Source organism: Diceros bicornis, chromosome 34, assembly GCF_020826845.1.
Source record: "Diceros bicornis minor isolate mBicDic1 chromosome 34, mDicBic1.mat.cur, whole genome shotgun sequence".
Taxonomy (NCBI): Eukaryota; Metazoa; Chordata; class Mammalia; order Perissodactyla; family Rhinocerotidae; genus Diceros; species Diceros bicornis.
In genome coordinates, this window is record NC_080773.1 from 9020601 (window position 1) to 9132609 (window position 112009).

Sequence of the window (112009 nt, forward strand, 5' to 3'; positions counted from 1 at the left end):
GATTCTTTCGGATTTTCTATATATAGAATCATGTCATCTATAAACAGTGAGAGTTTTACTTCTTCCTTTCCAATTTGGATACCTTTTATTTCTTTTTTTTTTTGTGAGGAAGATTAGCCTTGAGCTAACATTTGTGCGCATCATCCTCTATTTTATATGTGGGAGGCCTGCCACAGCCTGGCTTGATGAGCAGTGCATAGGTCCGTGCCTGGGATCCGAACCTTCAAACCCCAGGCCACCAAAGCAGAGCATGAGAACTTATTCACTACACCACTGGGCCTAATGTTTATTTTTCTTGCCTAATTACTCTGGCCAAAACCTCCAGTACTATGTTGACTAGGAGTGGTGTGAGTGAGCACCGTTAAAGACACAACTGTAGTTAAGAACAGTCAAGGACCTAGAAGCAGCAACAAGAACAGCAGCAACACACACAATCCAGAAGTCAGGAAATTCTTCACAGAATGTGTTGGGAAAAGCAGTCTCATGCACGCAATCTTTCAACCTCTGTTTGCCACATAAGAATGGGTCTTGGGCCTGGAACACTTCCTTACCAAGAGATAAAGAGCTCACACACCCTGTGCCAGGCTTATACCTTGTGTGGGAATATGTTTCCCTGTTTCAGACTCAATGTGTGTTTGTTTGTTCTTCTTAAGCTTGTGTGGCAATAGGTCTCAGGCATACCCCCAGCTTTTAATATTTCAGGCTCCAGGAGGAAGTGACCAGGGTCTTTCTGCCGTGGCACAAGAGGAATGCGTGTAGGCCAATTGCACCCACCCATGGGGGACAGACGCCCACTATTGGAGCTGATCTTGCTGTCTCTTCTCTATGTGAGTAAAAGTGTTGTTCCATCCAGTGCTTGACTGTGTTCTGTTTTCCTTGGTGACTCCTATGCCAAGACACAGTGAGCGGACATGTTTGGACTTCTATTCCTGGTGGTTGGCATTGTGATGATCTTTCTATCCTCCATGTAGCTGGAGTCCTCTCCTGGCGTTGGTAACCAGTGCATGGTGTTCTGCTCGACAGAATGAATTGGCTCAGGACATTTCAAGGGCAAAGTGGATATTCCAGAGCAAAAAGTATGAGGCTAGGGGGGATAGAACTCAAGGTTGGGTGGGATGAAGAATGCAGATTGGTTTCTGGCAGGTCATTTGGATGGTGGGAGCCTTGGATAGAGGGGGATCCTCTTGGCTAGTGAGTCTCTTGTCTGAGGTGGCTTTGGGATGGTAACTTGTCTGGGCTCTGTGTCCCTGGGCTCATGTATCCCTTGTGAGATGAATCCTTTGACTGGAATGACCCTTAGTTTGTGTGTCCATTGGCTGGAGGGCCGCCTAACCAACAAGAGACTGAATGTTGTACATTTATGTGCAGTATAATGGGAGGCAAACTCAGGAAAAGTATTTGACATGGATATTTCCTTGCTGTGTGACAGTTTGCTTCCCAGTTGGCTTTCTTGATCTATGGGGGGTGGGGGGTGGTGGTGGAAGGAATGTGTGGTTTTATAGAATGAATTGAGGGAATTATTCAGGATCTACAGGAAGGTGACAGAGCCAGAATATCTTTCACCTCCAGTGTCAGTTCTGGGCAGAAGTAGATGCAGGAGTGGGGAAGGGGTTGTATACACTGGAGGTTAGGTCCTGGGCAGTGAAGACAGTGCCCGATCTTCGGAGTATAGACAGCAGCTTCCCTAAGGGGAAGGTTATGATGACTAAAGACAGTGGACGAATTTGATGACTACTTCCTCTCTACTGTGTATCTCTTGCTTCTTGTTCTTTTTCTTCTTTCGCTGTCTCTCTTACTTTTTTTTTTTTTGGTGAGGAAGATTAGTCCTGAGCTAACATCCGTTGCCAATCCTCCTCTTTTTGCTGAGGAAGATTGGCCCTGGGCTAACATCCGTGCCCATCTTTCTCTATTTTATATGTGGGATGCTGCCACAGCATGGCTTGGTGAACAGTGTGTAGGTCCGTGCCTGGGATTTGAACCCATGAACCCCGGGCTGCTGAAGCGGAGTGCGCGAACTTAACCACTATGCCACCAGGCCAGCCCCTCTCTTTTACTTTTTTTTTGTCCTTCTTTCACTGCATAGTAGCTTTCTTGGCTTGGGCAGTTGGGTTTCAATTTCCAGAAAGTAGAGGATTTGGCCAGAGTGCTTAGATAGGAAGGGACAAGGCTACCTCCTCCTGACTCCTAGTCAGCTGCAAGTCTGAATCATCCCGTGATTGAGATAGTCAAGCCCTGGCCCTGTCTCTACTTTCAACTCCTGACGGGCTCACCAAACAGACAGGCTGACCGCTCACCTCATATGCCTACAGGGCCTGCCTCCTGATTGGCTTTGACTTCAGGGGCAAATCTGGAAAGATGTTGGTCCCCAGGAAGCTTCCTCCAGCACCCTTTGTGCCAGCTTCCCAGAGTGCCCCATGGCTCTGAGGAGTGGAAGAGGAAGGAAGATACCCGGGCCAGAGTTGGGAAAGAGCCACGAAAGGTCCAGAAAAGAGGGTATGGACAAGAGTATCAAGATCTGAAATGTGTCCTCTGGATTTAAGAACAGGGAGATGCTAACACCTTTAGGGAGATGCTAACACCTTTGGGGAGGGCAATTTCAGAGGACCAGTGGGGGCAGGTGCCATACTGCAGGGACTCAGGTGGTTTGCAAGAAGAGGGAGTGTAGACAGAATGTAGACATCACTTTCCAGAACTTTAGAGGTGAAGGAGAAAGGCGAGGCAGTGCAACCACTGGGAAGTATATGGGTTCCAGTTTCTGAGGCAATGTAGGGCCAGTGCCTGATTTCAGAGATCCAGGGATTGAGTGTGAAGTGAGGAAGTGGAAATGATACAGACACTCACTTCAAGAAGTTTGTCTATGAAGGGTCAGGAGAGGCAGGACTGGGGTAGGAACAGGAGTGAGAGTGATTTTTTTTTTTAAGATGGGAGCGACTTGAGCATATTCAATTAGAATGGGGTTTCTGGAAAGATGGTAGCATGATCCCATGTTCTGGCTCTCCTTTTGTCTCTGAGACTAAAAATGAATAAATAAACCAACCCAGATTCATAATTTGAGGGGTCAAGACGAGTGGGGGTTTTTGTTTTTGTTTTTGGTGGGAAAGATGAGGTACACAATGTGACAATGAGAGAGAAAGGATGGAGATACAGGAGAGGTGGTGTCATGGGGTAAGGACAGTGGTTTGCACTCCCTGTAGCCCTGACATGTAGGACAGGACCTGACACACAGTATGTGCCCAATAAATGCTGACTGAATCAGCACACCGGGACCTTGGAACCAGACTACCTAGGTTTGAATCCTTGCCATGCCACTAACCAGCAGTGTCACCTTGTGAAAATCACTTAATCTCTCTGTGCATCTGTTTTCTCACCTTTAAAATAGGAATAATAATGGTTTCTTCCTCATTTTCCTGTGAGGATTAAGTAAATTAATATATGTAAAATGCTTAGAACTGTGCCTGGCACGTAGTGAATACTATATAAGATGATGATGCTGATGATGATGAAGAATGAGTGGGATCCAGAGCATGTGGGAACTGCTCCCCTCACCCTCTCCATGTTGGAAAGGAGGGGTGGAATGTTCATGAGTGTAGGTAAGATATTTATGGACCCTAAGCCAAGGTTAGCAGCTGCCTTAATCAAAGATGGTTTCATTGCAAGGTAAAGATACCCCCAAAACTAGCTTAAGAAGAGAAACTTCTTGAAAGGCTGAGCCCTCTCAGTGGCACCTAAGGAGAGTATATTCAGTATAGCAAGTGTATCAATCAGAGTTCAGTCAGGAAAAGAGACACCACAGTTATTTCCAAGGGGAGGGGTTTTGAAACAGGGACTTGACTACACAGGTGTTGGAATCCTGAAAGAGCAAAATGGAGAGGTTGAAGCAACTCAGATTAACACGTGCAGGAAGGAGCTACCACTTTTAGAGCTGGGAGGACACAAGGGAAGAGGTGGTGTTGCCAGGACCTAGAGAAGAGGGAGCTGCATGGCTGGTGCCCAGACCCCTGAAGATAAGGTACATCCTAATAAACTGATTTTAGGACCACAAGCAGGAGATGCCATGCAGTTCCGCAGATGTCCAGTGAGCCAGGTGGGCGTGCAGGGCTCGGCTGGTACTACGACTGATGATAACTCTGAAACATCAGTTCTCACATTTTTTGGTTTTAGGACCTCTTTACACTCTTAAAACTTTTTGAGGACCCCCAAAAGCTTTTGCTTATGTGAGTTGTATCTACTGACATTTTCTATATTGAGATTAAGGCTGAAAATAATTAAATATTTGTTAATTTAACAAATATTTACAAATTTTTACAAATTTTACAAAATTTACAAATTTAAATTAACAAATTAAATATTTGTTAATAAAAAACCATTAGGTGCTAATACAAATGACATTGTTTTTATGAAAAATAACTATATATTCCAAAACATTTGTGAGCAGAATGGCATTGTTTTACATTTTTGCAAATCTCTTTAATGACTGGCTGGAGAGAAGAGAGCTGGATTCTCATGTCTGCTTCTGCCTTCAGTCTGTTGCTATATAGCACACATACTGTAGCCTTTGTGAAACTCCTCTGTGCAATCAGAAAATGAGAGCGAGAAAACAAATTAACATGTGTGTAAGGAAAAACCCAGTACTTCCTCCTATGTATCTCCTTTACTACCCACACGGAACACTTCACTTCTGACACTTCTGGTCACCAGATGTGTAGGGGTTTTTCCTACACCAAGCAATTCTGTGACACCAGCTGGGTGTCCTACAATTTAACTCAATTCTGACACTATCCACCTGGAGACAGCGTGAGATCCCACAGGTCTCATCAGTCTCATGAGACTGCCCCCCCCCAACTTCAGATGCCAATTACAGGTAGTAGGTCCTCAGGTTACCCACAACTTCTGTCCAATTTGGCTACAAAGCAGAGGTTCCCATCACCTCCTCCCCCTTGGATTCAATTATTTGCTAGAGTGGCTCACAGAACTCATGGAAACACTTATATTTAGCAGTTTATTAAAGGGTATGATGAAGGATACAGATGAACAGCCAGATGAAGAGGTACATGGAGGGGTCTGGGAGGGTCCCAAGCCCGGGAGCTTCTGTCCCCGTGGAGTTGGGGTGCATCACCTTCCCAATACATGGATGTGTTCACCCACCTGGAAGCTCCCCAAACTCTGTACTTTTGGAATTTTTATGGAGGCTTCCTCACATAGGCATGATCAACCATTAACTCGATTTCTAGCCCCTCTCCCCTCTCTAGAGAATGGGGGGTGGGGCTGAAAATTCCAAGCTTCTAATCATGCCTTGGTATTTCTGGTGGCCAGCCCCCATCCAGGAGTCATCCAGGAGCCCAACTTGGCCCAGGTATTAACCCTATCTGCTATCATCCGTGGTCTAGGTAGGGCTGGGTCATCTGGTGTCACCTGTAGACTGACTCTCTAGCCAGTGGGCAGGCACAGTGCCACACCCAGGCAATCATGACAGTTCAAAAGTGCAAGTGGGATGGGCCGTACGGGGCTACATGTTTATTGGCATTGTCTCAGGAATGAGGGTGAGGGGAGAAAGGCAAGGGATATGGACAGAGCCCCTGGGCTTATGGAGATGCAGCTCAGGAAGACTTGGGCGGGCAGGGTGATGGGGTCAATTGGTCAGTGCATGACTAGGCCACAAAATTTGGCAGGATGGTGATAATGCCTTTGGCAAAGATAAATGATCAGATAGAGGATGATTCCAGGAAATATCCTAACTATTTTCCTCCCCTTTGTCCCTTTTACTTCGTATTTCTTGTCCTATTTTGTTGTAGGGACTCTTGCAGGGCCCGTTCTATAGGTGCAGTAATAGAAAGCTGCAGTCACAAAGCCACTTGTGTGAAGTAAGAATGCAGCAGAGCCAGGATGTGAGTCTAGGTCTGGATGGCTCCAGATTCTGGGTAGGCCCATTTCTGGTACATCTTCCAGACTCAGGGATGGTCTGTCACTTCTATCTCCCCACCCTAGGCCAATCTTGGAAAGGTGACACATTGTCTTCAATTTAAGATCCCGCAGCAGGCAAGGGTGACACAAAGGACTCAACCTGTCAGGCCCCTAGAGCCTGGATTATAACCCCAAAAAGGATCAGACTGGAACTGGAGCACGTAATTCTTGGGAGGGGGCAGATGCTCCTTGGTGGGATCCACTCTCCATGCTCTCCCTCTGAGGGGGTGCAGATCTGACCAGGTGGTGGAAGGGGCTCCCAGTTGAGAGAAGGTGCAAGCAAGGGCATCTTATAAGCAGCACATGCAAACATCCCAGAGAGGGTAAAGTGTGTCCTGGGGAGGGGACCGTCATCATTGGAGTCTATGCCAGAGTGGGGGAGAGCAGACACCATGTCATTGTCACAGTAGTCACCCCAGGCTTGGCATGTCCTTAAACACCTTCCATGTATCACCATCAGCACCTAGAGAGTGGTTGTGAGCACTAAGGTGAGTGGAATGTGCTTAAAATGTGCCTGCACCAAGTGAATGGCACGTCAATGTTTGCTATCATTGTAAGAATCGTCACTTTATGTCCTTGCCTTAACTTGTGACATGAGGACTGCAGTTGGCTCTGCTTCACGGAGGAGGAAGATGATTCTCAGCAACAATATTAATAGCAGGTTGAACCGTGTGAAATTGTCCATATTCCACCACTTTTGAGCTATGAAAATGACACATTCATATGGCTTCAGTGGTGTGCTTGTAATGTCTAACTGCTCGTTCCCTGGAGAAGAAAAGCCTGATTGGTGGCCTGTGCCAATTTCTGTGGTGCAAATACTGCCAAAAATTTAAAGTGTAAAATTGGATAAGTATTCATATATGTATACATGGTGAAACCATCACCACAATTAAGGTAATGAGTATATTCATCACTCCCAAAAGTTTTCTCACGCCCCTTTCTAATCTCTTCTTGCCACTACTTACCTTCTGATCCCACCATCCCCATTGGCAACCATTGTCAGGCTTTCTGTAACTATAGATTAGTTTGCATTTTCTAGAATTTTACATAAATGAAATCATACAGTATGTGCTCTTTTGTCTGGTTTCTTTCACTCAGCATAATTATTTAGTCATCCATGTCCTTGTGTGTATCAAGAGTTTATTCACTTTTGTTGTTGAGTATATCCATTATATGGATATACACAATTTGTTTATCCATTCACAAATTGATGGACATTTGGGTTATTTACAGTTTTTGCCAATTATAAATAAAGCTACTATGAACATTTGTGTACAGGTATTTATTTGGGCATATGCTTTCATTTCTCTTGGGTAAATATCTAGGAGTAAAAACGTTGGGTCATATGGTAGGTACACGGTTAACTTTTTAAGAAATTGCCAAGCTGTATTGCAAAGTGGTGGTCCATTTTATAAGTTCCACTAGCAATGTATGAGAGTTCCAGTTGCTTCACATTTTTCCTGGGATTTGGTATGGTTAGTCTTTAGATTTAGCCATGGAGCCATGTATTGAAGTAGTACCTCTTTGTGGTTTAAACTTATATTTCCCTAATGATTAACAATGTTGAGTACTTTTTCCTTTGCTTATTTGTTATCCATATTTTTTTTGGTGATATTTCTGTTAAAATCTTTGCTCATTTTAAAAATCGGGTTGTTTTGTTATGATTAATAATGAGTTTTGAGTGTTCTTTTTATAATCTGGACAAAAGTCCTTTATCAGATATGTGATTTGAAAATATTCTTTTCCAGTCTGTGGCTTGTCTTTTATTCTCTTAACAATAGCCTTCAAAAAGCAGAGGTTTTTAATTTTCAGGAAGCCTAAATTATCACTTTTTTCTTTTATGGACTATGCTTTTGTTATTTTATCTAAGAAATATTTGCCTAACCCAAGGTCAGAAGGATTTTCTTCTTTGTTTTTTTCTAGAAGTTTTAGGTTTTACATTTTTTTAGATCTATGATGCATTTTGAATTAATTTTATATCTAGTAAAAGCTGTGAATTGTTCATTTTTTGCATATAGATATCGAATTATTACAGCACCATTTATTGTAAAGTCCATTTTTTCTTCAGTGAATTGTCTTTGAACACTTGTCAAAAATCCTAAGGAGATCTATTTCTGGACTCCCTTCTGTTCCATTGATCTTTTTGTCTTTCTTGAAACCCACATTACACTGTCTTTATATCTGTAGTTTTAACAATAAGTCTTGAAATCGTGTATTGTTAGACCTTCAACTTTGTTCTTTTTCGTAGTTGTTTTGGCCATTCTAGGTCCTTTGCATCTCCATAAGAATTTTAGAATCAACTAGTCAATTGCTACCAAAAAGCCTGTTGGGATTTTGATTGGAATTGCAATGAATCTAGATCAATCTGAGAATCAATGACATCTCAGAAATATTGAGTTTTCAAACTTAGGAACAGGATTCCTCCATTTATATAGTAATTTTTAATCTCTCTCAGCAAAATTTTGTGATTTTTGGTATATAGGTTTTGTATATCTTTTGTCAGGTTTATCCCTATGTATTTCATATTTTGATGCTATATAAATAATATTCTTAAACTTTCAGTGTCTGTTCTTTGCTAGTATTTAGAAATACAGTTGATTTTTGTGTATTGATCTTATATCCTGTAACTGTGCTAAACTCAATCTAGTAGTTTTTTGTAGATTTCTTTGGATTTTCTACAGAGACAATCATATTGTCTGTAAATAGACTGTTTTAATTCTTTTCCCATCTGGATGCCCTTTATCTCCTGTTGCCTTATGGCACTGGCTAGAGCATCTAGTGTGATGTTAAATAGAAGTACTGAGAGTGGGAATCATTGTCTTGTCCTTGATCTTCAGAGGAAAGCGTTCAGTCTTTCACCATTAAATGTGTTAGCTGCGGGTTTTTTTTTTTTTTTTTTTTTGTAGATTCCCCTTATCAGGGTGAGAAAGTTTGCTACTATTTTCAGTTTGCTGAGTTTGTATTAGGAATATATAAGATCTTATATTCTTTTTCTGTATCTATTGAGATAACCATATGGTTTTTGGTTTTTTAGTGTATTAATATGGTGAATTACACTGATTGATTTTCAAATAAACCAATCTTGCATTCCTGGGATAAACCCTACCTATACATATGTATTACTCTTTTTATATATTGTTGGATTCAATTTACTAAAATTTTATTTAGAATTTTTGCCTCAATGTTCCTGAGGATTATTTGTCCATGGGTTGCTTTTCTTGTAATATATTTATTTGGTTTTATTATAGGTATAATGCTGACCTCCCACTCTGCAGACTTGAACATCAGGAGGTGGTAATCATTCTCCAGCTGCTTTTAAGATTTTCTCCTTTTCCCTGGCTTTGAGTAATTTTATTATGATATGCTGTCATGAGGTTTGCTTCACATTTCTTGTGCTAAGTGTTCATTGAGTTTCTTGGATCTATAAGGTTGTGATTTTCATGATTTTTTGAAAAACTTTGGCCATTATTTATTCAAACATTCTTTTGCTTTTCCTTTATTTCAGGGTCTCCAAATATGCATATATTGGGCCACTCGAATTTGTCTTATAGCTCACTGATGCTCTGTTTATTTTAAAATAATTATTTTTTCTCCCTGTTTTCTATTTTGGATAGTTTCTATTGCTATGTCTTCAAATTCACTTATCTTTTTCTTCTGCAATATCTAATCTGCTATTAATTCTCTCTAGTTTATTGGTTCATCTCAGATATTGAAGTTTCATCTCTAGAAGTGAAATTTGGTTATTTTTAAAATATATTTTCATGTCTCTACTTAAGTTTTGAACATATTGACAGTTATAATTATATTAATGTCTTTTTCTGTTGATTCTGTGGAAATAAATTCAGACAAAACAAATGAGAAAAGCAAAGGCCGTTTATTCTTTATTTGCTCTATCAAGGGAGTCAGCTACCATCACATATGTTTTCGCAGAGACTCAAAGGCAGGCAGAGGAGTGGGAAAGCTTTACAGTGGGAAAAAGGGAAGGTTTCAGGTGTGCCCTGACTGGGGGCTCTTGGCCTGGGGGAGCTGCAGGCAGGCTAACTAGAAGCGGGGCATCCTGGGTGATTGGTTGGGGGGTCATGTTTGGCTTTCTCTGGTTGGCCCTAAGTTGGAAATGGGGACAAAAGTTAGGGAAGCTGACGGTTATTAATCAAGCCTTGGTTATTTTGGCTATGTGTTACAGAAGTAATTGTTTAGCTTCCTGGATTGCCACTAGAGATAGCAATCTGGCTTCCTGCAAGTCTGACTTATAACAGGCTGGCTTCCTAGGTTGCTTATTGTAGATAATGGGGTTGGTTTCCTGGGCGGGTTGCTGCAGGCTGTGGGTCGGAGTTCTGTTTTTATATATGGCCTGGTCATTGTCGATTTGTATATTCAGTCTCTCAATTCTAATGTCTCTGTCAGTTCTGGAGTCGTTTCAATTGACCAGTTTTTCTCCTCATGATGTGCTGTCTCTTCCTTATTTTTTTTTTATTAGATGACAAACATGGTGAATTTTACTTTGTTAGCTGATGGGTTTTTTATTTCTATAAATATTGCTAAGTGGTAAGATGAGAATGGTCTAGGGATAATTATTCACCACTACTGAGCCAAGACTCTTCCGATTATCTACCCAATGTCCCATGAGTTATGATGTTTCCCAATCTGGCTGGTGGGAACAGGCATTGTGCCTGGTTTTGGTGATTGGCAGCTCCTATTTCATCTAATTCTTTCGGGCAGCTTTTTCTCCAGTCTTGAGTAGTTTCCTTGCATGCATGCATTCATCAGTACTCTGTCAAATACTCATAGGGGACCCTCAGATCTCTGGAGTTCTGTCTCTGTGAAATTCTCTCCTCTCTGGCATCTGTCCTGCAAATTCTACCCACGTTCGTTCCCCACCCACTGCCCCCGGACTGTCACTCTTGTCTCCTCAACTCAAGGAATATGCCTGGCTCCATCTTGGTTCTCCCTCCCTGCACTGCAGCCTGGAAACTCTCAAAACAATAAGTTGGGGCAACAGGAGGGCTCACCTAGTTTGCTTCTTGGCTTCACAGTGTCTTAAAAGTTATTGTTTCATATATTTTGTCCATGTTTTTGGTTGTTTCAGGTAGGAGAGTATATCCAATCTCTGTTAATCCCCAATACACTTGGGGCCAGAAGCGTTTTATAATTTAGATTTTTATTTGTATTTTAGAAAGCTAAGATGATGCATACGCCACTTGTTATGTATATAATTCCTCTGGCAGCACTCAATAATTAAACTCATTAATACCTCTTCGGCAAAATGAGTGGACAATCACACTAAGTACATAAACAAAAACAAACATTATAAACAGCCTCACATAAATTCAGGTCAGGTTTTGCCACCAAATGAGTTATCAAAGGGAAAAAATGTGTTTTCAGGTCTTGGGGACTTTGGAATTGTGGAAAAGGACTCATCGACTTGTTAATAATGGCTAATCCTTGCAGCAAGCAGACCCTCGGCCAGGCACTATTCTCAGGGTTTATGTAGATGATAATGACTTAATGCCACACACAACTCTATGACACAGGTGCTCTTCTTATCTCTATTTTGCATATGAGGAAACTGTTGCATAGTGTTTTTCATTAATAATAATAATAACAACAATAATATAGCTAACACTGGTAGAGTCCACCATGTGCCACGCACTGTTGTAAGTGTGCTGCATTTCTTGACCTCATTTACCCCTGACACCAATCCCATAAGGTAGATTCAGTTGTTATCCCTGTTTTACAGCTGAAGAAACTGAGACACAAAGAGGTTTAGTAAATTGCCCAAGGTACTCTCCTCCTTACGCTCAGTCCGTCCCCATCCCCTCTACCTCAGACCGGTAGTGGCATGTGACCCAGGCTTGTAATCAGAGCATTCCATTCCCCAGGCTCATGGTGGGTGCAGGAATGGGCACGTGACCCAAGCTGGTCAAATGAGAGCTAGTCTTCGGATTTTGTTGAAACTATTGGGGTAACAGGTTTGCTTGGAACTGCTGGTGGCCACTTTGCTATTATACACAGACAGCCATCTGGAGAGTGAAGTCATGAAGAGAAATTAATACAAATGCCTGACAGGTTTTGAGTCCTTAGATTCAGCCGCACCTAAATGCCAGCATGATTCTGTTACCTTTGTGATATTCAGTCACATGAATCAATAAATCCCCTTGTGGGAGTAAGCCAGTTTCAGCTGATCTCTGACTCTTGTAGCTGAAATGATACTTCAAATAATGGGGATGGAATATTGGCCAAGAGGGTAAGAGGTTTTGAGTGGGGGGCAGAGGGAGGGGCCTAACCTCCAGGGACCTGGAGTTAGAAGCCCAAGAAAAGAACAACCTGGATCAGCATGGAGAGTGGACCAATCAGACAGAGTCTCTGGAGCAGCCCGGGTGGTGGTAGGTGAGTTCCTCAACCCAGGAGATGAAGGGAACTGGGGGAGTAGAAACTCAGACCTGAGGAAATGACCCAAGAGGGCAATAAGACTGTGCGTAAACCATTTATGACCTCTGTAAACCATTCCTGTCCCCCAAGTCCCTCCCTGTTCCCAGTGTCTCCATTATCTGTTGCTGCATAACAAATTGTCCCAAACTTAGTATTTTTAAACTTGTCATGATTCTGTGGGTTGGCTGGGCAGTTCTGCTGGTCTCAACTGGGCTCACTTGGGCAGCTGCATTTGGCTTGAAGGTCACCTAGGCTGGGAGGTCCAAGATGGCCTCACTCGCATGTCTGGCAATTGGTGCTGGCGTTGGCCTCCCTCCGTTGTCTTCCAGGTGCTGCTCATCTTCCAATAGGCTGGTCTAAAGTGGTTCACAGCACGATTTCTTGAGGTTCCAAGTGGGTAAAGGCCGAAGCTGCATAGCCTCTTTCCATATGAGGAACCTAGTCCACAGAGTTTTCCATTAACAGCAACAACAACAGCTAACGTTTATAGAGCCTATCAGGTGCCAGGCACTGTTGTAAGTACCTCGCATGACCACATGATGTCATTGTCACCACATTTTCTTGGTCAAACAAGTCATGAGGCTAACCCAGATTCAAAGGGATGGAGAAATGGAGTCCATATCTTTATAGAAGGAGCAGTGATGTCATATTACAAAGGGGCACAGACCGAGGGAGGTGCGATTTATTGGAGGCCATTATTAGAAGGATCAACCACAGCACTGAACTCTTTTACTGAACTCCTATCCTCCATAACCCTTGCCTGTCATACGTAAACTCCTCGTTGTCCCTCTGAAAACCCTGCCAGATCCTTATAATTCCCTCAGTGTCTCCCCATAACTTTTCTCTGTCCCCATAAACACCTTCCTGTACTCTGATAATCCCCTCCGTGTCCTGCTTCTTCCCTGGGTACACCTTCCTTGTTGGAGAGTGAGGTCAGCAAAATGGCAGACCAGGAAGCTCTAAGCTTTCATTCCCCAGAAGAAACATTGGAAAAACAAGCAGAAGCTGTTTGAACCAACTTTGTAGGAGCTCTGTAAAACAGTCAAAGGTTTACAACAACCAAGCAAATGCCCAATCAAGAAAAAGCCAGATTCTAAATGCTAGGAAAATTTTGTGGCATTTTTATTTGCCTTTGCCACCTCCCCTCCCTGGGGCAACTGTCTTGGTCTTGAATTGGCAGCAACCTGCTTCCTGTCTCCCTCATCCCCCACCTCTCAAGGCAGAGGGAGCAGAGCAAACCTTACTTTGAAATTATTGTGTATGTCTGTTCTAAATGTCTGTTCTAACCTGTCTAAGAGAATATCTGAAGGACTTACGCAAGATGTTCATCTCTGTTTCACATAACTTGGATTGCAGGCAGGAAAGGTGGTGAGCATTCTTATAAAAGCTACAAGGCACCTACAAACCCACAGATGCCTGGGTTGAGAGATTGTGAGTGGAGACATAAAACAGACTGTCTCAGGCCTAGAGAAGAAGCTGGAGTGAGACTCTTTGAGAAATTAGGATATTCAAAAGCAGCCCAATATACAGGGGAATTTAAAAAGCCACATGCACGCCTAGGTGAGATGCATGCTTACTAAAGTCCTGACAAGACCTTAAGCCTTCACCTTGGGCTGACCCCTGGGCTCAGAGCAAGCCTGTGTAAGTATTGAAGGAGTGCCCCAGCACAGGCCCAACCTACAAAGACTGGGAGAGGCAGCTGTGCTCTCTTTTTTGGGTGTTTTGTCTATTTATTTCAGCTCCTGGCATTTAAGGAAGTCTCTATTGAAGCTGAACATGAGCTAAAGGAACAGAGATTTCAGTGATCACACACAGGAATAGTCTTTGCAAAAATAGTTTGGAAAAGTCTCAAAGCAACAGACTACCACAGCGTTTAACAATAAAAAACAAACAAACAAACCAGTGAACCCTGAGGAGAGAGGATAATCTGATTTCCAAATAGTCAAACGTCCAATTTTCGGGCCGGCCCTGTGGTCTGGTGGTTGGGTTTGGCGTGCTCTGCTTTGGTGGCCTGGGTTGGGTTCCCAGGCGTGGACCTACACCACTTGTCAGTGGCCATGCTGTGGCAGTGACCCACGTACAAAATAGAGGAAGATTGGCACAGATGTTAGCTCAGGGTGAATCTTCCTTAGGGGGGGGTAAAAAAAGTCCAATTTTCAACAACAAGAGAAACACACGACATACAAAGAAACAGGAAGTGCCCCTCCCTGTGCACTATAACCTTCTCTATCTCCCCTAGAAACTCCGCTCTGTCTCCCATAACCTACTTCCTTTCCCTTGTAAACCCCTGTCACTCATAACCCCCTCCCTGTCCTCTCTAATACCAACCTTGACTGTATGGCCACTTCTCTGAATTCCATAATATCCTCCCTGTCCTATAACTCTCGTCCTGTCTCATAATAATCTCCTCCATACCTGGCATAATCTCTTCCTTATCTTCCATAAGCCCCTGTCACATAAATCTTTCACTGTAACCCCATACCCTATACTCTTTTCTACATAAACTCTCTACACCCCACAAAATTTCTCCACTTCCCATAACCCCTCCCTATCCCCAAATCTACTCACTATACCATAACCCCTCTTTCCCCCATAGCACTCTCCATGACCCATAATCTCTTCTCCTGTCCTTGATCTCTGTTATTCTTCACTTTAACCATTTTTATCCTTACCCCTTCTGTTTTAGACTCTAGTCACACTATTAGCAAACTTGAAATCAAAGGGACTGTACTAAATATAATGCTGAGTATCTACAAAAATTTTAAAAAAGTGATACTTAATGTTTAAATGTTAAGAACTTTCCATCTGTGATCAGGAATGAGACAAAGATGTCCTTATCACTTCTAGTCAGCATTGTACTGGAGATCTTTTCCAGTGCAATAAGGCAAGAAAAAGAAAGAAAATTTATAAGGATTGGAGAAGAAGAAATAAAACTATCATTATTTGTACATAAAAAATTATGTATGTAGAAAATCTAAAATATCATAGAAAAACTAGTAGAACTAATAAGTGAATTCAGCAAGGTCATAGGCACAAAGTCAATGTATTTCTATATACATGTCATAAAAAATTAGAAAACGAGGATTGTGACATCAGCATCATGGCAGAGTGAGCGTTCCTCCTTAGACTCTTGCCCCCTACGATACAACAAAAAGGACATTCAAATACCAACAGAGGACATTCACGCAACACAAAAGATGTCTGAGAGACCCATGTAGCCTTACATCTGAAGCTGGAGGTGCTGGTACCCCTAGAGGAAGTGGAAGGAGGTAAGGAGAACTCCTTTCCTTCCCCAATGACAGTGACCCTGGGACAAGGACCGAGTGGCTCTCTGAGAGAGAGAAGGGAGGGATGGTCCTCATGAGAAAACCATTGCTTTCCAAGTTCTCTCACAGCCTGTGGGGAAGTCCCATACGGAGGGGACTGAACTATTGTGGGGTTGTCTTCATCAAGCTAGCACCCCAGGAGAGCAGATATTGAGGGAAGAATGAGACACCTCTGGGATTGGGCAGGTGAAAGAAAGAGACACCTCTGGGATTGGGCAGGTGAAAGAAAGACCCCTCGCCTCCAGAACCAGGCAGCTCTCAGAGAGAGAAGGGGGAGGGGCAGCCCTCCGCAGGAAAACTATTGCTCTCCAAGTTTTCCCACAGCTTGTGGGAAATTCCCAAACAGAGGAGACTGAACTGTTGTGGGGGTGCCTTCATCAAGCTAGCACCTGAGGAGATCAGATAGTGAGGGAAGGACAAGAAGCCCCCAGGATCGGGTTAGCGAAAGAAAGACCCCTCCCCCAACCTGGAGCACCAGCTCAGCCAGTTAGCCAGAGCACCTGTGGATCATGGTGGGCTCAGAGTACACAGCTCTTGACCCCCACCCAGTGGTGGCAGGTGGAAGCTGCAACCAGATATCTTTAAAATGAGGAAAAATGAGCCCACACCCTCAAGCACTACACAAAAATATATTAAATCTCCAGACCATAAGGAAAATGACAAGCACCCAGAAATCAATCCTGAAGGCACAGAAATTTATAACCTAAATGACAGAGAATTCAAAATAGCTATCATAAAAAAGCTCAATGAACTACAAGAAAACACAGACAAGTCAATGAAATCAGGAACTTTTTCACAAAAGAGATTGAAACTATAAAGAAAAACCAATCAGAAATGTTGAAGATGAAAAACACAATGGAGGAGATAAAGAAAAATCTGGAATATTTAAAGAACAGAGCTGACAATATGGAGGAAAGGATGAACAATATTAAGGATAGGAATGCAGAAATGCTTCAGATGGAGGAGGAGAGAGAACTAAGACTAAAAATAAATGAAGAAATTCTCCAAGAAATATTTGACTCAATTAGGAAATGCAACATAAGGATTATAGGTATCCCAGAGGGAGAAGAGAGGGAAAAAGGAGCAAAGAGTTTGTTCAAAGAAATAATAGCTGAGAACTTCCCAAACCTGGGGAAGGAGCTGGAAATACAAGTGAATGAAATCAATAGATCTCCTAAATATATCAACATGAAAAGACTCTCTCCAAGGCATACAGTAGTAAAGCTGGCAAAAGTCAATGATAAAGAAAAAATATTAAGGGCAGCAAGACAATAATAATAATAATAATAATAATAATAATAATAATAATAACGTGCAAAGGAATTCCTATCAGGGTCTCAGCCAATTTCTCAGCAGAAACTTTACAGGCTAGGAGAGAGTGGAATGATATATTCAAAATTCTGAAAGACAAGAACTTTCAGCCAAGAATACTCTATCCAGTGAAAATATCCTTCAGATATGATGGAGAAATAATAACTATCCCAGGTAAACAAAAGGTAAGGGAGTTCATTGCCACAAGACCCCCACTACAAGAAATGCTCAAGAAGGCCCTCATGCCTAAAAAAAAAAAAAAAAAAAAAAAAGAGAAAGGAGATACAAAGCTTTGAGCAAGGAGAAAAATAGGTAGAAAAAATCAGAAAAATTGCAGCTATCAGAATAGGTTAGCAAATGCTTAATTATAACACCAAAGATTAAAGGAAGGAAAACACCAAAAATAAATATAACCTCATCACTTTAAACACAAACTCACAACACAAGATGGAATAAGTTGTGACAATAATAACTTAGAAGGGGAAGAGGAAAGGGATGGAATCGACTTAGTCTGAGGAAATAAGAGACCATCAGAAAATGGACTATCTCAACTATGAGATTTTTTTATACAAACCTCATGGTAACCACTAAACAAATAATCAGGACAGAGACACATACAATAAATAAAATGGGGCCGCCCCAGTGGCATAGCAATTAAGTTCACACACTGCGGTGGCCCAAGGTTCGTGGGTTCAGATCCTGGGCATGGAATGATGCACTGCTTGTCAAGCCATGCTGTGGTGGCATCCCATATAAAGTAGAGGAAGATGGGCATGCATGTTAGCCCAGGGCCAATCTTCTTCAGCAGAAAAAGAGGAGGATTGGCAACAGATGTTAGCTCAGAGCTAATCTTCCTCACACACACACAAAAATAAGTAAAGAGAAAACTGAGAAAACCATCATACAGAACTACCAAACTGAACTGGTAGTCCAAAACACATGGGACTAGAAACAAAAGAAATGCAAAAGAACCAGAAAATCAGTGATAAAATAGCAACATTAAGCCCTCATATATCAATAATCACTCTAAATGTAAATGAATTGAATTCTACAATCAAAAGATGCAGAGTGGCGGGATGGATCAGAAAACAAGATCCAACAATATGCTGCCTCCAGGAAACACATCTCAGCTCTAAAGACAAACACAGGCTCAGAGTGAAAGGATGGAAGACAATACTCCAAGCTAATGGCAAACAAAAGAAAGCAGGTGTTGCCATACTTACATCAGACAAAGTAGACTTCAAGATAAAAAAGGTAATGAGAGACAAAGAGGAGCAAGGTATAATGATAAAAGGGACACTCCACCAAGAAGACATATCACTTAAAAATATATATGCACCCAACACAGGAGCACCAAAGTACATAAAGCAACTATTAGCAAACCTAAAAGGACATATTAACAACAACACAATAATAGTAGGGGATCTTAACACCCCACTTACATCAATGGATAGATCATCCAGACAGAAGGTCAATGAGGAAATAGTGGACTTAAATGATAAACTAGATGAGATGGACTTAATAGATATATAGAGAGCACTCTACCCAAACACAGCAGATTACACATTCTTCTCAAGCGCGCATGGAACATGCTCAAGGATAGACCATATGTTGGGAAACAAGGCAAGCCTCTATAAATTTAAGAAGATTGAAATCATAACAAGCATTTTCTCTGACCATAATGCTATGAAACTAGAAATCAACTACAAGAAAAAAAAATGGGAAAGTGACAAAGATGTGGAGACTAAACAACATGCTACTGAACAACCATTAGATCATTGAAGAAATTAAAGGAGAAATCAAAAAATATCTGGAGACAAATGAAAATGAAAATGCACCATACCAACTCATATGGGATGCAGCAAAAGCGGTCCTGAGAGGGAAACTTATAGCAATACAGGTCCACCTTAACAAACAAGAAAAATCCCAAATAAGCAACCTTAAACTACACCTAACAGAATTAGAAAAAGAAGAACAAACAAAGCCCAAAGTCAGGAGAAGGAGGGAAATAATAAAAATTAGAGCATAAATAAATAAATGGAAACCAAAAAAACAGTAGAAAGGATCAATGAAACAAAGAGATGGTTCTTTGAGAAGATAAACAAAATTGACAAATCCTTAGTCAGACTTACTAAGAAAACAAGTAAATAAAATTAGAAATGAAAGAGGACAAATTACAACAGATACCACAGAAATACAAAGGATTATAAGAAAATACTATGAAACCTATATGCCAACAAATTGGACAATCTAGAAGAAATGGATAAATTCTTAGACTCATACAACCTCCCAAAACTGAATCAAGAAGAAATAGAGAATCTGAATAGATGAATCACAAGTAAAGAGATTGAAACGGTAATCAAAAACCTCCCAAAAAATAAAAGTCAAGAACCAGATGGCTTCTCTGGAGAATTTTACCAAACATTCAAAGAAGATTTAATAACTATCCTTCTCAAACTATTCCAAAAAACAGAGGAAGATGGAACACTTCCTAACACATTCTATGAGGCCAACATCACCCTGATACCAAAGCCAGACAAAGACAATACAAAGAAGGAAAATTACAGGTCAATATTGCTGATGAACGTAGATGCAAAAATCCTCAACAAAATATTGGTAAACCGAATACAGCAATACATAAAAAAGATCATACACCATGATGAAGTGGGATTCATACCAGGGTCACAGGGATGGTTCAACATCTGCGAATCAATCAATGTGATACACCACATTAACAGAACGAGGAATAAAAACCACATAATCATCTCAATAGATGCAGAGAAAACATTCGACAAGATTCAACATCCATTTATGATAAAAACTCTCAACAGAATGGGTGTAGAATGAAAGTACCTCAACATAATAAAGGCCATATATGACAAACCCACAGCCAACATCATACTCAACTGGGAAAAACTGAAAGCCATTCCTCTGAGAAGAGGAACAAGACAAGGGTGCCCACTCTTGCCACTCTTATTCAACATAGTACTGGAGGTTTTGACCAGAGCAATTAGGCAAGAAAAAGGAATAAAAGGAATCCAAATAGGCAATGAAGAAGTGAAACTCTTGCTGTTTGCAGATGACATGATTTTATATATAGAAAACCCTAAAGAATCCATCAGAAAACTATTAGATATGATCAACAACTACAGCAAAGTTGCATGGTACAAAATCAACTTACAAAAATCAGCTGCATTTCTATATTCTAATAATAAACTAACAGAAAGAGAACTCAAGAAGACAATCCCATTTACAATTGCAACAAAAAGAATAAAATTTCTAGGAAAAAATTTAACCAAGGAGGTGAAAGACCTGTGCAATGAAAACTATAAGACGTTATTGAAAGAAATCAATGATGACATAAAGAAATGGAAAGATATCCCATGCACATGGATTGGAAGAATAAACATAGTTAAAATGTCCATACAACCTAAAGCAATCTACAGATTCAATGCAATCCCAATCAGAATCCCAATCACATTCTTCATGGAAATAGAACAAAGAATGCTAAAATTCATATGGGGCAACAAAAGACCCCGAACAGCCAAAGCAATCCTGAGAAAAAATAACAAAGCTGGAGGCATCACAATCTCTGACTTCAAAAGCTATAATAATTAAAACAGCATGGTACTGGTACAAAAACAGACATACAGATCAATGGAACAGGATTGAAAGCCCAGAAATAAAACCACACATCTGTGGACAGCTAATCTTCAACAAAGGAGCTAAGAACATACAATGGAGAAAGGAAAGCCTTTTCAATAAATGGTGTTGGGAAAAGTGGACAGCCACATGCAAAAGAATGAATGTAGACCATTTTCTTTCACCATACACAAAAATTAACTCAAAATGGATCAAAGGCTTGAAGGTAAGACCTGAAACTATAAAACTCCTGGAAGAAAACATAGGCAGTACACTCTTTGACATTGGTCTTAGAAGGATCTTTTCAAATACCATGTCTACTCAGACAAGGGAAACAAAAGAAGAAAGAAACAAGCGGGACTTCATCAGACTAAAGAGCTTCTGCAAGGCAAATGAAACCAGGATCAAAATGAAAAGACAACCCACCAGCTGGGAGAAGATATTTGCAAATCATGTATCTGACAAGGGGTTAATCTCCGTAATATATAAAGAACTCACACAATTGAACAACAAATAAAAACAACCCAATCAAAAAATGGGCAGAGGATATGAACAGACATTTTTCCAAAGAAGGTATACAGATGGCCAATAGGCACATGAAAAGATATTCAATATCACTAATCATCAGGGAAAGAAAGTCAAAACTACACTAAGGTATCACCTTACACCTGTTAGAATGGCTATAATCACCAAGACAAAAAATAACAAATGTTGGAGAGGTTGTGGAGAAATGGGAACCCTAATTCACTGCTGTTGGGAATGCAAACTGGCGCAGCCTCTATGGAAAACAGTATGGAGATTTCTCAAAAAATTAAAAATAGAAATACCTTATGACCCAGATATCCCACTATTGGGTATTTATGCAAAGATCCTGAACTCAACAATCCAAAGAGGTTTATGCACCCCTATGTTCATTGCAGCATTATTCACTATAGGCAAGAAGTGGAAGCAACCCAAGTGTCCCTCAACTGATGATTAGATAAAGAAGATGTGGTATGTATATATACAATGGAATACTACTCAGCAATAAAAAGACAAAATCGTCCCATTTGCAACAACATGGATGGACCTGGAGGGTATTATGTTAAGTGAAATAAGCCAGACAGAGAAAGACAAACACTGTATGACATCTCTCATATGTGGAATATAAACTAACACACTGACAGAGAGAACAGTTTGGTGGTTACCAGGGGGAACGGTTGGGGGGTGGGCACAAGGGGTGAAGGGACACATTTGTATGGTGACTGACAAAGAATAATGTACAACTAAAATTTCACAATGTTATAAACTATTGTGATATCAATACAAAAAATTAGAAAATGAAATTTACAAAACAGTACCACTTACAATGATGTCAAAATAGAAGCAAATACCTAGGAATAAATCTAATTAACAGTATGAAGACCTTTACACATAAAACTATAAAACATTAGTGAAATATATTAAAGAAGACCTAAATACAAGGAAGGATTATACCATGTTTGTGAATTGGAGATAATATTGTAAAGATGTCAACTCTCTCCCAATTGATCTAATAGAACCATTTTTTTGGTGGAAATTGTTAAGCTAATTCTAAAATGTATATGGAAATTCAAAGGTCTAATCTGGAGGAAAAAACAAAAAAACAAAGTTGGAAGACTTACAGTAACAAATGGCAAGACTTACTAGAATTCTATAGTAATTAAGACACTGCAGTATTGATATAAGGATAGACATGTTGGTTAATGGAACAGAGTCTAGAAATAGATCCATATATATATGGTCATTTAATTTATGGCAACGGTGACACTGCAGTTTAGTAGGTAAAGGATGTTATTTTCAATAAACGGCACAGGGTAAATTGCATATCCATATGGTAATAATTTAATTTGGACCCAACTTCACACCATATACAGAAATAAATTCCAGAAGGATGACAGATCAAAATGTGAAATGTAAAACAGTTGACCTTCCAGAATATAACATAGAAGACAATTTTCATGGTTTTAAACAAAGCAAAGATTTCCTAAATAGGACACAAAACTAACCATAAGGAAAAGATTGATAAATTGGACTACATTAAAATTAGTAACTTCTGTTCTTCTCAAATTGCTATTAAGAGAGTAAAAAAGGAAAGTCACAGCATAGGAAAGTATGTATATAAATATAAAATATATATAAAAATGACAAATGACCTATCTAGAAAATATGTAGAATTCCTATACCCTAAAAACAAAAAGATACTCAACAATAAGACAAATAACCCAATTTTTGAAATGAGCAAAGGACTTCAATAGACACATCTCCAAAGAAGATATAAAAATGGCCAATAAGTACATGAAAAGATGTTCAACATCATTAGTCATTGAGGAAATGCAAATCAGAACCACAATGAGATATCACTTCACACCCACTAGGATGACTATAATGATAATTTTTAAAAAAGGAAAATAGCAAGTGTTGGTGAGGATGTGGAGAGATTAGAACTCATATACATTGCTGGTGGGAATGTAAAATGGTGCAGATGCTTGTTTTTTTTTTTTTTCCAAGAACTATATAATTTATTTCTCGTTTATGCTCCCCTCTAACCAAGGCCCAGTGAAACACAGGCACATCACTACAGTTCAGCTGTGGTCCCAAACTTGCATTCTCCATTCAACAAATATGACTCCTGCAGTTATTCAGCACTATTTCTTTTAGAAGACAATTTAGTAACCATTTCTTGCTACTAAAACATTGTAATTTATGTCGCTTGAGGGACCTGCCTCTTACCACAGGTGATTGTTTTAACAAGTGCAATATTCAGCTGGTACATGTCACTCTAGCCAAACTCCTTGTTTATCATCAGTGTCCATTGTGATTCCTCTATGCCCACTTCTGATTGGTTGATGTTCTGGAGATATGTTGTTAAATATTTTGATTATGGTTTCTTTATCGTAGTATTCCTTCAAAACACACACAGATCCTGGGGCAATATCTTCTACAGTTTGTTCCATCTTATCATATCTCTACTGATGTTTCAGAGGCCTTGCTAGATTGGCACCCTGGACCACTTCTCATTTGGTCTTTCTCTTCACCCAGGCTGGTAGTGTTTGATCTCTTCTCTAAGTAGAGCATGCCAGGGCTCTTTCAATTAATGGCTTAAAAGTAAGGACTGGCTATACTGGTTCAGGATATTTTCTTGAATGTAGACCTAGAGTTAATTTCTAGCAGTGGTATTCCTTGGGGATTCTGAAACCAACACCATGACAGACAAGAGAAGACAGTCTAGAGACAGGTTTCTATGTCCAAGTGGAACAAGATAAAAATGAATGAATAAAAATAAGTACACAAAGCTAGTGCATGGGAAAGTGTGATGCAGAAGGATGGAAGGAGTAATCCCCGTCCTGAGAGCCAAGCAGCTGCAACTTACAAGTATCTGGCTCCTGTGGCATTCCTTGAAGTTTAAAATTAGTTGTGGTTGATGGCAAATAAATGCTTGGCAGGTGGTAAGAACTTAAAAAGTCTCTGTCTTCTTAAGTAGATATGGGACGAACTAGGAGTGTGTATATTCTACTTTATCTCTTTGATCTCAAGGAATAAATTCTGATAGGATATTGTAATTATTTAGCTTATATTTATTTTCTATTCTTCTTAACAGCCCTGTGAAGCAGGCTCTGTGGCTGGTGTTATCCATCCTTGCACAGATGAAGAGACAATTGTTTAGAGATAGAAAGTACTTTACTCAAGATCACCAGGCTAACTCAGTGGTGGAGGAAGGTTCCTGGCTTTGAGCCCAGGGTTCCTTTTACACCCTATGGCCCAAGTCTGGCTTCTTGTAATTAATCTGCTTTCAGATTTATTTTTTATATCTTCACTCCTCTATCTGCCGACCTAGAATGAAAATCCACTGCATTCTACTTCTGGGATGCTTTACCTTTGAAGGTCTTCCAGTTGGCTCCATAAGAAGCATACACGTCATTGTTGTGGCCAGGCTGCTGCTACTGCTCTGTAAAATGTTGCACGCAGGGTTCTGGGTTCTAAATAACTGAAACCAACTCTAATGTAAGTGGAAGAAGAAGGTATTGGAGGGATACGAAGAGTTGGGAAGGATAAAGAACTAGACTCAGGAAACAGCCAGGAAACGCTGAAGTCCACCATGTCAAGATCCAAACCAAAGTCATGTGCCAGGCACTGTGTGGTTAGGATACTCTGCTGACAGCACCTCCATGGAAACTTTCCTGCCTCTGCCAGTGTTCTCTATTCTCCATCATTAGCACCATGAATAATCTCCAAGGCCCTCTAAATTCTTGCAGCTCTTCTTCAAGGTTCTAGGTCCCAGGTGGAAGGAACCCTTTGTCTGATTCTAAGGCATGTATTCTTTCTCTACAGATGCTTGTTTTTAAATGTAGGTTTCACTGTTACTCAGGTATGGTGAGACCAACAGATCAGGAGATGACTGCCATTGAAAAGATGGTCACTCACAGTCCCCAAGAGGAGGGAGCACACCACCTCATGCAGGGCCCGACAGGGAAGCACCAGGGTCAGCCAGGAGACAGGGGGAGTGAGGGGAAAACAGGGAAAAGGGCCTTTATTGTGGTTTTGGCAGGAAAGGAAGGCAAGGCCAGGAAAGCAGGCTTAAGATTGACTAGTTTGAATAATGTCAGTGGGCTCTGGGGTAGAGGGACAGTCTCTCGTCTGGTGCCTGGCCCTGGGGTGACTAGGGTGGGGGTAGTGGCCTGAGTGTGAGAGCCCTGTGAGAGCCTGATGAAGGAGGTGGTTTGCAGTGGGCTCTGGATTGGTTGGTTTGCATGTGAAAGGTGAGCCCGAAGGGGAGTTGTTTGCTCTCTCTAGGAATTAGCCAGCTCGGGGAGAGGCAGTCTCTCCTGGGTCAGCAAGGCCCCGAGATGTCAAAGCATCAAAATAAAAAGACATGCTTAAGACACTGCTGTGGAGAACAGTTTGGCAGGTCCTTAAAAAGTTAAATATAGAGTCACTATACGAACCAGCAGTTCCAGTCCTAGGTATATACCAAGGAGAAATGAAAACAAAGGTTCATAACAGTATTATTCGTGATAGCCAAAAAGTGAAAACAACCCAAATGTCTATGAACAGATGAATGGATAAACAAAATGTGGTATTATCCATACAATGGAATATTATTCAGCCATAAAAAGGAATGAAATCCTGCTACATGCTATAATATGAATGAACCTTTAAAAATATTATCTAAATGAAAAGAGCCAGACACAAAAGGCTACTTATCGCATGATTCCATTTATATGAAATGTCCAGAAAAGGCAAATCCATGGAGACAGAAAGTAGACTAGTGGTTGCGAGGGGTTGAGGGGAGGGGCTATGGGGAGTGACTACTAATGGATATGGTTTTTTTGGGGGGTATGATGAAAGTGTTCTGGAATTAGAGAGTGGTGATGGTTGCACAACCTTGTGAATATATTAGAAACCACTGAATTGTTCACTTTAAAATGGTAAATTTTATGGCTTATTAATTATATCTCAAAATGAACAAATAAATAACCCAAAAAGATAGATAACATAATTACAAAATGGGCAAAAGACTCCAACAGCCAATATACCAAAGAGAATATAGAAACTTCTGGTTGCGCTAAGATGGAGAAGCCCCATTCTTCCCAGATCCTCCCTGTTACGACTAAACATCTCTGGACATAACACCACAAATAAGGATAGGGAGACTGTGGAAGGTGTGACCAAGGAGGAGCACAGCGTAGGCGCCTCAGACAGGGTGGAGTCTCCGGTCTACTTCTCCCCACATATCTTGCCCAGGGTCCCTCCAACCCAGAACTGCCAACAGGCACAGACAGTAAAAGCTCCAAAGAAAAGCTGCTGCCTTGGTGACAGGACCAAGAAAGGGCAGCCTAGCACCAGAACGTCTTTTTGGCACTACCCCCTCCTCTAGACAAACACCAAAAGAAGGGTCACACAGCCACCCCCACCCCACTCCTCCATGGCTTCACTGGGACTGAGCGGGGAGCTCATCTTCCATGTCACCTGGCAGGAGCAGAAGACAGCACTCTGATTCCCAGCAGGGGCAGCATAAGGGGGACTGAGTGGGGAGATGCTGTTACTTCCCCCACCAGCAGAACTAGGCAATGCCCTGATTCTCCTACCAGGGCAGTGTCGGCAGGGCTGAGCGGGGAGCTGATCCTCCATCCCTGCCCAGTGGAAGCAAGAGGTGCTGCAACCAGAATAGTGTCCAGAGGTCCAGCAGCATGTGGTGCCACCGCCTCCAGCCACAACAATGAAGCTTGATGAGGCAATGAGGGCTGGGCCAGCACCACGAGGCTTCACACGCCTCCTCCCTCCTCTGTCAGCAGATCCAGTGAGGAGGCGAGCCTTCAAAGGTACAGACTTCTGGTTATAAGGTGAATAAGTTCTGGGGCTCTAATGTACAGCCACCATGCTGTACATTATATATTATATTTATATTATGTTATATATTATAATCTACTGTACATATCTATTATATACTTGAAAATTGCTAAAAGAGTAGATCTTAATGTTCTCAAAAAAGAAATAGTAATTATGTGATGCGATGGAGGTGTTAGCTAATGCTATGGTGGTAATCATTTTGCAATATATGTGTATCAAATCAACACGTTGTACACCTTGGACTTACATAATGTTATATGTCAATTAAATCTCAATAAAGCTAGGGAAAAATGGGCAAAAATCTTGGACAGACACTGCACCAAAGAGGCTATAAGGAAGGCAAATGAACACATGAAACAATATTCAACATCATTTGCTATTAGGGAAATGCAAATTAAAACCACTATGAGGTACCACACACTTACTTTAGTAAGTGTGGCTAAATAAAATGGCTAAAATAAAAAAGCACTGACAATCTCAAGTGTTAGTTGGGATGCAGAGTAACTGCAACTCTCACACATTGCTGGATGGAATGCAAAATGGTACAGCCACTCTGGAAAAGTTTGACCATTTATGAAGTTAAATATACATTTACCATATGACCCACCAGTCCCACTCCTGGGTACTTACCCTAGAGAAATGAAAACTTAAGTTCACACAAAAACCTGTACATGAATATTTATGGCAGTTCTATACAGTGACTGGATAAACAAACTCGTACGTTCATACAGTGAAATACTACCTAGTAATGAAAAGGAACAAGCTCTTCATATATACATCAACATGGATGAATCTCAAAGGCATTCTGCCAAGTGAAAAAAGCCAGTCTCAAAAGGTCACATACTGTATGATTCCATTGATACGGCAGTCTCAAAAAGACAAAACTATAGTGACAGATCAGTGTTGGCCAGGGGGTGGGGGTGGGGAGTATGACTATAAAGGGATAGCACAGGGGAGATATTTTGGGGTGATGAAACTGTTCTGTATCCTGATTATGACGGTGGTTACGCAAATCTATCTACACATGCATAAAAATCATTGAACTGTACACTAATAAAAGTCCATTTTCCTGCATGTTAATTTTGAAATGCAATAGAAAACCACAATGTCATTACACGCTCACTAGAATGGCTAAAATTAAAAAGACTGACAAAGTCAAGTTTTGGCTATGATGTGGAGCAACTCTAAATATCATCAGTGCTGGCGAAAGTGTAAATTGGAATAATTACTTTGCAAAATAGAAAGTGTCTATTAATGTTGAACATATGTATACCACATGATTCAGTAATTCCCTTGTTACATTACCAAATAGCAATGCTTATTATGAAGCTACAGCAGCAAGACAGTGTTGCACTGGTGTGTGGCTAGAGAAGTTGACCAACGGAACAGAATAGAGTCCAGTAACTAACATACACATACATGTATGTATGTAATAGAATGTATGTATAGGTGCAGCAAAACCCATGTACGAGAAGGTTCATAACAGAATCCTCCATAGTAGTTCCAAGTGGAAACAACACAAATATCCATCAAGACTGTAAAGAATAAATAGATTGGGATATAGTTATATAAGGGAATACTACACAGCAAGGAGGAGGAACAAGCTTTAAATTCCTTTTATAAGAATTCTGAAAGAAAGAGCCAAATCGAGCCTATGGTGATATAAATGCAAGTATCTTTGGGGAGATAGTGATTGGATGAGAGCAGGACTTCTAAGATGCTGGAAATTTCTATTTCTGTGAGTGGTGGTTTCAAGAGTGCATTACTAGTGAAAAGTCCTGATAACAGCATACTTAGGATTTGTGCACTATTACGTATGTAGGTTATACTTCAACACAGTGTACCTAGAAACCAAAAATTGTGGATGGAGCTAAAGCCGTGCTTGGAGTTATGTATATAGCTGTAAATTCACATATTAGAAAAGAAGAAAGGCTGAAAATCAAAAAGTGGTTCTTGAAAGATTCAAGAAGTTAAAAAAAATAATCCAGCTAATTAATCCGAAGAGTGGTAGAGAGGAAAAATTGAAGGTAAAGGTTGAAAGAAATGAAGTAGAAAATACATTTGCAATAGAGAGATTTAAGAAAGCCAACAGTTGCTTCTTTGAAATAATTAACAGAATTGATAAGACTTTGGCAAGACTGATTTTAAAAATGGGAGGAAGTGCAAAAACCAATATCAGAAGTAAAAAAGAGAATATCACTAGAGATCCTTACAAACCTTAAAATGATAATAATCACTTAATATTTAACATTATTAACAATGTTATGCCAATAAGTATAAAAATTTAGATAAAAGTGACCACCAATTCCTAGAAACTCACAATTTACCAAACAACAAAAAAATCAGAGTAGTCATACCTTTTAAAGAAATTTATTCCCTAGTTAAAAACCTTCCCACACCCCCAGAGTTTAGCTCGTTGTTTCTAAACAGCCCCCTACTCTTCAACAAAAGGAACCAGCGGTCCTTGGAGGAATGGCTAATTCTAGAGTTGGGTCGGGGAAAGTACAAGAAGAGCCTAGAGTATCTTGTAGTGCCAGAAAGTAAGGAAGTGCTTAAAAAACAAAAGGATGGGGGCTTTTTAGAAGGACACAAAGCCAGCCTGGAAGAGTTCCCAAGGGCCAAAGCTGGGTCCATTTGAACAACAAAATAAATAATGTAGTATTGGATTACAACCCAAAGTATATAATAAATATCCATGAGTCCATATTTATATAAATATATGATTGAGTAAATAAATAAATGTCGGAGATGAGACAAATCTTCCTTATAGACGAATTCCAAATAATTTATGCGACTACTCCCCTCCAGGAGGCGGAGCTTAATATCTCCCTGCCCCACTTGCGTGTAGGCTGCATATAGTGATTTGCTTCCAAAGAACTGAATACGGAGACGGAGAAATGTGCAGTAACTTTACAGTGGCAAACGCTACCTTGGCCAGGTGATAAGGTTACCGTTGTCAGTGACCAGTCATGGAGATATCGTGTGCTCCCTGACAAGAGGTGATGGAAAGAGCGCTTCACCTCCGGGTGTTCTTCTCCAAACCCGTAACCTCAGTCTGAGCAGGAGAAAAACGTTAGACAAACCCAAATCGCAGGACGTTATCCAAATACCTGACGTAACGCTGAGGTCATTAAAAACAAGGAAAGGCTGAGAAACTCGCACAGACTGGAGGAGGCTGAGAAAACATGACAATGAAGTGCGGAGGACGGTATGCTAATGGAGCAAGTATGGCAGATGGATACGAGAGTGTACAAATCATAATCTCCCAGAAACGTGGTTCTGCTACTTTTGTATCTTGCTTAGCTCATACTCTTAATATGCAAAAAAAAAGCTGCTTCAGTGAATTTAAATATGTAACTTTTTTTTTAGAATTGTACAAAAGGATATATTCTTATGTCAAGTCTAAAAACTATATTAAAAACGAATATGGATGCCCACTGAACATCAAGATCAAATGAAACAAGGCACTTTGTGCAAAAATTAAAGGCATTTATTAAATGTTAAAAGATATAAGATCAAATGAAAAAATACACTATGCTGAAATCAAAAGCATCTTGGTGCAAGTAAATGACAAACATTTACGCTATTTATCTGAGTGGGACAATTTTTTGAGCAAGTGGAAAAAGGTAATAAAGCTCAATAATTTATTTCGCCTTTTTTTTTTTTATGAGGAAGATCAGCCCTGAGCTAACATCCGATGCCAATCCTCCTCTTTTTGCTGAGGAAGACTGGCCCTGAGCTAACATCCGTGCCCATCTTCCTCTACTCTATATGGGATGCGGCCTCAGCATGGTTTAACAAGCGGTGCGTGGGTGCGAGCCCGGGATCCGAGCCCGGGATCCGAACCCGGGCCGCCACAGCAGAGCGCATGCACTTAAGTACTATGCCATGGGGCCGGCCCCTAAAGTTCTATAATTTAAAAACCTGTCTATACGTAAAGCTGTACACTTAGTAGAAGGTCTATTCCTTTGCTTGCAATAAATGAAAGTACTTTGGAAGTACGTTAGATGAACAGCAAGAGATATGAACATGTCTCAAATTTGAAAATAAACGAAAAGGTAAAGAAATTGGAAGTGTACTAATCACCAGATGAGAGTATCAATATTTACAGGAAAGGTGCTAGGCACTGTTTAAATTTTTTTAATAGTATATATTTTTTTTATTGATGTTTTAATGGTTTCTAACATTGTCAAATTTTGGGTTGTACATTTTCGTTTGTCCATCACCATATATATGACTCCCTTCACCCCTTGTGCCCACCCCCCACCCCTACTGCCCCTGGTAACCACATTCCAGTTTTCTCTGTCCATGTGTTGGTTTATATTCCACATATGAGTGAGATCATACAGTGTTTGTCTTTCTCTTTCTGGCTTATTTCACTTAACATAATACACTCCAGGCCCATCCATGTTGTTGCAAATGGGACAATTTTGTCTTTTTTTATGGCTGAGTAGTATTCCATTGTATATATATACCACATTTTCTTAATCCAATCGTCAGTCGAGGGACACTTAGGTTGCTTCCACTTCTTGGCTATGGTGAATAATGCTGCAATGAACATAGGGGTGCATAAGCCACTTTGGATTGTTGATTTCAGGTTCGTTGGATAGATTCCCAGTAGTGGGATGGCTGGATCATAGGGCATCTCTATTTTTAATTCTTTGAGGAATCTCCATACCGTTTTCCATAGAGACTGCACCAATTTGCATTCCCACCAGCTGTGTATGAGGGTTCCTGTTTCTCCACATCCTCTCCAACATTTGTTGTTTTTTGTCTTGGTGATTATAGCCATTCTAATGGGCGTGAGGTGGTATCTTAGTGTGTTTTGATTTGCATTTCCCTGATGATTAGTGATGTTGAGCATCTTTTCATTTGCCTATTGGCCATCTGTATATCTTCCTTGGAGAAGTGTCTCTTCATTTCCTCTGCCCATTTTTTGATCGGGTTGTTTGTTTTTTTGTTGTTCAGTTGTGTGAGTTCTTTATATATTATGGAGATCAACCCCTTGTCAGATGTATGTTTTGCAAATATTCTCTCCTAACTGGTTGGTTGTCTGTTCATCTTGATTCTGGTTTCATTTGTCTTATAAAAGCTCTTTAATCTGATAAAGTCCCACTTGTTTATTTTTTCTTTAGTTTCCCTAGTCTGGGTAGGCATGTCATCCGAAAAGATTCCTTTAAAACCAATGTCAAATAGTGTGTTGCCTATATTTTCTTCTAGAGTTTTATAGTTTCAGGTCTCACCTTCAGGTCTTTGATCCATTTTGAGTTAATTTTTGTGAATGGCGATAGCACATGGTCCGCTTTCATTCTTTTGCATGGGGCTGTCCAGTTTTCCCAACACCATTTATTGAAGAGACTTTCCTTTCTCCATTGCATGTTCTTAGCACCTTTGTCGAAAATTAGCTGTCCGTATATGTGTGGTTTTATTTCTGGGCTTTCAATGCTAAGCACTTTTATAATATAATTATATAATATAATAAATCACTTAATATAGATTAAGGAGATTAGATATCTTAATTTTACATTGAAATGGAGATATGAAAAATTAAACAAAATGTCTTAAGATTTAAAATTTTCTAACCATGGAAAAGTTAATCTGATTTACAAAGGCAGCCACTGAGTTGGATCTTAAACATTCTGATGCTTCAGTACTGTGGAAATTTACTCTCAAATAGTTTTAAGCATATGCCATATCAATAACTTGTATTGTCAGTGTCAGGTTTGAATCTTCTAAACCTGATTCACAAATTTTGCTTAGTACAATCTTATCCAAATTTGAAAGTGGAATTGAGAATCTGCTTTAACAATACTGTGGGGCTGGCCCCGTGGCTTAGCGGTTAAGTGCGCGCGCTCCACTACTGACAGCCCGGGTTCGACCCCGGGGCGTGCACCGATGCACCGCTTGTCTGGCCATGCTGAGGCAGCGTGCCACATACAGCAACTAGAAGGATGTGCAACTATGGCATACAACTATCTACTGGGGCTTTGGGGAAAAAAAGGAGAAGGATTGGCAATAGATGTTAGCTCAGAGCCAGTCTTCCTCAGCAAAAAGAGGAGGATTAGCATGGATGTTAGCTCAAGGCTGATCTTCCTCACAAAACAAAAACAACAACAACGAAAAACAATACTGTGATGTGCTGTAAAAGAAGTTTCAATAAGATGAAGTTAATTAAAGATTATTTAAGTTCATTGTTTATTCAAGAGAAATTGTCAAATTTAGCAGTTCTCTCAATTGAAAGTTAGACAAGCCAAGAAATAGATTTTGAAAATATTATTGATGAATTTGCTTTCATTAAAGCTAGGAAAGTAAAATTATAATAAATTCTGTTATGAGTCTAAATAAGATATTTAAACTTAAAAATAATGTTATGAGTTTTAATACATCTACTTTTCTATTTTTTTCAATATTTTTAATTACTTTAATATTCTGAAAAAATTAACCATTAAAAATATGTATATGAGGGTGCACATTTGCCCTTTTGCCTTTAGCTCCCATGGCTAGGCAAGGTACCGCTTCTGGGGGTTGGAGTCTGGGGTCAAGTGAGGCAGAGGAGAGAGGGTGGAGCTGAGGTTTGTGAGGTCTGCAGGAGCCTGGTGATGTAGGGTCTTGTGGGGCAGGAGTGCATCCTGGTGACTCCAAGACCCCAGGACAAGAGTTGAGAGGACCTTGCTTTTCCTGGGGAGGACACTGGATCTACAGCAGAGTTGGCTGGGCAGGGGCAGGAGAGGGCCCCAGCAGAGCCCTGACACAGCCAGAAAGTGGGCAGACCGTAGCGAGTCCTGCCTTCTCTCAGAGAACGCTCCTGTAAAGGTTGGAAGTGGGGGCACCTCCCTGATACCTGCCCCGCTCACCCTGGGGCCACCTTCTGCTTTATGAGGGTTTGATGTTCCTGACAAATCAAGAACCCGCTGCCTCCCACTCTCCATTCTGCTCAGGGCAGCCAGAGCTTCTCCACAATGTAGATCACATCACATCTCTCCCAGATTTACATCCTCCAATATGTTCCCATGACTCAGCATCAAATCCCAATCCCTCTCTCAGATGTCCAAGCTCTGCCTGGTCTGCTTCTGCCCTTCTCACACCCTCCCCTCTTGCCTTCCTGACTCCAGCCACACTGCTCTTGTTTCTGCTCCTGTAACACACAAACCTCCCTCCGACCTCAGGACCTTTGCACTTGCTGTTCCTCTGCCTGGAACTCTCATTTCCCTCAGATCCTCTCATGGCTTGCTCATCCTGCAAATCTCAGCTTGAATGGGGCTGGCACACAGTAGGGTCCTAATTCGAATAAGTTGAATGAATTAATAAATCCTTCCCTCCGAATGCCTAGAACCATCAGACGTTCAATCAGAAATCTACCTGCCGGTGACTGAGACCCACGTGTTCTATAGGTTGAACCAATCAGGAGTTCAAACTGGGGAATAAATGCAAATAACTGAAACTCTACCCAATGCATTCAGAAGAAGAGATTTTCCTACACCCATATTCCTTGACCAAAGCAGAAATCCGAACTAAACGTTTGGGACTCTGCCCTTCATATTCAAACAGCCAATCACACTGAGGAAATAAAGGGCGAAGGCATTCTGGGTGAATAGAGAGGCCACGCCCCGATGACGTCACTCCATGGCAACCTCGGGGCTGAAGAATTGGAGGCGTGGCCTCGGGTTGTTAATGAGCCAAGTGGAGCGCGACTGGGAAAGAGTGGGGTAAGATGTGGGATCGCGGTAGGGTCAAGTGTGGACAGAGAGGGGGTTGGGAGGAAAGAGAGATGGCTAGGGGATGAAGGCAGAGGATTGGTAAGGGACAAGGGTCAAGTTAAGGGAGGACGGGGAGGGGGTTAATGGGGAAAGGGAGAGGGTTGCCGGAGGACTGGGAGAGTTTATAGGGGAACAGGTTGCAGGTTAAATGGGGAGGTTATATAGCGGGATGGAGAGAGAGTAGTGGGGGATGGGGTGCAACAAGGAGACAAGGTGTCCTTATAGTGGCGAAAGGAGAGGTTGTAAGGGGACAAGAAAAAATTATGAGAGGACAGAGAGGGTTTAAAGGAGGACAGAAAGTTCATTAGGGGGCAGAAACGGTGTTAGGGAGGACAGGGAGAGGGTCATTGGGTGTCAGGGAGGGTTGTGGGGGACAGGAAGGGTAAATCAAGAAGGGAGAGACACCAGGCAAATCTAATTGTGTTATAGAAGACAGTGAGGAGACATATTGGGAGGGTGGGGTGTTGTGGGGGCCAGGCTGCCCCACTGTGGGGTGATGCCACTTTCAGAGCGCCTCTGACCCACAGCCTTGGTTCAGCCCGGTCCCCATTCGTTGATGTCTCTGCTGTCCATTCTTCTGGCCCCTGTGCTGAGATCCTTAACCTGCCCGTCGTCGTCCTCAGTCTGCTGCCCTCAGGGCCCTGTAGGTGACGAGATGTCCCTGGACCCCCACTTTGAGGATTACCCAGTTCTGTCATTGTTTCCCTCTTCTGCTGCCTGGGCTTTGGGATTCCAGCCATCATTTTCACCTGCAAAATGGGTGTTGTCCCAACCCTCCCACCCGCTTTGTGTCTCCCCCGCTTCTCAATGGAGATTAACGCCCTGCTTACTTCCCGTCTCTCCTACGGGGAGCCTTGAACTCTCCTTTCTCTCCCCCGTGGGACTTTACCCTACTCCATCCAACTTCTTTCCACTTCCTCCCTTTCCCAGAGGAGCCCTACCCTGCCCCTCTCCAGCTCCCTTCCTTCTGTTCTCTTTAGAGGAGGCCCATTTCCATCTCCACCTTGCCCCCTGGATCTGTCCCCTTGCTTCACCCCAGGGACCCTGCCCTGCACTGGTTTCCCCTTCTCCCCACCTTTACGCTGATTCCTGAGGGCACCCCCAACCTGCCTTCTCCTCCATAGACCGAGAAAGCCAGTAGCCATGGAGAGGAGCAAAAGGTGAAGAAATATTCCAACTGGCCTGTGCCGTGGGCCTCCCGGCCATGTCCTGAGCCTGTGGCCCTGCACTGCAATAATTTTAGTCCATTTAGTCTGATGACAGAAGTACCCACAAACCAGGAAACTTCCCTCAGAACTCCAGGGGCTGGAGGCCCCTCTTTATCTCAAAGATCATATTTGAACTAGGGTCTGCCCCGGAGCCTGTTCCCTCCACCGGAATTTTTGAGAGCAGAACACCTTACGGGAAGTTTCTGCCTATGGAATTTTGTGCGTGAGTTCCCAGCTGTCGCTGTGTTAATCCATTTAGCAAACACTGAGGGCTGACTGTGCCAGGAGTAATAAAAACTTAGTTTCTTTGGTGAGAGAGGTTACAGTAGAAGCTAAAGGATCCACAATCAAGAAGTTGTATAACTTGAAGTACAAGCAGTGCTGCTTTCTGTGCAAAACCCAGTTACTGGGAAGGGCTGTGTCCCTTAGCTGAGGATAATTTATGCTGCAGTAACAAATGACCCCAAAATCTCAGTGGCTCAGAGACAGCAAACATTAATTCCTTGGTGAACTAGTCAGTTTTCAGCTCTTTTCCAGGTCATCTTCATTACAGGATCCAGACTGAAGGAGGAGATGGTATTTTGACCCTGCAGATCTCATGGTAGAGAAGAAAAAATGGCTGAATTACACGATGGATCTTAAAACTTCTGCTCAGAAATGGCCCCCATCCCTTCTGCTCACATTCCCTGGCCAAAGCAAGTCACACAGCCGAGTCTGACATCAGTGGGCGGGAAGAGTAAATCTCCCACAGAGAGGGGCAGGAAACGTTTGGAATCATACAGCCTACCACAAGGGCATACTCTTCCCCTGCATCTCAGACCCCTGTGTGTATTTGACACTCTGAGTCTGAGGGCGGCCATGATCAGGGAAAAACAGGGAGAACCAAAGGAGCGGAATAGCGTTCTCTCCAAGGTCACCAGGAACAGTGGCTAGTGTCAAGGCGCGGGTTTACCTATGAGGGCTCTTTCCCAGCGATGATCTTACCCTCTCCCTTCCCCGCCGGGGCAGCTGCGCTTCTCACTTGAGGGGCAATCACTTCCTTATGTTGCTTTGTAGTTTTACCACCTACTACACATTCCTAAGTCAAGTAGTTATATTTTGTCTGTGTTTTAAATTTTATAAAATGGAATCATACAATTTGTCCTTTTTTGTGTGTGCCTGGCTTCTTTTTCTCAACGTTATAGTTTTAGGACATCTGTATTCTTTTGTGTAGATATAGTTCATTTTCATTGTTGTAAAGTATTCCATTGTATAACTATATCATAGTCTATTTATCTATTCTACTGGTGATAGACATCTGAATTTTTCCAGTTTTGGGACATTATCTACACTCCTGCTATGAAAATTTGAGTATTGGAGGGCCAGCCTGGTGGTGTAGTGGTTAAGTTTGCGAGCTCTGCTTTGGTGGCCTGGGTTTCGCAGGTTCACATCCCAGTCATGGACCTACACACCGCTCGTCAAGCCATGCTGTGGTGGCGTCCCACATACAAAATAGAGGAAGATGGGAACAGATGTTAGCTCAGGGCTAATCTTCCTCGGCAAAAAGAGGAGGATTGGCAACAGATGTTAGCTTAGAGCCAATCTTCCTCACGAAAAAAAAAAAAGAAGAAAATTTGATTATGTGTATCCTGGTGCACATCAGCATGCATTTGTGAGGCTATATACCCAGAGCTATGGTGTCATAGGGTGTGTGTAGCAAAAGGGTTGTGCCCGTTTTCATTCCCACCAGCTCTTTGTGGTTCCACATGTTCTTCCGTCTGGCAAGTGCTCAGTATTGACTGACTCTTGTGGCTTATATTTTGTATTTTCTGATTATTAAGGTGGAGTGCTTTTTGAAAGATTTATTGGCCCTTTATGTATCTTCCTTTGTTTAGTGACTGGTTCAAGTATTTTGCCCATTTTCCCACTGGGTTGCTTGTAATTTTCATATTGACTTAGAAATTCCTTGTATGTGTATGTGTGTGTTTTAAATATCTTCTGCCACACTCTAGCTCCCTTTTCACTCTTTTAATGATGTCTTTTAAAAAATAGAAGTTCTAAATTTGAATACTGACAAATTTATCAGTCTTTTCTTTATGGTTGTGCTTTTTGTGTTTTGTTAAGGTAATCTTTCCCAATTCAGGGGCTGAAGATTTCTCCCTATATTTTATTCTAAGAGCTCTGTTATCTTGACTTGCACTTTCAAGTCCGTAATCCATCTGGGATTGATTTTTGTGTATAGTGTGAAGTAGGGAATCAAGTTTTATTTATTTTTTTATTTATACACCCAAATGTCCATGAATTACTTACTGGAAAGACTGTCTTTTCCCGCTGTTGAGCATGACTTTGTTGTAAATTGTGACTGTGTGTTAGTTTTCTGCTGTTGCCGTAACAAATTACCGCAGACTTGGTGGCCTAGAGCAACACAGATTTATTTGCTTACAGTTGCTCTGTTGTTTAGAAGTCTTAGGTCTCATCAGGCCAAAATCACGGCCTCAGCAGGGCTGTGTTCCTGTTTGTGGGCTCTGGGTCTGATCTGTTTCCTTGTCAATTGCAGCTTCTAGAGGCCACCTGCGAACCTCGGCTTGTCGTCCCTTCTTCCGTCTCCAAAGTTAGCAGAGTCCCTCTCAGCTAACATCGCTCTGGCTTCCTCTTCTGCTTCCCTTTCGCTTTTAAGGACCCTCGTGATTACTTTGGGCTCACCTGGATAATCCAGGATACTCTCCTGTTCCAAGGTCAGCTGATTAGCAAACTTGATTCCACCTGCAACGTTAATTTCCGTTTCCAGTAAGGGAGCATATTCACAGAGTCCAGGGATTAGGATGTGGACATCTTTGCAGAGGCATGAATCTGCCCACCACAGCCTGGTGGTTCTGGATTTTCCACTACAATCAGTTGTTCTGTTTGTCCCTCGTTACACACAATAGCATAGTGTCTTGATTACTATAGCTTTAAAATATAGCTTTATATCTGAGAAAGCAAGTTCTCCCATACCGTTCTTCTTCAGAAGTACTTTGGCTTTTCTGGGCTCTTTGCATTTTCCATCAGATTGTCAGGTTACACACACACCCACACCCACACACGCACATACATGCCCACACCTACGATTGTTGGGATTTTGATTGGGATGACATTGGCTCTGTAGATCAGTTTGTAGATAATTGTCATTTTCATGATATTGAGTCTTTTATGAATATGGCATCTCATTCCATTTACTTAGGTCTTTAATTTCTCTCAGCAATGTTTTGAGGTTTTCTATGTAACGGTTACAGACATCTTTCCTTAGATATAGTTTTAGGTATTTGATGTTTTTGTTGCTGTTATAAATGGCATTTAAAAAACTGTTGTTGGTATATTGAAATGTGATTGTTTTTAATATTAATTATGTATCCAACCATCTTACCAAATTATTTTAATTCTAGTGATTTTGCTATTGATTATTTTGAATGTCTATGTATATAATCGTATGATCTAGAAATTATAACACTTTTGCTTCTTCCTCTCTAATCCTGATTCCTTTAATTTCTTTTTATTTCCTAATGGCACTGGCTGGGATCTAGAGCTGATAGAAGCCAACCTTGTCTAGTTTCTGATCTCAGAGAGATTATTCTGAATTTTCTACCATTAAGTATAATGTTTGCTCTGCACCTGATGGTGATACTTTAAAATACAGATAAAGAAAGATTACTTCTACAGTGTTCTAGGGTTTTTTAAGTCATGTATAGCTGTAATGTTATTAGATGAATTTTATACATCTAATAAAACAATTGCTTTTATCCTATAATTATATATATATAATGTGTATATATATAATGCGTATATATTATTATATATGTATAACTTATATGTATATAAGTTTTTGTTTGAACACTTGTCTTCAGCGCTCTTGGGTTATATACCTAGGAGTAGGATTGCTGGATCACATGCTAACTGTATGTTGAACTTTTTTTTTTTTTGGTGAGGAAGATCAGCCCTGAGCTAACATCCAATGCCAATCCTCCTCTTTTTTTTTGCTGAGGAAGATTGGCCCTGGGCTAACATCCGTGCCCACCTTCCTCTACTTTATATGGGACGTTGCCACAGCATGGCTTGACAGGCGGTGCATCAGTGCACGCCTGGGATCCGAACCTGCGAACCCCGGGCCCCCAAAGTGGAGCCCGCGCATTTAACTGCTATGCCACTGGGCCGGCCCCCTATGTTTAACTTTTTGAGAAACTGTCAGGCTGTTTTTCACAGTGGCTGCACCATTTTTATTCCTACCAGCAATGTATGAGGGTTCCAGTTTTTCCACAGCCTCGCCAACACTTGTTATTTTCTCTTTTTAAATTATAAGCATTTTATTCACACCCGTTAGGTGGGTGTGAAGTGGTATCTCATTGTGCTTTTGATTTGCATTTCTCAAATGGCTAATGACGTTGTGCATCTCTTCATGTGTTTTTTTGGTTGTGCATCTCTTCATGTGTTTTTTTGGCTATTTGTATATTTTCCTTGAAGAAATGAATGATTTGAATATCTATTCGTTTGCTCATATTTTAATCAGGTTTTTTTGTCTTTTTGTTGTTGAATTGTAAGTTGTTTACATATTCTGGATACTAGTCCTTATCAAATATATTAGTTGCAAATATTTTTCCCATTCTGTGTGTTACCTTTTGACTTTCTTGATCATGTCCTTTGATGCACAAAAGTTTTTAATTTTGATGAAGTCCAATTTATCTATTTTTTCTTTTGTTCCCTGTGCTTTTGATGTCATATCTAAGAATTCATTGTCAAATCTAAAGTCATGAATATTTACCACTGTGCTGCCTTCTGAGAGTTTTATAGTTTTAGCTCTTACATTTGGATTTTTATCCATTTTGAGTTAATTTTTGTATAGGGTGTGAGGCAAGCGTCCAAATTCATTCCTTTGCATGTGGTTATCCAGTTTTCCTAGCACCATTTGTTTAAAAGACTATTCTTTCTCTGTTGAATGCAGTTGGCACCCTATCAAAACTCAATTGACCATAGATGTATGAGTTTATTTTTATCTCAATTCTTTTGCAATGATCTGTATGTCTATCCTTATGCCAGTGCCACAGTCTTTGTGATTACTGTAACTTTAATCAAAGTTTTGAAATTGGAAAATAGGAGTCCTCCAGCTTTGTTTTTCTTTTTCAAGATTGTTTGGGTTATTTGGGGTCCCTTGCAATTCCATATGAATTTTAGAATCAGTTTGTCCATTTCTGCAAAAAACGCCATTGAAATTTTGATTGAGATTGCATTGAATCTGTAGATCAATTTACCATCAGAAAAATATTAAGCTTTCCAATCGATGAACACCGATACCTCAATTTATTTAAGTCTTCTTTAATTTCTTTAAGAGATGTTTTGTAGTTTTTATGTACCAGTCCTGCACTTCCTTGCTTAAATTTATTTCTAAGTATTTTATTCTTTTTGATGTTCTTGTAAATGGAATTATTTTCTTAATTTCGTATTCAGATTGTTCATTGCTAGTGTACAATTGACATTTACATTGATCTTGTATCCTGCAAATTTGCTGAAATCATTTATTGTTGTAATAATTTTTTGTGGATTTTTTAGAATTCTCTATGCATAAGATCTTGTCATCTAAGAACAGAGATCATTTTAATTCCTGCTTTCCAATTTGGATGCCTGTTGTTTCTTTTTGTTACCCAATTGCCCTGGCTAGAACTTTCAACACAGTGTTGAATAGAAGTGGTGAAAGCAGACACCCTTCTTGATCCTGACCTTAGGGGGAAGCGTCAAGTCTTTTACCATTAAGTATGGTGTTAGCTGCTGTTTTCGTAGATGCCCTTTATCAGGTTGAGCTAGTTTTCTTCTATTTCTAGTTTTCTGAATTTTTTTGATCATGAAGGGGTGTGGATTTTGTTATGTGTACTTTGTCAAGTACTTTATTGATTTTTATTTGATTTTTTTATGTTAAACCTCCTTGCATTCCTGGGATAAATTCCATTTTCTCAAGGTGTATAATCCTTTTAACAAGCTGCTGGATTTGGTTGGCTATGATTTTGTTGAGGATTTTTGTATTTATCTTCATTAGGGATATTGGCCTGTTTTTCTTTTCTTGTGATGTCTTTGTCTGGCTTTGGTATCAGGGTAACATTGACCTCATAGAATAAGTTAGGCAGTATTCTCTCCTCTTAGGTTTTTTGGAGGGGTTAGAAAAGGATTAGTTTTAATTCTTCTTTAAACATTTGATAGAATTCACCAGTAAAGCCTTCTGGGTCTGGGATTTTCTTAGTTGGAAGTTTTTTGTTTGTTTGTTTGTCTTTAACTGATTCAATCTCTTTACTTGTTATTTGTCTATTCAGAATGCCTGTTTCTTCTTGAGTCAGTTTTGGTAGTTTGTGGCTTTCCAGGAATTTGTGCATTTCATTTACGTTATCTAATTTGTTGGCATATAATTTTTCATAGTATTCTCTTATGATCCTTTTTATTTCTGTAAGGTTGGTAAATGAAATGAAAGTGATCTCTATGTTTGAAAGTATTCCTGATCTTAGTAATTTGAGTCTTCTCTCTTTTTTTCTTGGTCAGTCTAGCTAAAAGTTTGCCACATTTTTTGATCTTTTCAAAGACTCACTTTTGGTTTCATTGATTTTCTCTGTTGTTTATCTATTCTCTATTTTATTTATCACCACTAATTTTTAGTAGTTCTTTCCTTCCACTTGCTTTGGGTTTAGTTTTTTCTTCTTTTTCTAGTTACTTAAGATGGAAAGTTAGGTTGTTAATTTGAGATCTTTCTTAATTTTTAATGTAGATCTTTACAGCTATAAATTTCCCTGTGAGCACTGCTTTTGCTGCATCCCATAAGTTTTGGTGTGTTGAGTTTTTGTTTTCATTCATCTCAAAGGATTTTCTAATTTCTCTTTGAGTTTTCCTTTGACTCATTGGTTGTTTAGGAATGCGTTGCTTAATTTCCACATCTGTGAATTTTTCAAATTTCCTTCTCTTATTGATTTCTAATTTCATTCCATTGTGGTTGAAGAATGTACTTTGTATTATTTCAACATTTTAAATATTTATTTGGACTTGTTTTGGTCTATCCTGAGAATGTTCCATGTGCACTTGTGAAGAATGTGTATTCTTCTCTCATTGGGTGGAATGTTATATGGATGTCTGTTGGGTCTAGTTGATTTAACCTGTTGTTTAGGTCTTCTGTTTCCTTGTTACCTTTTGTCTAGTTGTATCCATTATTGAAAGTGGGATATTGAAATATCCAACTATTTTGTTGGACTGTCTATTTTCCCTTCACTTCTGTTTTTGTGTCATATATTTTGGGGCTCTTTGGTTAGGTGAATATATATTGATAATTGTTGTATCATCTTGATGGATTGTCCCTTTTATCATAATATAATATCCTTCTTTATCTCTTGTAATATTTTTTGTCTTAAGATCTATCTTTCTGACATTAGTATAGTGACTCCAGCTCTCTTTTGGTTACTGTTTGCATGGAATATATTTCCCCATCCTTTCACTTTCCACCTATTTGTGTCTTTGGCTCTAAAGTGAGTCTCTTATAGACGGTATATAGTTGAAGCATATTTTCTTGAACCCATTCTGCCAATCCCTGCCTTTTATTTGAAGAGTTTAATTCATTTACATTTAATGTAATTGCTGATAATGAAAGATTTTTAATATTTTGCTGTTTTTATACATCTTACATAGTTTTTGTTCTTCATTTCTTCTATTACTGTTTTCTTTGTGTTAGGTAGATATTTTCTAGTGTACCATTTTGATCCCTTTCTCATTTCTTTTACAAAATATTTTTTGTTTATTTTCTTAATGATTTCCTTAGTGATTACAATGAACATCACAAGTTATAACAATTTAGTTGAATTAATACCAACTTAGTTTCAATACTGTATAAAATCTCTTTGCTCCTATATAGCTGCATTTCCCCCCACTTATCTTTTATTGTCACAAATTACATCTTTATACATTGTGTACATGTCATCATAGATTATAGGTATTACTTTTTGTAATTGTATTTACATCATGTAGAATAAAAAGTGGGAACCAAAAATACGTTAATGTTGAATTTTATATTTATGTATGTAGTTGCTTTTACCAGTGTTCTTTATTTCTTTCTGTAGATTTAAGTTACTGTCCAGTGTCCTTTCATTTCAGCCTGAAGGACTTCCTTTAGCATTTCTTATGGGACTGGTTTACTGGCAACCAACTCTCTGTTTTTTGTTTATTTTTTGAGGTAACATTGGTTTATAACATTATATAGATTTCAGGTGTACAGCATATATCTGGACTTCTGTATACACTACATCATGTTCACCACCAAAAGTCTAGTTTCCATCTGTCACCATGCAAACATTCCCCTTTACTTCTTTTACCCTTCCCTCACCCCCCTTCCCCTCTGGTAACTACCAGTCTGTTCCCTGTATCTATGTGTTTGTTTGTTTATTGTTGTTGTTTTATCTTCCACATATGAGCAAAATCATATGGTATTTGTCTTTCTCTGTCAGACTTATTTTGCTTAGCATAATACCCTCAAGATCCATCCATGTTGTTGCAAATGGCAAGATTTCATTCTTTTTTATGGCTGAGTAGTATTCCACTGTATATATATACCACATCTTCTTTATCCATTCATCTGTTGATGGGCACTTAGGTTGTTGCCATGTTTTGGCTATTGTAAATAATGCTGCAATGAACATGGGGTGCATATATCTTTTTGAATTAGTGTTTTTGTATTCTTTGGATAAATACCCAGAAGTGGAATAGCTGAATCATATAGTAGTTCTGTTCTTAATTTTTTGAGGCATCTCCATACTATTTTCCCTAGTGGCTGCACCAATTTACATTCCCACCAGCAGTGTATGAGGTTTCCCTTCTCTCTACATCCTCTCTAACACTGTTATTTCTTGTCTTTTTAGTAATAGCAATTCTGACAGATGTGAGGTGATATCTCATTGTTGTTTAGTCTTGTATTTGTGACTGTTCCAGCTTTCTTCTTGTAGTTTATTTCTAGTTTCATACCATTGTAGTCAGAAAATATACTTGATATGATTTCAATCTTCTTAAATTTATTGAAACTTGTTTTGTTTCCCAACATATGGTCTATCCTTGAGAATGTTCCATGTGCACTTGAGAAGAATGTGTATTCTGCAGCTTTTGGATGGAATGTTCTATATATATCTATTAAGTCCATCTGGTCTAATGTTTCATTTAAGGCCTCTGTTTCCTTGTTGACTTTCTTTCTGGATGACCTATCTGTTGATGTTAATGGGGTATTAAAGTCCCCTACTATTATTGTGTTGCTGTCATTTTTTGGCTTTAAGTCTGTTAATAATTGCTTTATATGTTTTGGTGCTCCTGTATTAGGTGTATGTATATTAGTAAATGTTATGTCTTCTTGATGGATTGCCTCCTTTATCATATAATGTCCATCTTTGTCTCTTATTATCTTCTTTGGCTTGAAGTCTATTTTGTCTGATATAAGTACAGCTACATCCACTTTCTTTTGGTTGCCGTTACTTGGAGTATCATCTTCCTTCCTTTCATTCTGAGCCTGTGTTTGTCTTTAGAGCTGAGATGGGTCTTGTTTTTTAATCCATACAGCCACTCTGTGTCTTTTGATTGGTGAATTCAATCCATTTACATTTAGGGTGATTATTGATATATGAGGACTTAATACTGCCACTTTGTCTTTTGTTTTCTGGTTGCTCTATATTTCCATTGTTTCTTTTCCCTTGGTTTCTGTCTGCCATTTAGTTTGGTGGTTTTCTGTGATGTTTTTCTCAGTTTCCTCTTTTTTTTTTTTAGGAAGATCAGCCCGAGCTAACATCCATGCTAATCCTCCTCTTTTTGCTGAGGAAGACTGGCTCTGAGCTAACATCTATTGCCAATCCTCCTCCTTTTTTTCCCCCAAAGCCCCAGTAGATAGTTGTATGTCATAGTTGCACGTCCTTCTAGTTGCTGTATGTGGGACGTGGCCTCAGCATGGCCAGAGAAGTGGTGCAACGGTGTGCGCCCAGGATCCGAACCCGGGCCACCAGTAGCGGAGCACGCGCACCTAACCGCTAAGCCACGGGGCCAGCCCGGTTTCCTCTTTTTTTATGTTTCATGTCTCTGCTCTGATATTTTGTTTTGTGGTTACCATGAGGTCTGTATAAAGATCTCATAGATGAGATAATCCTTTTTCTGCTGATAGCATCTTCATTTGTCTATACAGTTTCCATCCTTTTCCTCTTCTATGTTTTTGTTGTCAGAAATTATTCCTTTTTATGTTGTGAGTTTATTACCAAATTGAAGTAGTTATAGTTATTTTTAATGCTTTCTTTCCCTTTAACTTTTATGTTATAATTATTTGCCAACCTATTCTGATATAGAGTTGCAATTTTCTGATTTTGCTCAAAGTTTTGTATACCATTGCCTTTTCATTTCAGGTAGAAGAGCTCCTTTCAATATTTCTTGTAAGGCAGGTCCAGTGGTAATGAACTCCCTCAGCTTTTGCTTGTCTGGGAAAGCCTTTATTTCTTCTTTATATCTGAAGGATAACTTTGCTCGATAGAGTATTCTTGGCTGACAGTTTTTATCTTTCAATGTTTTGAATATGTCATTTCAGTCTCTCCTGGCCTGTAGATTTTCTGCTGAGAAATCTGATGATAGCTTAATTAGAGTTCCCTTGTAGGTTCTAGGTACCCCCTCCCCCCCGGCTGCCTTTAATATTCTTTCTTTGTCATTGACTTTTGACAGTTTTATTATCATGTGTCTTGGAGAAGGTCTTTTTGCATTGAGATAATTGGGTGTTCTGTTAGCTTCATGGATTTGTATATCCAATTCATTCCCCACACTTGGGAAGTTCTCAGCTATTATTTCTTTAAATAAGCTCTCTGTTCCCTTCTCTCTCTCTCCTCCTTCTGGGATACCCATCACTGTTATGTTGCCCTTTCTAATGGAGTTGGATAATTCTCATAGAATTTCTGCATTAAAAAAAAAAATCTTAGTTCTTTCTCCTCTTCTACCTGCATCATTTCTAGGTTTACTGTCTTTGAGCTTGCTAATTCTCTCTTCCATATGGTATGCTCTATTTCCAGTGCTTCCTAATGCATTCTTCATCTCATTTATTGAGTCCTTCAGCTCCAGAATTTCTGTTTGATTCTTTTTTAGTTTCAATCTGTTTGGTAAAGTCTTCATTTTTTTTCATTGATTTTATGCCTGAGCTCATTAAATTGCCTTTATGAGTTTTCTTGTAGCTCGTTGAGTTTCTTCATGACAGCTATTTTGAGTTCTCTGTCAGTTAGATCGCAATCTTCCATGACTATATGTTTGATTTCTGGAGAATTGTTATTTTTTCTTTGTGATGCCATGTTACTGTGGCTCTTATTGGTGCTCGATGAGTTATTCCTCTGCCAGTGCATTTGTCCCAGCAAACACTTCTTATGTAGGTATAGCTTTGTTTTGATTCTAACTATTCAACTGGTGGGAGATTAGAGGCCTTTCTTTTGTTTTCCAGCAGGTGGCATTATAGCAATAGTTTTTGATTTCTCTTACCTGTGCTGTCTCTGGCTATATTTGAGGATCAGCACATTCCACCCTCCACCACCTCTATTAGGGATGTCACTGGTACTGTCTTCATTGCCACCTGTGTCTCCAGGTGTCACTGATACCTTGTTGTTGCCAGTGTTGCTGTGGTCAGTGCCTTCGCCACCGGAGATACAAGGATGTGTCTTTGACACCTCTGCTTTTGGGATCACCTGGGTTGGAACCTCCACTGTCTTGGGGAGGGAGGGAGAGGGTGGGGAGGGAGCTGGGTTCTTGGAGCAACACCTCTGCTCTTATCTGTTTCCTTGTGGTTGCAGGCACCACTGTGTTTGGGAGGCCAGAGTTGTGTGCACACCTCTGCTGCTGCTGCTAGGTGCTGAGCTGTGTTCATGGCCAGGATTGTGGGGCTCTCCATTTGCTGTTGCCCATTTTCTTTTGGCTGCAGGTGCCACTGTGGTTGGGAGGCTGTAGTCATGCACCCGCCTCTGCTGCTGCTACCATGTGCTGAGCTGCTGCTGGGTACCCACGGGGCTCCACCCCCACTGCTGCTTTCTTCCCATGGCCACGGGTGCCATCACAGATGGAAGGCCAGAGTTGCATGCATGCCTCCACTGCTGCCCTCTGGGTTCTTTGGGGCTGGGGGTGGCTGGCTTAGCTGCCATGGCCAGGGGCCAGGGTCCTGGGCACTGCCTTCACAGTTCCCCTGGTTCGCCTCCTCTGTGTGCTCCAGTCCACTCGCCTTCATATGTACCAATGTGTGGATCCTTCCGGCATCCTGATGTGTTGGGCAATGTAGCCTTTGTTGAGTTATGGATGTTTTACTCACTGTAGATTGAAGAGGAGAGACCAAAGGATCCCCTCATGCTGCCATGATGATGATGTCACTCCCAACTCTGTTTTTGTTTACTCGAGTGTCTTAATTTCTCCTTCATTTTTGGAAGATAGAATATAGATTTTACATATATTTATGTAGACTATATATTGCCATATATATAGAATTCCTGATTGACAGTTTTTTTTAGCACTTTGAATATGTCGTCCACTCTTTCCTAGCATCCATGGTTTCTAATGAGAAATCTGCTGTTAATCTTATTGAGGATCCCTTGTGCATGGTGAGTCACATCACTTGCTACTTTCAGGATTCTCTCTTTGTCATTGTCTTTTGACTGTTTGATTATAATTTCTGTTGGTGTAGATCTCTTTGAGTTTATTCTACATGAACTTTATTGAGCTTCTTGGATGTATAGATTCACATATTTCATCAAATTAGGCATTTGGCCATTATTTCTTCAAATATTCTTTATTCACTTTTCTCTCTTTCCCCTCCTTCTGAGACTCCTGTTATGCATATGTTGGTACATATGATGGTGTCCCACAAGTCTCTTAGGCTATGTCCATTTTTCTTCATTCTTTTCTCTTGCTGCTCCTCAGCTGGGTAATCTCAATTGACCTACCTTCAAGTTCACTGATTCTTTCTTCTGTTTGCTCAATTCTGCTGTTGAATCCTTCTAATGAATATTTTATTTCAGATACGGTATTCTTCAACTCCCAGATTTCTATTTGGTTCCTTTTTATGATTTTGATCTCTTTACTGATATTCTCTATTTGGTGGCACATCATTCTCATGGTTTTCCTTAGTTCTTTGTATGTGATTTCCTTTAGCTCTTTGAATATGTTTGAAATAGTTGATTTAAAATCTCTTTCTGATAAGTGTCCATTGTCTGAATCTCCTCAGAGACAGTTTCTATTAATTTCTTTTTTGTATGTGTATAAGCCATACTGTCTTTGTATGCTTCATAATTTTTCCTTGAAAACTGGACATTTTGAGTATCATGATTGGCAAATCTTGAAATCAAGTTCTCCTTCTTCCCATGGTTTGTTGTTGCTTGTTGTAATTGTTGTTTTTTGTTTAGTGACTTTTCCGTACTAATTTTTAAAAGTTGTATTCTTTGTTGTGTATGACTACTGCAGTCTCTTTTCCATTAGCGTAGTGGTCAGCTAGTGGTGTGACAGAGATTTCTTAAATGCCTGAAGCCAAAGAAATGAGACATCTCCTAGTCTTTCAGATGAGCTCTAGTGTTGGAACATGCCTTCAACACTCAGACAGGCAGTTTACCACTCTGCTTTTGCCATCACTTACTGCTTGCACAAAGCCTGAAGATCAGCCAGAGGTGAGAGCTTAGGATCTTCTCAAGGCTTTTCTGAGCATGCACCCAGCCCTGGGCAAGCATGTGGATTTCTAGATTCCCAGTAATATGTGGGAGCTTTTCTAAGCAGAAGTGAGGTTCCTGAGTCATAGGATAAATGTGTGTTTAACTTTATAAGATGCCAAACTGTTTTTAGGAACATTGTATCATTTATCATTCCTACCAGTAATGTATGAGAGTTCCAGTTATCCACATCTTTATGAGCATTTGATATTGTTAGCCTTTTTCACTTAAACCATTTTAATAGGTATGTAGTGGTATGCCATCAAAGTTTTAATACGCATTTCCTTAGTGGCTATTGATGTTGAATGTCTTTTCCTGTGCTTATTTGACATCCTGATAGCCTCTTTGGTGAAGGGTCTATTCAAGTCTCTTATCTATTTTTTTAACTGGATTGTTTATTTCCTTCCTGTTAATTCTAGATGCAAGTCTTTTTTCAGATACATAATTTGCAAACATTTTTTTCCCAGTCTGTTACTTACCTTTTCACTCTGATATCAGGGTTTTTGTTGTTGTTTTTTGCAGAACAAATATGTTTAATTTTGACAACAGCCAGTTTATCAATTTGTCCTTTTGTGATTGTGTTTTTCGTGTCATGTCTAAGAACTCTTTGTCTAACCCCAGGTCATGAGGATTTTCTTCCATGTTTTCAGGAGTTTGATTATGATGTGTGTGGGTATGGATTTCTTTAGGTTTATCCTGTTTTGGATTCATTAAGCTTCTTAAATATGTCTTCCACCAAAATTGGGAAGGTTACAGCCATTATTTCTTCATATATGTTTTTCTGCAGCACTCTTTCTCCTCTCTTTCTGGGACTGTGATGACATGAATGTTAGACTTTTTGATATTGTCCCACAGGTCCCTGAGGCTCTGTTAATTTTTCTCAGTCTTTTTTTCTCTATTGTCCAAATTGGATAATTTCTACTGAACTACCTTCAGGTTCACTGATTCTTTCCTCTTTCATCTCCCTCTGCTATTGAGTTCACCTAGTGAGGTTTTTTTTTTCAGTTATTGTATTTTTTAGTCCTAAAATTTCCATTTGGTTCTTTTTTAGACTTATATCTTTCCTTTTATTTCAATATTGTCCACCCTTATTTCTTGGAGCATGGTTACACAGCTGTTATAAAAGCTGTCTCATATTTCCAACATCTGGGTCATCTTGGGATTAATGTCTGTTCGTTGTCTTTTTCCCTGATAATTTGTCAGACTTTCCTAGTTTTTTGTGTTTAGAGTAATTTTGGATTGTATTCTGGACCTTTTGAATATTATGTTTTGAGGCCCTGGGTCTTGTTTAAATCCTATGAGGAATGTTTGTGTTTTTTGTTTGAGCAGACAGTTGACCCAGTTAGGTTCGTTCTTCAAGTTCAGACCATCCTTCTGTGGGCTGTGGTTCCAGTTTAAGTTCAGCTTTTAGAGCTTTAGCAATGCTATTCAAATACTCCCCATGTATTCACCACCCAGGGCCTAGTCTGAGACCTGGGTGGTGGTCTACCCATAGTTCAGATCTCAAAGCCTTGGGTACACTGTCTATGGTCAGATGTGGTGGTGGTGGTGGTATTATATACACAAGTCTGTGAATATAATAAAAACCATTGAATTGTATACTTTAAAAGGGTAAACTTTATTGTGTGTGAATTATGTCTCAATAAAGCTGTTGTTTAAAAAAATTATATTCATGAATGTGTAGCTCAGGGGTGAATCCAAGAGTTCACATACAACTTTGTGGAACTTCTTTCTTGAGTGCCTTCCTCTTCACAATCTCCTTGATACTTTGTAGCTTTCTGAGTCACTCCTTCTAGTTGGTTGGCTAAAAAGCTAGGACTTTAGTCTCCTCATTCTGCCACACATATGACAAGGTCTGTGTCCAGGGCCAAGAAACAGGAGGACAGAGGAAAAAAAGCAATGAAGATTCTCTCTAGGCTCTTTAAGTCACAGTTCCTCTGGTCAGAGAGAAGGATCCTCCTCCCTTGGGGTTTTAGGTGCCTGCCCCCCAGCCACTGCCACTATCGTTGCTGTCGAGTTTCAGCTTTAGAAGTGGGACTTGTATGGAGGCAGGACCAGGAGAGAAAACAATAGAGATTTCCCCTGCTCTCTCTTCCCCACAGGTACTGCTTCTCACTTCTCAGGTCAGACAGAGAGGGCTACTCTTGGAGCTCTTGCTGTCAGTGCCTGGCGTACGTAAATAATTCATGCTGCCTTTGAGTCTGGGCCAGGAGATACAGAAGAAGAAGCCAGAAAACTCACCGCTGGATTGTTTGTATATTTTCTTTTCAGAATCGTAAGGTAACTACTCCAGTGTTCCTTCCAGAGTTTTTAGTTTCATGTAGTGGGAGAGACAGGGTAGCGTTTCTACTTCATTTTATCTGGGCCAAACCAATCCCCAACTTTCCCCATGTTGATATCTACAGATACATGATGACTTTCCCAAATGTTATAATTATGTGAGAAAACTGCTATAAACTGCTATCCATATTTCTACAAGGAAAGATTAACGGTAACCTTGATAATCCTGTGAGTGTTTAAAAAATATATCGGTTGCATTTTTCACTTGGCAATCTAGTTCTTCTAAGTCTGAACTCCTTTGCACACTTTTCTTGCAAGTTAACTACTTTTCTTTTCTAGATATATTGAGTTCTGACATTTCCCACATAATAGAGATTTTATTTCTAGAAGTGAAATTCTGGGGCAAAGTATCTGAACAATTTTGAGGAACTTGATACATATTGAAAAATGGCTTTTTAGAAAGATTGTGGCAATTTGCATGGCCAACAACAGGTAGGAAAGAAAGAAGGCATTATTAGTCCTACTTATATTGAAAACCAAGGCTTGAAAAGGGCAAGTAGGGCAGTGGGACTTCATTCTTTGATTCTATTACCATTTATTGATTACTCACCTAATACCAGAAACTGTAACACACACTCAATAGCAAGAATTCTGTTCTTCACATCAGCTAATTGTCTTATATTATGTGTAATTCCTTCTGACTCATTTCCCCAATCTCTCTGGAATTCCTAATATTTAGATTTTTACTTTCTAGATGGCTCTTCTACTGCTTTCCTCTTTCTTTTATGATTTCCTTTTCTTTGCCTTTTGCTCTGCTTTTTTCAAAATGTCTTCAATTTAATTTTTTCCATATAAAAAAAGTTTATTTCAGTGACCAACCTGCTGGCATGAACAGATATACTTTTCAGTTCCATTATTGCTTGATCTTCTTTTTTTCTAATTTTTCTCTTATTGTGGTAAAATGCACATAACATAAAATTTACCATCTTAACTATTTAATTCGGTGGTATTAAATACATTAATAATATTGTGCAACAATCACTACCATCCGTCTCCATAACTCTTTTGATCTTGTAAAACTGAAACTCTATACGCACTAAACAAACTCACCATCCCCCACTTCTCCCAGCTCTTGGCAACTACCATTCTACTTTCTGTCTCTGTGATTTTGATTACTCTAAGTACCTTATAAAGTGGAATCATACAATATTTGTCTTTTTGTGACTGGCTTACTTCACTTGGCATAATATCTTCAATGTTCATCCAGGTTGTAGCATGTGTCAGGATTTTCTTCCTTTTTAAGGCTGAATGATATTCCATTATATGTATATATGACATTTTGCTTATTCATTCATCCATCAGTGGACACTTGGGTTGCTTCCACATTTTAGCTATTGTGTAATGCTGCTAGGAACATGAGTGTATATGTCTTTGAGACTCTGCTTCAATTCTTTTGGGTATATACCTATAAGTCGAATTGCTGGATCATATGGTAATTCTATTTTTAATTTGTTTTGAGGAACTGCCATACTGTTTTCCACAGTGGCTGCACCATATTACATTCCCACCAACAGTGCAAGAGGGCTCCACCTTCTCCACATCCTCATCAACATTTGTTATTTATTTATTTATTTTTATAGTAGCCATCCTAATGGCTGTGAGGTGGTAACTCATTGTAGAGAGACCACTCCCTAATGGTTAGTGATGTTGAACATTTTTTCATGTGCATATTGTCCATTTGTATATCTCTTTGGAGATATGTGTATTCAAGTTCTTGGCCCATTTTCAATTTAGGTTGTTTGGGGTTTTTTTTTGTTGTTGAGTTTTAGTTCTCTGTATGTTCTGGATCTTAATCTCCTATCAGATATATGATTTGCAAATACTTTCTCCCATTCTGTGGGTTGCCTTTTCATTCTGTTGATGGTGTCTTTTGATGCACAAAAGTTTTTAATTTTCATGAAATCGAGTTTGTCTATTTTTCCTTTTGTTGCCTTTGGTGTCATATCTAAGAGATCATTGCCAAATCCAATGTTGTGAAGCTTTTGTTACATGTTTTCTTCTAAGAGTTTTATAGTTTTAGGTCTTGCGTTTAGGCCTTTGATCCATTTTGTATTTTTGTATGTGGTGTTAGATAATGGTCCAACTTCATTCTTTTGCATGTGGATATTCAGTTTTCCCAGCACCATTTGTTGGTAAGGTGTTCCCAACAACTTCCCCCATTGAATGGTCCTGGCATTCTTGTAAAAAAAAATCAGTTGACCATATATGCAAGGGTTTTTTTCTGGGCTCTCTATTCTAAACGTTGGTTGATGTCTGTCTTTATGCCAGTACCACACTATTTTAATTACTATGGCTTTGTAGTAAGTTTTGAAATCGGGTAGTATGAGTCCTCCAGTTTATATTTTTTGAGAGTGTTTTGTCTATTTGGGGTTCTCTGAGACTCCATATGAATTTTAAGATGGATTTTTCTATTTCTATAAGGAATGTCATTGGGATTTTGGTAGGGCTTACATTGAATTTGTAGATCCCTTTGGGTGGTAGTAACATCTTAACAATATTAAGTCTTCCAATCTGTGAATAGGGGATGTGTTTCCATTTATTTATGTCTTCTTTAATTTCTTTCAGCAATGTCTTGTAGTTTTCATTGTACAAGTCTTTCACCTTCTTGGTTAAGTTAATTCCTAAGTATTTTATTCTTATAAATGCTATTGTAAATGAAATTGTTTTTTAAATTTCCTCTTGGGATTGGTCATTGTTAGTGCATGAAAATGCAACTGATTTTTATGTGTTGACTTTGTATCCTGCTACTCTGCTGAATTCACTTATTAGTTCTAACATTTTTTATGTGTGTGTGGAATCTTTAGGGTTTTCTACATATAAGATCATATCATCTGACACCAGAGATAACTTTATTTCTCCCTTTCCAATTTAGATGCCTTTTATTTCTTTTTCTTGCCTAATTGATCTGGCTAGAACTTCCAGTAATATGTTGAATAGAAGTGGTGAAAGTGGGCATCTTTGCTTTGTTCTTGATCTTGGAGGAGAAACTTTCAGTCTTTCACCATTGAGTATGTTGTTCACTGTCAAATTCTTTCAATTTTTATTTGTTTGAGAAAGTTGTTATTTCTCATTCACTTTTGAAGGATAATTTCTTGGGGTACAGAATTTTACTCCATGGTGGGTTTTTTTCTCTCAGCACTAAGTATTCTACTCTGCTCTTCTTCCTTACTTGGTTTCTCAGAACATGGATGTAATTCTTTTCTTGGTTCCTCTATAGATAAGGTGTTTTTTCCTCTAGCTTCTTTCAGGACTTTTTCTTAATCTTTGATTTTTTGGTAGTTTTAATATGAATGCCTGGTTGTATTGTTTTGTTTGTTTGTTTTTGGCATTTATCCTCCTTGGTGTTCTCTGAGCTTCCTGGATCTGTAGTTTGGTGTCTGACATTAGTTTGGAGGAAATTCTCAGTCATTATTATTTCAAATATTTCTTATGTTCCTTTCTTTTTCTTCTCCTTTCTGTATTCCCATTACACTAATGTTATGCCTTTTGTATTCGTCCCACAGTTTTTAGATACTCTGTTCTGGGTGTTTTTGTCCCAGTCTTTGTTCTCTTTGCTTTTTAGTATTGGGAGGTTTCTATTGATATGTACTCAAGCTCAGAGATTCTTGCCTCAGCCATGCTCAGTCTACTAATAAACCCTTCAAAGGCATTCTTCATTTCTGTTACAATGTTTTTTATCTCTAGTATTTCTCTTGGGTTATTTATTAGGATTTCCATCTCTCTGTTTACATTGCCTATCTGTTCTTGCTTGCTGTCAACTTTATGCATTAGAACCCTTAGCATATTAATCATAGTTGTTTTAAATTCCCAGTCAGATTATTCCAACATCCCTGCCATGTCTGGTTCTGACGCTTTGTCTGTCTCTTCAAACTGTGTTTTTTGCATTTTAGTATGTCTTATAATTTTTTCCTTGATAGCTGAACATGAGGTACTAGGTAAAACTCACTGCTGTAAATCAGCCCTTAGTAATGTAATGGTAAGATGTGGAGGGATGGGAAGCATTCTATAGTCCTATGATTAGGTCTCAGTCTTTTAGTGCGCCTACGTCTCTGAACTGTGAACTTCACAAATGCTTCTCAGTTTTTCTCCCCACCGAAGGTAGAATAAGATGGCTAGAGTGGGCTAGAGTTGAGTATTTCCCTTCTCCCACATGGAAGGCTAGAGCCAGCTGGAGCTGGGTATTTCCCTTCCCCCAGGTCAGTAAGGCTCTGCTAAAACTCCAGTAGGTTAGGCTCTGGTTATATGGTTTCTCCTGATGGCAGACCTTGTGAAGAGTGCTCTGGCATATTTCAAAATGGTTCCTTTTCCTCTCCCCCTACTGGACGCATGAGGAGATTTTTCTCTGATATTTTCTGTGAGAACCTGATCAAGCTCCTGGGGATAAAACTCACCAAAAGTGTGGGGGGCCCCCTATGAATGAGTCCCTGCAGTTTTGAACTCTGAGATTGGTTCACTCTGAGCCTCCAGTGGTTCACTCTGAGCCTCCAGCAATTCATCAATTACAATTCTAGTTCTCCTACCCCAGACTGATTCCCTCAGAGGTTTCAGCATGTGAGTTTCTGCTGCAGTAGGTTGTGATTCTCTGTATTCACCTCTTGGTCTCTCCAATTTTAGAGGCAGCGATTTTTCGTGTGGCCTCATTACTCTTACAGAGCTAAGAAGAGTTGCTGACTTTTCACTTTATTCAGCTTTTTACTTGTTAAGGTGGAATGGTGACTTCCAAGCTCCTTACATGCAGAATCAGAAACCAGAAACTCTTTTTACTATGTTTATTTGAATCAGTATAAGGTATAACATAATATATTAAATATAATATAATAATATGTAATATATAAAATATAATTATACCATATAATTATAATTATATATAATATTCATAATATAACATTATATAATATGTTATAATTATATCTAATATAATATATAATTACATGTTATATTATCTATTATATTATATAAATATAATATATTGAATAAATACATTAGATTATGAAATATGATTATATTATATTGTATGTAATATATGTAGTCTTTTAATCTACAAAAGTTTTCCCTCCTCTTTTAGCTGATTTATCTGTTGAAGAACCTGGATCATTTGTCCTATAAACCTTACACTTTGTGGATTTGGGAATTGATTGTGTCCTCATGGCTGGAATAACATGTTCCTCTGTCTTCCATATTTCCTATTAGCTGGTGGTTAGATCTAGAGCTTTAATTAGACTAAGGTTTGATTTGGGGAAGAATAATAATTCATATGGTGCTTTGTAACTACACTGAACCACATGAGAAGGAACATAATCTCTGGCTATCCTATTTTTAGAGATGGTATGATTGAGTAAGCAAGTTCAGATGATGTCAGCATAATTCCTCCAGCGAGACATGGATATCAGCTCTCTGGTACTGGCCAGAGGAGCAAGAAAAGGACGGGGGAAGAGTCTCAGTTTTTGTTTGACTGAAAATGCCTTCATTTTACTTTAATTCTTTTTTTTCCACTCCACATCCCAAACTTCCAGGTGTTTTGCACATATACACATATTGATATAGATTTTTCCCAGCTTTATTGAGATATAATTGATATAGAATGTTGTGTAAGTTTAAGGTGTACAATGTGACGATTTGATACACATATATATTACAAAATGTTTACCACAATGAGTTTATTTACCATATCCTTCACCTCACATAATTACCATTTTGTTGTTGTTATGGTGAGAACATTTAAGATCTACTTTCATAGCAACTTTCAAGTATACAACACAGTATTGTTAACTATAGTCATCATGATGTACCTTAGATCCCTGAACTTACTCATTTTATAACTGAAAGTTTGTACACTTTGACTAACATCCCCCCGTTGACCCCACTCCCCAGCCCCTGGAAACCAGCACTCTCTGTTTCTATGAGTTCTACTTTTAGATTCCACATATAAGTGAGATCATACCCTATTTGTCATTCTCTGTCTGAGTTATTTCACTTAGCGTAATGCTTTCAAGGTCCATCCATGTTGGCACAAATGGCAGAAATTCCTTCTTTTTTATGGCTGAATAATATTCCATTTTATATGCACAACACCACGTCTTCTTTATCCATTCATCCATTGACAGACACTTAGGTTGTTTCCATGTCTTGGCTATTGTGAATAATGCCGCAATAGACACGGGAGTGCAGATATCTCTTAGATATCCTGTTTTCATTTTCTTTGGATATATACCCAGAAGTAGAATAGCTGGATCGTATGGTAGTTCTATTTTTAATTTTTTGAGGAGCCTCCATACTGTTTTCCATGGTGGTTGTACCAGTTTACATTCCACCAGCAGTGCACCAGGCTTCCCTTTTTTCCACATCCTCGTCAACATTTGTTATCTCTTATCTTTTTTATGGTGTCATGTTTCCTGATTTTTTGTGATCCCTGTAGCCTTCCATAGGTGTCTGCCCACTTGAAGAAGTAGTCACCTCTTCCAGACTTTAGGGACTGACTTTGGTAAGGAAAGACCTTTACCTGCAGTTGGGGGGCACGCTGGAGCATGCTGTAATCCCAGGTGTAGTGGTGCAAGGTGCCAGGCATAGGGGTGTGTGGTGGCTCTGGGTCTGGGGGGATGTGATATCTCAATGGCTCAGGCCACTGGGTCCACAGCATCAACAACTGTATGGTCCTTGGCAAGTGCTGTGGGGGGCGGGGTCTGCTGTGGCTGCAAAGGCTGTTGGAGTCCTCATCAGTACCTGTATATCCAGTGGTTAGGGATGAGGGCAGGCGGCCATGTTGGCCAGACTCAGTGGTGTGGCTTGAGCCTTGGCTGTGGGTGCCTGTGCAATGGCAGGGACCAGTTGCAGACACACATGTAGTGGTGAGGGCCAGGGCCAACTGTGGGCACACTGGCAGCTGCAGGGGTCCTGGCTGTTGGCATGCCCTCCTATGGCTGCAGGATGTTGCCACAGGTGCATGGCAGTGGAGGCTGGTGATGGGAGTTGGGCTGGCGGCATGGAGGTGCACAGCTGGAGGGGTAGCTGCAAGTGAGCCCAGTGATCTGGGCTGACAAGCAGCTATCGGAGCCCTGGCTATCGGTGTGCAGTCCTGTGGCCCCAGAGTCTCACCACAGGCGCATGGTTTCTTCATTCTTGAAGAATATTGTTGCTGCACGTGTAATTTTTGGTCAGCAGTTAATTTCTTCCAGACATTGAGGATATCATTCTACCACCTTCTGAACTTCATTTTGTTGCTGTTTAGAAGTCAGCCATCAATCTGGCACTTTGTTTTTTTTTTTTTTTTTAAGATTTTATTTATTTACTTATTTTTCCCCCCAAAGCCCCAGTAGATAGTTGTATGTCATAGTTGCACAGCCTTCTAGTTGCTGTATGTGGGACGCGGCCTCAGCATGGCCAGAGAAGCGGTGCGTCGATGCGCGCCCGGGATCCGAACCCGGGCCGCCAGCAGCGGAGCGCGTGCACTTAACTGCTAAACCACGGGGCCGGCTCCAATCTGGCACTTTGTTGAAGGAACTATTTTTAATATTTCCTCTTTGCCTTTGGTTTTCCACAATTTTCATAAAATATAATGAGATGTGAATTGTAATTATCATGTTTGGGGTTCATTGGACTTCTTGAATTAGTCCATGGACTGACGTCAGTCATTAGTTCTGGAAAATTCTTCATTATTACTGATATTTCTCAATTCTAGAATTTATTTGCTTTTCTTTCAAATCTCTGTCACTTCAAATAGTTTCCAATTTCACCACTAAAATTTTCAAACTTATATTTATTTCTCTGCACGTAGTTAGCATACTTGCATCTAATAATGCCAATATTTGAAGGCTTTATGTTTGCATTAAATGTTGTTTCTATTTTCTGTTGTTTCTGTTTTTTCTCCCTCATGGATTCTTGTTTCCATATGAGCCTCGTTATCTTTATGAGTTTGGCACTGTATTTGAAAAATATTTCTAAGTATAATTTGAGGCCTCGAATGATGCTGTTTTCTTCCAGAGTGGATTTCCATTGGTTTCCGCCAGGCGCAGGAGCGCTGTCCGTCTGGGATCTCTATCTAAGTACAACACCTGAGGTTGATGGGTGAAGCCAGGCTACACGTCTGTGTTTGAGCTGGTTTCCTTATGTTTGACATTTAAGCTGAAGTTGTAGCTCTTTGGTGTATCAGCTAAAGGGGGGGTTGGTTTGTCAGAGTCCCCATCTTTGGTAGTTCCTGGACTTTGTGTTTTATTTCCTTGCCTGTGAGAATGCCAAAATCAAAATCTGAGAACTAGAGTACATCATTGTTTCTAAGTCTTTTCAGGGTCAGAACTAGAAAACATTTTTAAGATAAACTATAACAGGAGTCTATATCAATATTTCCAATTCAAAATCAAGACTACAGAGTTTTTACCTAACCTTTCTCATTTTACATGTATCTCTTTTCTCATGCCAAAAATCCAAGGTCACAGTGACACCAGGAATGATAGAATTGGAATATCATCTAATGATCTGTTTATTTTATCCAATTTATTTCAGCAATCTCAGAATATCAATACTAATACTACCACGAAAATTATGATCACTGAAAAAAGTCAAAGATTCTTTTATGGTTCATTTTGTTCTTAGAGCATATCCACTAGGGATGTAAAGTCAAAGCACTGTGTTTAAAGTCACTTGGAATAATTCCTTTATGTATGGTTATGCTGTTAACTGTATACTCATTTATACTCATTTGTTTAACTTTATTTTCATTTTTAGGGATTGCCTTTTAATTGTCAATTAAAAAAATAACTATATAAAATATTTACATAGTTCCAAAGTCACACCAAGAAAATTAAAGCAAATCAACAAAACTTGACAATACATCCTAGCTCCAGGTTTTTCTTTTTCTACCATATTGGTACATTTTGGAGAATTCTCCTCATGTTTTTGTTAAAGGTCTCATCTTCCTTTTCCATTAGTCCTATCACAATGTGAGTTAAAACTCTGGAGCACTGGCACATCACCAGGCATTGGAAGGCACAGTAACTTTTCTCCTCTGGATTTGTAGTAAATACAGTGGTTCAAACCTCTCCTCCCCTTCTGGATGCAGTGCTCAGTCTGGGAACTTTCCAAGGCCTAGGAGATGTTTTAGCTCTGCAAACAATTTGTCATCTTCAAAGCACTACAAAAACAGAATCCATAAAAGTTTAGTTCCATCAAAAATAATATCAACTTTTAAATTGTTAAATTTGGTCCTTGTAAACATTTGTAAAACTTTGTAGTTTCTTTGTGTTACATGAATGCCCTCATGTACCATTCAGTAAACTCAATGTTAATCATACAGAAATGTTCAAATTCAAAGTTATAAAAATTTATTTCAAATTCTTGGCACCAAAAACAAAACAAAACAAACAAATAAACTTGTGTTTAAGGTGCAACGTAAGTGCGTTTCATACATTGCTGTGCTGGGAGGGATATAGAGACCCTCCCAGTTCTTGGTTCTCTTTGGGTCCATGGTCCCTCCTCTCTAGGAGATGGCTAACACCTGCTCTTTTTGTCCCTTCCTCAGCCATCCTGTTGCAGGAGGCATCTATTCTGTCTCCCCTCACTCATCTTCGCCGGCTCCTATGCACCCAGAGTCTGGTGTTGTCCCACTGTTCTCCTATGTCTGCTGAGAACAAGGCCACAGAAAGCCTCCTAAGAGCATCATGAAAAGGGCATTTTCCAGTCCAACAGGCACTGTTGATCAGTCCCTTGTTCTTGCAAATACCCTCCTGTGACCCTCCAGGTTTCTGGGTCCCATTGCTGGCCTCTCACTGTTCCACTGCTCTTCACTTCTCTTTGAACGGCCTCCTTTTCCCACCCCTGTAGCTTCACCTGACCTTGAGTCTACCCTGCAAGTCTCAGCTGGGGTGCTTCAGGAGGGGCCTGAAAGGCTGTCCCCAGGAGAACACAGCAAATCACCCATGAATAATGTGGACAGACAGCCCAGGGAGAGTCTAGTATGCCAATTAGGAGTAAAAATTCAAGGAAAGGGGCAGGAGCCCTCAAAATTGGAGGACTGTTGACACTGGAACCAACCAGGACTCCATGAGGGAAGGGCGTTGATATTCCAAGGTCATGCGGCCTCACTCATTCCTGGGTTGACTTTCCCTGAGACCTCCCCTATGCCAGACACCCCTGCCCCATGCCTGGACCCTGAAGTTTTCTCTTTGAACCCCCAGGAAAAGTAGGAAACTACTACCCTTCCATCCCCCACCCACTGTCCATTCATCAAGTCTCAGCTCAGAGCATCATTAAAGCCTAAACCATAAATCATATCACACTCTTCGTGGCTTAAACTCTTCAAAACACTCCCACAACTCAGAATCAAACCCAAAGTCCTCGCTTAGGTGTGCAGGTCCCAGCCCTCCTGTTCCTCCTCACCTCCTGCCTCTTGCCCCTCCCTTACCACACTCCAGCCATAGTGCCATTGTTTCTGTCTCTCAACCACACCAACCTCCTTCCCATCTCAGGACATTTGCACTTGCTGTTCCTCCATCTGGAACTCTTTCCACCAAATCTTTTCAGGGCTGGTTCCCTCTCAGCCTTCAGGTCTCAACTCAGATGTCCCCTCCTCAGAGAAGCCTGTCCTGACTTCCCTCTCCTCTCCCCACTTGTTAGATTGTGTTCTTAGATCCCTTTCTACCACATCCTTCTATTTCTTTCCTTCCAGAGTACTTGGTACCACTGAAAAATTATCTCATTTACTTATTCATATGAATGTTTATCTTCTGTCTTCCCCATGGACTGTGAATTCCATGAGAGCCCGAGATTTGTCTCTCTTGGTCACCTCTTGGTTCCCAGAGCCCAGCACAGGCCAGGCACAAGTAAGTGTACATGGAATGAGTTAGTAAACCCCACGCTTCGCGCTCATGGAGCCCATCTGTAGGTCAGACTGGGAAACAGCAGCTGGTTACAGAGGCCCGCCCATTTTATATTTATGGGAATAAATATATTGTGGTTCCATTTGAGAAAGGAAAAGCAGGTATCTGAATTCCTACCTTCTCTATTCATCAAGCCAATCAGGAGATGGGGGAGGGCACAGGAAATAGCTTGAACCAATCAGAAGCTCAGACTTAAAAACAAAACCTTGGAACTCCTCCCCCCCATATGACAGGAGCCAATCACAATACTCAAGGGAAAGCGGAGTCAAAGGTAGAGTGGAGGGTGAGAAAGGCCGTGCCCTGGTGACCTCACTCCCCGGGCAGCCTGGAGAGATGGTTGAGGCCTTAAATGAATTGGTTGGCTGACCAGAGACTGTGGGGATGTTAAAGGGGGGTGAAATGGGGGATGGCCAGGGGATTGTGGGGAGATTGGGAGGACTTGGTGGATATGGGGTTATGAGGATGGGGAGGAAGTTACCAGGAAAGGGAGGGGGTTTTGGGAACAGGGAGTTAAGGGCCGCAAGGAACATTAGGATGAGATGGGGAGGAGGTAATGGTGGATAGGGAAGGGATTTGAGGGACAGGGAGGGCTTGATGTGTGGACAGGGAGAGGGTTGTAAGGTGAGGGTTATGGGGCCGTGCAGAGAGGATTATGGGAGATGGAAGGGGGTATGTAGCACAAGGTAAAGATTATTGGCAGCAGCGAGGGGCCTATAGGCAGGCAGTAGGACACTAGATGGTTAGGGAGAGAGTTAAATGGTACAGAAGGGAACTGAAGGAGACGAGACACAAGTGTTTTATGAATACAGTGGTGCATCATCACTGGGGTCAGTGTGACCCTTGCTGGTAGACCAGGGTCAGCTTCCAGGTCTCTCAGAGCCTCAGCTGTCCCCTGTCCCCACTTGCTGTCTGCAGACACTGTCTCTGCTGGTCTCTCTGTTGCAGGCCTGAAGTGTAAGGCTGCCCCCCCGGGCTCTGTAGGCCTCATTAGGTCACCTGGTGATGTCTGTGGAGCCCCCGTGGACCGTCCTGTGGAGGACTTCCTGTCTCTGTCCATCGTGTCCCTCCTCTGCTGTTTCCCCGTGGGGATCACAGCCCTTGTTTTCTCATCAGGATGAGGCACAACCCCTTGTCTCCCATCTCAGGGGTATCCCTCTATTCCCTACCCAGTTCTTTCCCTCCCTTGTCCCAGGGCCCCAGCCTTCTCCCCATTGCTCTCCTGGTCTCCCAGAGGGACACCTCCCCATTTGTTTCCCTTTCTCTCCAGGAACCTACACTGCCCCTCTTACATTCCACCACTCTGCTTCTTCTCAGACTTTGTTTTTATTTCACTGTGTCTTTTGTCTTCTTCCCCCCTGCCTGTCCCCCCTTCTCCCAGGGTCCTATCCCAACCTTCATCCCTACCCTAGCTCCAGATTTCTCCCTAAGGAAGCCCCCTCTGGCTTCCCTTCAGCCCTACCCCAGCCAAGGACTCCTCTCTTCCCTGGCTCAACTCCTCCATCTACACCCCCTCCTGAGGACACTCCCACCAACCTGCCTCCCCATCCCCCAGACCCGGGATGCCAACAGCTGTGGAGACAGAGTCAGGGCAGAGAGGAATTCCAACATGGCCTTGGCCATGGGCGTCACAAGTGTCATCCTGGGACTGCTGTTCATATTCTTCACTTCCTCCATCCACTGAGCCTGGTGACAGATGCCTCCACAATCCAGAGGACCCCAAAGATGACCTGGTCCTCTCTCCCTCAGAGTGCCAGGGATGGAGGGGCCTCCTTGATCTTTGAAGATCCTTTGGACTCAGACGTCCATGCCCTGACTCTGTCTGCTGGACAGAGACTCCCCTCTACCGGCACTTTTTTTTTTTTAACTTTATTTATTTATTTATTTATTTCCCCCCCCAAAGCCCCAGTAGATAGTTGTATGTCATAGCTGCACATCCTTCTAGTTGCTGTACGTGGGACTCGGCCTCAGCATGGCCGGAGAAGCGGTGCGTCGGTGCGTGCCCGGGATCCGAACCCGGGCTGCCAGTAACGGAGCGCGCGCACTTAACCGCTAAGCCACGAGGCCGGCCCTCCACCGGCACTTTTGAAGATAATAAATCATAGGAGATTTCTGCCTTCTGGATGATCCTTCTTTTTCTCCGTGTGTGTGAGTTCCCTCAGAGTTCATTCATTCATTCAGTAAACATCTACTGAGCACCTACTGTGTGCCAGGTACTGTTCTAGGCCCAGGAATACTGCATTGAACAAAACAGAACAGATTCCTGCCTCACAGAAGCCTCCACCTTGAAGATCCAGAGAGGGCGTCCCAGCAGATGGGACAGCAAGTGCAAAGGCTCTGAGGAGTTTCGCAATGAGAGAGTGTTAGGAGATAAGTTTGGAGAGAGGGCAGTTGCCAGATGTTGCAACATCTTATAAGGCCATAGCAAAGTGTTTGGATTTTAAGTGAGAAGGAAAGGCATTGGAGGATTAAAACAAGGGAAAGATGTCACGTGGTCTGTATTTTTTAAAGGTCACTCTAACTGCTGAGTGCAGGGTGGATGGGGGTGGCACAGAGTTGAAGCAAAGAGACAGCTGGGCAGCTGTCACTATTGTTCAGGGCTGGCACTAGCCTGGAGTTGCTGTTAGCAGCAGGGAAAGATTTGGAATAGGTCTTGAGGTTGGAAGTTCAGTAACAACCTCTAGTTCAACAGTGCAGAATCAAAACTTGCGATCTTTTGCCACTTTCACTAAAACCCCCTGAAATGGAAGCAAACTTGGTTGACTCTTCTATGTCCATCCTCCATATTACTTGGTTTTTGGGAATTTTGACTGCCTTTTAATCTCCCCTGTCTGCCTTTTTAACCTGCTGGAAGAGTTCCTCTGTCTGACTTTCCATCCTACTCTTTATCCCATCTATTTTGTTCTTCATTCCTATTCTATTTTTCATAGTTATTTATTAACACTTGGTTTTCTAAAGACTTATTAGCCTTGATTCATGTTGCTACGATATTCTTTTATCCCCTGAAATGTACTGACCATGATCATTTCAAATTGCTAGTCCACCCTGTTCCAATAATTTGTCTTCAGAGGATACATGTGTTAAGTTCTAAACTTCAGGAGTATTAGCTGGATTTTGTAGTTGTGTATTGGAGAAGGATCAAGGCCAGGCTGCAGTCCATGCCAGTCCACGTGAATTTTAGGAGCTGGGGCATGGCTGAGCCCCAAGTGGGAGTCCCAGACAGCACAGAGCCCTACTTGCTCACCCCTACTTGCTGTCCCCCCACACAGCAGGAAAAGCAGCCTCCAGAGCAGGCAGTCTCTCTAACTTGTAGTTATGCAATTCTGGAAGTTTGAATGCAGAAGAGGGGAGGAGTGAGTGAATGTCCAAAGGCAACTGCTTGCTCCCTAACTCTTGGACACCAGCAGCCTGGATTGTTGCTGCTGATTTCTGTGGACAGGCGATGATTTTCTCATGGCAACTAAGGAGAAGTCAAGAGCAGAATCTGAAAAGCATTTTTCCAATAACCCAGCAATTCCACCTATAGATTTATACCCACAGAAATGCATACGTATACTCACCAAAAGATGTGCTAGAATGTTCATAGCAGCTTTATTTATAATAGCACCAGGCTGGAAACTACCCAAATTCCCATAAATGGTAGAATGCCAAAATAGATTGAGGTATAGCCACACAATGGAATACTACACAGCAATGAGAATGAATGCTCCACAACTACACACAGCAACATGGATGAACTTCACAGACATAAAGTTGAGCAAAAGAAGTTTTCTACAGATATGTACTGTAGAAAGTACTACAGTAGGCTAAATTAGTCTCTGATGGTTACCCTTGGAGGAGCAGTGAATGGAAGAAGGCACATGGGGAGGAAGTTGAATGCTGGTTACACACATTTATTCAGTTTGAGAAGATCTGAGCTGTACATTCATGATGTGCACTGTTCTGTATACATGTTATACTTTAATAAATTGTTTTTAAAAATCAAAGATTACCTTTAGGAAGCAAAAGTCCCCCCCCCCCACAGCTTTCCTTCAGTTTATCATCTTGGCTGCTCCAGCCACCTTCCGCTCCAGCCCACAGCCACCTGTATGCCCTTACACAGACCCACACACCAGCCCGGGGCAGCCTTCAGTCTCCCAGGGTGTTGCACTTTTTCTCGTTGCTGTTGGTTCCTAGAATCCATGTTTTCCTCTCCCTTTTTGTTTTGAGGGAGAAGCAGTAGAGAGTATGTTTCTTTAATTTTAAAAACATTAACACATCTTACAAATCCCCAGTCTCATTATCAACATTTACCCCTTTGGCTTTGAGTATCTACACACACAAACACGTCTCGCTCACCACTGTTCTCTCGCCTTCTGTCTTCTATTTGGAGATGTCTTACTTAATTTTTGTTGGGTTAGAGTGATTCACGTACTTTCTATTGATCAGGTACATGGGCGGTAACCTTCTTAAATCACGTATGAAATAAAAAGACTCTGTAATCTGAACACATGAACAGTATCTTGACTAGGGATAATATTCTCGTGTCACTCTATCTCTCAATGGTCTGTTGCCATTTTCTCGTGTCCAGGTTCAGGGATGGCAAAGAGAAGTGTGGTGCTAGCCTAATTCTCTCTCCTTTTAAATAACTTGTTCTGTCTAGAACTTTCTGGGACTTTTGCCTTAGTCTTAGAATTCAGGAACTTCACCAGAATAAGCCAGGAGTGAGTGAGTGTGTGTGTGTGTGCGCGTGTGTGTGTGTGTGTACAATTCTCCTAGGGACTTTGTGAATTCTTTCTATGTGCAGTCTGAGGTTTTCTTTCCAGCTTGGGAAAATTATCTTCTATTATTGGTTTATGACTTCCTCTTTTTTTCTGGAGATTCCTGTATATTATATATTAAATCTCCTGGACCTTTTAAATAATTCTCTTTTTTTCTTGTGTTGTTCTCTTGTAGTTTTTCTCTGAATTTTGAGATATCCCTTCTATTTAATTATCCAGACCAATAAATTGGTTGTCTTATTTCAGTTACTCCACCTAGAGTTTAGATTTGTTGAATATTTAAAAATTATTGATATATATATGCATAAAATAATTTTTAAAAATCATTTAATTTAACTAATAAATTTTGTAGTGTGTTGGTATCAGTTAGAGATCTCTCTCTTTAATAAAGAACTCTTTTCTCTTCCACAAACTCAGTGGAAGCCTCTGATCTAGTTAGATGACCAACTCCCAGGTTTCTTTTCTTTCTTTTTTTTTTTTGGTGAGGAAGACTGGCCCTAAGCTAACATCTGTTGCCCATTTTTTGTTTGAGGAAGATTGTCATTGAGCTAACATCTATGTTAATCTTCCTCTATTTTGTATGTGGGACACCACCACAGCATGGCTTGATGAGCGGTGTGTAGGTTCGTGCCCAGGATCCGAATCCCCAGGGCACTGAAGCAGAGCATGCAAACTTAACCACTACCGGGCTGGCCCCTAAAATTCAAGATAAAGGCTGGACATCGGTCCATGTTTGAAGGGGGAGAATTTGAGGGCCTTTGTGACATTTAGACAATCAAGACCACTTGAGGGAGGTCTGCGGAGTCCAAACCCTCTGCGTCTCTCTCAAGGTTGGTCAATACCTGAGCCCTTCACACACACACATATGCACATCTCAAATCCCTTTCCTAAAGTCCTCACTCCCTGCATTGTTTTCTGTCTTAATCTTAGGGATTTGGGGGTGGGATCTGTGGCCTTCAGCCCTGACTCTGTCCCTACTGTGGTCTTCAATGATTCCCCTCTCTCACCGGTGGCATTCCCTCATTAAATCACATCTATGTCCCATCACCTCTAACCAGAAAAATAATAAGAAGAACAACTGGGCTAGAACTAAACATTTTTCTATGTGAGCAAATTGACTGAGAATATACAGAATCTGGAGAGCTTTCCTTGGACGCATTTTCATCTTTCTCTGCTGATGTGACAAAGCCAAGGGGAACATCAGACAGAGACACTCCAACTAAGAAACTCTATAGACAAGGGACACATCAGCAACGGACCTACCAGGCAAAGGACTCTCCAGTAAAGAGGACCCTCCGGGCAGGAGTCCCACCAGCCGAGAGGTTGTCGAGCCAATCACATTCACTGCTCACCCAAAGGGGTCACCACAAAGCGGTGGATTTAACTGCTTTTATTCCTCTAACTCTTTACAATGGGGATTGTATTGGAGAGGAAATCTTGAAAACTTTAGAACCAAGAAGTTCTAAGAGGGGCCTGCTGGTTTGTGGAGTGTGTGTGTGTGTGTGTGTGTGTGTGTGTGAGAGAGAGAGACAGACAGAGAAATACGTGTGCTTTTCATGTAGATAAGTTCATGATTGTGTTTGGTCGTGATTGTGTATTTGCGAGACTGCGTATGGGCTCAGTTTTGACGGCCTGTAACGTTGTTTGGAGCTGTAGAGGCAAGGAGGACACTCTGATTCCTGACACTGCCCTGCTCAGCCCTCACCTCCAGTGCCTACCCTACCAGGGAACGAGGGTCAATGACTTCCCAGGAGGCAAAGGGCACAGGTGAGTCCATCAACATATCTCTCTCTCTCTCTCTCTCTCTCTCTCTCTCTCTCTCTCACACACACACACACACACACACACAAGGACACATGCGATTTCATAGTCCCATGTGGCTTGTTCTCACCTGACATTCCCTGGGGCCTTCTCTGTTCCAGACACAACCCTGCCATACCCAGTGCCCACATAATCTGAGCCTTGTCCCTTTCTCTCCTGGCATGAGTCTTCAGACTCTGTACCTATAAGAAGAGCAGAAGCCTGCTGCATCCCACTCTCCATTCTGCTCAGGGCAGCCCAAGAACCTGGAAAATGTATATCAGATCACATCTCTCCCCAGTTTTTGTCCTCTGACAGGCTCCCACAGCACTTGGAATAAAATCAAACCCCCTCCCAGGTGTTCGGGCCCTGACTGGTCTGCTCCCGCCCACATACCTCCTGCCTTCCTGCCTCACCACACTTCAGCCACACTGCCCTGGAACACACTACTTCCTTCCCACGTCAGGGCCTTTGCACTTGCTGTTCCTCCTGCTTGGAACTCCTCCCCCAGATCTTATCACATTGGATTTATCCGTAGCTCAAATGTGCTCTCCTCAAAGAGGCCTTCCCTGATCCTCCACCTCATGTTACCCTCCTCTCCTGTACTAGTTATTCCCTTCATGGCCCTTGGGCAGCTCCGATATCATCTCATTTATTTATTTCAGTGTTTATCCCCTGCCTCTAGGGTGGACTGTAACTTTAACAGAGCCATGGCCTTGTCTGTCTGGTCACCACTTGGCCCAGTCCAGCACAGACAGGGCCTGGTGTGCAGTGGGCTCCTAACATGTTCATGTAAAAAGAGTGAATAAATCCTGCCCTCAGCACTCCTGGAACCAATCAGGAGTCAGTCAGGAATATACTGCCTGTACTTGAGGCCCACCCATAGGTATATAGTCCAATTTATCATTTAAAAAATGTTATTGCTTGTGCTTGTGATGTCATATCTAAGAAATCATCGCCTAACCCAAGGTCATGAAGATTTGCTCCTTTGTTTTCTTCTAAGAGTCTTATAGTTTTACCTCTTATGTCTGTGATCCATTTTGAGTTAATTTTTGTGTAGGTTAAGTTTTAAGGTAAGGGTCAAAATTCATCCTTTTGAGTGTAGATATCCAATTGTCCCAGCACCATTTTTTTTCTCCCCAAAACCCTGGTGCATGGTTGTATGTCCTAGTTGTAAGTCCTTCTATGTGAGCCGCTGCCACAGCATGGCAACTGACAGATGAGGGGCTTGGTTCCACCACCCGGAAATGAACCCAGGCCACCAAGCCGTGAGAGCACCGAACTTTAACCATTAGACCATCAGGGCTGGCTCCTAGCACCACTTTGTGAAAAGAATCTCCTTCCCCCATTGAATTGTATTGCCACCTTTGTCAAAAATCAACCATAAATATAAGAGTTTATTTCTGGACTATCAGTTCTGTTCTGGTGACATCTCTATCCTTATGTCAGTACCACACTGTCTTGATTTCTACAGCTTTATAATCAGGAGTAAGTTGTGAAATTGGGAATTGTAAGTCCTCCGATTTTGTTCTACTTTTTCAAGATTGTTTTGGCTATTCTAAGTCCTTTGCATTTCCACATGAATTTTAGGATCAGCTTGCCAATTTCTACAAAAATCAAGCCAGCTGGAGTTTTGATAGAGATTGCATTAAATCTTTAGATTAGTTTGGAGAGTATTGTCATCTTAATAATACTGAGTTTTCCAATCCTTGAACATGGGATGTCACTCCATTTGTTTAGATCTTCTTTAAATTCTTCCAGGAATGATTTGTAGTTTTCATTGTACAGGTCTTGTAATTTATTACTTATTTTCTTTATTTTATTCTTTTTGATCCTATTGTGAATTGAATTGTTTTCTTAGTTTCATTTTTGGATTGTTCATTGCTCTTGTATAGAAATATGGTTGATTTTTGTAGACTGATCTTGTATTCTGCGGTATCGCTGGGCTCGTTTATTAGTTCTAATAGTTATTTGTGGATTCCTTAGAATTTTCTTTGAGGTCGATTACTGCAGAATTATGGTATTGTTTGGGTGGTGTTATGTTTCCTTGACTTTTTGTGTTTCTTGTAGCCTTGCATCGATATGTGCACATCTGAGAGAGCAGTGGTCTCTTCCAGACTTTACAGGCTGGCTCTGGTGGGGAGAGACTTTCACCTGTGGGGCACAGGCTGGGTGGGCTGCAGTGCTCCAGCTCTAGCAGGATGCACCTGTCAGTTCTGGCTCTGGGGAGGCACAGTGGCCTAGTCTCTGTGCAGCTCTCTCAGCTGAAGTCAGCACTGGTGAAGACTGTGGGGTCTTTGGCAGCCAACGCTGTGGGTGTCTGCAGCAGCTTGAGGGCTGTTGGGGTCCTCAGTGGTGATGGTGGCTGGGGTCCTCCTATTCTTTCTTCCCCTCCAGGGAGACTTAAAATTTTCTACATGTAAATTTAAGTCAACTTTGAATCAAGACAGTTTTTCCTTCTTCTTTTCCCATCTGGATGCTTTTTATTTCTTTTTAGACTAATTGCACTGGCTAGGACCTCCCATACAATGTTGAATGGAGGTGGTGAGAGTGAACGTTCTTGTCTTGTTCCCTATCTTGGTGGGAAAGCATTCAGTCTTTCACTGTTAAGTGTGATGTTAGATGGGCTTTTTTTTTTTTTTGCTGAGGAAGATTCACTCTGAGCTAACATCTGTTGCCAATCTTCCTCTTTTTGCTTAAGGAAGATTCGTCCTGAGCTAACATTTGTGCCAATCTTTGTCTATTTTGTATGTGGGTCGCTGTCACAGCACGGCCTCTGACAAGTGGTGTAGATCCGCGCCTGGGAACTGAACCTGGGCCACTGAAGCAGAGCACGCTGAACTTAACCCCTAGGCCATGAGGCTGGCCCCTAGATGTGCATTTTTTGTAAATGCCCTTTAACAGGCTGAGGAAGTTCCCTCTTATTCCTTGTTTGTTGAAAGTGTTTATCATGAATGACTTTTGGGTTTTGTCAAATGCTTACTCTACATCCATTGAGATGATTGTGTGATTTTAAAATGTATTCTTTTAATATGGTGTTACATTAATTGATTTTCGGATGTTAAACCAATCTTGCCTTTCTGGGATAAATCCCACTTGGTCATGGTGTATAATTCTTTTTATAAATTGCTGTATTTGGTTGCTAATATTTTATTAAAGATTTTTGCATTTATATTCATGAAAGAGATTGGTCATAGTTTTCTTGAGATGTCATGGAATGGCTTTGATATCAGAGTAATACTGGCCTCATATAACAAGTTAGGAATTTCCCTCATCCTCCATATTTTGGAAGAGTTTGTAAAGGATTGGTGTTTCTCCTTTAACGTTTGGTAGAATTCACCAGTGAAGCCATCTGGGCTTGGGCTTTTCTTTGTGGGATTATTTTTAATTGCAAATTTCTCTTTACTTATTATATACCTATTTAGATTTACTATTTCTTTTTGAGTTGGTTTTGGTAATTTGTGTCTTTTTAGAAATTCTTATATTTCATCTAAACTGTCTGATTTGTTGTCATACGTGGTTCATAGTATTTGTAAAGTTGATGGTGATGTCCCTTTTTTATGGTTGATTTTAATATTTTGTATCTTCTCTCTTTTTTCTTGATAAGTCTAGCTAAAGGTTTGTCAATTTAGTGAGTCTTTTCAGAAAAACCTTCTTTTGGTTTCGGTAATTTTCTCTATTGTTTTTCTGTTTTCTGTTTCATTTATTTCTGCTCTAATCTTTAATAATTCCTTCCTTCTGCTTGCTTTTGGGTTTAGCTTGCTCTTCTTTTTCTATATTTTCAAGGTGGAAAGTTAGGTTGCTGATTTGAGCAAACTGAAGTCCTTACAGCTATAAATCTTATTGCAAACACTGCTTTAGCTGCATCTCATAAATTTTGGTATGATGTGCTTTCATTTCCACTCATCACCAAAAAGTTTCTAATTTTCCTTGTGATTTCTTTTTTGATTTGTTGGCAATTTAGGAGTGTGTTGTTCAATTTCTACATATTTGTAAATTTCCAAAATTTCCTTCTGTTGTTTCTAATTTCATCCCATTGTGTTTGGAGATCATACATTGTATGATTTCAATCCTTTTAAATTTGTTGATACTTTTTTTATGGCCTAGCGTATGGTCTATCTTGGAGCATGTTCCATATGGGTTTGTGAAGAATGTGTATTCTATTGCTATTGGGTAGAGTGTTCTATAGATGTCAGTTAGGACTAGTTGATTTATAGTGTTGTTCAAGTCTTCTATATCCTCATAGGTTTTCTGTCTAGTTGTTCTATCCATTATTTAGAGTGGAGTATTGAAGTCTCCAACTATTATTGTTGAATTGTCCATTTCTTTTTTTATTTTATTTAATTTATTTATTTTTAAAATTTTTTTATTGCAGTAACATTGGTTTATAACATTGTATAAATCCCAGGTGTACATCATTATACTTCTACTTCTGCATAGATTACATCATGTTCACCACCCAAATACTATTACAACCCATCACCACACACATGTGCCGAATTATCCCTTTCGCCCTCCTCCATCCCCCCTTCCCCTCTGGTAACTACCAATTCAATCTCTGTCTCTGTGTGGTTGTTTATTGTTGTTATTATCTACTACGTAATGAGGGAAATCATACGATATATGACCTTCTCCCTCTGACTTATTTCACTTTCCATAATACCCTCAATGTCCATCCATGTTGTCACAAATGGCTGGATTTCATCATTTCTTATGGCTGAGTAGTATTCCATTGTGTATATATGCCACATCTTCTTTATCCATTAGTCCCTTGATGGGCACTTAGGTTGCTTCCAAGTCTTGGCTATTGTGAATAACGCTGCAATGAACACAGGGGTGCATGCATCTTTACGCATTGGTGTTTTCATGTTCTTTGGATAAATACCCAGCAGTGGAATAGCTGGATCATATGGTAGTTCTATCCTTAATTTTTTGAGGAATCTCCGTACTGTTTTCCATAGTGGCTGCACCAGTTTGCACTCCCACCAGCAGTGTATGAGAGTTCCCTTCTCTCCACATCCTCTCCAACACTTGTTGTTTCCTGTCTTGTTGATTATACCAGTTCTGACGGGCGTGAGGTGATATCTCATTGTAGTTTTGATTTGCATTTCCTTGATATTTAATGATTTTGAACATATTTTCATGTGTCTGTTGGCCATCTGTATATCTTCTTTGGAGAAATGACTGTTCAGGTCTTTTACCCATTTTTTAATTGGGTTGTTAGTTTTTTTTCTTGTTGAGATGCATGAGTTCTTTATATATTTAGATTAACCCCTTATCAGATGTATGGCTTGCAAATATCTTCTCCCAATTGTTAGGTTGTCTTTTCGTTTTGTTGATGGTTTCCTTTGCTGTGCAGAAGCTTTTTAGTTTGATGTAGTCCCATTTGTTTATTTTTTTTATTGTTTCTCTTGCTCGGTCAGATGTGGTGCTTGAAAATATGTTGCAAAAACCGATGTCGAAGAGCGTACTGCCTATGTTTTCTTCTAGAAGTTTCATAGTTTCAGGTATTACATTCAAGTCTTTAATCCATTTGGAGTTAATTTTTGTGTATGGTGTAAGGTAAGGGTCTACTTTCATTTTTTTGCATGTGGCTATCCAGTTTTCCCAACGCCATTTGTTGAAGAGACTTTCTTTTCTCCATTGTATGTTCTTGGCTCTTTTGTCGAAGATTAGCTGTCCATAGATGTATGGATTTATTTCTGGGCTTTCGATTCTATTCCATTGATCTATGTGTCTGTTTTTGTGCCAGTACCATGCTGTTTTGGGTACTATAGGTTTGTAGTATATTTTGAAATCAGGGAGTGTGATACCTCCAGCTTTGTTCTTTTTTCTCAGGATTCCTTTAGCTATTTGGGGTCTTTTGTTGTTCCGTATAAATTTTAGGATTCTTTGTTCTATTTCTGTGAAAAATGTTGTTGGAACTTTGATAGGGGTTGCATTGAATCTATAGATTGCTTTAGGAAGTATGGACTTCTTAACTATGTTAATTGTTCCAATCCAAGAGCACGGAATATCTTTCCATTTCTTTGTGTCTTCTTCAATTTCTTTCAGCAATGTTTTATAGTTTTCGGTGTACAGATCTTTCACCTCTTTGCTTAAGTTTATTCCTAGGTATTTTATTCTTTTTGTTGCAATTGTAAATGGGATTGTATTCTTAATTTCTCTTTCTGCTACTTCGTTGTTAGTGTATAGAAATGCAACTGATTTTTGTATGTTGATTTTGTATCCTGCAACTTTACCATATTCTCTTATTACTTCTAAAAGTTTTTTGGTGGATTCTTTAGGGTTTTCTATATATAAAATCATGTCATCTGCAAATAGTGAGAGTTTCACTTCTTCCTTTCCAATTTGGATCCCTTTTATTTCTTTTTCTTGCCTGATTGCTCTGGCTAGGACTTCCAGTACCGTGTTAAATAGGAGTGGTGAGAGTGGGCATCCTTGTCTGGTTCCTGTTCTTAGAAGGATAGCTTTCAGTCTTTCATCATTGAGGATGATATTAGCTGTGGGTTTGTCATATATGGCCTTTATTATGTTGAGGTACTTTCCTTCTATACCCATTTTATTCAGAGTTTTTATCATAAATGGATGCTGTATCTTGTCAAATGCTTTCTCTGCATCTATTGAGATGATCATGTGATTTTTATTCTTCATTTTATTAATTTGGTGTATCACGTTGATTGATTTGTGAATGTTGAACCATCCCTGCATCCCTGGAATAAATCCCACTTGATCCTGGTGTATAATCTTTTTAACGTATTGTTGTATGTGATTTGCTAGTATTTTGTTGAGGATTTTTGCATCGATGTTCATCAGTGATATTGGCCTGTAATTTTCTTTTTTTGTGTGTTGTCCTTGTCTGGTTTTGGTATCAGGGTAATGTCAGCTTGATAGAATGAGTTAGGGAGCTTCCCCCACCCCGCCTCAATTTTTTGGAAGAGTTTGAGGATAGGTATTAAGTCTTCTTTGAATGTTTGTTATAAATTACCAGGGAAGCCGTCTGGTCCTTGATTTTTACTTTTGGGGAGGTTTGTGATTACTGTTTCGATCTCCTTACTGGTGATTGTTCTATTCAAATTCTCTATTTCTTCTTGATCCAGTTTTGGAAGGTTCTATGAGTCTAAGAATTTTTGGTTGGCATATAGCTTTTCATAGTATCCTCTTATAGTCTTTTGTATTTCTGAGGTGTCTGTTGTAATTTCTTCTCTTTCATTTCTGATTTTACATACTTATGCCTTCTCTCTTTTTATCTTGGTGAGTCTAGATAAAGGTTTGTCAATTTTGTTGATCTTTTCAAAGAACCAGCTCTTGGTTTTATTAATTTTTTCTATGGTTTTTTTAGTCTCTATTTCATTTATTTCTGCTCTTATTTTAATTATTTCCCTTCTTCTACTGATTTTGGGCTTTGTTTGTTCTTCTTTTTCCAGTTCCTTTAGGTGCATTATTAGATTGTTTATTTGAGATTTTTCTTGTTTGTTGAGATAGGCCTGTATTGCTATAAACTTCCCTCTTAGAACTGCTTTTGCTGTATTCCATAAATTCTGGCATGTCGTATTTTCATTTTCATTTTGATTTGTCTCCAGGTAATTTTTGATTTTTTCTTCATTGACCCAATCATTGTTCAGTAGCATTTTGTTTAATCTCCACGTATTTGTGGCTTTTCTGATTTTCTTCCTATAGTTGATTTCTAGTTTCATACCATTGTGGTCAGAAAAGATGCGTGGTATTATTTCAGTCTTCTTAAATTTATGGAGACTTGTTTTGTGGCCTAATATGTGATCAGACCTGGAGAATGTTCCATGTGCATTTGAAAAGAACGTGTATTCTTCGTTTTTTGGATGGAATGCTCTGTATATATCTACTAGGTCCATCTGTTCTAGTGTGTCATTTAAGGCCAATGTTTCCTTATAGATCTTCTGTTTCGCTGATCTATCCGTTGGTGTAAGTGGAGTGCTAAACTCCCCTACTATTATTGTGTTACTGTCTATTTCTCTTTTTATGTCTGTTAATAATTGCTTTATATATTTAGGTGTACCTACATTGGGTGAGTAGATATTTACAAGTATTATATCCTCTTGTTGGATTGTTCCCTTGATCATTGTGTAATGCCCTTCTTTGTCTCTTTTTACAGTTTTTGTTTTAAAGTCTATTTTGTCTGACATGAGTATTGCTACTCCAGCTTTCTGTTCATTGCCATTTGCAAGGAGTATCTTTTTCCATCCCTTCACTTTCAGTTTGTGAGTGTCTTTAGGTCTTAAGTGTGTCTCTTGTATGCAGCATATATATGGGTCTTGTTGTTTTATCCAATCAGCCACCCTATGCCTTTTAATTGGAGCATTTAGTCCATTGACTTTTAAAGTAGTTATTGATAAGTATGTACTTACTGCCATTTTTTAACTTTTTTTTCCTCAGTGTTTTAGTAGTCCTTCTCTGTTCCTTTCTCCTTCTGTACAGAATTGATGGTCTCTTCAGTTTGACCTCTGTCTGAAAGCTCTACTCTCTAACTCCCCTCCTCCCTCCTTTTATGTTTTTGATATCATATCTAACCTCTTTTTTTGTGCATTTGTATCCATTACCCTCTTATCATGGAAATAGATAATTTTTCCTATTTGTGGTCTTCTTTTTTCCCCTTAAATAAGTCCCTTTAACATTTCTTGTAGCACTGGTTTCTTGGTGAAAAACTCCTTTAATTTTTGCTTGTCTGGGAAATTTTTGATCTCTCCTTCCATTTTGAATGATAACCTTGCTGGGTAGAGTATTCTTGGCTGTAAGTTTTTTCCTTTTAGCACTTTAAATATATCATGCCACTCTCTTCTAGCCTGTAAGGTTTCCACTGAGAAGTCAGCTGATAGCCTTATGGAGTTTCCTTTGTATGTAACTTGTCTTTTTCTTGCGGCTTTTAGGATTCTCTCTTTATCCTTAATTCTGGACATTTTGATTATGATGTGTCTTGGTGCAGGCCTCTTTGGGTTTATCTTGTTTTGGGCTCTCTGTGCTTCCTGTACCTGAATGTCTGTTTCCTTCCTTAGGTTAGGGAAGTTTTCATCTATTATTTCTTGAAACAGATTCTCTGCCCCTTTGTCTCGCTCTTCTCCTTCCATGACACCTATAACACGGATGTTAGTGCACTTGATGTTGTCCCAAAGGTCCCTTAGACTTTCCTCACTCTTTTTAATTCTTTTCTCTTTTACCTGTTTCGCTTGGGTAATTTCTTCTAGTCTTTTGTCCAGCTCGCAGATCCGTTCTTCTGTATCTTCTACTCTGCTTTTGAGTCCCTCTAGTGAATTTTTCATTTCCAGTATTGTATTCTTCATTTCTGATTGGTTCTTTTTTATATCTTCCATTTCTTTGTTGACAGTCTCACTGAGTTCATCAATTCTTCTACCCAGATCAGTGAGCATCCTTCACACTCTTAGTTTGAACTCTCTGTCGGGTAGGTTGCTCATTTCTGTTTCACTTAGTTCCTTTTCTGGTGTTTTGTCCTGTTCCCTTACTTGGAATGTATTCCTTTGCCTCCTCATTTTGCCTCTTCCCTTGTGCTTGTGTCTATGTATTAGGTAGGTCAGCTACGTCTCCTGCTCTTGGATAGGTGACCTTATATAAGTGATGGCTTAGGAGGCCTGCAGTGTGCTTCCCTCAGTTCTCAATGTTCCAGGGGTGACCCCTCTGTGGGCTACGTGTGTCCTTCTGTTGTGGCCTGTTTTCTCTCCTCGTAGGCGCCCAGGGAGGCCGAGTTATGCTCCTGGCCAGCTGTTGTAATGCTCAGCTGCTTGTAGTTGTTGTGGGCCCTTTTGTCTCTTTATCGGGTGTGGGGACCCCCAGCACAGTTGGCTGCAAGTTCTAATAGCACATTTGTGTTGCAATATTTCTTTTAAGTGAGTAGGCCCCCACCGTGGCAGGTTGTTAGGCTTAGGGGCTTACAGTTGCTATAAGCCTCCAGCCTTTAGGTCTCTTGTCAGCTCTCTGAGGATTGCAGCTGGGTGGGGCTGGCCTCAGTCACAGGAGCACCCAATTGTTTCAGGCTTTGGACGGTGGGGCAAACCCCCTATGTGGGTCTTTGAGAAGCACAAGTTTTCTGCAGCTGACAAGCCCTGCCACCCACAGGTCCACACACACAGTCAACACAGTCCTGCCCCGTGTGCACGCCCCGACCTCCTGAAGTGGACCTAGTCTCTCCACACCACCTTCGCCCCTCATTCTCCACCCACTCCTTGTGTACACCCTGCCCCACTGAAGTTGGCTCCATTGCCAGGCTGCAGAGAATCCAGTCACCAATCTATGCAGGCCCAGAAGTTGCCTGAGGGCTTGTTGTTGGGTGGGGCCAGTCTCTAGGGTGGGCTGCCTGCCCTGGCTGAGCTGGATTAAATCAATGCTCTAGTAGGTGGGGCAGACCTGGGCTAGCAGGCCCCAGGGAGAACTCCAATGGCATCTGTGTCAACATGCCCACACCAGGCCATAACAATGGCTGTCATCAATGTCCCAGTCCCTGGAGAGGTCTCCCCTCTCACTGCGATGCACTCAGGGCCTCTCAGGTGAGTCTCTTTTCCCCAATGCACTGTGCACCTTTCTTTCTGGTGATTTTAGGTTGCTTTCTGAAACAGGTGAGTTTGCATGTGGGCCCTTTATGAGCCAGTTTTAATTTTTTTGTGAACCAGCTTTTCTGGGGGTACTCCCCAATGTTTTAGTAGCAGGCAAAGTCAGATATTATGCCACTCATCTCAATTTTGTTGGGTCCACAAAATGTTCCCAGTGGGGGCGCTCTCTGGCTCAGGGCCCTGCTCCTCCAGGGAGGGCTGTGTACCTTTGGGCTGATCCTGGGTGGCCGTGAGGCACTGCAGCTTGTGAAGGCGGTGTTTTTTCTCTCCAGAAGGGAGTTTCTGCCTCTTCCACCTCAATTAGGATTGTCCTTTGTTGCAGGAGTTCCTCTTATCTAGTTTTCAGTTCTGTCTCAGGGGTAATTTTTCCATGAGTAGTTGTAAATGGGCTCTGTCCATGGGAGGAGGTGAGTTCGAAGTCTGCTTATGCAGCCATCTTGACTTCTCTCTCTCAAATTGTCCATTTCTTTCTTCAATTCTGTCAGGTTTTGCTTTATGCAGTTTTGGGCTCTATTGTTAGGTGCATATTTGTTTATAATTATTATATCTTCTTGATAAATTGACATTTTAGCATTATAAAATGTTTCAAATTATTTCCATTAACACTTATTATCTTAAAGTCTAATTTGCAGGATATTAGTATAGACACTCCAGTTCTTATGGTTGCTGTTTGCATGGTATCTTTTTACTTTTAACCTACTTTTATTTTTGAATCTAAAATGTGTCTCTTGGGGCTGGCCTGGTGGCATAGTGGTTAAGTGTGCACGCTCTGCTGCGGTAGCCTGGGGTTTGCAGGTTCAGACCCCAGGCACCACCGACACACTGCTTGTCAAGCCATGCTGTGACAGCATTCCATATAATGTAGAGAAAGATGGGCACAGATGTTAGCCCAGGGCCAATCTTCCTCAGCAAAAAGGAGAATTGGCAACAGATGTTAGCTCAGGGCTAATCTTCCTCACAAAAAAATAATAAAATAAAATTAAAATAAAATAAAATAAAATAAAATAAAAATGTCTCTTGTAGACAGTATATTATAATGGATGTTTTTGTACCCACATTATTCAGATTTGATTTTTATCAATTAGTTTTATAATGAAATTTAACAACATGTTGTAAAGCAAAGCATCCTCTCACTATTCTTCTTTATTTACAATTACTTGGCCATTCTTTAATGTTTATTTTTCTTTATGAATTTTAAAATTTCTTTATCTAGTTCAAAGAAAAGTTTGCATTGGGATTGTCATTAGAATTGCAGTAAATATATATGTATCTTTTGATTCTATTGAAATTTTAATGATAGTAAACTTTTAATATTTTTTTGAGGAGCACATTGGTCTTTCAATTTTTTTCAGATTATTCAATAAGTTGTGTAAGTTATTTTAGATCCTGTACTTTTCAGTTGATATATTTCTAGGTATTTTATAATTTTTATTTCTATGACAAAAGGGATTTTTTTACACTTCCATTTCTAACATGTATAAATAGTATAGCATAATATTTCTGGTATGGAAGCAAGCTGTTTATTTAATATATTTATTTGGTGTTCAGGCACCTTAATAAATTTGCTAATGAATTCTAATATTTTTTTTAGTACAGTTGTTTAGATTTTCTAGATAGATGATTACAAGCTCTGCAAATGTAACTTCATCTCATATTTTCTAGTATTTATTGAATTATATACATAGATTTTTCTGGCATTGAACCATCTTTGAATTCCTGGAATAAACTCTATTAGGGCATATGTATTTTTCTTTTGGAATAGTGGAGAATTCTGCTTGCCAATTATAAAATTTGCATCTGTAGTAATAAATGAAATTGGTCTATGATGGGTTATTTATTTCAACTGTACAAGTTTTCATATTAAATTTAAGCCAGCTTCATAGAATAAATTAGGCATATATCTATCATTTTCTATGGTCTGGAAACATTAAAGATATTAAAAATTTTCAGTTCCATAAAGATGTGATCCCAAACTCAGCTATAAAACCACCTGGGGCAATTGATTTTTTAAAAGGTAGATATTAAATGATCTATCCCTCTTGTTTTATTTATTTTCCTCTTTGTTTTATTTTTATTAAATGTGTTAAATTCTTGCCTTTTTCCTATTTAAAATCTAAAGTTTGGTATTTAGGTCATTTATATATTCAGGTCTCCTTTATTTAATAATCTTCTTCTGAATTCAGCTTTAGTGATGGTCCTTTACCTTTAGCTTAAAGTTTTTTCCTTTTCACTGCTTCCTAAATAATTTTAATCTCATATTGGATTTTCTCTTTGAACCAAGTATAATTTATGAGAGTATCTCTTCGCTTGCAAATAGAAATATTTCTAAGTCTCCTGTTTATTGTTTAATCCTAGATTGTTTTGTATTATTTAAGGAACTCTACATTTTGGAATTTAGTAAAGTTCCGTTTGTTGCCAGTTTCTTGATGAATTTTGTAAATATTTTTTTGATATGACTGAAGAAGATGTGGTCTCTACTTTAGGGTGTAAGTTTCTAAATAACTCTAAAATTGCACTTACTGGTTAAATTATTCAAATGCTGTACATATTTGTACGTTCTTTTACTACTTTATTTTCAAATTTTCTAAGAGGCATATTTAAATCTCTCACTCAGGTTGTGTAAATTTCTCTTTGTATTTCTAGTGGCTTTATTAAAATTTCTTTTGTCTGTTGCTTTCATTTTCACAATTTAGCTGACATGTAGCTTACTACATAAATATTTGTGGCAGATATCTTCTTATGTGAATTGTACTTTTGATCAGTTTAGTTTTCATTGTCTCTTTGTCACTTTTATCTACTTTTTGCTTTGACGTTGATATTACTGCTTCTGCCCTGTTTCTGTTATGTACGTATATTGCTCTTTGTCCTCAATCTTTTGTTGTTGTTGTTGGTAATGTTTTGTTGAACTGGTATACCCCTGTGGGCAACATGTAGCTAAATGTTGGTGATTTATTTTCTTAGTCTGAAATTTCTAACTTGTTAGGGGAATTTAAGAAACTCAAGTTCAGTATGGTAACTGATTTGCTTATTTTTATTCTTTCCATCTTAGTTTACACATAAAATGTTGCTTCCCTTTTCTACTTTTCTTTATTTTCCCTAGCATACTCAACCTGAATTCACTCCTTTTTCCCCACTCTAATCATTTGAAATGTCTACTGTGTTGTTAAATTCCCTGTATTTTCTCATCATTGTATGTAGCTTAGTTAATTCTCCCTCCATACAAATAACCTTGTTTGTTCAGTCCACAAGCTTATAAAACTTTGTCCTTATTCTTGGAATTGAGGATTTTGATGATAATATGTCTAGATTTATGTGTGTATGTCTACAAATGATTCCCAGTAGGTACTTTCAATTTGATTTAAAGACTCAACGTCTTTCTTTGTGTTAGGTGAAATTATTTTTATTATTTTTCCCACTGTTTATGGACCTAAAACCTCAAGCAGGACCCAGCTGAGGAGGCTCTGTGCCTCCAGAACCCAAGGAATCTCCTGAAGACAAACCCCAGAGGTCAGAGTGAAGCTCTTAGAGGGGCTTTGGCACTTCCACCCTTTCTCATTCATTCTGGTGGTTCTCAAACTTTAGTTTGCATCAGAATTACATGGTGGGTTTATTAAAACACAGATTGCTGGGTACCACCAGGGTTTCATATTCAGTAAGTCTGGAAGTGGGCAAGAATTTGCATTTCTTTTTTTTTCTTTCTTTTTTTGTGAGGAAGATCAGCCCTGAGCTAACATCCATGCCAATCCTCCTCTTTTTGCTGAGGAAGACTGGCCCTGGGCTAACATCTGTGCCCATCTTCCTCCACTTTATATGGGACGCCGCCACAGCATGGCCTGACAAGCGGTAAGTTGGTGCACGCCCGGGATCCAAACTCGGGCCACCAGCAGCGGAGCGCGCACACTTAATCGCTACGCCACAGGGCCAGCCCCAAGAATTTGCATTTCTAAGTGATTTCAGGTGATGTTGACACTGCTGGTCAGGGGATCACACTTTGAAAGCTACTGTCCAGGCCTGATTCTTCCTCTGGAGGTCCCATCTCTTGGCTTTCTCTATCAAGGCTGGTCGTTCTCTGAGCGCTTGCCGCCCTCCTGTCCCATGCCTTACCTAAAGCCCCCGCCGTCTGCGTCTCTTCCATCCTAGGACTTTATGGGCTGGAGCTGGAAGGTTGTAGCTCTCAGCTGTGGCTTTGGTCCCATCCCCAACGGTCTTTCAGATCAGACATCATGAAGGCACCTCTCACTTCCGTCTCCACAGACCAGGAGAGCTAACAAGAACAAGTGGGTCACAGATGAGAAATTTTCAGCATAAGCCACTTGGCTGAATATGTCTGGAGTTCTGAGTGCTTTCCTCATCATCTTACCTTTTTTCACCTTTTTCTGGTGGCCTGGCAAAGCCAAGGGAAACACTTAACCAAAGAACCTGCAAGCCAAGGAACTTCCAGCAGAGAGATCCTTCAGCCATTCAGCCTAACTCTTCAAGGGGATGAGCACAGACACCTCACCCACTTGCCCTGTGTCCCCTCCAGCACCAAACACAGGGCCATTAATACAAAGGAAATGTTGAAAACATTCAAAACGAAAAAATTCTGAGGAGGACTTGCTGGCCTGCAGACTGTCTGTGTGTTTGAATACATGCAGTTGTATGTGCTGTTTCTGCATCTAGATCCATCACCAAGTCCAGCTACAGTGCCCTTGTTTTTGTTCCCGTTCTCACCAACCTCCTTCCCATCCCAGAGCCTTTGTACTTGCTGTTCTCCCTGGAGGAGCTCTTTCCTCCAAATCTTCTGGTGACTGACTCCTCTTGTACTTCAGGACTCAGCTCAGATGTTCCTTCTCAGAGAGGCCTTTCCTGCCCACTCAGCCCCACCTCTCTGCCTCGTGTGGCCCTCCAGAGTTCCTCTCCTTCCTCCTTTTAGCTTTTCCTCATAGCCCTTGGTCCTCCATTAAATCGTTTCATTTATTTATTTGGAACTTTTTCCTCCTTTTCTTCCATGGGTTGTGAATTCTAGGAGAGTTGAGGTCTTGTCTGCCTTAGTCACCACGTGGTCCTCAGGGCCCAGCCTGGTCCTAGGATACAGAAGGTGCCGTGGAGGAATATCAATAAATCTGCCCATTGCACTCAGATTCAATCTGGAAGTGAGACTCACACACTATATGTTGAACCAATCAGGAGTTCAAACCGGGAACAACAATGGAAAGGCCAAGTAACTGTGACCCAGTCCCTTCATTCATTGAATCAATTAAGAGGGCGGGAAGAAAGGGGAGTGGCGAGGTAATGCCCCGTACATACATTGAGCCAACAGAAGCCGGGTCTGAGCACTCGAGGCTCGCCTATGCAGGAGCGGCCAATCATAATGAAGTGGTAGCCAATAGAGAAGCCACACCCAGTGACTCAAATCGCCAAGACAGCCTCAGCGACTGAGAAGCCAAGGGAAGTCCTAGGGACATGAGCTGGGTTTGTGATGGGTAATCAGAAGAGTGGGAGAGTTTAAGTGTGTGTGTGTGGAGTGGGGGTGGGGAGAGTTTAGAGGAGGAAAGTGAAGCAGTTAGAGGGAGACATGGAGTGGGTAATGGCGGGTGCGGAGAGGACTTATGACAGGATAGAGGGGGTTCAATTGTGTTATAGGGCCAGCAAGTCTGTTATATAGACATATGGAGGTGTGGTAGGTTCTGGCTTCGGACACTGTCCATTTTCAGTGCCTTTCTAGGCAGAGGGGTTGGTTCAGCTGGTCGTCATTTCTTGGGAACTCAAATGTCCCCTCTCCAGGCCCTATTTCCATTGTCTGCAGATTCTACCTGCCCAGCGTCTCCTTCTCAGGCCACGGTCCATGACTACTGTGACTGACCACAGGGACTCAGAGTTCAAGCTCACTCCAATGCAGCAGGTCAACTCAATGCAGAAGGTCCACCCGATGCAGCCGCTCATCCCAATGCAGCCAGTCATCGTGATGTCCTTGAATCCCCCAGTAAAGGATTATTTGTTTCTTTCCATCATTTCCTTCCTGTTCTTCATTCCGCTGGCAGTCCCAGCCCTCTTGTTCTCTCTCAAGGTAGGCACCATCTGGCTACCACCAACTCCTGTTGTCCCCAGTCTGCCTCCTCTTTCCCATCCCATCTCCCTGCTCTTGGTGTTCCTCCTGGGGGATTTACTCCCTCCTTCTTCACCATCTAGCTGCCCTTGCTTCTCCCCAGGACTGCCCCCCTCTGCTTCTCTTTCTCATGTGTTTTGCCCAGACCCACTCCCTCATCCTGCCCCTCTTCTTTCTTCCTTTTTCCACTGGGGGACCGAACCTTGCTCTTACCTTCCTCACACTGCTAGCTCTGATCTTGCACTCCCCACCTCCCCCCATCTCCCTTCTCCCTTGGAAACACTCCCACCAGCTTGCCTTCATCCCCACAGACCCGGGACGCCAACTTCCTTGGGAATCAAAGGAAAGCACAGAAAAATTCCAGACTGGCCTTGGGCTTCAGCATCTCAGGCATCCTGATGGGCTCCACTCTGATCATTTTCTCCATTGTAATCAGAGTCTTGAGACAAGAACTGTGAGATCATCTTGAAGGCTCATCTCCCTCAGAGAGTCATGAACTGCACCTCCCGGGTCCTCCTGGAGCCTTTGAACTTGGACGTCAGTAACCTACCTGTGCTGGAGGAAGTCTCCCCTCCATCAGCATTTTTAAAAGTAATAAAGTTTATGAGGAGGTTTCTGCTTTCCATTCATCTGCTGTACACGTGTTCGTGTGCCCCTGTGTGTTCACTTTGCTAAGTACCATGGGGTTTATGCATAGTCATATATAACAATTATTGGGCAACCACTATAGTGTGCCAGGAACTGTTTTAAGCCTTAGTGATTCAGTGCTGATTCAGATAGATGAGGTATTTGCCTCCATAAAACTTACATTATATTGAGAGGACACACAAAAAAAGAGTAAAATGTAAAGCAACAAGATAGTTCTAGGTCAGTGCTGTCTAATAGAACTTTTCGGTTCTATAATCCACTCTGTCCAATATGGTACCCACTAGCCACATGTGACTCTTGAGCACTTGAAATGTGGTTAATGCAGCTGAAGAACTCAAATTTTAATTTAACTTAGTTATAATCAGTTTAAATTAAATTTGCCGCGTGTGGCTACTGTCCTGGGCAGCACGGTTCTAAGTAGTGGTCAACATTATGAGAAAACAGAATCAAATTAGGGGAGCATGAAGAGGGACTTATGACAGAGTGGCTCAGGAACGCCCTCACTGGGGAGCTAATATCTGAGCTGTGACCTGAAAAGAGAGAAGAGAGCCATAGAAAAATATGGAAGAGAGTTCTAAGCAGAACAGCAAGTGCAAAGACACTGTGGCAGAAAGGAGCCTGGCTTGTCCTGGGAAAAGAAAGAATACTGGTGGGGCTGGAGTGTAGCAATGGGAGTGCTATTAAGTAAGCTCAGAGGGTGAGCAGGGGGCAGGGCACAGACAGCCTGGAAGGTCACAAGAGGAAGGTTGGATTTTAAGTGTGAAGTGAAGCCACTGGAGTGTTAAAAGAGAGACAACAGGCCCAAAATGGAGTCACTTGTGCTAAGCCCCACACCAGCAAACCAAGACTTAATATCTAACCTAAGTGCAGTTTCAGCCTCTCCCAGGAGTGGAATTTTAAACCAATCAGTCTGGAATTTCCTGATCAGCTAGCGAGGTAATCTGCCAGACAAAACTAAGGTGACCTTGCCTGAAATAATCCTTGTTTCCTTGCTTCACCCCCCCTTCTGCCTATAAAAACCTTCCATTTTGTACAGCTCCTCAGAGCTGACTTCTATTTGCTAGATGGAATGCTGCCTGATTCGTGAATCGTTTAATAAAGCCAATTAGATCTTCAAATTTACTCAGTTGAATTTTGTTTTTTTAACAGGGGTTATTAAACAGGGAGAACACAAGCTCTGGTTTCTGTTTTTAAAAGATTCAGTTCCACATCTAAATTGAATGTAAAAGGTCTCTAAATAGGTTCTGGTACCAATTCCAGTGTTGGGGGATTCCCCACACCAACAAGCAATTCTTGGACAGCAGCTGGGTGTCCTACAATTCAACTCGATTCTGACACTATCTACCTAGCATCAGATTCCACAGGTTGAGGGCTCAGTCCTATAAGACTGCCTCACGCCATCTCCTCACTTCAGAAGGCCAGTGAAAAGCTCAGATTGTTACCTGTACTTCTGACCGACTGGCTAAAATCAGAGGTTCCCACGACCTCCTCCTTGGGTTCGATTAATTTGCTAGTGCAGCTCACAGAGCTCAGAGAAACAATTTACTTACTAGACTACTGATTTATTATAAAAGGATATAACTCAGAAACAGCCAGATGGAAGAGATGCATAGGGCAAGGTATCGGGAAAAGACGTGGAGTTTCCATGCCCTCTCCAAGAGCTCCACTCTCCCCAAAACTCCATGCGATCATCAACTTGGAAGCTCTCTGAACCCTGTCCTTTTGTTTTTTTGTGGAGGCTTCATTATCTAGTCGTGATTGATTAAATTGTTGGCCATTGGTGACTGATTCAACCTCTAGCCCCTCTCCCCACCCTGGAGGAGGTTGGGGGTGTACTGAAAGTTCCAACCCTCTAATCACATGGTTGGTTCCCCTGGCAACCAGCCCCCATACTTAGGTTACCTAGGGCTTTCCAAAAATCACACCATAACAAAAGACACCTTTATGGCTCTCATCACAGGAAATTTGAAGGGTTTTAGGAGCTCTGTGCCAGGAACTGGTCGAAGACCAAATATATATTTCTTATAATACATCACAATATCACAGTCTTCCTCCATAAGAGCTAGGGAAAAAAAGGAGAAACTAAGAAATTCATATTTTTTAAGGACAGAAAAGAGCCGTGGATACAAAGAAGTCTAAAGAAACTAAATTCCAGAGAATAAGGGGCCCTTCCTGCTCAGTGGAGATTGGTGGTCACTTCCTTGGGGCACTTGCTGAGTCTGGGCATGGGGAGGTGAATGACTGGGTTTACCACAAGCTGAGGAACTCTGCTTGGTGAAAGAAAAACAAGTGGAGCTTTGATGGCTGTTTGGGGAGACATGAGTGATTAGAAACTGAAGGAACCCGATGTGTATGGTTGGGTTTTCCTTCCTGCCAATGTTACCCCAATAGATTTTGCTGAATTCTGGCCAACATGGGAAGCTGGAGGTTGGATTAGAAAGTTTGCCTTAACTTGCCCGGGAAGCTGTCCCACTGGAAGGAGATGAAGCAATAAACACAAGATGAGCATGTTTATAGAACATGACAAGTTGATTCTAAAATGTAGGAAAGTCAACGCCTCTAGAAGGGCTGCAACAATCTTGAAGAAGAATATGCTTGTGGGTGTTGGCCTTGTCGAGGCAAATAATCCATAGTCAATCTATAAATCAAAATTGGGGTGAGTTTATTATGAGCCAAGTTTGAGGACTTCAGCCCAGGGCCTTCCTTTGGAAGGGCACCAAAGGAGTGGGGTGTACATTACATACCGTCTTGGAACAAAGAGCATACATCACATATGACAGGAACATCTCTTTTACTGTTGTCACAAGATGCTGAGCTGACACAGCAGGTTGGTGGTCAGCAGGTCAGTGGTCACAAGGTGAGCACAGCAGGTCAGTAATTAATCCTTAGTTTCCAGGAAGAGATGCTTATCCTTAAAGAAATGCTGATATGGGGGAAAGCTGCATCCCTATCTTTAAGGGCATCATTCTTGTCTTTGGGACATAGTAAAGGTTTAAAGCAGATATACAGTACATGCTCAATAGGCCATGTCAGGCCCTTTTGGAAAAACAAGGTCAGGCCAAATTAGTTTTACACCAAATGGCCTCCCCGTATACTCCAATACATCCTATTGCTTTTCATTTATTTATCAACCTTAAGCAAATAAACAGCCAGTTATTTCTCCAACAAAAATGGGTTTATTCAGGATCAGCAAAGAATTGTAATTTGTGGCCTGCAACCATGGTAAGATACGTGCAAGTCCCTAGCAACAAGAGGAGGAGAAACTCTTTTATAGAAGGGAAGAGGAAGTTGAGAGGGCTATTGTAAAGCAACAGTCCATTGTAGGAGACTGGGAGTTTGAAGGGTAGTGGCTTTTCATTGACTGAGTTGTGACAGTCTTTCATTGGCTGAGCTTCATGCCTGTCAAGAAGAGGAAGTCTTTCTTCTTTCTGTTGGGAAGAAGAGCATGAGAGCTCCCCCATTTTCGCCCCCTGGCTCCATTTTAATGAGGTTTCTGTTTATTAATTTCCACAGGAGTTTACACTACTCAGCTTTCAACACTTACTATAAAGCTACAGTATCTTGACGGTGTGATATTGGTGCAAATATAGACAAACAGATCAATGAAGCAAAATAAAGAGTGCGGACATAGACTAACATATATACAGCCATTTGGCTTAAGACAAAGGTGCCAATTCAATACAATAGGGACAGGAAAGTCTTGTCAATTAATGCTCATGAAACCATGTATCAATATAGGAAAAAATGAATCTTGAATCCTTCCTTACTTCATGCCACATTATTTTTTGCCTAATGTCAACCTAGATCTGTGCTGTCCAGGATGATAGCCACAAAATTAATTCAGGATGTATCACAGGCTTAAATATGAAAGCTAAAACTATAAAGCTTCTATGAGAAAACACAGGAGAATATTTTTATAACTTTTGGATAGGTAGAAAAAGATGTCTTAAGCAGGACATAAAAAGCCTAAGCATAATATTAAAAATGATAATTGGATTTTATCAAAATTTAAAACTTCTGCTTATGAAAGACACCACTAAGAAAGTGAAAAGGCAAGCCACAAATTGAAAGAAAATATTTGCAGTAAGATCCAATTTTTGGATCCAAGCAATCCAACTTTTTTCATGGGCAAAAGACATGAGCATGCATGTCACAAGATATAATTTCCACACAGCCATAGCATGTGCAAGGTGCTTAATATCCTTAGTCATTATGGAAATGCAAATTAAAACTACAATAGGATACCACTATATACCCAAAGAATGGCTAAAAGTAAAAAGACTGATGTCAACAAATGTTGGCAAGATCGTAGAAATCCATCTGTATTCATTGGTTACAAGTAACAGAGAAGAAAACCAATTCTTTCAGAGAACAAGAAGCACAGAATAGGCAGGCTCCAGGCACATGCACCAGGCACACGCACCCAGCTCTGTTTTCAGCTGTTCTCCTAGTCCTGTCCTTAATCTAGTTTTATGGACAAAGCAGACCCTAGACTATGTAATTCAAGGGAAGCTGAGGGAGCCCCTGGGAGCCTCAGGCAGCACAGAGCCCCTGACACTCCACCAAACAATGGCTCTGGTCTGGGTTGCACATTAAACCCTTTGTGAGAAGGAGCACTGGGAGTGGACGGTCTCCCTGGGATGTAACCCACTGGCCAAGAGACATGACCACCAGCCAATGGATCCACCAGGCAAGAAATATCCCAACCAAGAGACCCTCGGCCATGGAAGGGGGTTCTCACTCTTAATGGCCTATGTTGGTGACTTCTCTGGTACAAGGTAAGGAAAACTGTTGGGCAGCATGATTTCTTACACCACCCCTACACCTTCCAACTTCCACGCTTCCAGAGACTGAGGGGGGTAACTGCCTAAGATGTGAAAGGCATTGCTGAGTCCATCATCTTGGGAGAGAGACACACATACACACATAGATACAGATGTACTCAGATCCCATATGGCTTGTTCCCGGCTGGTGCTTCCTGGAGCCTCCTCTGTGCCAGATGCTCCCCCTTCCATGTCCAGATCCCCCCATGGACAAGGGACCCCGGGGTCGTGGCCCTGCCCTCTCTAAGAATGAAACTGTCAGGCTCTGTCCCCAGGCAAAGCAGAAACCTTCTGCATTCCACTCTCCATTCTGCTCAGGGCAGCCAGAGCAACTCTACAACCCAAATCAAATTGCATCCCTCCCCTGGCTTAAATTCTCCAACATATTCCCACGGCTCTTGGGATCAAACTCAAATCCCTCACCCAGGCGTCTAGATCTGCCTGGTCTTCTCTTGCCCTCCTCTCCTCCTTTCCTCCTGCCTCCCCACACTCTAGCCACACTGCCCTTATTTCTGTTTTTGGAACACACAAATCTCCTTCCCACCTCAGAACCTTTGTACATGCTGTTCCCCTTGCTTGGAACTCTTCCCCCCAGGTCTTCTGGTAGCTGGCCCCTCAGCCAAGGTCTCAGCTTGGATGTCCTCCTCCCCAAAGAGGCCTTCCATGACCTCCTCACTCCCCATCTCACCTCATGACGCCCTCCCAGGTCTCTCTCCCTGTATGTCCTGGTTATTCCCCATAGCCCTTGGTCCTTTCTGAAATCGTCTGGTTTATTTATTTGGGTTTTTACTCTCCATCTCCTCTTCTCCACCATGGACTGTGAGCTCCCGGCCAGCCGCGGCTTTGTCCCTTGGTGGTCACTTGGCCCTCAACAGCAGGGCACTGCCTGACGCACTGTAGCCTCCCGATACTTTCATGTTAAAAAAAAAAGATTACATCCTGCCCTCTGCGCTTAGAGAAGCAATCAAAGAATCAGTCTAGAAGTTACTAGCCAGTACTTGAGGCCCGCCCACATTCACTGAACCAATCAGGAGTTCAAACTGGAAACAACAACTAAAGACAAGTAACTGAAACCACACCTCTTTATCCATTGAATCAATCAAGAGGGCAGGCCGAGAAAGGGGGCGGGGCTAAGTAACGCCCCCTTAATTCATCGAACCAACCAGAAGCTGGGTTTAAACGCTTGAGCCACCGCCCACTCTGCCTCCTCGTATCAGGGCAGCCAATCACAATGAAGTGATCAACAGAGGCCACGCCCCCGGACTCAAATGCCAGGGCAGCCCCGGGGCCAGGATGAGAGGACAGCCTGTGGCATTAACTGGATTTGCGGATGACGATCAGGAAAGAGTGGGGAGTTAAATACGGAATAGGGAGGGGGCTGATGGGTGTCTGGCTGTCCAGGAGGGAATGGTAGGGTCACAGGCGAGTGGTTTGGGGCAAAGGGAAGGATTTGTGTGGGAACAAGGTGGAGGTTAGAAGGGAACCAGAAAAGGTCACGAGAGACAAAGAGAAGATTATAGGGGACGAAGAGCGGGGTATGTGGGATAGGGAGGCTCTTGTGGGACGGGAAGGGGATTGGGAAGGGAGCAGGGGGAGGTTTTGGGGTCTCAGGAAGGCAGATGGGGAGGGATTTATGTGAAGAAATGGAAGGGCTTATACGGCCGGGGCGAGTGTATGACAGAGAAGGAATTACAGGAGGGGGTCATGAGGTACAGGGAGGGGTTATGGGGAGCAGGAAGGGAGTTATGGGGGACTGGGAGAAGTTATGGGGGAGAGGGAAGAGTTTATAGGAAGAGGGTGGGTTATGGGGCAGGGAGGTGTTATGGGGGACAGGAAGTGTTCTAGGATCAGAGATAGGAGTGAAGCAGGACTAGGACCGAGTTATAGGACGGGGAATACGGGGTACAGATAGAGGGTTACAGGAGCAACAGAGAGGCTTAGAGCCGTACAGAGTGAGTAATAAGCTAAAGCAGGGGTTTTCAAAGCGAGGTTCCCAGCCCGCAGCAGCAGCACCTGGGAACTTGTTGGAAATGCACGTTCTTGGGCCCTGCTCCAGACCTATGGAATCAGCAGCCCTGCGGACGGGGCCCAGCAATCTGTTTTAACAAGTCCTCCAGGTGCCTCTGACGTGTGATCAGGTTTGAGAATCACTGGGCTGAAGTGACCATTTAATTTAACATCCAAACCGAGCACTTTTTAGACTGAAAGGGGAGCTCTGTAATTTTCTAGGACCAGGCTTCACTAGCTGGACGGCACAGGCAAACCGGGATGTAGTGCGTCATTGGAGAGCACGGATGGGTTTAGGGAGAGTGAAGCAGCGCACAGTGTTTCTAAGTGACTTGGAGGGTGTTTTAGGGCCAGTGAGGGTATCGTATGAGGTCAGCGGGATGTCACAGGGGTTGTTTTCCCACAACGGTGGTCAGGGTCACTGTGGGGCGAGTATTTCCAGTGCCTCCTGTTGTAGGGTTGGTTTTCTGGGTCCCCATTACTCAGCATCTGCTGACCCTTCTTGGTCCCTCTGCAGACCCCTCCCCTCTGCTGGAGTCCATGGCTGCCCTGGCTGACGTATGGGCCCCAGAGGTCAAGGTCACCGTGATGCAGCCCCTCTGCGAGATGGCATTCAGCGTTCCCGTAAAGGACTACCTGCTGCTTTCCATGTTTTCAGTCTTCTGCTTCTGCCCGCTGGGAATACCTGCCATCGTGTTCTCCTGCTTGGTGGGTGGGGATTACCCATTGTCCTCTCTCTGTAGAACACCCCCAACCCCACCTTGTCCCACTTTCCACAGGAGCCCCAGCTCTCTAGTTACTAGCCCCAGTCCCTCTCCCATCCCTGCTACCTGGGGCTGGTCCTCACCCTGTGCACCATCCTGCTGACCCTGCCTCTTCCCAGAGATCCCCCTGTGCTGTCTTCCACCCCGTCCTCCCCAGGCCCCCTGCACCATCTTGCTTCTTTGTTGCTTCCTCTTCTCCCCCACCTCATCCTCCCTCCCCTGATCCTGATTACAGCCTCCAGCTTCACTTGAGGGGACCCTTACCCCATTTCACCCCTTTTCAGAAAAACATCAGCCTGTCTTCACCTCCACAGGCCCGGAAAGCAAACACTTTGGAAGACAAAGTCAGAGCAAAGATAAATTCTAAGCTGGCCTTGGGCTTCAGCCTCATGGCCATCCTTCTGGGCCTGTTAATGTACCTGTTCATCTTCATGACACCAGACAACTCAGAATGCCTGGAAGAGCCATGAGCCAGGAGACCTTTTTGGCATGCCCTGTGCCCCTCACAGCGCCGGGTACCACGAGGCCTTCTTGCTCCCCTGGGAACCTTTGGACTTGTATTTGGATGTTAGTGCCCTGCCCCTGCCCTGTGGAGGAAGTCTCCCCTCCGCCAGCACTTCTGACAGCAGTACATACGATGCCTTCCACAGGACTGTGTGTATGTTGTTGTGTGGTTGGGATATGCCCTCACATGGCCCTGTGGACTAGCAGCTCCTGTAAGTATCCTGGGGGCTTCATCCATTCCTTCATCCAATAGCCATTATTGCAACTTTCTGTGAGCTAGGCATTGGTCTAGGGCCTGAGGATTCAGTGCTGAATGGGACAGATTAGGCCACTGCCTCACAGAATATATGTTATCATAAATAAGAAAATGCAAATTAACAAGGTTGCTTCATATCATCATACATAATATAAAGGAATAAAACAGAGAGATTGGGGGATGGGAGGGAGACACATAGGATAATGTGTTCAGGAAAAACCTCTCTTACGAGGTGAGATTTGAGCTGTGGCCTGAAGTGTGAGAAGGAGAGGGCTATAGAATTATCTGGGAGAAGAAAGACCCAAGCAGACAGGATACCAAGTGTCATCTTCCTGAGGTAAGAAAGAATAGGAAAAGGAAAAAAGCCAGCCTGCCTGGAGGACAGCCATGGGGCATGTTAAGAAATCAACGTGGAATAGTGCGCAGGGATCTGACCACCCCACGCCGTCAAGTCATGATATGTCCATGGCAAGGAGTGTGGATTTAAGTGTGAAGGAAAGCCATTGGAGGTATTAAGCATGACTGTATAAGATCTGATTTCTATCTAAAGGTAGGTCCAAATTCCATACCTGTAGGTTGTAGAAGGTCATGGCAGGCCGTTTTCCTTCCATAACAATTATGGATAAAGGGATAAACTAAAAATTCATATTTTAAAGGCATCAAAGAGCTATGGAATGTAAAATCTCAAGAAATTAAATTCCAATGAGTGAAGGATCCATCTTAAGCAAGCAGAAATCAGCAGTTTTTCTCCTCCCTGGGGATTTTTGGGAAATGTTGGCACAGGTGGATGAGGACTGGGCCTGTGACAGAGGGACTGTTCTGGGGAGTGGGAAACCAGCAGAGCTTTTCAAGGCCAAGCAGGCTGATGTGACAGATTAAAGCTGGAGTTCCCCCAAATGCACAGCTGAAAAGTACAGTATCTGAAATTAAGAATTATTTTGCTGGGCCTAACAGCAACCTGGATGCAGAAGAAAAGATCAGTAGATTCAAAACCAATTTAAAAGAAATTATCCAACCTGAAGGGCAGAGAGGAAAAGCAAGGAAACGACATAAGGCTGTCTGAGTGCTGTCAGACACTATGAGATCCTCCAACAGAGTCCAGCTGGAGTCCTAGACGTGGGATCTCCTCTACTCCTAGATGTAGAGGAGCTCCAGGACAGAATGGATTCAATATTTGAAGAAATAATGGCTGACAAATTTCCCCAAATCATGAAAAAACATTAACCCATAGAATCAGGAAGCTCAGAAAAGTCCAGAGAGAAAACCTTTAAAGCAGCCGTATCAGTCAGGATTCTCCAGAGAAACAGATTACAGATACAGAGAGAGAGAGAGAGAGAGAGATCTAGTCTAAGGAACTGGCTTATGTGATTGTAGGGCTGGCAAGTCTGAAACCTGTAGGGCTGGCTGTCAGGCTGGAAATTCACATAAGGGTTAACGTTGCCATCTTGAGTCCAAAATCCATAGAGCAGGCCAGCAGACTGGACACTCAGGCAGGATTTCTATGTTACTTTCACTGTGTTTTTTTTTTGTTTAATTTTTTGTTTATTGCGGTAACATTGGTTTATAACATTGTATAAATTATAGGTGTACATCATTATACTTCTATTTCTGCATGGATTACATCATGTTCTCATGTTCACCACCCAAATACTAATTACAATCCATCACCACACACGTGTGCCTAATTATCCCTTTCGCCCTGCTCCCTCCCCCCTTCCCCTCTGGTAACCACCAATCCAATCTCTGTTTCTATATGTTGGTTTGTTGTTATTATCTACTACTTAATGAGTGAGATCATACGGTATTTGACCTTCTCCCTCTGACTTATGTCACTTTGCATTATACCCTCAATGTCCATCCATGTTGTCACAAATGGCTGGATTTCATCGTTTCTTATGGCTGAGTAGTATTCCATTGTGTATATATACCACAGCTTCTTTATCCATTCGTCCCTTGATGGGCACTTAGGTTGCTTCCAAGTCTGGGCTATTGTGAATAACACTGCAATGAACACAGGGGTGCATGTATCTTTACGCATTGGTGTTTTCAAGTTCTTTGGATAAATACCCAGCAGTGGAATAGCTGGATCATATGGTAGTTCTATCCTTAATTTTTTGAGGAATCTCCATACTGTTTTCCATAGTGGCTGCACCAGTTTACACTCCCACCAGCAGTGTGTGAGAGTTCCCTTCTCTCCACATCCTCTCCAACACATGGTGTTTCCTGTCTTGTTAATTATAGCCATTCTGACGGGTGTGAGGTGATATCTCATTGTAGTTGTGATTTGCATTTCCCTGATAGTTCACGATGTTGAACATCTATTCATGTGTCTGTTGGCCATCTGTATATCTTCTTTGGAGAATGTCTTTTCAGGTCTTTTGCCTGTTTTTTAATTGAGTTGTTAGTTTTTTTGTTGTTGAGATGCATGAGCTCTCTATATATTTTGGAGAGTAAGCCCTTATCAGATGTATGGTTTGCAAATATCTTCTCCCAATTGTTAGGTTGTCTTTTCGTTTTGTTGATGGTTTCCTTTGCTGTGCAGAAGCTTTCTAGTTTGATGTAGTCCCATTTGTTTGTTTTTTCTATTGTTTCTCTTGCCTGGTCAGACATGGTGCTTGAAAATATGTTGCTAAGACTGATGTCGAAGAGCGTACTGCCTATGTTTTCTTCTAGAAGTTTCATAGTTTCAGGTCTTACATTCAAGTCTTTAATCCATTTTGAGTTAATTTTTGTGTATGGTGTAAGGTAAGGGTCTACTTTCATTTTTTGGCCTGTGGCTGCCCAGTTTTACCAACACCGTTTATTTCCTTTCTCCATTGTATGTTCTTGGCTCCTTTGTCGAAGATTAGCTGTTCATAGCTGTGTGGGTTTATTTCTGGGTTTTCGATTCTATTCCATTGATCTGTGTGTCTGTTTTTGTGCCAGTACCATGCTGTTTTGGTTACTATAGCTTTGTAGTATATTTTGAAATCAGGGAGTGTGGTACCTCCAGCTTTGTCCTTTATCTCAGGATTCCTTTAAGTATTCGGGGTTTTTTGTTGTTCCATATAAATTTTAGGATTCTTTGTTCTATTTCTATGAAAAATGTTGTTGGAACTTTGATAGAGATTGCATTGAATCTATAGATTGCTTTAGGAAGTGGGAACATCTTAACTATATTAATTCCTCCAATCCAAGAGCATGGAATATCTTTCCGTTTCTTTGTGTCTTCTTCAATTTCTTTCAGAAATGTTTTATAGGTTTCAGTGTACAGATCTTTCACCTCTTTGCTTAAGTTTATTCCTAGGTATTTTATTCTTTTTGTTGCAATTGTAAATGGGATTGTATTCTTGATTTCTCTTTCTGCTACTTCGCTGTTAGTATATAGAAAAGCAACGAGTTTTGTATGTTGATTTTGTATCCTGCAACTTTACTGTATTTGTTTATTACTTCTAAAAGTTTTTTGGTGGATTCCTTAGGGTTTTCTATATATAAAATCACGTCATCTGCAAATAGTGAGAGTTTCACTTCTTCCTTTCCAACTTAGATCCCTTTTATTTCTTTTTCTTGCCTGATTGCTCTGGCTAGGACTTCCAATACTATGTTAAATAGGAGTGATGAGAGTGGACATCCTTGTCTGGTTCCTGTTCTTAGAGGATAGCTTTCAGTCTTTCACCATTGAGGACGATATTAGCTGTGGGTTTGTCATATATGGCCTTTATTATGTTGAGGTACTTTCCTTCTATACCCATTTTATTCAGAGTTTTTATCATAAATGGATGCTGTATCTTGTCAAATGCTTTCTCTGCATCTATTAGATGATCATGTGATTTTTATTCTTCATTTATTAATGTGGTGTATCACGTTGATTGATTTGTGAATATTGAACGATCCCTGCTTCCCTGGAATAAATCCCACCTGATCATGGTGTATAATCTTTTTAACGTATTGTTGTATGTGATTTGCTAGTATTTTGTTGAGGATTTTTGCATCGATGTTCATCAATGATATTGGCCTGTAATTTTCTTTTTTTGTGTTGTCCTTGTCTGGTTTTGGTATCAGGGTAATGTCAGCTTCATAGAATGAGTTAGGGAGTTTCCCCCTCTCCTCAATTTTTTGGAAGAGTTTGAGAAGGATAGGTATTAAGTCTTCTTTGAATGTTTGTTAGAATTCACCAGGAAAGCCATCTGGTCCTGGACTTTTATTTTTGGGGAGGTTTTTGATCACTGTTTCGATCTCCTTATTGGTGATTGGTCTATTCAAATTCTCTATTTCTTCTTGATCCAGTTTTGGAAAGTTGTATGATTCTAAGAATTTATCCATTTCTTCCAGATTGTCCAATTTGTTGGCATATAGCTTTTCATAGTACTGTCTTATAATCTTTTGTATTTCTGAGGTGTCCGTTGTAATTTCTCCTCTTTCATTTTTTATTTTACTTAATTGAGTCTTCTCTCATTCTTTCTTGGTGAGTCTAGCTAACGATTTGTCAATTTTGTTTATCTTTTCAAAGAACCAGCTCTTGGTTTTATTAAATTTTTCTATTGGTTTTTAGTCTCTATTTCATTTATTTCTGCTCTGATTTTTATTATTTCCCTTCTACTGATTTTGGGCTTTGTTTGTTCTTCTTTTTCCAGTTCCTTTAGGTGCATTGTTAGATTTATTTGAGATTTTTCTTGTTTGTTGAGATAGGCCTGTATTGCTATAAACTTCCCTCTTAGAACCGCTTTTGCTGTATCCCATAAATTCTGGCATGTCATATTTTCATTTTCATTTTGATTTGTCTCCAGGTATTTTTTGATTTCTTCTTCATTGACCCAATCGTTGTTCAGTAGCATTTTGTTTAATCTCCACGTATTTGTGGCTTTTCTGATTTTCTTCCTATAGTTGATTTCTAGTTTCATACCATTGTGGTCAGAAAAGATGCGTGGTATTATTTCAGTCTTCTTAAATTTATGGAGACTTGTTTTGTGGCCTAATATGTGATCAATCCTTGAGAATGTTCCATGTGCATTTGAAAACAACGTGTATTCTTCGGTTTTTGGATGGAATGCTCTGTATATATCTACTAGGTCCATCTGTTCAAGTGTGTCATTTAAGGCCGATGTTTCCTCATTGATCTTCTGTTTGGATGATCTATCCGTTGGTGTAAGTGGAGTGTTAAACTCCCCTACTATTATTGTGTTACTGTCTATTTCTCTTTTTATGTCTGTTAATAATTGCTTTATATATTTAGGTGCTCCTATGTTGGGTGCATAGATATTTACAATTGTTATATCCTCTTGTTGGATTGTTCCCTTGATGATTATGTAGTGCCCTTCTTTGACTCTTGTTACAGTTTTTGTTTTACAGTCTATTTTCCCTGATATGAGTATTGCTACCCCAGATTTCTTTTCATTGCCATTTGCGTGGAGTATCTTTTTCCATCCCTTCACTTTCAGCTTGTGAGTGTCTTTAGGTCTGGGGTGTGTCTCTTGTATGCAGCATATATATGGGTCTTGTTTTTTTATCCAATCAGCCACCCTATGCCTTTTAATTGGAGCATTTAGTCCACTGACATTTAAAGTAGCTATTGGTGAGTATGTACTTACTGCCATTTTTTAACTTTTCTTTCTAGATGTTTTAGTTGTCCTTCTCTGTTCCTTTCTTCTTCTCTTGCTCTCTTCCCATGTGGTTTGATGGCTTTCTTTAGTATTATGTTTGGGTTCCTTTCTCTTGGTTTTTTGTGTATTTATTATAGGTTTATGGTTTGTGATTACCATGGGATCCATATACAGTAACCTATGTATATAGCAATCTATATTAAGTTGATGGTCTCTTTAGTTTGACCTCTGTCTGAAAGCTCTACTCTTTAATTCTCCTCCTCCCACATTTTATGTTTTTGATACCATATCTAACCTCTTTTTTGTACATTTGTATCCAGTACCCTCTTATCATGGAAATAAATAATTTTTCCTATTTGTGGTCTTGTATTTTCCCCTTAAATAAGTCCCTTTAGCATTTCTTGTAGTACTGGTTTCTTGGTGACAAACTCCTTTAATTTTTCCTCGTCTGGGAAATTTTTGATCTCTCCTTCCATTTTGAATGATAATCTTGCTGGGTAGAGTATTCTTGGCTGTAGGTTTTTTCCTTTTAGCACTTTAAATATATCATGCCACTCTCTTCTAGCCTGTAAGGTTTCTGCTGAGAAGTCAGCTGATAGCCTTATGGGGTTTCCTTTGTATGTAACTTGTCTTTCTCTTGCGGCTTTTAGGATTCTCTCTTTATCTTTAATTCTGGACATTTAAATTATGATGTGTCTTGGTGTGGGCCTCTTTGGATTTATCTTGTTTGGTGCTCTCTGTGCTTCCTGTACCTGGATGTCTGTTTCCTTCCTTAGGTTAGGGAAGTTTTCATCTACTATTTCTTCAAATAGATTCTCTGCCCCTTTGTCTCACTCTTCTCTTTCCGGTACACCTATAACACGGGTGTTAGTGTGCTTGATGTTGTTCCAGAGGTCCCTTAAACTGTCCTCACTCTTTTTAATTCATTTTTCTTTTACCTGTTCAGCTTGGGTGATTTCTTGTAGTCTTTTGTCAAGCAAGCAAATCCATCCTTCTGTATCCTCTACTCTGCTTTTGAGTCCCTCTAGTGAATTTTTCATTTCCAGTATTGTATTCTTCATTTCTGATTGGTTCTTTTTTATATCTTCCATTTCTTTGTTGACGTTCTCACTGAGCTCATCCATTCTTCTCCAAAGATCAGTAAGCATCCTTATGACTCTTAGTTTGAACTCTCTGTCGGGTAGGTTGCTTATTTCTGTTTCACTTAGTTCCTTTTCTGGGGTTTTGTCCTGTTCTCTTGCTTGGAACATATTCCTTTGCCTCTTCATTTTGCCTCTTTCTCTGTGCTCATGTCTGTGTATTAGGTAGGTCAGCTATGTCTCCTGCTCTTGGATAGGTGACCTTATATAAGTCATGCCTTATGAGGCCTGCAGTGTGCTTCCCTCAGTTCCAAATATTCCAGGAGTGACCCCTATGTGAACTACGTGTGTCCTCTGTTGTGGTGTGGCTGCTCTCCCTGTAGGTGCCCAGGGAGGCTGAGCTATGCCTCTGGTCAGCTGTTGTAATGCTCAGCTGCTTGTAGTTGCTGTGGGCCCTTCAGTCTCTTTATCGGGTGTGGGGAGCCCCAGCACAGTTGGCTGCAAGTTCTAATAGCACATTTGTGTGGCAGTATTTCTTTTAAGTGAGTAGGCCCCCAGCACGGCAGTTTGTTAGGCTCAGGGACTTACAATTGCTATAAGCCTCCAGCCTTTAGGTCTCTTGTCAGCTTTCTGAGGATTGCAGCTGGGTGGGGCTGGCCTCAGGCACAGGAGCACCCAATTGTTTCAGACTTTGGAAGGTGGAGCAAACCCCCTATGTGTGTCTTTGAGAAGCACAAGTCTGCAGCTGACAAGCCCTGCTGCCCACAGGTCCACATACACAGTCTACACAGTCCTGCACTGTGTGTGCACCCCGACCTCCTGAAATGGACCCAGTCTCTCCAAGGCTGGAGCCCTACACACTCCACCACCACCCGACACTCTCCACCCACTCCTTGCACACACCCTACCCCACAGAGGTGGACCCACTCACCAGGCTGCGGAGAATCCAGGCAGCTCACTTAGCAGGCCCAGAAGTTGCCTGAGGGCTTGTTGTTGGGTGGGGCCAGTCCCTAGGGTGGGCTGCCTGCCCTGGCTGAGCTGGATTAAATTGGTGCTCTAGTGGGTGGGGAAGACCCTGGTCTAGCAGGCCCCAGGGAGAACTCCAATGGCATCTGCCAGTGTCTGTGTCAGCATGCCCACACCAGGCCACAACAATGGCTGCTGCCAATGTCCCGGTCCCTGGAGAGGTCTCACCTCTCACCAAGATGCACTCAGAGCCTATCTGGTGAGTCTCTTTACACCAAAGCACTGTGCACCTTTCTTTCTGGTGATCTTGGGTTGCTTTCTGAAATGGGTGAATTTGTGTGTTGGCCCTTTAAGAGCCGGTTTTAATTTCTTTGTGAGCCAGCTTTTCTGGGGGTATGCCCCAATGTTTTAGTAGCAAGTAAAGTCAGATATTATGCCACTCATCTCAATTGTGCTGGGTCCAAAAAATGCCTACAGCGGGAGTGCTCCTCAGCTCAGGTCCCTGCTCCTCCAGGGAGGGCTGTGTACCTTTGGGCTGCTCCCTGGTGGCTGTGAAGCACTGTGGCTTGTGAAGGCGGCATTTTTTCTCTCCAGAAGGGAGTTTCTGCCTCTTCCACCTCAATTGGGATCGTTGTTTGTTGCAGGAGTTCCTCTTATCCAGTTTTCAGTTCCCCCTCAGGGGTAATTTTTCCACGAGTAATTGTAAATTGCCTGTATCCATGGGAGGAGGTGAGTTCAGAGTCTGCCTACGCCGCCATCTTGAATTTTCTGCTACTATATTATTTTTGAGGCAGAGTTCCTTCTTTTCCAGGAAACCTCAGTTTTTGCTCTTAAGTCCTTCAACCGATAGGGTGAGGCACACCCATGTTATGAAGCATAATCTGTTTTACTTAAAGCCAACTGATCATAGATGTTAATCACATCTACAAAATACCTCCACAGCAACATCTAGACTATTTTTGAGCAAACAACTGGGCACCATAGCCTAGCCATGTTGATACGTAAAATTAACCATCACAGCAGCCATAGAAAAAAGACACCTGAACTTCACAGGATCAAAAAAATTAACACTATCTTCCCCACCCCTCCAGCTTTATTGAGGTATAACTGACAAATAAAATTGTAAGGTGTTTAAATTGTACAACATGATGATTTTATATATGTATACATTGTGAAAGGACTCCCCCCATTGAGTTAATTAACACATCCATCACCTCAAATATTTGTTTACCTTTTGTGTGGGTAAGAACATTTACGTTCTAATCGCTTAGTAAATTTCAGTCATAGAATACAGTGTTATCAACTACGGACTATCTTCTAATCAGAAATAACTGAAACCAGGAGACAATAGAATGACATTTTCAAAGTACTGAAAGAAAAAAGTCTGCACACCTGGAGTTCCATACCCTGTGAAAATGTCTTTAAAAATATTAAGGCAATATATATATAAAATTTATATATGATGTTAGTTTTTCCAAAATGGATCTATAGATTCAATGCTGTTCCAGTCAAAATCCCAGCAGGTTTGACAGATTATAAATTTTATAGGGGAAATGCAAAAGACCTAAGTAGACGCAACAATCCTAAAGAAGAACAAAATCAGAGTACTGACTCTACTATATTCAAGAAGTACTGTAAAGTGAGTAAGATAGTGTGGCCTTGGCATAAGGACAGATAACAGATCAATTAAGCAGAACAGAGACTACAGCAAAAGATCCACAAATCTCTTTTTGTTGATATAAATATAAATATCAATATAAGGTCAATTGATCTTCCACAGAGGCATCAATGCATTTCAGTGGGGAAAAGAAGTTATTTTCAATAAATGGTGCTGGAACAACTGGATATATATGTGAAAACAAAATAAAACTTGACCCCCTTCCTCACACCATATATAAAATCAATTTATAATAGTGCAAGCTACAACTACGAAAGCTTCTATAAGAAAACCCAGGATAGTGTTTTTGTGACCTAGTAGTAGGCAAAGATTAAACAGGACACACAGCCCATAAAAAATTATAAATTTTTACTTCATTGAAATTAAAACTTCAGCTTATTAAAAGACACCATTAATGAAATGAAAAGGAAAATTGACTGTATCTGACAAAGGACTCATATCCAGAATATATTTCCTAAAACCTTTACAAATCAATAATAAACAGATAATAATCAACAACTCAAGAACAGGCAAAATACTTGAGCAGACACTTGGCAGGAATGTGAAATAGTACAAGCGCTTGGGAAAAGTGTCTGACAAATCCTACTAAAGTCAGACACATGTGTATCCTATGACCCAGTAATTACATTCTAGGTATAAAACCAAGAGAAATGAATGTATATATCCACAAAAAGATTTATATAATAGGAACTTTCATAGCAGTTTACTTCACTTTTATTTATATTTTTGCGTGTGAGGAAGATCAGCCCTGAGCTAACATCCATGCCAATCCTGCTGAGGAAGACTGGCCCTGAGCTAACATCTGTGCCGATCTTCCTCCCCTTTATATGGGATGCTGCCACAGCATGGCCTGACAAGCGGTGCGTCGGTGCCCGCCCGGGATCCGAACCCAGGTCACCAGCAGCAGAGTGCACGCACTTAACCGCTATGCCATGGGGCCGGCCCCAGCAGTTTACTTCATAATGGTCCCAAACTGTAAACAACCCAGTGTCCATCAATAGACAAGTTGGATAAATAAATTTGGGGATATTCATTCAATGGAACATTATACAGCAATAAAAATGAACTTTGGGCACATGCAATAAAATGAATGAATCCCACAGCTAATAGTAGGAGTGAAAGAAGCCGGACACAAAATAGTACATACTGCATGATTCTATTATATCAAATTCAAGAACAAACAAAACTAACTGGTGTTTACAGCAGCCAGTATAGCGGTTAATTCTTGGGGTGGTGTGTACTGGGAAGGTGCATTAGGGAACCTTACCAGGCAGGAAATAGAATGTATCTGGATCTGGGTGGTGCTTACATGGGTGAAAATACGTGTAAAAAACATCGAGCTGTACACTCAAGATGACTTAAGTGTATGCACTTTACTGCATGTGTGTTATCCCTGGATCAAAAAAAGTAAAAATACAAGGATCACTGTGACTGCTGTGTGAAGAGTAATTGCAGGGTGGGAGGGAGTCCCAAGTGTTGTCGCCAGTGAGGAGGCTCCTGAAATCTCCCAGTGGTCAGAGTGGCTGGGACCAGCAGAGTATGTGGCACTCATGGAGAGAAGTGGTCATTTTTGAATATGCTACAGGTTGGAAATAACAGGAATGACTTCTGGCTAAACATGGCAGATTGAAGACAATTGACAGTAAAGGAAGTTAAAAAGGCATAAGCCCATAAGGACAAAGAGAACCGAAGAGGACAAGAAATGTCTGCAAAATCCGGGAGCTGGAGCCCTGAGACAGGAGTTGTAGCTGAGTCAGCACACTCGACGGTGCTGATGTGTGAGCCGCAAAGCAGAATGGTCAGCAAGAACAGCGCGGCAGAGAGGCTCGGGCACTGCAGGCCCATGTTCTGCTCTCGGCTGACTGTGCAGCACGCATGCTGGGGTGGTGGGTGGGGTGGAAACTGGAACATAGACGGAATATCTTTAAAAGAGGGCAGTTAGACTCCCCAGACTGCCTGCCCCGTCCACCAGAGTCAGAATAGTTTTCACCCCACGCAGAGAGAAGGCTAAAGCTTTATCTCCTGCAGAGGCTGAGCCTGGATCAGGCCTTGGGGACAGGGGTCAGCTTAGCTTGGGGGGAGGCAGGAGTGTCACTCAATGACAGTTGATATAACAAGCTGTGAGTTCCCAAACATCCTCTTCCCCTTTCCCCCTGGCCCCTTCCAGGATGTTGGGGACCAGGTTTGTATCCTCTGGTGGCAGCTGGAGTGTCCCTATCTGGGGAAACCAACCCACCCAGGAAAAACACCCACCAGCACTGACACTGACAGGGTCTGCCACAGAGAGACAAATATCTGCCCAATAAAACTACAGTGAAGTCCACCACTCAGTAAGTTCCCAGCTATACACAAAGCTTTCCAGGCAACCTTTTATGCCTCTTAAATAAGAAAATATAGTAACTTATGAAAATCCCTAATATATAAAGCATAGAGTCCAAAACAAAGAAATGAAAAGGAAGCAAAGGAAGGAGTGAAAGAGAGAATGAATATGAGAATGAATGACACAGAAAAGAATTTTTTTTAAACATAATGTCCTCAAAGAAGAAGACCAGATATTGCAACCATGAATAAAGAATAGGAGTCTATGAAAATGGAACACTTAGGGAACAAGAAAGACCTCAATGGAATGACAAATATTATAGCTGAAATAAAAATTTCAAGAGAAGCTTTTGGAAAATGGAGTTGAAAATATCTTCCAGAAAATGGAACAAGAAAGCCAAAGAGTAGGAAAAAGCTAAGAACATTAGGATATCGTACCAGGAGGATTAGGAATTACAGAAAGAGAGACGAGAGAGAAATGCAGATTATCAAAGAAACAGTACAAGAAAATTATTGAGATATGAAGGACATAAATTACTTGCTACCTAGAGAGGAACAAAACTGAGGACAAAGCTAAATGTACGAGTTAAAATGTCTGGCACAGAGGGAATACTCACTGCTCGTGGAGCAAATTAAGAAGTGAAGTTAGAAAAATATGGTCCTAATCTCAGCTTTACTACTCATTCTTGACAAGTTCTTGTGTTTCCATTTGTTAAACAAGGTTAATAATGTCTACTAGTATTACTTCTTCATAAAGCCTTTGGTGATATTTATCAAGGGCCTCAAAAATGTTCAGGTACTTTCACCAGAAATTTTCTCCTGGGAATCTGTCTTATATTTGTTACAAAGCCTTTGGCTGCCAGTAACAGCAGACTTTGTCGAAAACCAGCTTAAACAATAATGAAATCTTTTTGATCACAGACAAGGGTCTTTAGGTGGGGGGACTCCAAGCAGATTATATCAGGGATCCAGCTCTGTTCTCAGCCATTTTCTGGGTTATGCCATCAGCTGTGGGTTGACCTGGGTCCTGATCTACTCATTTTGTTATTTGCAGCTAAGCCTGATCATAACTTGTACTGACCTTAGCTAGTGTGGCCTAGGGGTCTGATCCCAGGGTTTGAACTCTATACTCTCCAGACAAGAGATACATCAGCCAGTGACCCACCAGAGTGACACCTGTATTCGCATACGAGACCTGGGAAGAGCCCAGGTAGCCTTTAGAGGCAACTGTAATTTTGAGGTCTTGGAGGATGCTTCCTCATTACTCCCCCATGAGCTTGCAACAGGTGGATGGGAAGGAGATGGCCCAGGCATATCACATACCGTAAAGTGAAAGGAGAGCTGAAAACTAAACCTTGGGGCCCATGGACATTTCAAGGTATGAACAAAACAGATCCCATGGAAGGCTGTGGTGTTGCTGGCTGGAGAGTTGAGAGAACAGCTAGTTGAAAGTGGCTGTAATTTACTGGCATAGTTTTGTTTTTCCTGTATTTATTTTTATAGCTATTATCTCTTTATGGCAAGAGATACTGTTGTTTTTTCCATTCCTCAGTGATGTACAGTTCCCTTTTGCAAGCAATTTATTAAGCTTTTGTAAAAAAAAATGAGTTAAAGAGATCCTACATAATAGTACAGATGTTCTGCCCCAATAGAGTCCACCTTAACCTGGCAAACACAAGCATTCACACCCAAATAAAGGCAGGGACTCAGAGCGGAAATAACAATGAAATAACCACAACCAAACACACCCTCCCCAACACACACACACACACAATGCAGAAGGCAGAAAGTATGTATATTTAGTCAAAGCTTTCTGGATATTCTTCTTGACTACCAGCCTTGTACTGTGGGGCTACAGGAGCACAGAGCAGGGGAAACTGAAGGCCTTGAGATGGCAGAAGACAAACCTGAAGGCCTTGAGGAATGACTAAGGGGGCAGGCTGGTGGCTGCGATGTCCCTCAGCAGGTAGGTCTCTGTGGTGCTGAATTGCTGAGCTGGAGAGTCTTTGGTCTGTGTGAGCCGTGGCTGGAAGGTCCCTTGGCTGGTATGCCCCTTGGCTGAAGAGTCCTTTGTGGTGCCCTCGGCTGGTAAGCCAGGAATTAATTAAGATTCTGAAAAGCGACAGGAAGGTAAAATAGAGAGTGGCTATGCTCATTGTGATGCCAGCAAACACAAAAACCAGGGCTAGCTGTGAATATTTCCTTGCCTCCTCCCGTTTGTCGTTTTCCTCGTCATTCCTGGTTTGTGGAGGTGAGAGGGTAGAAGTGGTTTCAGGATGAGGGTGCTCCGGGAAGGGGGCAAAGGCCGGGGCTGGAGGGCTGGAGCCGCTGAGAGAGAGCCCCCAGCCCCAGGTTCCCGCTGCGATTCTGATGAAGCGGGTCGGGGGAGAAGGGAGCAGGCAGCTGCTGGGCCTCGGGCATTTTCTAGACTTGAAGCTGAAGTGGTGCTAGCATTCCTAAGGGGAGGAATTCGAGCAAAGCAATCAAGGACAGAGTCAGAGGCGCTGCCAACTCCTCAAGGTCGTATTGAGGCTCTCTGGAGGCGCGGTGTCTGTGGAGGAGGCTCGGCGCCACTTTCCAGACGTAGGATCCCCTCCCGCCCAGGCCTCCAGGCCCGCAGCCAGCCGGGAGCTGCCAGACGCTTCGAAGCCGGGGTAGGACCCAGGAAAAACAAAGCCGCTTCCACTCCCGATTGGCTGGAAAGCCGAGGGGGCGGAGCCCAGGCATTCGCTCTGGCGGGAAAGCGCTGGCCCAGCCCCGGGGTTTTGCCCTCCTTCCGTGACCCGCCGACAGGGCACAGGGGGCGCGTCCTGCTTCGTCCCGCCGTCCCCATCGTGCGGGCCCCGCCCCACCCCTCTGCTCTTCTTTACCGATTGGCTGACAGTCGATAGCGACCGTCTTACTTTCCTGATTAGGCCGGTCACGTCTTGATTTTTCTCTTCTGACTGGCTGGAAGTTAAGAAGCCTTAACCAAAAAAGTTCATCCCCTCGGAATTTCGGCTCCTGGATCGGACGACTGGATCAAGACGCCTATATCCCTCATCCTCGGCTTTTGAACCCCATTCTGAGCTTTTGCGTACCTCTCCATCCGAGAATACTTTTTCTAACTGTCTAATTTTCTCAGGCTTCCCTGCCAGGAGTGAGGAGTTATCACTCACTGCCCTCATCATAAAATGCAGCCCTTGAGTTCCCAAGGTTTATATCCAAAATCTATGTGGGTTTTGCCTTTCACTCCACCATCCATGCCTTCATTCAGCAAATAGTGAACCATCCGCTGTGGGCCGGGCTCGAACCGGGCGCTGGGGGCACCCACAAACACCGGACACTGCCAACCTCCCTCCTTCTCGAGGCTGCCTTTGCCTTTGCCTCCTGAGCACCCTCTCCCTTGCTGGTTCTCCTCACACCTCTCCGACTGTGCTGTCATCTTCTTAAATAGAGTGGCTCCCAGCGCCTGATCCTGGCCGTGCCCTCGCCTCCTCGCTCTTCTCCCCACCTTTGCCAGAGGCTGTCTCTGCTCCCACAGCTTCACTTGACGTTCGGCACTGACCACGCCCTCATCGCAGTTCCCAATTCCAGCCTCTCTCAGAAGCTCCAAGACCCAGTCGTTCCACAGCCTCCTGGTGTCTCCCTTGCACGGCCCCTGGTTCCTATAGTGGCCTTAGCACTTCTTCTAACCTACCTCTCCTCCCAGGTCCATCTCAGGGGAGGCCTCCCCACCCCCAGGCCAGAGCCATCCATGGGCCTCACCTGGACACCTCCTCCCCAACCCCCGTCCCCACAGGAGACCTCCTGAGCATCCCTCCTCCTCTCCCCGAGGTCCCTTCCCCAGCCTCCTCCCTGGGCTTCTAATCTTGGTCTCCTCCTTGATCCACCCTCCACACAACGGCCAGGGGCATCTTCCTAAAGTTCAGTCCTGACTGCGCCCCTCCCAGGACCAAACCTCGAATACCTTCAACTGCCCTTAGACCAAAACCCCGACTCCTTACCCTGGCCTACAAGGCCCTACGTGAACTGACCCTCCCCTCACCAACCTCACTCCAGCCTCTCGACCACCCTCCTGGCTAACCCTTACAGTTACCCTGCTCCCCCCAAAGGCCTTCCTTCTTGCTGTTCCTTCTTCGCCTAGATCTTTCCTGGCTGTCTCCTCTTCTCTGATACCCTAGTCTAATTCAGGTTCCTCCCCTCTGCCTCTCTCCTTAAGTTCCCTGTTATTCTCCTTCACGTTCTTCTCACAATTTGCAGTGAAATATTTGTTCGTCTGATTACCGAGTAACGCCTGCCCCTCTCCCGGAGTGCGAGCACCGGGGGCAGGACCGTGACCGCTTTGTTCTCTGCAAATCCCAGCGCTCCGCTCAAAGCCTGGCGCGCAGTAGATGCTCAATGAGCATTCCGTCAGTCATCGAGTGGAGGACAGGCCTCTGTCCTCCATGGTGAGGCCTCTGTCACATGGTGTCTGGTGTGATTCTGTGTATCCACAGCTCCGGGGGGACTCTCCAGCCAGGCTGCCTGGGTTCGAATCCTGACTCTGCCACTTACCAGCTGTGTGACCTTGGGCAAGCCGTTTAACCTCTGCACCTCAGTTTCTTCATAGTGAAATAGAAATAATACAAGCACCTTCCTCATAAGGTTATTGTGAGGATGAAACGAGCTCACACATACGAAGCACTTAAGACAGGGCCGAGCACAGCAAGTTCTCCAGAAACGTCAGCTGCTGTCATGGGTTCCCTGTCGTTGTGTCTGCGTGTGTCTGTCCCTGTGTTTTGTGGTGGGGTCATGCGTCTTTGGTGGACAAAGAACATCACCCCAAGGCAGGACCACGTGTCCATCAGCATCTGTGGCTCTGACGGTGGCTGCGCACTGCTCAGTGTCCCCAGACCCTGGGATTTACTCATTTAACAAAAGTTTATTGAGCGCCTACTGTTTGCTGTTCTAGGCACTAGGGATACATCAGTGAAAAAACAAAGCAAAGCAGAATCAGACAAAAATCCCTGCCCTCGTGGAGCTCACATTTCTACCACAGGGTATGAAACGTGGAACAAGACGGGGTCACCTATGTGTAAGGGCATTAAAATGGAGCCAGGAGCCGTGAAGGAAACGGGTCGCCTGCACGTCCTCATGGGGCAGAACACGACCTCTGAGCAACGCTGCAAGAATCCTGCCGCTCGTCACAGTGACAGATTTTTGCCTCCCTCTAGCAGCCTTAGCAAGCAATTCTGTTTAGCCAAGATT

General features: G+C 41.5%; 1 long non-coding RNA gene across 1 annotated transcript; it reads left to right on the forward strand.

The window, feature by feature from the left end:
* Positions 1-5336: 5336 nt before the first annotated feature.
* LOC131397840 (uncharacterized) lies at positions 5337-87018 on the forward strand. Its single transcript, XR_009216792.1, has 4 exons — positions 5337-5353; positions 9210-9252; positions 85858-86118; positions 86469-87018. It is a non-coding gene; the product is annotated as an uncharacterized LOC131397840 (long non-coding RNA).
* Positions 87019-112009: the final 24991 nt, after the last annotated feature.